This window comes from Ceratotherium simum, chromosome X (assembly GCF_057802395.1).
Source record: "Ceratotherium simum simum isolate JZ-2026a chromosome X, ASM5780239v1, whole genome shotgun sequence".
Taxonomy (NCBI): Eukaryota; Metazoa; Chordata; class Mammalia; order Perissodactyla; family Rhinocerotidae; genus Ceratotherium; species Ceratotherium simum.
Window position 1 is genome coordinate 60,693,018 of NC_141940.1, and position 144,179 is coordinate 60,837,196.

General features: G+C 36.5%; 2 protein-coding genes across 3 annotated transcripts; one reads left to right on the top strand and one right to left on the bottom strand.

Moving 5' to 3' along the window:
* The first annotated feature begins 12,499 nt into the window (after positions 1 to 12,499).
* SATL1 (spermidine/spermine N1-acetyl transferase like 1) lies at positions 12,500 to 30,110 on the top strand. The gene is made up of 6 exons (XM_004436760.3): positions 12,500 to 13,479; positions 16,977 to 17,028; positions 26,719 to 26,799; positions 27,217 to 27,318; positions 27,903 to 27,943; positions 28,860 to 30,110. Exons 1-6 carry the CDS (start codon positions 12,739 to 12,741, stop codon positions 29,028 to 29,030), a joined length of 1,188 nt encoding a protein of 395 aa, XP_004436817.1. The 5' UTR covers positions 12,500 to 12,738; the 3' UTR covers positions 29,031 to 30,110.
* A 1,854-nt stretch (positions 30,111 to 31,964) lies between these two features.
* APOOL (apolipoprotein O like) lies at positions 31,965 to 119,726 on the bottom strand. Of its 2 annotated transcripts, none has more exons than XM_014792369.2 (9): positions 119,648 to 119,726; positions 77,410 to 77,511; positions 56,118 to 56,237; positions 53,116 to 53,170; positions 51,588 to 51,686; positions 46,409 to 46,500; positions 39,570 to 39,683; positions 39,251 to 39,365; positions 31,965 to 32,522 (listed from the first exon to the last, which is right to left on the bottom strand). In XM_014792369.2, the coding sequence occupies exons 1-9, from the start codon at positions 119,660 to 119,662 to the stop codon at positions 32,434 to 32,436; spliced, it is 801 nt and encodes a 266-aa protein (XP_014647855.1). In that variant the 5' UTR covers positions 119,663 to 119,726; the 3' UTR covers positions 31,965 to 32,433. The 2 variants fall into 2 exon arrangements, with proteins under 2 accessions (XP_014647855.1, XP_087283791.1); XM_087427665.1 differs by lacking the exon at positions 119,648 to 119,726 and adding an exon at positions 110,545 to 110,590.
* Positions 119,727 to 144,179: the final 24,453 nt, after the last annotated feature.

The following is a 144,179-nucleotide window of genomic DNA, read 5'->3' on the forward strand; positions in this document are numbered from 1 at the left end:
CTTTTCCCCTTTCTTCAATCTAATCTCTAAATTTCTACATTCTCTTCCGTTTGTGCTTTCTCTTTCTTATGAGTCAAACATTTCTCACTTTTTGTTTAATGTGCCTTAAAGACTTCTGTCTTGAAATTTTCTATTTGCAGAAAACTTAAAAGTGTGCGTGTGTGTATGTGTGTGTACAGATACACATACACGTATACACGCATATATGTTTGTAGAAGTTTTATGTTATTATTACTGGAATAGAATACTCATTAATTGGAGGTCGTATACTTTTGGAGCTTTAATTCTGAGCACAGAAGAAATTTTCTGCTCCTGGTGCAAAATTCTTTTATTTTATTTACTCCAAGAGCTCCCTAAAATATGTATTTATTGCAGTTTATTTTTGAATAATGCAAAGAGAGTAATTTTCTCTTTTACATATAAGGTAATATATGTATAGCATTTGATCTGTTGTCATTTATAATTATAAAAAGCAAGAGGAATTAATTTATTCATGCAGAAGAGTTATGTAACAACTAAGTGGCAACACAAAGCAATGATATAAAATAACTTACTTCATGGCATGGTAATCATTTGGGTTGAAACATTAAGTAACAATTCAGCTTTTTTTTAGTACTAGATCTTTTATTATTTGCCAACAGGATATGGAGGAAATTAACATCATTAGATGACAAAATGTTAAAACTGTAAGTTGCTTCGTTTTACAAATGGTGATAATGAGGTTCAGAGAAATTAATGCCTTCACCCAGGTCCTACAGTTTAGATTAGGGGCTAATCTAAAATCTAAACTAACATTTCTTTGTTCTCAGACCTGGTACTATGAATAATAATAAAATCTACATTTGTATAATGCTTTAGTTTAAAAAGTACTTTCAGATGCATTATCTTCTTTGATCCTCAAAACCATCTTTAAGGTAATGCAAATATTGTTCCCAATTTATAGATGAGAAAGCAGATGTGGGGTGAGATGGGTGAGGGGCAGGACTCAGAGAGATTGAATAACCTCTCAAAGTTATATAACTAGTAAAAATTTAGAGCTGGGACTAGGATGCAAGTCTTTTGGCTCTAAATCACACTCAACTATATAGGAATCTGAATCAGCAAGTTAGTAACAAAAATTAATAAGCTTTTTATTTTATTTTTATCCTCTCCTTTTTCTAAAATACCTCACTAAAGAAATATAAAATGGCAGACTTTGAGGAAGTTGAGTTGATAAATTAAAATACTCCTTGAATCAGTTTTGCACTTGTTTCAGAACAACTTTGAACTTTGATTCATGAGTCATTTTAACTATGCTAAGTTTCCTGTAAAGGTATTTACTGGCTTAACCAAAACAGGAGGGTAAAACCTGTAATGAAAAGGATAAAGGCCATCATTGGATATTTCGACTCCTGGAGGTTTGTTCAAGTCTTGGGCAATTTATTAGGTACCTAGCCATGTGCTAGGTGTTCTGAGGGCTACAGAACTCGGATAAGACGTGGTTGCTGCTCCTTGAAAATTTTACACACTGGTTGGGTTGTCCAAATCAATAAGCATAAAGCAATAACATAAAAAGCAAGTATGAAAGTGGTGTAGTTTGTAAGTGCTGGAGGAATTCACAGAAAAGAAAATCAGCAAGGCCAGAGTAGCAGGAGGGTGTGTCATTATGCTGAGAGCAGCAGTATAGGATAGGGGTTAAAAGCATAGACCCTGGTGGTAGGCTGGCTAAGTTTAAATCTCAGTTCTACCATTTACTAACTGTGACCTTGGGCAAATTACTTCACCTCTCTTGTGCCTTAGGGTCCTCATCTGTAAAATGAGGGTAACAGTATTACCTATATCATAGGATTATTGGGAATATTAAATGAATTAATATGTTTATAATGTTCAGAACAATTCCAGGAACCTAATGCTATATATGTGAATAAAACATAAAATAATGAATAACTTGGATACATGGGAAAGGTAGACTAGAGGGGTAAAGCCTGAAGCTAGGGAGACCAAATGAGAAGGCACTGCATTGATCCAGGCTGAGGTGATGCAGGATGGGGAGATGTGACAGATAGAAAATTCAAAGGAATGATGGGCTCCTTTGGTGATGGATTGGAGATAATGAAGGAGAGGGAGAGCCTGAAATCTATTATAGTCATGGATTGATCCTCAGATTAACTCTTGGGAAGCTAGTCAATTCTGGGACCTTTGAGATTATTTAGGGTTTCCTGGGTCTGTATTGAAACAGACCTGATAGCTTTTTTTTTTGTCCCTGAAGAGATCTTCTGGACCAGAAGTAACGCAGGGTTACAATGAGTGAAGCATACTTGAATCTCCTAAGCTACATCATTGGTCAGGTAATTCTTTCCCTTCAGCATTTACTAAGTACCTTGACCAGGCAGTTCACAATTTTAAAAAAATTATACATTGAAATTTAAGGCATTGCCCAGCAATGGATCATGTATTTGGTGAGGTCTTCAATAAAATGATTCAAGAATGAATTGACTGCACTGTGAAGAACAGTTTTATTATTGCAAGTTTTATGACATTGATGCATTGTCAAGAAAACTTATAGTTTGATAATAAAAAATTTTAAAAGTACTTGAGCATTCAAGGAAGGTTTTTTTCCTACAAGATCTATATCTATATCTATCTTTCTATATATACATGGTTTTTTATCTGAACGTTATGGTACTGTAGATGTTTAGTTAAGTAAATTCCTATAGGCTCATTACAGATGAACTTTGAAATAAGTTCTCATGTGTGCAGAGTTCAGAAGTGATACCTTCTGTTTACATAAGGCAGTGGGCAATTCTCCTTTATTATTTCTCTTGACACACACACTCACTTTCCTATATTTTTCTACCTTCAGGTGGAAGGAAGAAAAAATGTGCTTCAGATTAAAGCAATACGGCGTTCCTTTTGCCTTTGCCTTCACTATTTGCCTGGCCAACATCTACTCAGTACAATTGTCACTTCCCGAGGAAGGTACCTACCTTTCCACATTATAAGAAAACCCAACAAATTAGATACCCTGTCATACTCTCTCAAAGCAGCCTGTGGTTTTTCTTTACAGTGCTTATAACACCTTTTTCTCTAGGCAGGTAGATAGATATAATTTAATGTCTGTCTCTCCCACTATACTCTAGCTTCATGAGGGCAAGGACCATATTGGCTTTGTGCATCAGTGTATTTCCAGTGCATAAAGTGGTATCTGGCACATAGGTGCTTAGTACATATTTGTTTAATGAACAAAATGGAGAAGAAAGCTGGCATTTACCAAACATCTAACCCCATGCTAGAAACTTTACACATAGACTCATATTTGTTCTTTACAACAGTTTTGTGAGGAAGGTATTATTAGCATATTTTAAAGAGGAGGAAACTGAAGTTCAGAGAGACTAAGTAACTTTTCTAACGTCACAGCATTATTAAACGGCAGTGCCAGGATTCAAACTGAGGACCATTTGACTTCAAAGCTAGTGCTCTTTACCGCATTGATTCCTTTTTTTAAATTGAGATATAATTGACATATAACATTGTGTAAGTTATATATTGCAATATGATCACTATAGTAGCATTAGCTAACACCTTTATCATGTCACATAATTATAATTTCTTTTTTGTGTTGAGAACAGTTAAGATCTAGTCTCTTAGCAACTTTGAAGTTTATAATACAATATTGTTGACTATAATCACTATGTTGTGCATTAGACCTCCAGAACTTATCTACTAGTTGCAAGTTTTTACCCTTAGACAACATCTTCCCAGTTCCTTACAACACTGCTTCAACATCTGTGTAGTGTGACTTCTCCAGTGAATCAGTGATGTAAGATAGATATGTACTCTGGAGCCATATTTAAAAGTGACAGAACAAAGGAATAAAGCCAATGTTTGAAGCTAAATACTTCCACTTCAATCTCAAATATCTAAATATCACAGAGAAATTTAGATTATAAACAACTATCCAAATGCATTTTTGTAGAGTACCATATTGATAAATCATGGTGACAACAGCACAGCCCTTGACTTTTTAAAACAGTTGTTTTATTTTTGGTAATTTTTTAAATTTCAAAGGTAATATGTGCTTCTAATTTTAATAAAATCAAACAAAACAGAAGTATATAAAGTAAAAACCAAAATTCCTTACCCTCCCTCCCAATCCCATTCTCGGGTGGTAACCAGATTTAGCAGTTTGCTGTGTTGTGAACATGACGTTTTGATTTCTGAAAAATAATCTACAATTTCCGTAAAAGATTGTGATGAAACTCATAGTTGGCAGTTATCATGACAGTGAATCCAGGAGTTGGTAAATGTTTTGCGTTTAGTGTGCATGTTCTTACAGTGTGTCTCTTTGCAATAATTGACATGCAGGGTTCAAAGAGCCATGCAGAGTTCATATGGTTCTTCTCACTTCAGGAAACCTGTTCTTTCCCTTCTTTTCTTTCTTTCATATAGTTATTTATTTATTTGTTTGTTCCAATATGTACTGAGTGCTTATTATATGCCAGGCGCTGGAATACAATTGTGAACAAGACAGACAGGGTCCCTGCTCTCATTACAGATTAGAGGGAAGAGACAAATATATCATTTTAACTTAGGGTGATGAGTAGTATGACAGAATGTGTCTCTTAAACTTTAGTGTGCATCAGAATGATTTGGGATTCTGGTTAAATTGCAGACTGGTCCTATACTAGACCCACTAAATCAGAACATCTGGAGGGTGGATCCTAGGAATCTGCATTTCAGTAAGCTCTCAGCTGATTCTTATGTGGGTGTTTTTGGGGGGCAATGTTATAGAGGAAGAATGGAGTACAACAGGGAGTGCATGGAAGGCAAGTTAGTTTAAAGGGAGTCAGGGAAGACTTCTGCAAAAAGTTATGTCTAAGTGGAGACTTGAACAATGAGTAAGAATTAATAGGCACTTGGAAGTTGGGGGTTGGGAAGTGGGTAAGAGCATAAGAAGAAGAGAGACTTACCTGAATATGAGAGGGAGAGAGCCTGCACTCAGGAAGTGAAAGAAAGTTAATATGGCTAAAAAGTAGAGTTTGAGGTAGGTAAGGGAGCAAATGGATAAGAACCCCCATGGAAAGGGTAGCTTGAGGTGATAACCAAGGCTGGTAACACAGGGATTATTAATATTTAAGGGAAGTGTGAAGAAGGAGATCAAGAAGATTAACAAGGGCCATTCAATTATTTTCTGTCATATCCTTTGTCAATTAGCCATTTCTTGTTTTCCAGTTATATATATAATTCTCTCTCTAAATATAATAATAATCCCTTACATTTATACTTTCTTATACATTTTTTCATTTGAATGAACCCTCACAACAAATCTGTGAGATAGGTTGGGAAGTTATTATTATTTTCATTTTACACATGAGAAAACTAGGGCTCATAGAGGTTAAGTTTCTTAAGTCCTTAAAGTTACAAAGAAGCACAGAACTGATTCTTGTACTAGGATTTTTTATGTTTGTTATGTTTTGTTTTTGGTTTTGTTGATGCCAAGTTCAATGTTCTGCTACTATTTCTTTCCCTACATGAGAGCATTTTGAATTCTGAGCTTACCCTCCAAACTTCTCTACATTCTAGCCAAACTGAAAGTCATTACAATGTTGAGAATATCATCACCAAACCAGTTATGATGGCACAGGGTCCAGGGCCAACTTAAGCAGGACTTGTTTTTATTTCACCTCTCTCTATGATGGATAACTCTAATTTTTTTTGGTAACAGATAGGCTTGTAGAAGAAAAAGAACATGTCTTAGAGTATACGTTGCAAAATCACTAGCTTCTGATGAGTACTTATTAACTAAGCACAATATTCATGGTAATAACCTTTTCAGTAATAGCCCAAGATATTACAGAAGGTAGTTTATTTTTATGATTTTTCCAGTTCCAAAGTTCAAATGAAGCAGAACTCTCTTATCAAACACCATTGACATAAACAGTTTCTGGAAATGTGCTACCTTTAACTCTGCTTCCTGCTATCTTGAATAACCCCAAAGTAAACTGAATTCTCAATTTCATGAACCTTTTTGTGTGTGTGTGTGAGGAAGATTAGCCCCTGAGCTAACACCCATGCCAATCCTCGTCTTTTTGCTGAGGAAGACTGGCCCTGGGCTAACATCCGTGCTCATCTTCCTCTACTTTATATGGAATGCTGCCACAGCATGGCTTGATGAGCAGTGCATAGGTCTGTGCCTGGGATCCCAACCTGCGAATCCCAGGCCGTGGAAGCCAAGAGTACAAACTTAACCACCACGCCACCGGGCCGGCCCTTCATGAACCTTTTTAGACTTTTTGGCCTGCTTTCACTTCAGAATTGTATTTTTCTTAAGAGCTTCTAACTTCACCCTTCATTTTCTCCCAGAATATTACTTCTTGATTGGAGGTAGAGAAAGACTATCCATCATTCCTCTTTTGGAGCTGGGATTTCCATTTAAACTGGGGACATTTCAGAAAGACAATAACTAAATGGTTAAAGGTTATTAAGATTAGTGAGTACAAATAAAGGGAAGAGAATATAAAATTTCTCTGGGGCCACAGCTGCAGTATCAGTCCCCTGCCTCACCTTCACCATACTCTGGAGAGAGAGGCTTTCCCAGAGTACTAGTGCAGAAGCAGGAACATTTGAAGAGACTAGAAAAGTAAGATTATAATAATATTTAGTTGGGATATGAGGCAGTTTAAAAGGAAGATTATTTTAAGAGGAAAAAGCAGGATTTAAATTACATTAAATTTCTTAATAATTAAGAATTAAAGTGGGGGTATAAGTTATTTAATAAATATTTCTTGAATTATTTTATTCTAGTACTTGAATTTTTTTCCTTTTAGTCTTTTATTCACTTAACTTAAAAATACATTGGGCTGGCCCCGTGGCTTAGCGGTTAAGTGCGCGCGCTCCGCTACTGGCGGCCCGGGTTCGGATCCTGGGTGCGCACCAACGCACTGCTTATCCGGCCATGCTGAGGCCACATCCCACATACAGCAACTAAAAGGATGTGCAACTATGACATACAACTATCTACTGGGGGCTTTGGGGGGGGGGAAAGAGGAGGATTGATAATAGATGTTAGCTCAGAGCCACCTTCCTCAGCAAAAAAGAGGAGGATTCAGCAGGATGTTAGCTCAGGGCTGATCTTCCTCACCAAAAAAAAAAAAAAAAAACCATTTATCCTGGGGCCAGCCCCGTGGCTTAGCGGTTGAGTGCACATGCTCTGCTACCGGTGGCCCGGGTTTGGACCCCGGGCGCTCACCCACGCACCGCTTGTCCGGCCATGCTGAGGTGGCGTGCCACATATGGCAACTAGAAGGATGTGCAACTATGACATACAACTATCTACTGGGGCTTTGGGGAGAAAAAGGGAAAAATAAAGGAGGAGGATTGGCAATAGATGTTAGCTCAGGGCTGGTCTTCCTCAGCAAAAAGAGGAGGATTGGCATGGATATTAGCTCAGGGCTGATCTTCCTCACACACACACAAAAAATAATACATTTATCCTGATTTTACTCTTTGTTATTAAAATAAAATGGAAAAAACTAGAAATTTTAAATATCATTAATTGCTACTAATGGTATCCAAAACCCCTTTTAGGGATAGCTTTTCTCCACCAATTTCTTCTGATTCTCCTTAAAATATTTGAGGAGTTAGAATAAAAACACATTTTTTAACATGAAAAGAATGTTCTAACTTGACACTTCCTAGGTATTTGCTAAAGCTTGTATACTGAGGGAAATCTTTTACCTAAGTGTCCCATATATCAAATGAAAGGTATTTAAGCATCTTAAATAGACCTTTTGTCTGGGCTTCATCTACTGTTATTTTTCCAAAAAGTTTCTGGGTCTTCCAGGAATATTTAAAGTGATATCTATTTAAAAATTTATTGCAAAATATGTTCACTGGAACATTGTTTGATACCACAAAACTGGAAACAATTAAAATGCACATCAAATATGGGATTGGGTAAATAAAAGAAAACATATACATAAACAGTGAAGTGAGTCAGCGTCTGGTTCAGAGCGGGGCCTCAGGAGTCACACTAGTCCTGGGTTTGAATCCTGGCTCAACCATTTCCAAGTTGTGTGATCTCAGCTAGGTTAACTTCTCTGTGAAGTCGAGATCATTATGCCTACCTCAATGTGAAGATTAAATGGGATTATGTATATAAAATATTTGCCATAGTACCTGGCACTTGATAAATGTTCAACAGGGCCTCGAACAATTTGGCACATGGTTGGTATTTAATAAATATTTGTTAAATGATAGCAAATTTTAAAAATGTTTTATGTAGTGCTATAGCAGCTGGAGAAGACTAGTGATATATTGTTAAGTACAAAAAGATAGTTACCATGATGTCAATTTAATTTAAAAATGTATATATATAGAGAGAGAGAGAGAGAGAGAGAGAGAGAAAGAGAGAGAGAGTAGAAAGATAGTCATTGAAATGTAAATAATGGTTATCTCCAGATAGTATCCTGAGAGATTTTTCATTTCTATTTTATGCATTTCTTAGGCAACCCAAATGTCTCCCAGTTTCTGGAGTCACTTATTCCTGTAATAACCACATATCTTGACTTCCTACCCCAGGTAACAACAGGATCTATACTCTTTACCCATCCCTCCTCCTCCAGGGTGACCTTATATACCTGTTCGCAAATCAGTCCAAGCTACAGTCTGTTCTCCCAGTCCCTAGGTTCAACTCCTGCAGCTGTTGTCTTCTTTCAGCACCTCTGTCTGGCACGTAGCCTTCATCCCTCCACTTTCATGCCCCCAAACTACCACAAATACAAGACTAGTGTGGGGTAAGTGACTTCCACTAAATTACTAGAGAGGAGGTAGGCATATTTCCACACAGCATCTAATAGGAAACAATTTAAAACAATACTAACTTCTTAAAGAGAACCTTTACTGGCTGGCTGTCTTGTGCCCTAGGCCTCAGCCTACCACCATTTTGCCAGGTTCTGCTCCTCAAGCCAAGAACTCTTCCTTTCTATTTAACCTCTTTTCCTGGTTCCTGTAATACTCAGCCTTTTTCTCCAGACTAGTCCCTGAAAATAATCTAAGTTCTTCTTTTTATATGCAAAGCAATTTAATTCTCAGTCCCCATCCCGGATTAGTCTGTGGACCCATCTTGCCTTTCACAAAGTAAGATTTCCCTTACTGTTGGGGAACTTGTCTAAGCAAAAAAGCCGTGTATCCCTGATCTGCATCTTCAGCTAAGCATTAGACAGCATAAGCAAAGTGATGATTTTCCCTTAATTGGAAATTTGCTAATGATATCTGGAAAGGAAGAAAATCCAAATACTTGAGTATGCTAATTTCCAATCAGAGCAAACTCTAGAGGTAATTTTTTTGTCTGTCTGTTACAGATATTTTCCAAATGTTTTACAACGAGCATGTATTCTTTGATAATCTAGAATACAGCAAATATTATAAAAATATTAAGTGCTGCTTATTGATGAATGCCTCTAAAGTACTTTAAGTTTTATTTCAGAAAATACTCTATATGCTAGCTCTGTTCCAGGCTAGCTCTTTGCCTTAAGCCCGCTCCCCTCACTCAATTTTCTGCCTTTTCTTTTTCTTCCTTTCTCTTTGTTTGCATTTTACAGGGGTAAAAGCAAAAAGCCTGTGAACGTAAAAGGGACAGGAAAAATTTATTGGCTCTGAGGTAGAGGGAGATTACAACAAATTTAAACTCTGCTTGCCATAGATGAAAATTATGCAAATGACTTTCTCAGTTGTGTATATTCATTTAGATGAAACCAAGCTGGAGTCAGAACTCAGAATATTGGATTTTACTTAGCATCTTCAGAAAAGGGGATCTTATGTATTGTAGTCATTAGAGTGTAAATGCATAAACATATCCATATTTTTAGATCTATGGTGGTGGCTCTATATATTATATTAAATTAAAAACATTTTGGTAGAGCAGACAATGTATGCACATTTTGAACTCCTAGAAATAGAATTTGGCAGGTCTTGACTTACAAAATTCACTACCTAGACTAGATCTGTAATAAAATAGTATGTTCAGCCTAAAATTATACTTTTGGAAATTTTCTGATAATATATGAAAATGACAAAAACCTCAAATTCAAATAATACGTACACTTTTATTAAATATAAACAAGCTTACAGTATTTATCGTTTAGACTTTTGGTTCTTTTTTTTTGTGAGGAAGATTGTCCCTGAGCTAACATCTGTGCCAATCTTCCTCTATTTTGCATGTGGGAGGCCGCCACAGCATGGCTTGATGAGTGGTGTGTAGGTCCACGCCCGGGATCCGAACCCTGGGAACCCCAAGCTGCCGAAGTGGAGCGTGTGAACTTCACCACTACACCAACGGGCCTGCCCTGACTTTTGGTTCTTAAACTGGATAACACTGCCACCTTGTGGCAAAAACTGATTATTGAAGCTTTTGTTTAAATATTTTTTAAAAATTACTTTTTTCCTGATGGTATACTAGCTACAGTGTGGAGATATTTGCATGGCTGATGGAGGCAGTCTCATTCTGTGTTTATAAGATAAGACAAGTTGTGTTAATAAGTAACTGTGAGCAAGAATATGCATTTTGGTGTGTCCTCTTAAAATCACAATTGCATAATGTTCAAACCCAACACTCTTTAAAAAGAAAAAAACTAACACTAAGTGGCCTTCAAGTGATGTAAATTTTCATGAGCCAAAATACAAAAGAAACTTAACAGTTCTAGATCACCAAGCTGTAATTTCTAATTTTACCCCTTTAAGGCATCAATCATAAACCTAACACATGCCTCCCCTAAAAAAGCAAAAAACAAACATCATTCATCCCCACAACAAATTATGCACATGGTTTGATTTTGTAAAGCAAACAGCAAAATTCATTCACCTTTTTCCTGGCATTTCAGAAAAACCAAAATGATAACTGAGTTTTCCTTATTTTGTGTAGACTTTTAGTTGTATGACCTAAGTCAAGTTACCTAACCTCTCTCAACCTCAGTTTCTTTACCTGAGAAATGGGCATAATAATATCATTGTTGTGAGGATTAAATGAGTTAATACAAGTAATTTGTTCCGTAGCACCATGCCTGGCGCCACAGGAAGCATTCATGTAATTTTAGCTCTCACTATTATTACAAATGTATCAAGATCAGGAATGTACCTAATCTAATTTGTGTTAGGTTTGGTATAGTTCTGTGATGTGACTTGATTTGCCTGTCATGCTAAGAAGGTAGGCTCTCTAGGTTCTATTTATAGCCAGTATATGCCAAATGGTGATTTGCTCTATGGTTTTATTTGAACCTTTCTGTCTATGGGATGGGCCTTAGACTCTGTCCCCATTCTGGCATGTATTAGGCTTGGGAAAATTAGTTAATCTTTCTAAGTTCCAGTTTCTTTATTGATAAAAGGGAAATGACAGTACATATCTCATAGAGTTGCTTCAATGGTTAAATGAAATAACGCAGATATAAAGCGCTTAGCACAGTGTGAGTCTCAGAACAGCTTCAGCCAAGTTTCTCTGGTATGTTTAAAAAATAAAAGACACTCCATCTACAATAATATTAATATCAGTTACACAATATACATTATTGAGGAAATGAGCCAACAGATAGCAATGAGGGGAGAAGGGATTCTGCAAGGTGGGATGGGGTAAAACGATAATATACCTGATCTCACAGATATGGGGGTGGAGAATAAGTACAGTGTGTGTAAAAGGCGGGATAGTGTGATGGTAAAAAGCTTGGAAATGGAGTCAGATAGACTTGGGTCTGAATTCAGGCTCTTCATCAACTGTTGAGTCCTTGGTTAGGTTATCAAATCTTTTGAACTGGTTTCCTCAGAATTGGGGATTATAGGGTTGCTATGGGATTAAGTGAGAAAATGTAAAGTGCTTCCCACGGAGCCTAAGTCATAAAAGATCTCAATGAATAGTAACCCTAGTTATTCTTAGTTATTTGTGAAGAAATATTTTCTGCATGAGGGACTTGAGCACCTCATTAGGACAACCCTTTTAAGAATTCTAGTTTCTATGCCTACAGAAAAGAGGTAGTAAGTGGAATTTAGGACAGAAATAGGAAGTGAATTATTTCAGGACTCGGGCATGGGGAAGAAAGGGTTAGGGCAAGTATCTTTGAATCGGTTGGTTAAAACAGCAGGCACTCTTAGGGTGAGCGCCAAGCATAAGCCCTGAGACTCCTTCCAGCTTCTTGCTTCATCTTCTTAAGCTCTTGGAGAGGAGGAAATAAAGTGGTGGTGAGGTGGGCCCCTGCGTTGCCCCTCCTTCACCACACGGGGGAGCACGTAGGCACGTAGATACGGGCATTGTGACCTCATCACTATGACGCAGTGACTGTGCAAGGGGGTGAGACGGTAATACTCCTCCAGAGTCATTTTATTCTTCCCCTCCCTTGGGGCCTGTTGCTGAGGAAAGGCCAGATGAAAACCTGAAACACAGACAAGTCTACTGCTGTGATTGCTGGTGAGGTCAACTCCAGCAAATTGGAGGCATCAATAATCTTCTTTAGGTAGCCCTCTATTTTTCCCATTCTCATCTTGATAGAGGCCTATCTTGAAGTACGAATCAAGTTGAGAAAAACCGGAAACATCCTACAGCCTCCCATCACAGCACTAGAGTTAAGGGCTCCTGTTCCATCAAGATACTTTGTCACTGGCCAACCAGTTGTCTGCCAACCCAGCACCTGCCAACCAATCCTCGTGGCCAACCAGTCTCAAGTCAACCAGTCTGAAGTCTACTCCTCAGGCCAACCAGGCACGAATCAACTGGGCATGAACCAATCAGGCATGAACCAATCAAGCTTACCAGACATGAATCAACCAGGCACCAGCCAGCCCAGCACGAGCTTACTTGGTATGAACCAACTGGACATGAACCAACCGGACACGAATCAACCAAGCACAAGCCTACCTGACACCAACCAACTGGGCATGAAACAACCGGGCAGGAGCCAATCCGGCATGAGGCAACCAGGTATGAACCAACTAGTCCCGAGCCAACCAGGCATTTGGCAACCAGTCATGAGCCAATCATGCAGTAGCCAATCAGGCATGAGTCAACTGCAACCGTACCCGAGTCAAGCCAGCACAAGTCAACCATATGCGAGGCAACCAGGCCCAAGCCAATTAGGCCTGAGTGAACCAGGCATGAGGCAATCATACTCGAGCCAATCCAGCACAAGTCAGCTAGGCATGAAGCAATCAGGCCTGAGCCAATCAAGCATAAGTCAGCCAGGCACGAGCCAATCAGGCATGAGTCAACTAAGCCTGAGGCAACTAGGCTGGAGCCAATCAGGCACGAGTCAACCAGGCCCAAGCCAATCAGGCACAAGCCAAAGAAGCAGGAGCCCAGCAGGCATGTTGCAACCAGGTCCTTGCCAACCAGGCGTGAGGCAATCAAGCTTGAGGCAACCAGGCAGGAGCCAATCAGGCACGAGGCAACCAAGCATGAACTCTTTCCGAGTAAGACCTGCGGAGGCTCGAGACTGCCCAGAAATCCTGCGCCTAATTAAAGTAAGCTGCTTTTTTCTTATTCCATGGAGGTTTGTGGTATTAGTTTAGGGCTGAGAGGTATAGGCTGGGTTTGAATCCTAGCTCTGCTAATTATGACCCATGTACACAGCTGTCTGGAAGTTACTTAACCTCTCTACACTTCAATTTCCACATCTAAAATCAAGATCATAGTACTGTCTGTACTATGAGACTGTACTATGAGATCTGTACTAAAAGACTGTTGTAATGATTCATTAACATAAAATGATTACACATAAATTGCTTGACTTACAGTAGGTGGCTCAAAAAGTCATAGGGGAACCAATGCATGGAAATTTCAGGGGCTTAATGTGTTGTCGCTCCTGGGGAAATTTTAACTTTAAAAGAGGATCTTAGAGAAAAGAAATGCTTAACTGAAACAAATGATTTATGATAAAATTTCAGGTATTAGTGGCTAAGATTTTAGAGTAGGGAGTCTCGTTGCTTTTAAGACCACACCCACATGTAGAAGCTAATGATTGACTGCCCAGAAAACAATATTCATCCTCAACAAGTTTTCCATACAGTTCTTTGACTTTTAAAGTCCAACCACAAACAGCCTCAAGGAGTCCAAGGAGCTGGATTAAAAATTTCTGATTTAAAAGTTCTTTTTAATGGTTTTCGTGGAAATAATTCTAGTACAGTAAAGGGGACAAACTAACAGCCATAGTTCCTGTGCTGGAGTTCTGTGGCACTCAAGGCAATCATTTATGTGATGCACAGTGGAAACAATTCTATAGAAAAGCCCATATGAAAGCAGTAGCCGAGATTTTTAACGGAGTAAATATGTGGTTGGAACATGGCACAGATTATAGATAAGGAAACCTTATAAAAGAGTTTTGTAATGAAAATGTTTCCATCTACTAGTATGTATATATTTATTCAGGCCAAGTTCTGTTCCTTTTCATCACAGAATGTGTTTTAATGGCCAAAATAAAATAACAAAAGTTATCTGGTGAAATCCATCTGTTGAAATGATACTTGGCCCCATTACAGATCTGTAAGAATTGGATTATCTATCCTTCCATGCCTTTCATTGTATTCTATACCCTACAAGTTCCCCCATCATTTCTCTAACTGGCATTAATCTGCATGATTAGCTCATCAATCAAAATACTATGCCCAACGTGTTAATTATTCCAGAAGCACGTTTTTCTAGGTAAAAAATAATTTTAAAGGTTAATAATAATTCTAAAGGTAGCGTAGTATCTGACACTCAGTTGGCAATTAATAAATTTATTATTGAATGACAGTGAATCTCTCTATTCGGAAAACTTACCTTCCTTAGCTTTCCAAACAGTGCCCGTTGCTATCACCGAGGGGAAACTACATCACTAGACCCTCCCACTTGAGTGAACCTGTATCTGTGGAGTTCCTGATCATGCTTACTTCTGAATTTGCCTCATGTACCTGAATAGACACTAGAACTTTCTTGGGAATAATTTTAATGAATATTCACAGTAGAAAAATAATAGAAAAGCTCAATTACCTACTCTGCATCATAGACATGAATGTAATGATTAATTAGCTTTGAGCTTTATGTTCTTCTCTAATACATAGATGTCCATTTGTCAACTTCTGTTTATTGCTAACTTTGCAAAACATTCTCTTTTTCAAAGAAATTTATGAGAGTTTGCCATCATAGCAATTTATTCATTAGCTGAGTACTTTGCAGGTTTTATTTACTGTCCTGCCTTTAAAATCCTTTCAAGTATCCTCTGTATGCACCTGTTTTATTCTATTCTTAATCACCACACCACAGCATTATTTGGGAATCTAGTCATTTCATAGCTAGGCAACCATAACTTCTTGTTTACCAGACTTGCCATTCAAAGCCTTTTATTATGGTGATTCTCAAAGTGTGTTTTTCGGACCATTGGTGATCCACAGGTAAGTGCTGTGTACTACTAATATCTGATTTTTGTTCATTGTACAAACACTGAGTACATATTAGAGGAAGACCATGTGCTAAGTACTATAAAGGATACAAAGATTATTGAATTATAGTCACTGCCATCAAGGAGCTTACAATGTCTTAGGGGAGGTGCTCTACTCAGCAGCCCAAATGCTCAAAACTCCATTGGGCTCTGGTTGTATTGAGAATAAAATCCAAATTTCTTACCAACACTCTACGTAATCTGGCCCTTGCTATCTTCTTTATATATTTTACAAGTTTTTTTTCCATTATAAATTTAATGCAATTCCAGTAAAAATCCCCAAACTTTCACATGGAAGAATAAACATGTGAGTATTTCTAGAAAAATTCCAAAATGAAGAGTAATGAGGGGAGATGATCCCTACCAGATATTATAAAGCTGTAAGTACTTAAAATACTATGGTAATCTATTACCGTAGATGCAGAGATAGATCAATGGAACACAATGGAGAGTTCAGAAGTTCTCTTAAGTATGTATGAGAATGTAGTATATGATAAATGGGACATTTCAAATCAGTTAATAAAAGACGAGTTACTCGATAAACGGTGTTGGAACAATTGGGGGGAAAAGATAAAGATGGAATTCCACCTCACTTCTTACACCAAAAAAAAAAAATAAAGTTAATCAATTATTAAGATTGAGAACTTAAAACAGATTGGTGTTTGCCCGAGGTGGCGGGGGGTGGGGTGGGGGAAATGGGTGAAGGTGGTCAAAAGGTAAAAACTTCCAGTTATAAGTTCTGGGGATGTGATTAATGTATAGCATAGTGACTATAGTTAACAATACCATATTGTATATTTGAAAGTTGCTGAGTGTAGATCTTAAAATTTTCATGACGAGAAAAAAAGTTATAACTTTGTGAGATGATTGATGTTAACTAAACTTACTGTGGTAATCATTTCACAATATATACATATATCTAATCATTATGTTGTACACCTTTAACTAATACAATGTCAAATTATATCTCAATAAAACTGGAAAAAATAAAATTAATAAAAATAAATTAAGAAGAGAATAAGAGTGATTGTTTTTATAATCTGAAAGTGGGGAATGCCTTTCCAAGCATGAGATCCAAATCATGAAGAATTAATTTGAATGTGTAAGAAAATGATATAGTAGAAAGCCAAATAAACAAAGTCTAAAGTTAAGTGGGAAAAACACCTCACAGGCAAACATGACAGACCTTTCTATGAGCTTTTTTTTTTTTTTACATGGACTTTGTGACATCTACCTTAAATGCTCAGAAACCCTTTTGGCTTTACTTCCTCATTTCTGGTTGTATTTATTCAAGGCTAGTTACCTGGACAATTGAACTCCATGTGAGTGAGGTATCAACATCGTTAATCTTCTCTCTGTATGTAGTCCAGTGTTGCATGTACTGTTTTAGATTTCAAGTTTCTAGATGACTGGGGTTAAGACTGACTCACATTTATTACTGCCCGGGACATCATATGTTAATAAATGCTCAATAAAAACTTCATGATTATCTTAAGAATTTCTTAGTAAACCATAGACTGAAAGTTTTCTCTACTTTGACAGGAATTGGCTGCCTGTGAAAACATGCTAGATGCAGTGAAGTTAACAGCATTGGGTAAGATGTTTTATGGTATGTTCAGAGCTAGAAAAAGAAACATGACATAATGTATGCACACAGTACTACTTGTACCTAGATATGTGGAAGCTTCTATCCTTGGTACACAAAGATGATGCCATTAATAGTATCTATATGTACAGGACCTAAGTTTGATAAGCTTTGTTGGCGCTCCACTGTTTTATATTTTCCCCATTTTTTAGTATGAAATTGACAGAGCTTTTACATCTTTACAGCTGCAATAGACCAACTAATTTTCAAAATGTAAAGGAGAATTATAATTGGTCAATAAAGTATAACTTAATGCCCAGTATGTTGGTAGTAGCTTGATAGGATGAAACGGATAAAAGCAAAATGACTTAACCTATTTTCAAGATATTTACTACATTTTGGTAGACAGCAATATTAATAGGATAGGCTAGTGTTTTACAATGAATTAGAAATTTTTAGGCAGAAAATATGAACATTAAGAGAAGAGATGATTAAAGTTGGAATTCCAAATAAATTTAAGGATCAACTTTACCATTTCTGTGAAAAGGGATGTTTGACTTTTGATAGGGACTACATTGAATCTTTAGATCACTTTGGGTAGTATTGACATCTTAACAATGTTAACTCTTATCTATTAACACGAAATGTCTTTTAATTTATTTAGGTCTTTAATTTCTTTCAGCAATGTTTTATGGTTTTCAGTATGCAAGTATTTCACCTCCTTGGTTAGATTTATTCCTAGGTATTTAATTATTTTAGGGGCTATTGTAAATTGAATTGCTTTCTTAACTTACTTTTTGGTTTGTTCTTTGCTGGTGTATAGAAACAAAACTGATTTTTGTTTGTTGATCTTGTAGCCTGCAACTTTGCTGAATGCATTTATTAGCTCTAGTAGCTTTCTTTTGGATTCTTTGGGATTTTCTGTCAATAGGATCATGTCATCTGCGAATACAGATCATTTTACCTCTTCCTTTCTAATTTGGATGGCTTTTGTTTCCTTTTCTTGTCTAATAGCTGTGGCTATAACTTCCAGTACAATGTTGAATAACAGTGATGAAATTGGGCCTCCTTGTCTTGTTCCTAATCTTAGGGGAAATGCTTACAGTCATTCACCATTGAGTATGAAGTTAACTTTTTTTTTGTAAGTACCCTTTACCATGTTGAGAACTTTCCTTCTGTTCCGAGTTTTCTAAGGGTTTTTGTCATGAAAAGGTGTTACATTTTGTTAAATGCCTTTTCTGCATCAATTGAGATGATCATGTGTTTTATTTTTCCCTTTGTTCTGCTAACATGATGTATTATACCGATTAATTTTCTTATGTTGAACCATCCTTTCATTCTTGGATAAATCACACTTGGTCATGGTGGATGATCCTTTTAATATGCTGTTGGGTTTGATTTGCTAATATTTTGTTGAGAATTTTTGCATCTTTATTAATAAAGGATATAATTTTCTTTTCTTGTGAAAATGTTTCTTCCTCTTCGGTTTTTTTGGAAGATTTTGAGAAGGGTTGATGTTAATTCTTCTTTCAATGTTTGATAGAATTCACCAGTTAAACCCTCTGGTGCTCCCTGACTTCTTTTTTGGGAGATTTTTAATTACTGATTCAAACTCTTTACTTGTTATGGGTCTGCTCAGATTTTATTTCTTCTTGAATCAGTTTAGGTAATTTGTCAGTTTCAAGGAATTTGTTCATTTCTTCTAGTTTATCTAATTTGTTGGTGTACAATTCATAGTATTTACTTATAATCGTTTTTATCTCTGTTTGGTCAGTGGTAGTCCTGTTTCATTTCTGATTTTAATTACTGGAATCTTCTCTCTCTCTCTCTTTTTTTTTTTTTTAACTTTGTAAGTCTGGCTGTCAATTTGTTGATCTTTTCAAAGAACTAACTTTTGGTTTCATTGATTTTCTCTCTTGTATTTCTATCCTCTAGTTTGTTTATTTCTGCTCTAATCTTTCTTATTACCTTCCCGCTGCTAGCTTTGGGCTTAGTTTGCTCCTTTTTCTAGTTCCTTAAGGTGTAAGTTTAGGTTATTTTGAGATCTTTTCTTCTTTTTTTTGTGTAAGCATTTAAAGCTATAAGTTTCTCTCTGAGCACTGCTTTCACTGCATCCATAAGTTTCATACGTTGTGCTTTCATTTTCATTCATCTCTGTTTTCTAATTTTCCTTGTGATTTCTTCTTTGACTTATTGGTTAAGAGTGCATGGTTTAATTTCCACATATTTGTGAATTTCCTAGTTTCCTTCTGCTGTTGATTTGTAGGTTCACTTCATTGTGATTGGAAAAGATACTTTGTACGATTTCAGTCTTTCAAAATTTATTAAGACTTGTTTTGTGGCCTAACATATGGTCTATCCTAGAGAAAGTTCCATGTGCACTTGAGAAAAAATGTGTATTATGTTGTTGGGTGGAGTGTATTGTATATTTCTGTTAGGTCCAATTGATCTGCAGTGTTATTCATATACTCTATTAATTTATTTATCTTCTGTCTGGTGGTTAACACATTATTGAAATTGAGGTATTGAAGTTTCCTACTATTATTGTAGAGCAGTCTCTTTCTGTCTTAATTCTGTCAATATTTGCTTCATATATTTTGGAGCTCTGATGTTTGGCGCACAAATGTTCTATCTTCCTGGTGAATTGACCCTTTTATAATTATATAATATCCTTCTTTGTCTCTTGTAACAGTTTTTGACTGAAAGTCTATTTTGTCTGGTATTAATACAGCCACCCCATCTCTCTTTTGGTTACTATATGCATGAAGTATCTTTTCCCATCATTTCACTATCAACCTTTATGTGTTTTTTAATCTAAAGCGAGTGTCTTATAGATAGCATGTAGTTGGATCATGTTTTTTTTAATCCATTCTGCTGATCTCTGTCTTTTTTTAGAGTATTTAATCTATTTACATATAAAGTATTATAAGGACAGATTTCTGCCATTTTTCTGTTTGTTTTCTATATGCCATATAGCTTTTTTGTTCTTCATTTCCTCCACTGCTACCTTCTTTTATGTTTAGTTTATTTTTGTAGTGAAATGCTTTGATTCTCTTCTCATTTCCTTATGTGTATATTTCATAGATATTTTCTTTGTGGTTATCATGGGGATCACATTTAACATCCTAGTTATAACAATTTAATTTGAATTTATACCAGCTTAATTTCAATAGCATACAAAAACTCTTCTCCTGTACATTTCCATTCCCCCATTTTATGTTATTGATGTCAGAGATTACATCTTTATACATTGTGTGAACAAAGAGTCCATTGGAGGAATCTGGTAGCTCAAAGTGTAGTGGCTTTTCATTGGCTGAGTTGTGACAGTCTCTCACTGACTGAGCTTCTTGCTGGTGAAGAAGAAGTCTTTCTTCTTTCTGTTTGGCTCTGCACTTGACATAGGGCATGAGAGCTTCCCCATTTGGCCTCCTGACTCCATTTTAATAAGGTTTCTGTTTATTAATTCCCACATTTCCCCTTTTTATTGAGATCTTTCTCTGAAAGCATAGCTGATCAAGAGTCATTTTTTTTGTTTTGTTTTAGCAGCCTTTTGTCCCTTGATGCCAAGAAGGACATTTCCTGAGTGTCATGTCCCACACTGGAGGAAAAGTACATGAATTAGAAACCTACTGTCGCCACATTGAGTAATAAGGACACACAGAAGGGAGAACTCTCAGGCATTTTTCTTTTCTAAAGTCCATATGTTATCAAGATCATAGGCATTAGAGATCACCTGAAGAGTGTGGTATATATACACAATGGAATACTACTCAGCCATAAGAAACGATGAAATCCAGCTATTTGTGACAACATGGATGGACATTGAGGGTATTATGCAAAGTGAAATAAGTCAGAGGGAGAAGGTCAAATACCATATGATTTCCTTCATTAAGTAGTAGATAACAACAACAATAAACAAACACATAGAGACAGAGATTGGATTGGTGGTTACCAGAGGGGAAGGGGGGAGGGAGGAGGGTGAAAGGGATAATTCAGCACGTGTGTGGTGATGGGTTGTAATTAGTATTTGGGTGGTGAACATGATGTAATCTATGCAGAAATAGAAGTATAATGATGTACACCTGAAATTTATACAATGTTATAAACCAATGTTACTGCAATAAACAAAAAATTAAAAAAAAAAAAAAAGACTTACATCATCATCAAAGATTTGGCAGACAACCTTCCAATAGGCCTGGTCTGAACATCTTGGGAAAGCTGTCTCATCAGGTGTTGTCTGCTTCAATTCTGGGAAATCTTTACTTTTAAGTCACCAGATGGTGTGCAGGTCCAGTCAGGGTTTGGTGCCTTCCTTAAATGTGTCACATGAATCCAAGAGTCTATTCCCTTGAGTTTTGCAGCACAAGGGTTGGTTAATAGTATCTGATAGGGGCCTTTCCAGTGAGGTTGAAGAGAGTCCTTCTGGAGGTGTCTTTTCTAATAGCCAAAATCTCCAGGTTGCAAAGTGTGATTCTTAAACATCTTTGTCTCCCTCGAGTGCACTGTGAAAAGATTGCTCTACCAAAACATGGTTATTTTTAATAGGAGCAATTCAGCCATTGCAATATTAGGGTATATCTCTTTTTATCAGCCATGAGTCCAAAGAGGCAGAAGCCAAGTACATTGGGTGTCCCGTGACTATCTCAAATGGTGAGAGTTTATGAGTTCCAAAGGGGATGGATCTGAGATTTAGAAGGACCAACAGCAATGCTTTTGGCCAAGGTATTTGCAGGGTCTCTATAAATTTTGCCAATTGAGTCTTAGTAATGCCATTAGTGTGATCAACTAAACCAGAGGATTGAGGGTGGTAAGCACAGTGAAAGTGTAAAACTAGCTAAACAGTGGAGACTTGCCAAAGTACCTGACCAAATAAAATGGGTTCCTCGATCACTATGAAGTTCAAGAGGAATTCCCCAGGTAGAGATAATCTTTTCCAAGTACTTTAGCCACAGAAGAGGTAGTAGCCTGTCTGCAAGGGAAGGCTTCAGTCCAGTGAGAAAACATATAAACCATGACTAAAACATATTTATCTCTATGAGATGGAGGAATGGTATGAAAGCCATTTGCCAAACCTTGAATGGTTCATCAGGAAGTTTAAAATGTCCAGGAGCAGTTCAAACAGGCTTCTCTGGGTTGTATTTTGGACAGGTGGACAAGTGAGGGAGGTACTTTTTATGGTCTTGTTAATATTCATTTCCCCACCAATATTGATTCATGAATGCCATCATTTTGTCAGTAGACCAGTGGTTTAATGCATGTACAGTGGTTAGGAGTGGAAACTTTAGAGTCTCTAATGGGACTGAGTTGTTATATGGTCCCAACCAGAGCTTTCTCCTTTTATCAAACCAACAAGTGTTGAATTTCTAATCTTGTTTTTCCTTCTCAGAAAGTAATTGTTGGGCTTCTCTAGCCAGTTTTTCTAAGCTATCATTTGGTGAAATATCCCTTTGGACCACGAGAGAGGTTTGGCTGTTGTTGGCTCCTTTAAGGGCTGCATACATTGTGGAAATATCAGCAAGGTGATTTCCTTTAGCTTCCAGAGAGTCAGGTTTAGAATGCCTTGGGATCTTAATAGCTAAAGTGGCAGGTAAAAGTATAGCATCCAGTAATTCCTAAATATAGGGGCCATTTTAATTATATTTCTGCTGGAAGAAAGGAAGCCAGATTGCTTCCACAATATTCCACAATCATGAACTACTCTGAAGGCATATCTACTATCAATATAAATGTTGGCAGTTTTGCCCTTGGCTAAAGTACAAGCCCATGTAAGAGTGTATAATTCAGCCTGTTGGGCTGAAGTAGCCATAGGTAAAGGGGCTGCCTTACAATATCAAAAGGAATTGCAATAGCATACCCAGCACAATATTTGCCATTGTCACCTTTTAAATAAGAACCGTCAGTAAACCATGAGCACTCAGTGTTATCTAAAGGAATTTTCCTGCAGATCATCATGAGGAGAAAGGACGTGATCCATCAGTGTCAAAAAGTCATAAGAGACTTCGTCGGTAACGGAGGGGAGAAGAGCAGCAGGGTTAAGGTTATTATATAAAAGAGTTATGTGAGAAGCAGCTAACAACAGGATTTCATGGTAGGTATGGTGGCTGACTGAAAAATGCTTAGTGTGATGAGAATTCAGGAGGGCTACCATAGCATGAAGTACAAAAATTGTTAAAGGGGATCCCACGATTTTTCTCAGTGGCCTTAAGCAAAGGGCACTGGCAGTAATGGCTCTAAGGCAAAGGGAGTATCCCCTTGCCACAGGGTCCAGTTGCTGGCTATAGTACCCTCTTGGTGAATGGCAGTCCCTGTGTTTTGTGGCGAGTACCCCAAGGTCATTCTTTTCCTTTTCATATACAAAAAGGAAAAAGGGAATCTGATAATTGGGATGCCCAAGGGCAGGTAGGTTCATCAAATTCTCCTTTAAGGCTTTAAAGGCTATGTCTGCCAGTTCTTCCCATAAAATTTGGATGGGGTTGTTGTTCTAATAATACATGCAGAGGTTTGGTCATAAGAGACAAATTTGGTATCTGATTTCGGCAATAACCAACTAGCCCGAGAAAACCTTGCAGTTGGCACTTAGTTTTGGGTTTTGGGAAACTTAGGACACCATGAAGCCTGTGTGGATCTAAGTGTAGCCCTTCTTCTGATATAAGATGCCCTAAATTTCGAACCTGGGTTTGAGCAAACAACAATTTATCTTTGGCAACCTTATGTCCCTTTCAGGCTAAAAGCTTTAGGCAAATGGATGTTGTCTTCCTGTGAGGAGTGTTGGGAGGGAGACTAAAGAAGCAAATCATCCCCATATTGCAACAAAGTAGAACCCCTAGGAAACTTTATATCATCCAGATCAGCCTTCAGGATTTGTGAGAAATAAGAAGGGCTCTCGGTAAAACCCTGAAGAAATTGTTTTTCTTCCTAAGTGAAGGCAAAAAGATATTGACTAGCTTCATCAACTGAAATGCTAAAGAATGTACTGCATAAATCAATTACCATAAAGAATTTGCTTCCAGTGGGAATGGATGTGAGTAGCGTATGAGGGTTAGGAACAACAGGGTGTTGAGGTATAACGATGTTGTTTATTGCTTGGAGGTCCTGGACAAACCTCCATCTTCAGGCCTTGGGTTTTCTCACAGGTAAAATAGGAGTATTACAGGGACTAGTACAAGGGATAATGAGGCCTTGAGCCTTGTAGTCCTCTATCATGGGCTTTATACCTTGAAGAGCTTCTTTACTTACAGGGTATTGATTAATTCTGGGGAGAGGTTTTGAAAGATCTATTCGAATCTTGATGGGAGGTGCACTGTGAATTTTACCAATATTAGTTGGAGATTTTGCCCATAAGAAGGGTGGTAGCTGATTCAACAGGAACAAATGATCAGTGTTTCCAGAATCAGCGCTAGTATCATTGGAGACAGAGGAAATAAAAGATGTCAGAGAGTCATTTAATTCAGTTGATTGGCTGTTTTGATGACTACTGTCAAATTCTAGAATTATTTATTTCCCCCTTTTGGGAGAAAGAAATTCTGGCATACTTTTCCAAGAATCTTGGTTTAATAGGGGATTGGGGCAGAGGAAATAAGGAGAAAAGGGTGTATGTCTCTGAAAGGGCCTAAACAAAAGGCAATAGATTCAGAGACAGGAACCTGTTGAGGTTTATTAGAAATTCCCACTATTTGAACTGTTTTAGTACTCCAAGGCAGGGGCTGCTTTATAGTAGTGGGGTTGAGCACTGAAAGTGTAGCTCCTGTGTCAATTAGGACAGAAAGAAATTCATCTCCAATCTGGAGAAATGTTTCTCTGAGCCGATTAAGAGGGAGGATTGGGAAGAGCCCCTGTACTTCCTTGGAGCCCCATCATTGAGAATTTGGAGAACATTGGAAAGGCTGGTTAGAGGGCTGAAGGCACTTGAAGTGCTTAAATTTGTAACAATTTCTTTTCCAATGTCCTGGCTGTTGGCAATAATAGCAGAAGTCAGGAGATTTTTTGGTTTTGTTTAGGGGCCTTCATTTACTGGAGTTGAAGAGTAAGAATTTTAGCGGTCTTTCTTTTAGGTGACTCATCTAGAGTACAAGAGAGTTGGTTTGCCAGATTAACTGAATCTGGAGTGGACGTAGATTCCCATTACATCCTGATCCTTTTTACTAGAAGGGAAAGATCCCAGTTCAACCCATTAATAAATGTAGAATTAAAAGCTACTCAGGTGGAACCAACATCTGAAAGAAGACCAGTTTTTTTTTTAATAAAACAATCTGAAGTCGATTTTAATAGTCATAAACAGGCTCATCAGGTTTTTGCACAAGGCTGAATTTTGTTCCAATCAACAGGCTTTGGGAAAGCCTTAGGAGTGTCCAATGTAGTCATCTAGTGATTGCCTGAGCCTGATTGATTATACATACATTTCAGCAGGTTGTCACCTGGTTGTAATTCTAGAGACCTTTCAGGATTTTCCCAATTAGCAGTTTTCATCCAATGCTGAGCCCGGCCTTCACTGACAAGCGTATGAACTAGCTGATGTAAGTCAGAGAACCCAGGTTGGCAAGTTTGAAGGACTATATTAAATTCCTCAGCAAAGCTGTGAGGATATTCAGTTACTGTGGGACAATCTTTGACTGTGGCTCGCAGTTCAGCTTTACTTCAGGGAATAAGAAATTAAGGGTTTAGCCTTTGGATCCTCAGAAGGCTTAATTTTAAAGGGACAGGTTCTGATAGTTTCAGAGGAAGAGGGAGTGGGGAGAGCTTCAGGGAAAAGGGGAAGTTCGGCGAGAGTAAGTACAGGGGAACTGAGGGTATTGAGGAGTGTAGGTGGTATAGAAGGGAAGAAGGGATATGGTGCCAGAGGCGGAGCCTGGGCATGAGGAGCCAGGGGAGAGGAACACGAGGCTTCAGAGGCTATTTTATCTTTCTTTAATCATTTGTTTGCCTCAGTTAATCTTAAAATTTTATTTTGCAAAGAGGCAATTTTAGACTCCTGGTAATGTTTGGAAGCCTCAAAATACCAATCAAAATAGGCATTCTATTTAGTTTTGGAAATTACAGAGCTATGGTTGTCCAATTCGGTTTTAAGAAAAGTAAGTTAGGGAGTTCAAAAGTTCACCACAATGGCCACTGGTATTCTAAATTACTTTTGGTTAAGTTGGTCCATTCAGTTAAAAATGTGCATTAGGAATGAGGGCGGTTTTTAAACATAAAATTAGCCAGGGTCCCTGTAGGGGGTGCACCCTTAAAATATTTAGATAACTGGGATCCCATTTCTTAGAAGTTTTTCTCTAGAGCAAAGGAATAATTCTTAAACAGCCTAAACAGCTTAAACAGCTTGCAACTCCAACAGCTTGAATAGCTCAAACCACCTGCAAGCTTAATGCTACCCAGTCCCAATAGGAATAGTCTTGATTTCAGTAGCGTGGACCAAAAGTTGAATCCATGCAGCTCCAATGGAACAGTTTGGTTCCAAAGGGAATCGGACTGAAGGTTGATCAACACAGTTCCAATGAAACAGCCTGTTCCCAAGGGAGTCAGGCCGAAGGCTGGATCAGCACAATTTCAATTGGAACATGCAGCTCCCAAACTATTCACTTTAGGCAGTTTCTGCCAGTACAGTTGTACAGGTCAAGAGATGAATTCCTGGGGCTGCCCACTCCACCATCTTCCTTCTCTCTACTGTAAACTTTCTAAAATATTGTATGTGAATTGCTATTTCAGATTTACTCAGGGATGGCTTTGGGGACAATCCCCTTTTCTACTGCTTAATTGCAGAAGTACAGAGTCAACAAAAACCATCAGGTAAAATAAATCTTCCTCCTCTAATTTAATCTTCCTTCTCTAGCCTGAAAACAAAGTATAATTTAGTAGATTATAATTACTATTAAGCAGAGGAGGAGAGTATAAGTACATAAACTCAGTTTTGTTTTTTAAAAATGAAGATGTGTGGTATGTACTTATGTTTTGTATATGCATAGGAAAATAATTTTGGAAGAATATATTCCACAGTGTTAAAAGATGGCTTATCTCTTAAAGGTTGTATTATAACAGACTTAAACCTTTTACATTACACATTTCTGTATTGTTTGACATTTTCCCCAGTGAGCTTTTACTACTTTAGTAGTTAAAAAAAATAACAAAGATGTTCCATTTTGGAGGAAAGAACTTTCTAAGACTCAAAGCATTAACCTCTTTGTACCTTCTCTTCCTTCTACCTAGGCAAAGTAACCATTGGATTTGCCATGTACTACTTTACATACGACCCCTGGATTGGCAAGTTACTTTACCTAGAAGACTTTTATGTCATACAAGCTTACCGAGGTCAAGCTACATTTATCGTATTACTTATACTTTAAAAATGGAAATAGTATATTTTAATTTAAGGAGGAGCGATAGGGCTTTAGTATAAATATGGCGTTTAACTTAGTTTGTGTAACTCATTTCTATTTCATGATCCTAATCACTGTCCTAGTTAACTCTGCATATGGTGAAGACACAATCATATTAGGAAAAGATTTTCTTATTAGTTCCCATCAAGGCTCGAATAAGCCAAGTTATCATAGCTATATTTGTATCTTTAAAAAATGCTTTTACATTTTGGGTTGGTTTGTCTAGAAAAGACTAAGAAGTATACTGTGTGATGATAGTGACAGGGAATCAGTTCCTCTCCAGTGATCTTTAAAATAAATCTAAAATCTTTTCTACTACCTTTGGAACCACATTTCAATTAGGAAAAAGAGACATGAAAAACATTCACGAGTTGAGTTTCAACACAAGCTATTAAGAATACATAACCACCAGATACAGGGTTTTATATTTTATTTCTTTTAAACTAAAGCAAGTAACTTGTTAAGTGGAATTTTTCAACTTAAACAGTTTTTCATTCTGCATTATCTATTTAAAAGGTCTAGGTATTGGGGCTGAAATGTTGAAGAGGCTAAGTCAGGTATGTATTCTTTTTGTGATCCTTTTCTTCATCAAATATTATTATTTAATAGGGCATAAATTAGATGATTTATCTCACCATCTGAATATAACCTAAAAATGTACTTAATATTTTTATTCCAATTAAACTGGATTTTCAAATCAGACACTCATATAGGTTATATTTGAATTACATTTAATTAAAAATTGATTTCTGTATAATCCACATCCACACTATACACTTATTTGCTATAAAGCAGAAGTAAGCAAGACGAAGATTAGAAGCCAATTTTATCCATAAAATAGGCCCACAGTATGAATATGAGAATAGTATAAAAACAAGATCCTTTTGTATTTTGGAAACACATATGAGAACTTTAGGTAAACTTTTTCTATAGAACAAAGAAAAAAACAGTGAATTGGATTTATAGAAAAACCAATGAGTGGACTTTGCACATCAGTTTTGGATTTTTTTTTTTTTTTTTTTTTTGGTGAGGAAGATTAGCCCTGAGCTAACATCCGTTGCCAATCCTCCTCTTTTTGCTGAGGAAGATTGGCCCTGGGCTAACATCCATGCCCATCTACCTCGACCCTATATGTGGGAAGCCTGCCACAGCATGGCTTGATAAGCAGTGCATGGGCCCATGCCCGGGATCCAAACCTGCGAACCCCAGGCCACCGAAGCAAAACATGCGAACTTAACCACTACGCCACTAGGCCAGCCCCTCAGTTTTGGATTTTTAAAGAAAGGGTTTTAAAATTCAGCAGTAGGACTTTTTTCTTTTTACAGCTTTAGAGAAGTCCAAGAGATAACTATTGTATTATTATTTGAAAGTATTATACACACACAGTGCCCTATACATAGTCGACCTTCAATAAAATAAATGCGTTAATGAAGACTATACTTTCAAGTAAAAGTAATCTCTGTTTTTAAGCAGATAGCCATCAGAAGCCACTGTAACTGCATGCACTTTCTTGTCGTCATTTGGAACCAGGCTTCTATTGACTACTACACTCGTCGAGGGGCTTTAGACCTTTCCTCTGAGGAGGGCTGGCATCTGTTCAGGTTTAACAGAGAAGAACTCATGGACATGGCAGGGGAACAGTGAAAGATGACTCATCACAACTTGTCCCAACAACACAGGCTCCCACATTTGAATGTCACCTGAGTCCAACAAAAGTTTGACTTTGAGTGTTGTACAATACAGCAAGTGACCAAACTCTGGTTTGAACAGATCTTTTACTTTGAAACATATTTTGCAGATACAGTCAACTCTCCATTATCCAAAATAATATACTAATGGCTAGTAGCAGAGCTGATGATTCAAGAGTAGATAATTCAAAAATCACTTATACTTGGCTTTAGGATATTTATTTTTTGCCTACCACATCTCACTAAATTTAAGATGCTTATATTTTCACATCTTAACATATCTGACATTGGGATAACTATAATGACCAACTGGCAGTACTTTTTTCTTAGCGGTAAGTAATGTGTCTTAGATTTGATGAAAAATGAGTGTGTTTGATTATAAACAGATCTGAGGTACAAAAAATTTACTTAAAATACTGAAGCTAAATTATGAAGAGCTTACTTATGAAAAACTAGTAAATGAACTGCTTCCCCACCTTGAGCAGCTCAAGTACCACTGCCTCCTTGACATCATCCCAGAACTACATTCCATCTCTGAACATCTACTTCTCTTTGGTTGTACCTATCTTAGGGCAGATACTACATATAACACTGTATTTGTACATGTTTCTATCCTTTCTAGTAGAATATAAGCCCTTTGATAGAATTATAATTATTTTTACATCCTGTGTTACAACCAGCACGGTAGAACATATAAGTTCCTACTATGTACCAGGTATTTTGTGGGCATAAAAGCTACAGAAAGATGATTCAGTCATACCCACAAGGAGCCGTGTCTGTGAAAAAAATACTAGTTTTAATTTTATAATAAATTGTATGGGCTATGATAGCTATAAATACCAAGTGTGAGGGAATATAGAGAGAGCATCTAAATCCTACCTTGGAGAACTGAGAAAGGTGACACTGGAATTGGGTTTGAAGAATGAACAAGAAGTTAGAATATAGAGCAGGATGAGACAGAAAAAAATTCTAAGATGAGACACCAGCATAGGCAGAGAAAAAGAGACACAAAAGAACAAAGCATGTCCAAGAAGCAAGTGCTATGTTACAGATAAAATATAACATACATTGGCAGCAGGGTGGGTGGGGAGAGAGAAGATAGGATTAAAGTTGAGCTGGGATCATATATGAAGGGCCTTATATGTCATACTAAGGAGTCTTGATTTGATTCTGTAGGCAATGACGAACCACTGAAGTTTTCAGAAAGACAACTATCCACAATAGTTGTTAGACAACTATTTCATAATAATATGACAGATGGGTTAGAAGAATAGGGTAGCAGACACTGTATGTTAACTCAAACTCAACACCCATTCCAAGTCCCTTACCCCTTGCCTTCCTCATGATAGAAAAAAATATGTTTTATGTTTTGCCAATCCTCATTGCGCTAAGTGTGGCTACATGACAAGTTCTGGTCAAGATATAGACAGAAGTCTTTTGAGAGGGGTTCTAAGAAAGCATTTACTTTTCTGATAAAAAGAGGTCAGAAGCATCTGGTACACAGTTTGCCCTAACCCTTCTTCATGCTTTGAATGTGTATATGCTCCCCATAGGTACAGCAGCCATTTTGTGACTATGAGGTGATAAATCAACATGCTAAAGAGCAGAGTGGAAAGAGAAAAAGTCTAGGTCCTTGATGGCACCAATGAGCCACTGTACCAACCCTGTACAACCTAATTCCAGACTTTAAATAGACTCTTATTTATTTAAGCTAATGTTACCTGGTTTACTGTTACTTGCAAATAGAACACATTCTGAAGTGACAGGAAGCAAGAGTGATGGCAGGCAGATTAACCAGAAGGCTACTGTAATAATCCAGGAAAGTGATGATAAAGACTTAAATGAGAACAAGGATTAGAGAAGGTAGAATAGGTTTGAGAAACAGAGATTAGGGCAGAGAGGTAGAGACTATTTAGTTTTAGGCATATTGACACTGGGGATATCTATGGGGTGTAAGGTAGATAAACTAATAAATAACTAGAAAGAAAGGTCTATAGCTCTGGAGAAATATAGGAGCTGGAAATGTAAATAATAAGGACATATAAATGGTAGCTGAAGTCAGTACAGTATGTTGAATGAAAATGAGAGAGCATATAGAATGAGAAAAGAAGACTAGGAATGCAACCTGAGGAGCCTGAGCATTTAAGAGAAGAATGAAGAATAACAAGGGAAGCAAGAATAACAGAGAGAAAGGGGAGGAGTGAGTTTCAAGAAGGGAGTGGTTGAGAGTCAATAATTACAGAAAATTCAAGCAGATATAGAGGCCAGGGTGTTTCAAGTTAGAGAGGAATTGAAAGTGAGGTAGAAAGAAAGTGACATTAATTCATTTGATGAAGTACGGCAATCATAGGAAGGAGAAAGAAAAGATAGCTCTAGAAGAAGAGGCACGGTTAGGTAAAGGTTTTTGTTACTGTTGTTTTTGGATAAAGAAGATCTGAAGCTATTTAGAGGCTGAGGAAAATAGATGAGTGAAAAGAGAAACCAAAGACTGAAGATTAAACAGGGCACTATGATATTGGAAAAGATGGGCAGGAATGAGATCAGGAACACAAATAGAAGCATTAGCCTTGGAAAAGGGGGCTGCATGGATGAAAAGAAGTAAGTCTTTTGAAAGGAGATGGGAAGAAGTTGGGAATGGTCACGTCTAATATCTTATTTTTTTTAATGTAATAGGAGACACAGTCATCTTTGGCAAATATAGGAGGCTTGGGAATAAAAGGTCTGTAATACCTCTCCTGGGGAACAGAATAGGAAACTACCTAGGAACTAGTAGGACTGCTAAGCAGCCTCGGGGGTCCCATGTAGCATATGGTCCTCTTAAATAGAGTTATTTTTGGACATTTAAGAGGAGTTAACATCAATAAAACAAAGAGACAAAGCCAAGCTCAAATGTCATAAAGTATGGATATTTTATTCCAGCTCTGGGAAATGAAAAAAAGGGGGCAGGAGGAAACACATTCTTCCACACACCATTCTAATTTAGCTGACATTAATTCAGAAAAGCTAAAGCAAATACATATGTGTATGTGTATAAATATTTATATATACACATACATATTTTTTCAGATTTTAGTCTCATCAGTGTTCATATATTCTATTTTTTTTTCATAAACACCATTAAAAGTCATCAAATGCATCCTAATACTTCTACCTCTGCCTCTTCATCATTTAATATTGTTTTAATTGTGTACATAGTTTGTGTTTTAATCACTTATGTGATTGGTCAAACTGTACATTAGAAGATGTAAGGGAAAAACCTTGGTTTAAGTTATACTCGATGCGTCACAGTTACCCATCACATGATGTTTTCATCATTATTTGCAACTTCACACATCTTGTAGTTCTCTATGCAGACTATTTCAGCTTCTAGTGCTGTACATATCTACATCTTCTGGATGGGACTGCCCGTGATCCATGAGCTTGGGGTCAGGCATAAACTGTGTAGGACCTGATAAAGTATTAAAACGAAAAAAAAATTAGTCATTCATTTAACAAATTTATTGTTGGTACTGGGAATACAGTAGTGAACAAAACAAATAAAAACCTCTGACAACATGGACCTAACATTCAAGTTGGGCGAGACAGACAATAAATCAAGTAAAAGACATATCAGATGGTGGTAAGTGCTATGCAGAAAATAAAACAGGGAGGGGCATATGGAGTGCTTGGGTAATTTGCAATTTTAAATAGGGTGGCCAGGGAAAGCCTTCTAGAAAGCTGATATTGAACAAGAACTGAAAGAGGTGAGGGTATGAGCCCTGCAGATATCTGAGGAGCAGGCAGCAAGTATAAGGGACCTGAGGCATGTCTGAGGAACCACAAAATGGCCATTATGGCTGGAACAGAGTAGGCAAGATGTGGTGATGGTGGGTGCAGTGAGACTGATAGGAGACATGATCAGAAAACAGTTGAAGGCTAGGCCACACAGGGCCATGGTAAGGTTTTTCTTTTTTATTTTAAGTGAGATGAGAAGGTACTGGACAGTTTTAAGCAGAAGAGTGACATGATTTTATGTTTTTTAAAAGATCACTTTTAGCCATGGGAAGAAGAGACTATAGGGGAACAAGGGTGGAAGCAGGGAAACCAGTTAGAAAGCCATTGTAGTACTCCAGGAGAGAGATGCTGATGACTTTAATTAGGGCAGTGGCAGTGGAGGTGGCGAAAAGGGATTGGATTCTGAATAACTTCTGAAGGTAGAATGGACAGGATTTCCTAAACGGATTGAATATGTTGTGTGAGAAAGACTCTTTAACTTGAGAAACTGGAAGAATGGAGTTTATGTTTACTGAGATAGGGAAAAATGTGGGAGAAGCATGTTTGGGGGAAGGCAAATGAAGCGTTAAGTTTTGGAGGTGTTAAATTTGAATTACTAACTAGACATCTGAGTACAAATGTTGAGTAAGCAGCTAGACATCTGAGTCTGCAGAGTGGAGGAGAAGCCTGGGCTGGTTTATAAATTTTACAGTCCTAGCCTATATATGGTACTTAAAACCATGGGTCATATAGAGCGTCAGAGAAGAAGTCCAAGGAATGAGCCCTTTGGATACTCCAACGTTTTGAGATTAAGAAGAGAGGAAGAATGTAGCAGAGAAGACTGAGAAGGAACAGCCAGTCAGTGAGGTAAGAGAACCAAGAGCAAGTGAAGGCCAAGTGAAGAGATTGTTTCAAGGAGGAGGGAGTAATCACTTGTGTTAAAAGTTACTGATGGATTCCAGAAGATAGAGATTGAGAATGGACTCCTGGATTTGGCAATGGGTGGATCAATGGTGATCTTGATAAGCTGACTGTGTGCCAGGCAAGATGCTACGTAATTTTCATGCATTATCTCACAATACCACCATGAGATAGATGATATTTTTATATTATCCTTGTTTTACAGATAAGGAAATTTAATTTAGACAGGTTAAGAAACTTGACCAATGTCACTCAGTTGATAAGTGGTGGAGCCAGGATCGAATCCAGGTTTGTCTGACCTCCAACACAACAACCCTCACTCTTCTGTAAAATGGGGGTTAGAGTAGTAACAATGTCATACAATTATTTTTAGTATTCAATATAATAATGTGCACAAAGTGCTGCATATAATACCCTGTGCATGGCAAGTAGGAAAGAAACAACAATTTTTATATTTACTTTGTGACATAAGACTAAAAACATTTTTTCAGAAATCTGTTTTTATTTTAAATATTTTTTTCAAAATCTGATTCATTTTAAAATGATTTTATTACATTTTGGAAACACACCTTTTTTCCAGAGGATTTTAATTTCTAGTTTTATGATGAAAGCAAAGGGGAGAAATAGATTTACATACAATGATTTATTTTACACCTATCTTTTCAGAAACATTTTTTATAAAGTGTGATATACCTATATGCAACTTCACCACCAAATATATTAAAAAACAACCAGATCATAAATAATCACTACTGATGACACTAATATAGTTCTCCATAGGATAGAGAATCTTAACCTGGGGTCTTTCTGGGGTCTGTGGATAGAATTCATGTGATCTATGAACTTGAATAGGGAAAATTTGTCTTTATTTTCATTAATTTCTGACTGAAAATGAACATTTTCTTCAATAACGAATGTAGGCAACAAACAAAAATAGCATTAGGAGTACCCTAGATTTTGTCACTAATAGAAATCACAGATATTTTCATATCACACTGCAGTTGCAGATATCTAGAAATAGTTACACTTACCACTACTTCAAAACCATGGCCTTCATTAGATCTGTTGTTAGATATTGTTGTTTAATAAATTTAAGGAAGCTCATATATTAGTATGTATATTATTTTATGCATTTAAAAACATTATTCTGAGAAGAGGTCTGTAGCACACAAAAAAGGTTAAGAAACTTAGTGGTTCTGCTTGTCCTTTCTCAAATGTATTCTTACTGCCACCTGGTGGAAGCCCTTGCTCAGTACAAGTGAAAAGTCTACTACGAAATAGTTTTCCTCTTTATCAGACAGACATACTGTAGTAAGCATGCGGTAAATAATTATTTTATATGAGTCTGAATGTGTCTAATTCACTTAACAATGTTAACCGATTGACTAAGTTCTCTAACACTTGTACTCACTTTCTTAATTTATATTCTTGTCCAAACTCTGGTCAAAAATAGAGCTCACCCAAATTTGAAAGACCCCTTTGCCTTTAGATCTCTCCACCTCTCAAAATTTGTTGAAAGGCTTCAAATTTTTAATTTCTCCATAGCTTATGTCAGAAATTATTAACTAGAGGAATATGCATAGAGAATACCCTGTGGAGCTTTTCCTACAATCCACCTGCTTGGAGGCCTCACCTCTGGAGATTCTGATTTATAATTCTTGGGTAGAGTGAATTAAAAAAAAAAAACTCAAGTAATTGTGATGTGGATCCTGCTGGTTTAGAATCACTTAGCCTAGGTCATTTGATTCCTGCCTTTTAAAAAGATTCATCTCATGCTTTTCTGAGTAATTAAGGATTATATCTTTCCTCTTAGAAATTTCTTCACCCCTTGAGCTGATCAAGGGCTCTCTGTCCTCCCAAAAGATTAGCAATCATAAAACTCTTCTTGAATCTCAATCTTCTATTCATTATAATGCTTTTCTTTGAGCTTTATCATATTTTTAATCTCTAATAAAAAACATTTTATGCTTAGTTTTTTTTTTGCAGACTGTTAAAAAAGCTGGTGTTATAACAAACAGGAAAGAAAAAGAATATAGATGTTTAAAGTTATAAAACGGCAATGAATTATTGTGTCAAATAGCCATTAGGTGATATCTGTTCACTGATAACTTAGTTCACATATTATCTCATTTATATTTCAAGCAAGTTAGGTACAAAAAATGGGACAGATCACTAATAAATTGCTGAGTGAAGTTAGGATTGTTAGAAATTCTATTTTTGTTTCTTTTGTATAAAATTGGGATGATATTCAGCATTCAGCTTCTCAATAATAGAAACACTTAAAGATAATAGTCACTGCAAAGAACTGTCTCACACTTCGTTCTATTCTTTCCTTTTTCTTTCTGTGCTTCAGTTTGGCTATTTTCTATTGAGCTATATTTGATCTCACTACTTCTGTCCTCTTTTGTATATAGTCTACTGTTAAACCCATCAAATGAGTTCTTAATTTCAGGTACTGTTTTTTTCACTTCTGGATTATCCACTTGATTTTTTAAGAGATTCCAATTTTTTATGAAATTCTCCATCTTTTCATCCATTTTGTTCATGTTTTCTATTTAAAATATTAATAATAGTTACTTTAAAGTCCTTTTCTGCTAACTTCAAGCAGATCACCTTAGATCACCTGTGGGTCTGCTATTTCTTTTCTCTTTTGATTGCCAATCACATCTTCCTGCCTCTTTGCTTGACTAGTGTTTTGTTTGTATGGTGGACACTGTGTATAAAAGAATTGCAGAAGCTCCAGATGATATCTTCTACCAGAGAGGGGGACCCTTTTCCTCTTTTAGGAAGGGTGAAATGCTTATCTTCTCAATCCAATCAGGCATTGACCTGAGTTGCAGTTTTAGTAAGAGTAAGTCAACCTCTGCTTTCTCCCTGTTCCTCAGGTATGGCACTCCCAAGCTTCTGAAGGAGAGCATGACAAGTTTCTGTCTCCCTCACACTAAAAGACTAGGAAATTCAGTTTTTCCCTTCAGAGGTTTTGAACTTGGCTATTAGTCTCCTGACCCATAAAAAAATCTCACAAATATCATGAAGGGGAGTCATGTATGTATGGCACACCTCATCCTTCTAAAACAGGAATCAGCAAACTTTTTCTGCAAAGGGCCAGAGAGTAACATTTTCAACTTTGTAAAACATAAGGTTTCCATCACAACTGCTCAACCCTGCCATTGCAGTACGAAAGCAACCACAGATAATACATACATGAATGAGTGTGGGTGTGTTCCAATAAAACTTTATGAACACTGAGATTTGAATTTCATATAATTTTCACTTGTCACAAAATACTATTCTTTTGTTTTTTTTTTTTTTTTTTTCAGCCATTTAAACCATGTAGAGATCATTCTCGGCTTGTGGAATGTACAAAAATAGGCAGTGAGCCAGATTTGGCACAAGGGCCATAGTTTGCAACCTCTGCTTTAGAGGGACATTAATCTTGTGAGAGATTTCATTCTGCTTTCATCAGATTTCAAAACGGTCCATGTCACCAAATTTCCAGATTTGTGATTCCTAAAATAATTTTCACCATAAATGTATATGAATGATAGAGAAAAACAAAACTCATCTTCAGAGCCACAATATACAGTTGGACAGTACATCCAGTCCATTCTGTATGGTTATAAGTGGTGGCCATGGCTAGGCTCCCTAGCTAAGTAACATGCTCCCAAAGTGTGCTCAATGAAAATAAATTTATCGGCAAAATGGCTAATTACTCTACTCTAGGCAAACGATAATATTATCTTCTAACGCTCATTGAGAACTTAGTATGTTCTTGACATTATACTTTGTGCTTTACATGTAGTATCTCATTTAATGCTCACAACAACCATGTGAGAATAACACTATTATTGTCCCCCTTTTATGGATGAGGAGACTGAGGCTTGAGGTATAAGATAACTTGCCCCAGGTAATAGAACTAGTAAATGTTGGATCTAGGATTCAGATCCAGGTCTTATTCTAAAATCTGTGCTCATAATCACTACTGTTTCCTATGTCTTAGACCTTTGGGATTGCATGTGAAATGTATAAATGGTGAAGCCCAAGGGTCTACTGTATAATCAACTCTGAATGATACATGATCAAGATGAATAGTACTGGCATATCTCTCTCCTCAACATGTCTCCTTAGAATGCTTTTCATATCCCACATTACCCATGATGGGTGGGTAAAGGGTTCCAGAATCTGGATGTATGGTCTGGTACCACTGTTAAGTTGTAACATGTTTCATCTCCACAAAGATACTTGGAATTGACAGACATTTAGAAAAATGACCAGATATATTATATACTTGTGGGAATATGGTCAACTGTTGATTAATCAGCGAGAGTCTAAAAACTGCATAACTTTTCTTGATTAGAAAGGAGAGGTGACAGAGGAAAATAGTAAAACTCAAATCGAGTTTGTTAGTCATTGATGGCCTTATAAAGATTAAGTGAGAGAGGAGGAGGCTGAAATTTGAGACTAAACTCTGGTTTTAAATTAGATAATCTATACACAAAAGAAAAGAGGTTTGATTTTGGTGTTAGGAAGATCTAGACTATAAACACAACTCTGCCACTCATAAGCTGTATGATTTTGGGCAAGCTACTTATGCTCTCTGAGTCTCAGTCTCTTCATCATAAAATGATTATAATTACATATACACCAGAGTCTTTTTTATTTGTTTTGCTTTTTGGGTGAGGATTGAATAACATAATATACTTACTGCTCTTTGCACCACAGTAGGTGTTCAATAAAGGGCGGACATGATTACTATTTCCTAATTCTCTACTTCTGAGTTGGTCCTATTTCCTTTGCAATAAGACAACTCATGGTTAGTACCATTCACATTGTACAGATAGACAAACCTATGCAAGGCAGTGACTGGTGGGTTTATGTGAACACACTATTGAAATGGTATTAAACACTCTGTTGCCTTCTTTTTTATCACAGTAAAACCATGGTAGTATTTGCCTAGAAAGTATAATTGTCACTATTTGGTCCCACAAAGTATTAATTGCCAGTATCTAATACTAGCAAAGTTATCAGTATTATAATTGGTGCTATTTTTCACTATTTAATGCTGGAAGTTATCCTGGTATCTAAACTAGACAAAACTGATAGAGGTAAATAGCACAAGAAATGGAAAGCTGATATTTCTTCTGTGTAGATATGACTCATACTTATAGCCTGTAAATTGATAGAATCCAAAAAGGCAAATTTTTCTCCACCTGATTAAAAAGCTCACATTTATGAAGTAATATTAAATGCTTCACTCACTCAACCTGCCAGTGCTACGCTATACTCCCATACACAAAGATCTGTATTATGAACTATGTGGCAATTAGAAAAAGTCCCAGGTACCTGAATACCTCATAACCTAAAAAGATATATAGAATATAGATATGAGAAAGACAAAACATTGATGACAAAAACACACAAATAAGTTCAAACTACTAATTATAATACTATAAAATTATTTAAGAAAAGAATGAAAACAAAATTGAATTACTCTAGACAAACCTGAGGTGGATTCTGATTTGATCTTCCTTTCAGAGCTGAGTTCTGTTGGCAAAGGCACTGGGTGTTTCAGGTAGTGAGTTTTTGCAGATATTTCTATTTCAGCAGAGCTTCCTAGCTGTATACCAAAAATATTTTCCTTCATAAGTACATCAATTTTTTAGGATATTTTATTCTTTTAGTAAATTACAGCATGCGAATGTATTAGGTTCCTTCATCTCCTTTCATTCTATCCTTGACCTCTGTCCAGGACTCCCATTACAAGCCAACACCCACCCAAACAAAACTCAGTGTCTACCTTTTTGGTCCATTTAAACTCTACCTTAGTTTCTTCTTTAGGTTCAGGAAGTGACTCTTTTTTGTTGTTTTTTGTCCACAATGATTTAACTGCTTCATAAATTTGCTGGCCTGTAGCATATGCCTTTCTCCCAGTTACCTAATTAAAACAAGTGAGTCAAATAACATATATTTTTAAAAGTTAAAATAACAAATATTTTAAAACTTATGTCAGGTATTTTATATGAACACCCAGGTCAGAATCAATAGGAAAGATGTAAATCTCTAGATCATATAACACAAAGCCCCATTTTCTAAATCTTATATGAAAAATTGTTTCATTGTAAAAGGCTAAAAAATACAGAGTTAGTACAACACCAAGAGTGAATCCTAATGTCAACTGTGGACTTTGGGTTATAATGATGTGTCAATGTAAGCTCATCAATTGTAACAAATGTACCACTCTGGTGGGGAACGTTGATAATGGAGGAGGCTATGCATGTGTGGGGGCAGAGCATGTACCGGAAATCTCTGTACCCTCCCCTTAATTTTGTTGTGAACCTAAAACTGCTCTATAAAAAAACAAAGTCTTTAAAAAATGTATAGTTTTCATTCACACTGTAACATGTAAATCAAAAACTATGTCCATTTAACAGGAGTTTGGCAAAGATAGTTTGAGATAATAAACAGTTGACTGAGAAAATGAGATTTTAAGATGCTACAAAGTTAATGATTTGCTTTAATTTTTATGGTGCTTTCTCCAGTCACAAAGAAAAAGCATCAGTGTGTTTCTCCAGAGAATAATACTCCTTTTTTGATAGAAACATGAAATGAAAAATGAACTATAAACACACTAAAGCAGAGGCTAGGATGCTGACTGAATTCCTGAAGCTGCTGTTACTTTCATGCATATTTCTTTCCCTTTGAAAATCTCCTTCTGATTCCTTCTTTCTATTCTTTTCCCATCCTTTTGTTCCTTATAGTAAAAGTAATTTCAATACCTATTGATTTTTCAAGTTGTAAAGTGGTTTTGGGGAGCTTTTCAGAATTATGCTTTATATAAACATAAATTTTTAAAAAACTATGGTTTTCTTCCTTAAACAGACATATTTTTATTGTTTTTGCTAAGTATATGCCTACACTTAAGAAAAATCAATCAATTTACTATTATAAAGAAAGTCCTCTTCCTCCCCCCAATGTAAACTTTGTTAATAGCCGTGTGGATATTCTTCCTCAATGTTTAGTCTTATATAAACACACATGCATACTATTTCTTTTTTGTGAGGAAGATCAGCCCTGAGCTAACATCCGTGCTAATCCTCCTCTTTTTGCTGAGGAAGACTGGTTCTGAGCTAACATCTATTGCCAATCCTCCTCCTTTTCTTTTCTTCCCCAAAGCCCCAGTAGATAGTTGCATGTCATAGTTGCACATCCTTCTAGTTGTTGTGTGTGGAATGTGGCCTCAGCATGGCCGGAGAAGCGGTGCGTCGGTACGTGCCTGGGATCCGAACCTGGGCCGCCAGTTGCGGAGCGCACGCACTTAACCACTAAGTCACGGGGCCGGCCCACACATGCATACTATTTTAAAACAAATGGAATGCTGATACTTATAGATCTACCAAAAAGGATGAAGTAGATCTATATGCACTAACATGGACAGAAGTCCATGATGAACCACTGAACTGAAAAAAAGAGATTAGAGAATAGATTATACACTACAATCTCAATTATGTTTTAAATTAAATTGTAAAATAAACTACACACGTATATACTTGACTTGTTTCCTTTTTTTTTTTTTTCTTCAGTTGGGTAGGAAGGTATCTTTTCCTTTCCTCCAAAGAATTACCTGCTATGTTCTTTTTTTTGAGGAAGATTGGCCCTGTGCTAACATCTGTTGCCAATCTTCCTCGTTGTTCTCCCCAAAGCCCCAGTACATAGTTGTATATCATAGTTGTAGAGTTGTAGCTCTTCTATGTGGGGCACTGCCTCAGCATGGCTTGATGAGCAGTGAGTAGGTCCACACCCAGGATCTGAACCAGCAAATCCCGGGCCGCCAAAGTGGAACCTGCTATGCCATCAGGCTGGCCCCCTATTTCCTTTTTAAATACAAATGGGATCACACTATACATATTGTTTTGAGATCTGATTTTTTAAAAGCTTAACAATATGTCACAGAGATGTTTCCATATCAGTTTATATACCAGTAGATCTGCTTCTTTTTTAATAGCTGCATAGTTAGTATTCTATAATGGATATACCACAATTTGTTTAACAAATTCCCTATTGATGGGCATATGGGCATTATGATCTGTTTAACAAATCCCTTATAGATGGACATGTGGGATGTTTCCCTTTTTTTTTTGGCAATTATAAGCATGCTGTGATTAGCATCCTTACACATACAACTGGGACCATACACCGTTGTGGTGTTTCCTTGCGACAAGTTCCTAGATGTGAAATATCTGGATTAAAGATTATACATTTTAATTTTTGATAAGACTGCCACATTGCCTCCAGAAATTCAGGGATATACTGCAGCAATTTACACTCCCATAAGTATATGTCTGTTTTTCTACCCATTTACCAGTAGCAGTATTAGGAATCTTTTAAATCTTGTTCAAATTGAAAGGCTAAAAACCAACATCTAAATGATCTTTTACATTTGCATTTATTTGATTGCTGATGAAGTTAAGCATCTTTCATATATTAGGCCATTTATGTTTCTTATTTTGTGGATTGCTTGTTCATATACGTTCTTCATTTTCTTAGAAGGCATTAATCTTTTTCCTATCAATTTATAGGGGCTCTTAATATATGAAGGATATTATTTAGTCCTTTGTTATATATGTTGCAAATAGTTTTCCCAGTTTTTCGTTTACCCATTGATTTTGTGTATGGTATATTGTGATCAACAAAATGTATTTATTTTGATGCAGTAAAAAACATTAATTTTTTCTTTGATGGTTTCTGGATTGTGTTTTGCTTAAGAAGGCCTCTCCTATCTCAAGATTATACAAATCTCTCTCTTTTTTCTTCTAATATTTTTATTATAATATTATGTTTTATGATTAGATCGTTATTCCATCTGGAATTTCTTTTTGCATGATTTTTGGTAAAGGTCTAAGTATTTTTCCAAAAAGTCAATTATTCCAACACATTTCTTGAATAATCCATTCTTTCTTTACACACTGATCTGAAATGCCACCTTTACCATATGCCCACACCCCACCCCATAATGTATACAAAGACATACTCAATATATTTGTTTTTGGATGTTCTTTTTTGTTCTCTTGGTCTATTTTATTGTCTGTGCTATAGCTTAGTAGAGTTACCAATACATGGTAGATGGACAACAAATACTGCTTGAATGAATGTCATGTTCCCTTCAAATCCAGGAATTTTGTAAGAACTGAATTAAACTTATAAATTTGGAAACACCTGCCACATTCCATGTGGACTCCTTTCATCTAGAAACAAGATGTATCTCTAAATGTATTCAAGTTTAAAAAAATGCCCTTCAGTAAAGTTTAATAGTTTTTAAAAAACAGGTCTTAAAACATTATTTGATAAGTTTATTCCTAGATATTTTATAGTTTTCAAAACAGGTTGCTTGTTACTCTTTATATAAGTTAATAATGAAAATATTGTGAGGAACAAATATAAAAAGCAAAGAGTAATTCCATCTTGAAGTATATTTCCAAAATGGTGAATAACTGGAGTGTGACTTTTATTTTTCAAAGGACCTTCTGGACTATCATTTCATAACCTATTTTATATCATAGACACCTTGGAGAATCACCTTGGAGAGAATCAAAGATCACCTTTCACCTTGGAGAAAGGAACGGGCTCTTTTCCTTCAGAAAAATACACATTCAGTAGAAGAACTCTCACCTGACATCCTTTTAAGAGGCTTGTCAGATTAACTGAAGATGTTTAAAAAATTTATAACAAATGATGTTCATAGAATGCTGAATATTCATCGCTAGTTGGTACTCTCCAATGTGCCCAAGTACTGTCTTTCACAAATGATCTGTATGCTTACCAAGAATAAGTTGTATTTGTTTTCAAGTCTCCACATCAGTTTTACTTTAATTAAACAATTTATATGTAACATAATAGGATGAAATATGAGTGTGAAGATAATTGTTGTGTCAGGAAAATTAAGTTAAATGCTTTGTAAAAACTCAAAAATGAATTACTAAAAAAATAACTACTGTCAAATTAGAGGTGGGCAAGACAACTGTATAAGGCTGGGAGAAATAATAAAAATCTAAGAGGATTCTTCACTCATATTATTTAAAAAATGTTTTTAGGTGTTCATTCCATTTTAAAGAAACCTAAACTGAAAACAGTAAAAGACATATTACATACATGGCTAACTATAAGAAAGATGCTGTGGACCTTCAACTAGGAGTCCCATACTCATAGAAAAGCCCTACTTCAAAAGAGAGAAAAATGAACACATATTTATGATTTAATTTGAAATAAAACATTTAGGGTACATATTTATGATTTTTTAAAAACTTCCTGCTGTAACATTTTCGATTAATTGTTAACTATGGGTCCTGATAATATCAAAGTAGAAGGCATCTATTGTATACATACAATTTTTCATACAGTTTTGGGCGGAGGAGTCACAGATTCTCTGAAGTCCATCATGGATCTCAGGTTAAGAACACATGTTCTATACATATATATTAGAATCCACCAAATATCACATATGACATTGTTATACGACAGTCAAAGGAAAAGCAAAGGTCACAACTCTAGAAATTTAAGCACCAAACATTATTTAACCATATAAGAACTTTAGGAACTCATATTAACATCGCTTTTTTTTGTGTGTGAGGAAGGTTAGCCCTGAGCTAACATCCATTGCCAATCTTCCTCTTTTTGCTGAGGCAGACTGGCCCTGGGCTAACATCCGTGCCCATCTTCCTCTACTTTATATGGGATGCCGCCACAGCATGGCTTGACAAGCCGTGTGTTGATCTGCGCCGGGAATCCGAACCTGTGAACTCCGGGCCGCCGAAGCGAGTGTGCTCACTTAACCACTATGCCACCAGGCCGGGCCCCCCCTTTTTTTGTGTGTGAGGAAGATCAGCCCTTAGCTAACATCTGTTGCCAATCCTCCTCTTTTTGCTGAGTAAGATTGGCTCTGGGCTAACATCCGTGCCCATCTTCCTCCACTTTATATGAGACGCCACCACAGCATGACCTCACGAGTGGTGCATCGGTGTGTCCCCGGGATCCGAACCTGGGCCGTCAGCAGCGGAGCGCGTGCACTTAACCTCTACGCCATGGGGCCAGCCCCCCGGGCCAGCCCCTTAATATCTCTTTCATCATAAAAATTTTTATTTGAAGTTCAGCGATTTTTTTGTTTTTATTTTCCTTCTGTTAAAGTAAAATTAAATATTTTATTTTTAAAATTAAAAATAAGATTCATACTATATTGTGATCCCCTTCTTATGAAACGGTATCTGCCTATTCACCCATCTATCTTTCTATCTCTATGTATGCATGGAGAAATGTCTAGAATAGCATTCTATCAAATGTTAACACTGATATTTTTCTGGATAGAAGAATTTCAGGTGGTTGGTTGGTTTTTTTTTCCTACACTTTTCATTAATGCTTAAATTATTTAAGGATGAGTAGGTACCAATTTGATAAAAAAAACACGAAGTCATTACTCTAAAACAAACAAAAAGAATCAGTGGCAGCATCATGCACTGGGAAGAAAAATGGACAGGGAAGCAGGACACCTGAAACTGAAGAGAACTCTGGACAAATCAGTCACTGTGAAACTACACTGGGCCATAGTTTCCTTATCAGTAAATGAGAAAATGAGGAAGTTGAATGCACTGAGCTCAAAGGTTTCTCTCAGCACTAACACTGTATGAATTTAAGTGCCTAATTCCTATGTAAATTCTTAGAAAAGATTTTTAAAAATAAGTTTATTATTTTATCCACCAATTATCTCAAGTATAACTACATTGAAAGAATAATGCTCTCTTCCTTTGCTATAACCTTTTATAGCTTGATCACATTACAAACTACATAGGGCACTATATGCTTTACATTCTCAAAATACTGAATAGGCAGTTTTATCCACCTCAGTAATTAAAGAGATGCAGTAATGAGAATACAGGTACAGAAAATCCTTCTGGTAACACTACACATTGCTTCAAGTATGAGGGGGAAATGTTAAATGTTGGTAATTAAGGGAAGAAGGAAAGGAAGAAAAAACTGCATATCCCAAAGCTCTCCTTCTCAATCTTAATATGTGTAAAAATAAAGTAAGTACTGACACAAACTGTTCAAATCATTAGGAGAATCTGGATTTGTAGGTAAGCTCACAAGAAAATGATAAAACAACTATAATGCAGATTCATGGAAAGTGTTACTTGGTTCCAGGTGGTTTCCAAATTGAGTATGTCTATGTGTGTGTATTTTTTTTTTACCTTCAGAAACCTTTGTTATGTATCAATTGGTTGTTTCTTGCACTATGTTAATCTGCTGAACTGACAGCTGCCAGCAGGTGTAATTTCCTGTTAATTACAAATTGAATTTTGCACAGCTCAACAATGGAGCAGTATTTCTCCTCATAAATTATAATTCAGTGTCTCTGAACTTAATCCTCAAACCAGCATTTATATTGTTAAATTATATTTAAACAAATTCATCCTCTTTATTTGTGATGATCACGTAATTAAGAATGGCATTTACCATGCTGAGATGCTAATGTAATTTTGCCAACGTAAGAGTTGATACCAACTATATTTCTCTGAAAATTAAATGTTGCAGGTGCTGTATGACATTTAAATATTGTCACACTGAGAGTTTAAACAAACACTGAAATGAAGCTATCACTTAAAAAGAACTTACCTTTGCAATTATTACTGACTGAGCTGGGTAGCAAACAGATGCTCCTAAAGTGGCCAGCCCCAGTGGATAAGCAATTTTCTTAAACCTAGAACCTATGAAATTCAAACAAACTATTAAACTCCAAACAGATGCTACCTGAGACTTGATGCTTTTATAACTTTAATGTTTTCTTTGTTCCCCTTTAAGCCATCATCCTATGTTAAATTACTCTGTAGGTAATAATACCAATCAAGATGGTAGCTAAAATGTCCTTAAGGATCACAAGTCAATTAATACCCCTTATTTGTCATGTCCAATTTAAGAAAAGTATTCTTAATCTAATACTGATAATTACCTACACAAAGGGGGTTGATGATTTTCTTCCTTTTTAAAAGTAGGTATTTTTCATGTCTTAAGAAACCCAAGGTTGTAGCGACATTTTTTTCAGGTATCTAATAAAGCATGATAATACAGAGAATTAATCAACTACCATGTTTGTGACACCATGTTAAACTGAAATGGACTCTCTTAATATATCCTTTTTGATTAAGTCCTTAGGAAGGTTAAAGATCCAATTAACTAATCAGCTAAAGACTTTAAAAGGTAATAACTCCTTCATGTCAATGATTTAGAATACTGAAGTAATAATTTAATAATTGCAAGTAACTTGAGATAATCTTTCCAAAAGTGCCTTAACTAAGCATCTGACTCATTTTCAAACTTTTTTTTTGACATCAAAATCCTTTTCAAATGAAAATCTTCCAAAAAGAATTTCACTAGGAACTTCATATATAAAACCTATAAACTTGAAGCTACTCTGATTAGCCTGGGGGAGGGAAGCTCAGTATTGAGCTCTACCTGCATAGCTTTTCCCTTATCCCTATCACCTCTAAACACTTCCATGGAACCCTAGGTTCTGTAGAATAGTTTGAAACCCACCACTCTAAGCCATAGCTTAGTTCCAAGACTGTTGGTTCAACACAATATGTATCTTAAATGCTTGTCTGGATACACTTGACTCTAAATATGATCTAGGCAATTAGATGATGGGATTTCTTTTATTGTCTGGAACAGCTCTTACAATCCTTAATTTAAAAATGAAACAGCCGGGCCGGCCCGTGGCTTAGTGGTTAAGCGCACGCGCTCCGCTGCTGGCGGCCCGGGTTCGGATCCCGGGCGCGCACCGACACACCGCTTCTCCGGCCGTGCTGAGGCCGAGTCCCACATACAGCAATTAGAAGGATGTGCAGCTATGACATACAACTATCTACTGGGGCTTTGGGGGGAAAAATAAATAAGTAAAAATCTTAAAAAAAAAAAAATGAAACAGCCTATCTGGTATATCAGTAAAGACCAAGGTGAAAAATACCTGGCAATGTTTACAGGCAGCTTTACAGTTTAGGGAAGGTAAAAACAAGAGGTATTTCTCTGTCCGGCTTAACTATTAGTACAGAGGGCTTCTACAGTCGTGTCTACAATAGACTGAGCTTGGGGGAGGTGGTTAGGGAGGCTGATTCAGCCTCTAGTTTAGCTTTCCTTTAGATTTAGATTGGTTTTTGTGATAGTGGTAAAGAGGGTCTATGCATTTTAAAACATATCCTAAGTTGCTCCTTTACTCTAGTCCTAGTCATTACTATTCTAGTATCTATAGTTTGCTTCTTGATTTTACTGATCTAACGTTTCTGGATGTAGGTTTCCTTGACTTAGCCAAATTCTCCTAACTGTGCTGCTCCTAAACTTGGAAGGTGGCAGTTTTTCCTTGATGTCTCATTTTAAATATTAAAAAGACTTACATTTATCCTCTCTTTACTTGATATGAAAGGTCAGTCTACAAGAAAATAAAAATCATTTGGGTTCAATAGCCCTACTTCCATAAGTAGGAAGGACTCTAGCTATGTACTAGGTACTATGAAATCATTGAGTGATTTTCTTTCTCTGGACCTCTATTTGTAGCATAACAGGGTTAGACTAAACCAACAGCTTTCAAACTTTTTTGACCATGAGTCATATTAAAGAACAAATTTTACATTATGACCTATCCCACAAACATTCCTCTGAAACAAAAGTTTCACAATAGTTACCCATACTAAGTACAAAACACTTTGATATTTGCTATTCTTCTCTATTTTATTTTTTAATAAAATGCTTCCTAAGATGCACTATGTTTATTTCACTACCTACTAATAGTGAAATCTGCAGTTTGAAAAACACTGGGTTGGATTATTCTAGCTCTGACATTTGGAGACACTGTGAAGGACCTAAGAAACATTTTCTCTTACAAGTGGATTATGAGTTTCTCACTGAGAATTCAGTAATATGTTTTGGCCAATTTCCTTCAACATTTAATTCTTTGAGTCCTATTGTTACATATGGTGATCTTGGTTTTCAATTTTTTTCCTAATGAATAATTTATAATATGTATTCAATTAGAAGTTGCTCACAGTGTTAGGAAAAAAAAATGGGATATAAGGAGTCATTAATATTAGCTATAGGGAAACTGTTAGGTCTATTGGGATGGGATATATGGGCTAGAGTTAGAATGCTGGAATGTTCTTATAATTCACAGAGGTTTTGTTTCTGATTAGGTGTACCTGAGTTGAGGTTACTTTAAGGACTAAAGCTGGGCAAACCGACCATAAGGTATCTGATATCCAATTCCAGACTAGTTCAGAGCTGTGACTTCCAACCACACATAATTTAGTTTGGGCACAATGACTGGCAACTTGAGTCATGGACAGAGGATGAGTGGAAGGTGATCAAAATAGCTACTGACCAGAGAATTGTACCAGCTTAGTAAGGGCCTGGGTAAGGAGCAGAGGCAGTAACACCTACTGAGAGGGATTTCCATACCCAGAGATGGAAGATGGGCAAATACAAAATTCACCATGTGCTTATGAAAGAGAGTTATTTAATGGTGCACAGAAAAGAGTTAACACAGTATGCCTGAGACTGCCATTGTTAGAAATGCCTGCTTTCAAGACTAGCCCTTGGATGGCATATGGGAACTCGACTGGCAGGCAGTCCCCTACGCTGATAGAAAACATTCCCTGAATGATACATGTGGTTTATGCTGAACAATTCCTTTCCTTCTGGAAGTCTGGTACATGCTAGGTAAGATGGTGCTAACGTGTCCAGCCCCCAATAATAACCTTGGCCACTCAGTCTCTAATGAGCTTCCTTGGTTGACAACGTCTCACATGTACTGTCACAACTCATTAGTGTAGGAATTAAGTGCATCCTATATGATTCCACTGGGAGAGGACTCTTGGAAGCTTGTACCTGGTTTCCTCTAAGCTTTGCTGCATGTGCCTTTTGCCTTTGCTGATTTTACTTTGCATCCTTTCACTGTAATAAATCTTAGCCATGAATATGACTACATGCTGAGTCCTCTGAGTCTTCCTGGCTAACCATCAAATCTGGGGATGGTCTTGGGGATCCTTTACACAAGTGGTATAGTGGGAAGGGGAGGACAAAGTTGGTAGAGATACAGAGGGAAAAGAGGGGGAAAAGAAATCAAATTATACCAAGCCTCATGTGCTGAATGAGAGTAGTGAGTGAGTTGTCTACTTTCACAAAGTCCATTCTGAGCTGGCTGATATAAGTTCCAGCAACCTTGGTCAAGATGAGATCGAGAGGGAATAAAATTTTTTCTGAGCTATCAGCATCTCTGTCTCAAATCCTTAATATAGCCCTCAGAATATGGGTGGTTATGACTAAGCAGAGAAAAGTAGTTTAAGTGGTTAGTATACATTTTTACGTTAACGTAAGACTCTCAAGATCTTTTTTTTTGACAGCTAGAGACTCTTAAGATATTTTAAAAAATAAAGTTATCTAGAAGATGAGAAACAAAATGATAAATTACAATTTTAATAGGAACAGCTATATATTTTTAAAATTTTATTTTTAAATGGTCACACAGGAAATTCAACCTTATTGGTGTATAGTTCTATCAATTTTAATATATGTATAAAGTCATATAACCACCACTACAATCAGCATATGGAACAGTTCTATCACTCCTAAAAAATATCTCATGTTATCCCTTTGTTTTTTTTTTGTGTGTGTGTGAGGAAGATCAGCCCTGAGCTAACATCCATGCCAATCCTCCTTTTTTTTTTTCCCTTTTTCTCCCCAAAGCCCCAGTAGATAGTGGTAGGTCATAGTCGCACATCCTTCTAGTTGCTGTATGTGGGATGCTGCCTCAGCATGGCCGGATAAGCGGTGCGTTGGTGCACGCCTGGGATCTGAACCCGGGCTGCCAGTAGCGAAGCGTGCGCACTTAACCACTAAGCCACGGGGCCGGCCCCCTCATGTTATCCCTTTGTAGTCACCCCTTCTCCCTACTCCTAACACCTGGGAACCACTGACTTGTTGTCACTACAGTTTTGTCTTTTTAAAAAAGTCATATAAATGGAATCATACAATATGTAACCTTTTTAGACTGGCTTCTTTAACTCAGATTCATCAAGATTGTTGCATGTGTCAACGGTTCATTCCTTTTGTTGCTGAGCAGTATTCCTTTGTACGGATGTGCCACAGTTTAGTTTATTGTTGAAAGACATTTAAGTTGTTTCCAGCTTTTGGCGATTAATAGAGTGACTATAAATATTTGTGTACAGGTTTTTCATTTCTCCAAGGTAAATACCCAGTAGCGGATTACTGGGACTCATGGTAAGTGTATGTTTAACTTTATGAGAAACTGTTGAACTATTTTCCAGAATGGCTGTACCATTTTGTATTCCCACCAGCAGTGTATGAGAGTTCTAGTTGCTCTGCATTCTCGACTACACTAGGTATGGTCAGTCTTTTTAATTTTAGACATTCTAATAGGTGTGTAGTGGTATCTCGCCTTGGTTTTCATTTGCATTTCCTCAATAACTTATGATGTTGAACATCTTTTGGAATAGCTATATATTTTTTTTTAATTTTTTGTTTATTGCAGTAACATTGGTTTATAACATTGTAAAAATTTCAGGTGTACATCATTGTACTTCTATTTCTGCATAGTGGAATAGCTATATTTTTGAAAACACAAAAAGTCTTTATAAAAGTAAACATGCTGTACTACAGAATTAAAAAATTTTTACGATAGCCTATACTAATAATATTCAATAAAGGATATGAGGTTTTCCTGTTGCAATAAAATTCAGAAATTAATATAAAGGCATTGAAAAAGATAATATGTATTTTTAAACCCTACCTTTTCTCGCTGAAACAAAGCCTGCCAATCCTGAGACTGTAATCACTCCAATTTTCGGAAGAAAATCTCCAGGTGGATTCTTCAGATAGACATATGCATCTCAAGAAATCAGTTAAAAATTAACATAAATGACTTACTACAATTGGGCAATCTATATATATGATGGAGAAAAGCTAAAGAGATTTGCTAAGATAATAGCAGATGTTTTAAACACTCTTCAAAAGAGCTACACAAAATGATGATTTGAGCAGCAACTTAAAAAGCTAGGTATAATAGTTACTTGTTACCAAATAAAATCTTCCTTCCATAGCTGATTTAATGATATTTGTTTTCTTAATAATAGAGATAATTATTACTCTTTAATAAAATATGATGATAGAATGCACATCTTAACATGGATTACTATAAAGTAAATTCCTGATTGTGTACGTATTATATCCCCATAATGGAAATTCTCCTGGCCTTATCTGTTCAAAAATTGGTACGATCCAATAATAACTGAAATAGATACTTTATTAGGGAACTTTGAACAACAGTCTAAAGATACATGCAGCTACTAGACCCTGCTTGACACTACTCCCCAATAACCTCAGAGCAGCTGTTGCTCTTGGTTAAAACCAACGATCAGGATGAGAAGTAAGCCTAGACAAAAAGTAGATGGAGAGTGGGCAAAAGTACAGATTTCTTGGCTTGCAATCCAAAAAAGACACTCTTCTATCATGATTAATTATTTAATGGCAATCACTTATCATATTCCTCAAGACTGATGAGGAATGTAATTTGGAATTAATTACTACCTAGATTAAATAATGATAATACGTATACAGATCATCAACATCATGGAGACATTTAAAATTTTAGCTGATCTTTCTGTCTCCCATACACATTTATTTGGCAACAGGCTTAGGCCAAGAATAGCAGGAAGCTATATCTGCTGCCAAAAACTATTATCAAACTAAAGAGTCAAATACGATTGCTTTCCAACATTAGCTCAAATATTCTAGGGTGACTAACAGGTATACTGTTTCCTAGCAATCGATAGCAAAATACTAGGCATTTTAACAGCAAGCAGTACGTATTTAAACTAGTTCATAACATGGAGGCATGTTTCCAATTTATGCTTTATGAGTATATAATATGGACTTTGTAGCTAAAACAGACCTCAGTTTGAGTCCAGGTGCTGCCACTTACTAGCTACATGACCTTGGTAACCTTCTTAGCTTTTCTAAACCCCAGTTTCCTCATCTGTAAAATGGGAGTAATTATAATACTAACCCTCACAGAAATGCTACAAAATTATATTAGATTAATTATGTAAAATGCTTATCACAGTGCCTTAGCATATAATTGCTAAAGAAATGATAGATACTATTGCTTTATTATTATCATAAATTGCTATACAGAGCATCTTCTGAGCTGGTGAAACATGATAATGAACAACATACCATGTCCGTTTTTCTCACATTTAAACCTTGCAAGTTAAAAAGACAATAGAACATTCCTAATTATCGATGGTTCACTCACTTACCTTTTCCAAATTGTACTGTATCCATTATCCCATTTTTCACAAAGACATAAACACCCTAAGCAAAAAGGGGAAAAAAAGGACAGCTGCATTTTTGAAGATGTTTGATAATTAGATCAAACAGTCCACATCTCTGAGATTATATTAAAATGCTGACTTGGCATTGCACCCAAATCTAAATCCATCTTTACTATTTATTTACTATGGGGATACTTGTTGAACTTAGCTTCTCATCATTTCTTGCTTTTCATTCTATTTAACATGGATAATACTTGTTTACTAATTTCCTCATATAAATGGGTAAAGTAATACCTATAAAATAATCAGAGCAACTCACAGAAAAGTTATTGCAGAAATACAAAGATTCATCATCTTATTTTATAATGTCCTAGAAAAATGAATGAAATTTAAATAAAGCATGAAGAGAGATATATTTCAGCTTAGAAGCAACATCTGATTAATAAAGATGCAGCACAACAACATAATGATTTGTGGAGAAAACAACAACAAAAAGACTACAGAAAAACGCTTCATCTTTTTCTTTTCTTAGTGTGCATTAGAATGAGAAAAAAAATCTAAATAAGACATTTATCTCAGGATAGAAATCATCCTACACAGACTAGTGTCCATCTTGTTTTTAAATAGGAACATAAATTCTTTACAAATTAAGATTATATTAACCCATTGGAGGGATTAAAGCTTTAAATCAAATTTTTCCTTTTACCTGTTTATAACTAATTTATTTTAATGCAAGAAATATTGTTACACACATTTATTGAGTGATAGGTACTAGCTCAATTACATCAGAAGAAAAATGAAGCCACAGAGTGATTTACTCATAGTAATTGCCCATAGTCATGCAGTACTCTATTGAAGGAACCAGAAAACACAATCCAAATACATGGTCTCTTTCTCTGAACTAGCTGCTATGAAATCATGGGACAAAAACAACAACAAAAACTAGATGCTATGAAACCACGGGATAAAAATAACAACACAAGGGATTTTCAAAGCAAATAGAAATGATTATATTAGACAAGAAAGAATAAGTTATTGCTATTGAGATATCTTGGTATTAGTAACTTTGTCTCAGATATTTTCATGGTGATCAGAGATGCAGAGCTTTATCCTGTTCATCATGGTTTAAAGCTGTACAAACTAGCACAGACCCTAACTGCCACTGAGATACCTCTCTTCTCTTTAGGGACTGTCCCTTGAGAAAATTCCACCTTCATAGTTATAATACCTATTGACCAATTAATTGGGAATTGTGTAACTGCTGAGAAAGAAAACTGGTCACTTCTTTTGGGAAATTTTCCTTAGCTGTGTTTAGGAATCTACTTTTACCACTGGGGATCACTGCTACCTAAATTTCAAAACACGTAGGAGTAGGAGCTGAATTTGCTCTACATGATTCTAAGTTTAATGTAGAACGTAATTTGAGCCAGAAGTACTTTTTAAAGAATAAATTATGTTTTTAGGGGAAAATTAGAAAGGCAAAGTTATTTAGACTGAAGATGAAATTCATTCAAAAGTGCTCTTCTTCAATCTATTCATTTCAGTATATTAACAGAATAATAAGTTCTTTTAGTCTTAAATTGGGTGATAGTAACAACAGCAATTTAAAAATATTTCAGGAACAATTTATCTCACAGAAAACAACTTTAGAATGCTATGGAAAATTACGTCTAAGGAGATTTAAGTCTGAATCATCCAGCTGTTGGCATTGCCTCAGGGGCATGATTCAGATTCTAACTAGTTAAGCTATTTCTCTCTGAGATCAAACTATTAAAAGTATGTAGTATAACTAGTACTATTAGAATTGTTTGAAAGGCACAAATTTTCAAAAATAACATCATGTATTCATCAGATGTTTGAAATATCATCTGGAATGACCAGAGTTCACAGATTTGGTATTTTATAAGATCATTAGAATTTTTAAAAAGAATGGATTAGTAACAAAAAAGCATAAGGGTTCACAATTAGATAGGTTAGAATTGAGGAAAAGTTGTGTGGTTATTAGTTCAGAATGATGACGACAATAATACCAACATTATCATCATAACACTGACATTGGAGATATTGATGCTAACACACCATGTTGATGTGAAGATAATGAAACCAGTATCATTATCAGCGTACTCTACCACTTTACTGCTGATTAATGCTGATTGAAGGCTAAGTATTAAAATAAGGTGAATTCTATTTTGCCCAATAGCTGACTGGAGTCAGAATGGTCTTATGAGCTAAACTCAACCAGCGAACATTTTGCTCAGCCAAACAAGGAACAATTCAGAAATAATTTCAGAACATCATGTATAAGGGCAAACAATGTTTGGTACAAGCTAGGTGCCCAATACTTGCTAAACTACTTTAATCTATGCAGTAGTGGTATAGTATAGGTTAAATATGGCCACAAATCCTTTGGTGCCACTCGTACTGAGAGGTGGCATCTAATTTCCTTCGCTTTAAAACTTGGTTGGCCTTAGTGACTTGATTTAACAATAGAATGCTATAGAAGTGACTTCCTTGGACATCTGAGGATAGGTAAGCTTGACAGATTCTGTTTAGGGCCTCTTGTAACATTTTCTCTAGGAGCCTTGAATTACCCATGTAAGTTATCTGACTACCTTGAGACCACCATGCCTGAGAGGCCATGTGTAGCTGCTTCAGTCAATATTGCCAGCTGAGACCATCCTTCTAGCCACCTTTGACAAAGTGCCAGAGACGAGAATAAAGCTGTCTTGGACCCTCTAGATTAGCCCATTCACCTGATGAATACCACTGAGTGACTTCTGTCAACACCACAGGCAACAGAAGAATCACCTGTCCAAACTCTGATCAAATTCCTGACTCACAAAATCATAAACTGTAATAGAACGGTTGCTGTTTTAAACCACTAACTTTTTGGGTAGTTTCTTACATATCAATGGGTAAATGGAACGATTGGTATGTAATACAAATCAGAAACCTCCAATATTGAACCACTATTAGAATTGACTTACCATGCACCAGCCAATATAATGACCAGTTGTAGTGCGGATGGATGCAAAGCTCATTTGTAAATGACCAGGCTGCTCTTTAACATATTTAGACTGGAGAGGTGGTGCAGTATATATGGGGAGCTAGAAGGAAAAAGGGAAAGTCAACTCAAAAATATAAAATAGCTGGACTTCTTTTTCCAGCAGTATGGCAGAATAGGAATCCTCATAAACCTTCCTGCTAAAAACAACTAAAAATGCTGATAAAATACTTTTAAAAACCATCTTAAATGCAGGAATGATCTGGGAAGCTGTTTATAAAGACTATTTAGAAGTCATAAATTAAGTGAAGATAGAAACCCATGGTGATGAACACTAAAACCAGCTTTTACCTTGACATCATTTGCTATAAAAGATAGTTCATGGAGTATGGGATCAGGAAACAAAACCCAGAACAGCCTCGAGATAGGCAATCTTACTGAAGACCCTATAAAGCTGGCATCTCAAAATGTTACATCCTTAATGTAAGGGTGAAATAGAAATAAACATTTCACTCCAAGGGACTGTTAGAAAATTGATTATCTCAAAAATTGGGTACCGAGTGGAGAGGAAGGAAATATTTCCTAAGAATTGGCAAACACAAGTGAGAACTCATATAATATGCAGTATAAAACTATCTGGGTAATCTGAGAAATCTCAAACTAACAATATATTTAAAGTGCTTCCAGGCTGGCAGCCCCCAAAGATGCTTGGCAGAAGCAAATAAATATCTCCTTTATGGAGGAAGCTACTCAGACTTCAAAAAATTACAACAGATAAAGTTCCAAAAGATATGAGACCAAAATTTAAAAAAAATTAGAAAACACGAAGCATCTGGACAAGAGCTAGCAAAAAAAAAAAAAAACGAAAAAAAAAACAACAAAGAGCAGACTCAGATCCACAAAGAATGTAAGTATTAGAATATATAATATCAAATACATATCTTTCTATTTTTTTATTGATGTCATAATAGTTCATAACATTGTGAAATTTTAGTTGTACATTATTGTTTGTCAGTCACCATATAAACGCGTCCCTTCACCCCTTGTGCCCACCCCCCAACCCCCTTCCCCCTGGTAACCACTAAACTGTTCTCTCTGTCTGTGTATATATTTTTATTTTTAAAGAAATGAAAGGGGGAAATATGAGTTAAAAGCAAGAGACTACAAAAATTACCAAAACTAATGAAAATAAAGAGAGAGAGAACTTCTAGAACTGGAAGTCGAAAACTTAAATCAAGAACTCAATGGACAGGTTTGATAGATTGGATACAGTTGCTGAGAGATTTAGTGAACTAGTAGATCTGAAAAAATTATGCAAAGAAATGAAAAAAAATGAAAGAGATATATAAGATAGAGTGATAAATACTAACATATATGTCTAATCAGAGTTCCAGAGGAGAGCAGAAAGAATGGGGCAAAGGTAATATTTGAAGAGAATGGCCAAGATTTTTCCAGAATTAAGGAACTGAATACTTGAAAGATTCAGAAATCCAACATATCCGAAGCAGAATAAATAAAAAGTAATCCAAAATTAGACAAATCATAACACCATAACACCAAAGACAAAGAGGGGATGTTAAAAAAATAAAAGCCAGAGGGAAAAGACAGATTACCTTCAAAGGAATAATTAGATAAACTTTCACTTCTCAAAAACAACATTGGAAGGCACTATATAATATCATAATATCTTCAATGTGCTAAAAGTAAAGTAACTCAATTGAGAATTATATACTCAATAAAATATCTTTGTTTCAAAAATGAGGGTGGAAGTAAAGACATTTAGACAGACAAAACCCGAGACAGTTTGCAACCAAATAACCCTAATTGAGAAATTTTAAATCATGTACTTCAAGCAAAAGAAAAATATTCCCATTGAGAAGGTCTGAGATGCAAAAAGGAATGATTTGCAAAGAAAGTGGTAAATACGTGGATAAATCTAAACCAATTAATATATAAATACTAATGTTTTATGTGTGTGTATTTAAAATAGAACTAAATCCCTGAACATCAATATAGTACAAATTAGGAGGGGATGACAGAAATTAAAATGTTTTAAGTTCTTAATATTGTTTGGATGGAGGGTAAATATATTGATGAGACTTGAAACGAATGCAGGTTAAAATTTCTAGGGTAACCAGTAAAAAAAAAATACAAAGAAGGCATAACTAACAAACTTTGTTGTGGAAAAAAAAAAAAGAGAAAAAATAGTCAATCCAAAAGAAAGAAAGGAAATAAAAGAACAACAGAAGAGGTAAGAAAAACAAAAAAACACAAAAACTTGGTAGAAATAATTCCAAAGATATTAGTAATTATAATAAATGCAAATGGATAAAATGATCTATTTAAAAGTCAAAGATGATCAGATTGCATTTACAAAATACAGTCACATGCTACTTATGAGACACTCCTAAAACAACCACTTAGAAAGGTTGAAAAAAAAAAGAATGAAAAAAATGCATATTGAGCAAATAGCAACTAAAAAGAAAGCTACTATAAGCTATATTAACATTAGACAAAATAGACTTTAAGACAAAAATCATTACTAGAGATAAAGTGACTATATTAAGACAAAAAGGTTTAAAAACTAGAGATATTATCTTAAACTTGTATGCATCTATTAACATATCTTCAAAATATATGAAACAAGGAGAAATAGATAAATTCATCATCATAGAGGGAATTTAACTTATTCTCAGCAATTGGTTAATCAAAAGCAGATTTAAAAAAAAAACTAATAGTAATAAGCAGGGGTGGGCAAACTACAGCCCATGTGCTGGTCACCTATTTGTGTAAATAAAGCTTTATTGAGTCACAGCTATAATCATTCATTGATGTATCCTATGGTTGCTTTTGTGTTACAACAGCAGTTGAGAGAGTTGCAAATCTTTAAAATATCTACTATATGGCTTTTTAAGAAAAAGCCTGTTGACTCCTGGTACAGAACAATATAATCAATAAGCTTGATCTAACAGATACATATAAGGACACTGCATTGAACAACTATAAAATACATATTATTTTCAAGCACAAATGGGAATGTATAAAAAATTGACTGCACCCTGGGCCATTTCAGGAACTGAAAGTTTTAGGAAATTTCAAAGGATTGGTATAAAGAACATGCTCTCTTACCACAAAAATCCCATACTTAATGGTGAAAGACTGAATGTTTTATCCCTTATATCAGGAAACATACAAAATATCACTCTCAAAACTTCTATTCAACATTGTACTGGAGGTTCTAGACAGTGCATTCAGGCAAGAAAAAAAAGAACAGAATGTATCAAATTGGAAAGGAATAAATAAAACTATCTGTATTCACAGATGAAATGACCTTGTATACAGAAAATCCTAAGGAACCCACAAAAAAACCTACCACAACAAATAAATGAATTCTGCAAGGTTGCAGGGTAAAAGATCAATATACAATAATCAATTGTATTTTTATAAACTAGCAATGAACAATCTGAAGATGATTTAAGAAAACAATTCCATTTACAATGACATCAAAAAAATACTTAGGAATAAATTCCACAAAGTTTAATAAGACTTGTACACTGAAAACTACAAAAAATTGTTAAAAGAAACAGAGAAGATATAAATAAAGGGAAAGACATCCCATGTTCTTGGATTGGAAAGCTAAATATTGTTAAAATGTCAATACTCTCCAAATTGATCCAGACTCAATGCAAGCTCTATGAAAATCCCACTTGCCTTTTTTCCGTAAAATGACAATTTGATGCTAAAATTCATACGGATGTGACAGGGACCCAAAATAGCCAAAACAATCTTGAAAAAGAAGAACAAAGTTGGAGGACACATAGGACACACTTCCCAATTTCAAAACTTGTTACAAAACCATAATGTGGTATTGCTATAAGGATGGACATAGAGATAAACAGAATGGAATAGTGTGTCTAGAAATAAATCCATACACTTACAGTCGAGTGATTTTCAACAAGCGAACAAAAAAAAATTCAATGGAGAAAGAATAGTCTTTTCTATAAATGGTACCTGGACAACTGGATATTCACATACAAAAGGATGAGGTTGGATCCCTACCTCATGCCATATACAAAAATTAACTCAAAATGGATCATAGAACTAAATGTAAGAGCTAAAACTATAAAAATCTTAGAAGAAAACATAGAGATAAATCTTCATGACTTTGGGTTAAGTAATGGTTTCTTATATACAACAGCAGAAGCACTAGCAACAAAAGAAAAATAAATAAATAAATTGGACTTCAACAAAATTAAGAACGTATGCTGCAAATGATACCATCAACATAGTAAAAGAACAACCCACAGAGAACACTTGCAAATCCGGTATCTCTTACAGGACCTGTATCCAGAATATATAAAGAACCCCTTCAATTCAACAATAAAAAGACTTATTATCTAATTTAAAAATGGAGCAAGGATTTGAACAGACAGTTCTCCAAAGAAGATGTACAAATTACTAGTAATCACATGAAAAAATGCCTGACATCATTACTTATTGGGAAATGCAAATCAAAACCCAATGATGTATTATTTCACACCTAGTAGGATGCCTAGAATGAAAAAAGACAGACAATAACAAGGGTTGGTAAGGATGTGGAGAAAATGGAACCCTCATACACCGCTGGTGAGAATGTAAAATGTTGCAGTTGCTTTGGAAAACAGCCTGGCAGTTCCTAAAAGCTTAAAGACAGAGTTATCATATGGACCAGAAATTCCACTCTTAGGTCTATACCCAAGAGAAATGAAAACACGTCAACACAAAAACCTGTACACCAAAGTTCATAGCAGCATCAGTCATAATAGCCAAAAAGTGTAAATAACCCAACGTCCATCAACTGAAATGGGGATAAACAACATTTGCTATATCCGTAGACTGGAGTATTATTCCATAATAAAAAGGAATAACATACTGATACATTCTACAACATGGATGAAACTTGAAAACATTATGGTAACTGAAAGAAGCCAGTCACAAAAGGCCACATATTGTATGATTCTATTTATATGAAATGTCCAGCGTAGGCATAACCATAGAGAAAAAAGTAGATCAAGGGTTACCAGGGGCCGGAGAGAAACTAGAATTGCGAGTGACTGATAATGGGTATAGGCTTTCTTTTTGCAGGGATGAAATTTTTCTAAAATTAGTAGTAATGTTTGCACAACTCTAAATATACTAAAAACCAATTAATTGAAAAAAAACGCACTAAAACATGAATGTTTGTGACTTTTAATTTCTTAGACATGAGACCAAAATCATAATTCATAAATTTAAAAATTGATAAATTGGACTTTATCAAAATTAAAATTTTCTGTTCTTCAAGAGACACTGCTAAGAGGAGGTAGTATGGGCAGAATAATGACCCCCATCCAAAGACACTCATGTCTTAATCTCAGGAACTCATGAATATGTTATGCTACATGGCAAAGGGGAATTAAGACTGCATATGTAATTAACATTAATCAGGTGACCTTAAGATATGAATATTTTCCAGGATTATCTGGGTGGGTCCAAAGTAATCATAAGACATTAAAAATAGAAGAGGGAGGTGAAAGAGTAGAGTCAGGGGGAGATGTGACTAAAGAATGGTCAGAGTGATGCCATGTGAGAATGACTTACACTACTTTTGAAAATGGAGGAAGTGGGACACAAGCCAAGGAATGTGGGCCGGCCTCTATAAGCTGAAAAAAGGAAGGAAATGGATTCTCTTGAGAAGCTCCAGTGAGGAATGGTAGCCCTGCCAATATCTTGATTTTAGCCCAGTGATATTTGTGTCAGAATCCTAACTTACAGAAACTGTAAGATAATAAATTTGTGTTGTTTAAAGTCACTAAGTTCACAGTAGTTTGTTACATAAGCAACGGAAAACTAATACAGAAGGAAAAGATAAGCCACAATTTGGGAGAAAATATTTGTAAAACACATACCTGATATACTGCTGAAATCCAGAATATATAAAGAACTTTCAAAGCTCAATAATAATAAAAAATGACCTACTAAAAAAGGGCCAAACATTTTAACAGACTCTTCACCAAAGAAGATACATGAATGGCAAACACACACATGAAAAGATGCTCAACATAATTAGTCACTAGAAAAATACAAACTAAATGTACAACGTTATACCTCTACACAACCACTAGAATGACAGATATATAAAATGATGTTCAACTTCATTAATAATATGGAAACGCAAATGAAAATCATGAGATAGCATATCAATACCACCTGTTCAGCAAATTAAAGTCTGACAATATCAAGCATTGACAAGAATGTGGAGCAACCTAAACATTTATACACTTCTTGTGGGAATGTAAATTGGTACATACACTTTGAAAAACAATTTGGCTTAGTAAACTTGAATACAATAATGTTCATAGAAACATTTTAATTGCAAAAATTTAGAATGTATTACTAAATTGGAGTACAACCACACAATGAAATATTATAAATTACAGAAAAATATATAAATTACAGCTATGTAGAAAAATTTGGATGGACTTCAGGAATGTTGAGCATGAAAAGGCATCTGAAGAATAAAAAAGGTGAGATGTAGAAAATTACATGCAAATATGTTTCCATCAATATATAGCTGAAACACTTGCAAAACCAAAAAACATATTGTTTAGCAAAACAGACATATAAGGTAAAATTAAAAAGAAAAGGAGCAATAATCAAAATTCAGGGTTCTGGTTATCTCTGAATGGATAGAGATGAGATGAGAACGTAGGAGTTTTTATTTTGTTTTCCTTTAAACTGAGTGGTAGGTATATGATTCTCCATCATATTATTTTTATACTTGTCATAAACTGATTAAACAGCCTTTAATGAAATCAGAATATGAAAAATTTAAAGAGGTAAGGACTTATTTCTTTCAAAAAATATATAGTTTTTGCTTTTATATTCAGGATGTAGCACCTTTCTATGAAGTTTGGTAAAGACACAATGGGAAGAATCAAGTTTACAAATCAACAGCAAGGGAAATAGATTATTAAGGGCTTTGGATTTGATCTTCTACCAGCAGCAAACATGAGACAGTGTAGATTTGGTAAAACTTCACCAGTAATGGGTCACAAAAGTCATATTTTACAATCTGATGACCCTTTGCTACCCATACCAAGATTAAAGAGTTAGTGTTTCTCTTTCTGGACTAATGTCTGAATTCTAAATTCACCACGTTGGCAAATATGTATAATTAGGAAGGTCAGAGGGACATATTTTACATTAAAGGTGCATTTCATATATAGAAAGCAGGTACACAGCAGGTAGGGAAATCCTCCAGTTCCCCTGGAAAGGGAGCATGCATGTGGATGCATGGGTGTTAGAATGGACAGAATTATTTACTTATATGTTTGTCCATCATGTCCCCAGCCTCTCAATTCTTTACGCTCCTCAATTCCAAAATTTCTGAGTCATTAAGTGTTCTTACTCTCTCCTCTATCCCAACCAAAACCTACTGATTATTCATTTATACTCCAGGATAAATTAAATTAATAGTTTAAAGAACAGGTTTGTTATCTGTGGTCTATTGTATGCAAAATTCTGTATATGCACTTTTCTATGAAGAGCATCCAAAGTTTTCATCAGATTCTCAAAGGGGTCAAAATGGTTAAGAAGCAGTGCTTTAAAGTATTTTCCTTCTTAGGTATGGACATTAAGCATACTTGAAAAGTCTATGATAAAAGTATTTATTGAAATGATTAAAAAATTGACAAACTCTTAGCTAGACTAATTAATAAAAAAAGCGAGAAGACACAAAGAAATAAAATTAGAAATGAAATAGGAGACATTACAACGGATGCCCCAGAAACAAAAATAAGGGACTATTATGAACAAGTATATGCTAACAAATTGGATAACTTAGAAGAAATAGATAAATTCCTAGAAACACACAACCTACCAAGACTGAATCAAGAAGAAATAGAAAGCCTGAATAGACCAATAGCCAATAAGGAGATTGAATTGGTAATCACAAACTCCTCAACAAAGAAGAGCCCAGCACCAGAAGGCTTCACAGGTAAATTAAACATTCAAAGAAGAACTAATACCAGGCCTTCTTAAACTCTTTCAAAAAACAGAAGAAGAGGAAACCCTTCCAAACTCATTTTATGATGGTATCACTCTGATACCAAATCCAGAAGAAGACATCACAGGAAAAGAAAACTACAAGCCAATATCCCTATGAACATAGATGCAAAAATCTTCAATAAAATACTAGTAAACTGAATTCAACAGTGCATTAAAAGGATTACACAACATGAACAAGTGGGCTTTATCTCTGGTATTTAAGGATGGTTCAATACATGCATACCAATGTGATACACCATACTAACAGAATGAAAGATAAAAACCACATGATCATCTCAGTAGATGCAGAAAAAGCATTTGACCAAATATAACATCCTTTCATGATGAAAAACTCACAACAAAATAGGTACAGAAGGAGCTTACCTCAACTCAATAAACGTCACATATGAAAAGCCCACAGCTAACATCAAAATCAATGGGGAGAAATTGAAAATATTTTCTCTAAATCCAGTACAAGGCAAGAATGCCCACATTTGAAACTTCTATTCAACACAGTACTTGAAGTCCTAGCCAGAGCAATTAGACAAGAAAAAGAAATAAAAGGCATCTAAATTAGAAAGGAAAAGTTAAATTATCTGTTTGCACATATGATCATATATGTAGAAAACTCTAAAGACAATAAAAAACTGGTAGAACTAATAAACAATTCAGTAAAGCTGCAGGATACAAAATCAACATACAAAAATCAGTGGCATTTGTATACACAAACAACAAACTATTCAAAAAAGAAATTAAGAAAACTATTCTATTTACAATAGTAATAAAAAGAATAAAATAGTTAGGAATAAACTCAACCAAAGAGATGAAAGACTTGTACACTGAAGACTATAAAACCGTGATGAAGGAAATTAAAGACAACACATAAATGAAAAGATATCCCATGTTCATGGATTGGAAGAAATAATATTGTTAAAATGTCCATATTACCCAAAGTGATCTACAGATTCAATGCAATCCTTATCAAAATCCCAATGGCATTTTTTACAGAAACAGAAAAAAATCCTAAATTTCATATGGAAAGACCCCAAATAGTCCCCAAATAGGCCAAAAGACCTCAAAAGACCCCAAATAGCCAAAGCAAAGTCTTGAGCAGGAAGAACAAAGCTGGAGGCATCACACTCTCTCATTTCAAAATATATTACAAAGCCATAGTAATCAGAATGGTATGGTACTGGCATAAAAACATATAGACCAGACGTCAGCATCATGGCAGAATGAGCTTCCCACATTGAACTCTCCCCCTCTAAGACACAACAAAAAGGACATTCATATTCCAACAGAAGCTATTCACACAACACAGGTGACGTCTGAGGCATCCAGGCAGCCATACACCCGAGGACAGAGGTGCTAGAATCCCCAGAGGAAGTGGAAGGAGGTAAGAGGAGTTCCTTTCCTTCCCCAAGCACTGCGACCCAGAGACTGAGACCACAAGGCTCTCAGAGGAGGGGGAGGGGCGGCTCGCTGTGTGAAAACCGGCACTCTCCAAGACCCCTCACAGCCTGAGGGGATCCCCCTATGGAGGGAGCGGAACTGTTGCAAGGGTAGTTTTGGCAAGCTAGCCCCTCAGGAGAGCAGAGAGCGACAGTGAGGCGAGAAACCTCTGAGATAGGGGAGGCAAAAGTAAGTGCCCATCCCCCACCTGGCCCACCTGACTGGCGCTTCAGCTCAGCAGCACTTCAGCTCAGCCCTGTCCCCAGAGGCAGCAGCCCCCAGGCGCCCGGGCCCCACCAGCAGGGGCAGCGTGACCACCCCACTCCCATAGGCAGCAGCCCCCATGTGCCTGGGCCCGACCAGCACTCAGGCAAGCCTGTGCCCCGGCACCAGAGGCAGTGGCAGCTCAGGCCCCACCACACCACAGACCCAACTGCTCTGGCAGGACCAAGCCACGGCCCCAGCTTCCCCAGCTTCCCCGTACCATGGCCCCAGCTCCTTTGGCTGAACCGTGCCCCTCCTCCAGCCCCTTTGGTTTGACTGCCACGCCCTCCCCCCCCCCCGGCTCCAGTGGCTTTGGCTTGGCCTGTGCTCAGGCTCCAGCTGACTTGGTGCCAGCAACTTCAGCCCACCACACTCCAGTTCCAGCATCTTTGGCCCAGAGGTGCTCCAGCTCTTCCTTCTTCAGCCCAGTGCACTCCAGTTCCAGTTCCTTTGGCCCAGCTGCGCTCCAGCTCTTACTTCTTGGGCTCAGCGCACTCCAGTTCCAGCTTCTTTGGCCCAGTGCACTCCATTTCCAGCTTCTTTGGCCCAGCACACACCAGTTCCAGCTTCTTTGCCCCAGCGGCGCTCCAGCTCTTCCTTGTTCAGCCCAGCGCACTCCAGTTCCAGCTCCTTCTGCCCAGCGGCACTCCAGCCCCTGCTTCTTTGGCCCAGAGGCACCTCAGCCACAGCTTCTTCAACCCACCTGCACCTGAGCCCCAGCTGCTTTGGCCTAGCTGCACTCCAGACTCAGCTGTTCCCACGCTTCCCCCCCAGCAGTCTCCACTCAGCCACAACTCATATCAGCCAGTGGCTGGCGAGAGTGCCCGCGGATTGAAGCAGGCCAGAATACACAGCCTATGACCCCCACCCAGCGGCAGCAAGAAGAAACTGTGACCATATATTTTCACTATGAGGAAAAGTAAGCCAACACTGACAGGTACCATGCAAAAATATATTAAATCTCCAGACCAAAAGGAAAATGACAAGCACCCAGAAGTCAACCCAGAAAGCACAGAAATGTATAACCTTAATGACAGAGAATTCAAAAAAGCCATCATAAAAAAGCTTAATGAAATACAAGAAAACACAGACAGACAATCTAATGAAATAAGGAGGTTCTTCACAAAAGAGATTGAAACTGTAAAAAAAAAATACAATCAGAAAACTTAGAGATGAAAAACACAATAGAGGAGATAAAGACAAATCTGGAAGCGTTAAGCATCAGAGCTGACAATATGCAGGAAAGAATTAGCAACATTGAGGACAGCAATGCAGAAATGCTCCAGATGGAGGAGGAAAGAGAACTAAGACTAAAAAGAAATGAAGAAACTCTCTGAGAAATACCTGACTCAATTAGGAAATCCAACATAAGGATTATAGCTATTTCAGAGGGAGAAGAGAGGGAAAAAGGAGCAGAGAACTTGTTCAAAGAAATAATATCTGAGAACTTCCCAAACCTGGGGAAGGAGCTGGAAATACCAGTGAATGAAATAAATAGGTCTCCTAAATATATCAACAAGAAAAGACCCTCTCCAAGGCATATAGTAGTAAATTTGGCAAAAGTCAACCACAAAGAAAAGATATTAAGGGCAGCTAGACAAAAAAAAAATAACATACAAAGGATTTCCTATCCCGTTCTCAGCCAATTTCTCGACAGAAACTTTACAGGCTAGGAGAGAGTGGAACAATATATTCAAAATTCTGAAGGACAAAAACTTTCAGCAAAGAATACTCTATCCAGCAAAAATATCCTTCAGATATGATGGAGAAATAATAACTATTCCAGATAAACAAAAGCTAAGGGAGTTCATTGCCACAAGACCCCGACTACAAGAAGTGCTCAAGAAGGCCCTCATACCTGAGGAAAAAAAGAGAAAGGGGATTCAAAGTTTTGAACAAGGAGGAAAACAGGTTGACAAAAGCAGAAAAATTGCAGTCCTTTACCAAAATAGATTAGCAAACACTTAAATATAAAACCAAAGATCAAGGGAAGGTAAGCACCAAGCATAAATATAACCTCATCATGTTAAACACGAACTCACAACACAAGAAGGAATAAGATGCGACAACAATAACTTAGAAGGGGAAGAGGAAAGGGATTGAATTGACTTAGTCTAAGGGAATAAGAGGCCATCAAAAAATGGACTATCACATCCACGAGATTTTTTATACAAACCTCATGGTAACCACTAACCAAATAATCAGAACAGAATCACACACAATAAAGAAAGAGAAAACTAAGAGAACCCCCATACAGAACTACCAAACTAAATTGGTAGTCCAAAACACATGGGACGAGAAACAAAAGGAATGCAAAAGAACCAGAAAAAGACAGATAAAATAACAACAAGCCCCCACATATCAATAATTACCCTAAATGTAAATGCACTGAACTCTCCAATCAAAAGACACAGAGAGGTGGGATGGATTAAAAAACAAGACCCAACAATATGCTGCCTCCAGGAAACACATCTCTGTTCTAAAGACAAACACAGGCTCAGAGCGAAAGGATGGAAGACGATACTCCAAGCTGACGGCAAACAAAAGGAAAGCAGGTGTTGCCATACTCATATCAGACAAAGTTGACTTCAAGATAAAACAGGTAACGAGAGACAAAGAGGGGCAATATATAATGATAAAAGGGACACTCCACCAAGAAGACCTATCACTTTTAAATATATATGCACCCAATACAGGAACACCAAGGTACATAAAGTAACTATTAACAAACCTAAAAGGAGATATTAACAACAACACAATAGTAGTAGGGGATCTCAACACCCCACTCTCATCAATGGACAGATCATCCAGACAGAAAACACATGAGGAAATAATGGACCTAAACGAAAAACTAGATGAGATGGACTTAATAGACATATACAGAGCACTCCACTTAAACACAGATTATACATTCTTCTCAAGCGTGCATGGAACATTCTCAAGAATAGACCATATGTTGGGAAACAAGGCATGCTCATATAAATTTAAGAAGATTGAAATCATAACAAGCATCTTTTCAGACCATAATGCCATGAAGTTAGAAATCAACTACAAGGAAAAAACGAGGAAAGTAACAAAGCTGTGGAGACTCAACAACATGCTACTAAACAACCAATGGATCACTGATTAAATTAAAGGAGAAATCAAAGCATATAGGGAGACAAATGAAAATGAAAATACACCGTACTAACTCATATGGGATGCAGCAAAAGCAGTCTTGAGAGGGAAACTCATAGCAATACAGGCCCACCTTAACAAACAAGAAAAAGCCCAAATAAGCAACCTAAAACTACACCTAACAGAATTAGAAAAAGAAGAACAAACAAAGGCTAAAGTCAGCAGAAGGAGTGAAATAATGAAAATCAGAGGAGAAATAATTGAAATTGAAATTAAAAAAACAGTAGAAAGGATCAATGAAACAAAGAGCTGGTTCTTTGAGAAGGTAAACAGAATTGACAAACCCTTAGCCAGAGTCACCAAAAAAAAAAGACAGAAGGCTCAAATAAATAAAATTAGAAATGAAATAGGAGAAATTACAACAGATACCACAGAAATACAAAAGATTATGAGAATACTATGAAAAACTATATGCCAAAAAATTGGACAATCTAGAAGAAATGGATTACAAGTAAAGAGATTGAAACAGTAATCAAAAACCTCCCCAAAAATAAAATTCCAGGACCAGATGGCTTCTCTGGAGAATTTTACCAAACATTCAAAGAAGACTTAATACCTATCCTTCTCAAACTATTCCAAAATATAGAGGAAGATGGAACACTTCCCAACACTTTCTACGAGGCCAACTTCACCCTGATACCAAAGCCAGACAAAGACAATACTAAGAAGGAAAACTACAGACCAATATCCCTGATGAACATAGATGCAAAAATCCTCAACAAAATATTGGCAAACCAAATACAGCAATACATTAAAAAGATCATACAGAATGATCAAGTTCGATTTATACCAGGGACACAGGGATGGTTCAACATCCGCAAATCAATCAATGTGATACACCACATTAACAAAATGAGGACTAAAAACCAAATGATCATCTCAATAGATGCAGAGAAGGCATTTGACAAGATCCAACATAAATTTAAGATAAAAACTCTCAAAATGGGTATAGAAGGAAAATACCTTAACATAATAAAGGCCATATATGACAAACCCACAGCAAACATCATATTCAATGGGGAAAAACTGAAAGCCATCCCTCTGAAAACAGAGACAAGGGTGCCCACTCTCACCACTCTTATTCAACACAGTACTGGAGGTTCTGGCCAGAGCAATTCGGCAAGAAAAAGGAATAAAAGGAATCCAAATAGTCAACAAAGAAGTGAAACTCTCGCTGTTTGCAGATGACATGATCTTATATACAGAAAACCCTAAAGAATCCATTGGAAAACTATCAGAAATAATCAACAACTACAGCCAGGTGACAGGGTACAAAATCAACTTAAGAAGTCAGTTACATTTCTATATACCAACAACGAACTAACAGAAAGAGAACTCAAGAAGACAATCCCATTTACAACTGCAACAAAAAGAATAAAATATCTAGGAGTAAAGTTAACCAAGGAAGTGAAAGACCTATACAACGAAAACTATAAGACATTACTGAGTGAAATCAATGATGACATAAAGAAATGTAAAAAGATTCCATGCACTTGAACTGGAAGAATAAACATTGTTAAAATGTCCATACTACCTAAAGCAATCTACAGATTCAATGCAATCCCAATCAGAATCCCAAGGACATTCTTCACAGAAATAGAACAAAGAACACTAGCATTCATATGGGGCAACAAAAGACACCGTATAGCTAAAGCAATCCTGAAAAAGAAGAACAAGGCTAGAGGAATCACAATCCCTGACTTCAAAACATACTACAAACCGATAGTAATCAAAACAGCATGGTACTGGTACAAAAACAGACACACAGATCAATGGAACAGAATTGAAAGTCCAGAAATAAAACCTCATATCTATGGGCAGCTAATCTTTGACAAAGGAGCTAAGGACATACGGTGGAGAAAGGAAAGTCTCCTCAATAAATGGTGTTGGGAAAACTGGACAACCACTTGCAGTAGAATGAAAGTACACCATTTTCTTTCACCATACAAAAAAATTAACTCAAAATGGATCAAAGACCTGAAACTATAAAACTCCTGGAAGAAAATATAGGTAGTACACTATTCATCATCAACCATAAAGGGATCTTTTTGAATTCCATGTCTACTCAGACAAGGGAAACAAAAGAAAAAATAAACAAGTGGGACTTCATCAGATTAAAGAGCTTCTACAAGACAAATGAAACCAGGATCAAAATGAACAGGGAACCCACCAGCTGGGAAAAAATATTTGCAAACCATATATCTGACAAGGGATTAATCTCCATAATATATAAAGAACTCACACAACTGAATAACAAAAAAACAAACAACCCAATCAAAAAGTGGGCAGAGGAAATGAACAGACACTTCTCTGAAGAAATACAGATGGCCAATAGGCACACGAAAAGATGCTCAACATCACTAATCATCAGGGAAATGCAAATCAAAACCACACTAACATATCATCTTACACCCGTTAGAACGGCTATAATCACCAAGACAAAAAGCAATAAATGCTGGAGAGGCTGTGGAGAAAGGGGAACCCTAATCCACCACTGGTGGGAATGCAAACTGGTGCAGCCTCTATGGAAAACAGTATGGAGATTCCTCAAAAAATTAAAAATAGAAATACCATATGGTCCAGCTATCCCACTACTGGGTATCTACCCAATGAACCTGAAATCAATAATCCAAAGAGGCTTATGCACCCCTATGTTCATCGCAGCATTATTCACTATAGCCAAGACATGGAAGCAACCCCAGTGTCCCTTGACTGATGATTGGATAAAGAAGATGTGGTATATATATACCATGGAATACTACTTAGCCATAAAAAACAAAATCGTCCCACTTGCAACAACATGGATGGACCTGGAGGGTATTATCTTAAGTGAAATAAGCCAGAAAGAGAAAGACAAACAGTGCATGATTTCACCCATATGTGGAAGATAAACCAACACACGCACAGATAGAACTGTTTGGTGGTTACCAGGGGCTAGGGGGGTGGGGGGTGGGCACAAGGGGTGGAGGGATGCACTTATATGGTGACTGATAAACAATAATGTACAAAAAAAAATTCACAATAAAAAAATATAGACCAATGGAACAGAATAGATTGTGTAGAAATAAATCCATGCATTTATAGTCAACTGATCTTTGACAAAGGTGCTAAGAACACACAGTGGGGAAAGGATAGTCTCTTTGATAAATGTTGCTGGGAGAACTGGATATCCACATGCAGAAGAATGAAATCGGATCCTTATCTCATCTCTCACATCATATACAAATATCAACTCAAAATGGATTAAAGACTTAAATGTAAAAACTAAAATGTAAAACACCAGAAGAAAGCATAGGGAAAAAGCTTCTTGACATTGGTCTTAGTAATGATTTTATTCTATATGACCCCAAAAGCACAAGCAACAAAAGCAAAAATAAACAAGTGGGACTACATCAAACTAAAAAGGTTATGCACAGCAAAGGAAACAATTAAGAGTGAAAAGGCAACTTACGGAATGGTAGAAAATATTGCAAACCATATATCTGATAAGAGGTTAACATCCAAAATATATAAGGAACTCATAAAACTCAAGAGCAAAAAAGTAACTGGATTTAAAAATGGGCAAAGGACCTGAATAGACATTTCTCAAAAGAAAATATACAAATGGCCAACACGTATATGAAAAGGTGCTCAACATCACTAATCATCAGGGAAATGCAAATCAAAACCACAATGAGATATCACCTCACATCTGCTAGAATGGCTATCATCAAAAGACTAGAGATAACAAGTGTTAGTGAGGGATGTGGAGAGAAGAGAACCCTTATACACTGTTGGTGGGAATATAAATTGGTACAGCCATTATGGAAAACAGTATGGAGGTTGCTCAAAAAGTTAAAAACAGAACTATCATATGATCCAGCAATCCCACTTCTGGGAATATAACCAAAGGAAATAAAATCTGGATTTCAAAGAGATAACTGCACTCCCGTGTTCACTGCAGCATTATTCACAATAGCCAAAATATGGAAACAACCTAAATGTCCGTCAGCACATGAATAGATAAAGAAAATATGGTGTGTGTGTGTGTGTATTTGTGTGTGTATTGTGGGAGATCAAAATTGGCCACCCTGAAATATATCTCTTTACTTTAAGTATTTTCTCTGATGGACATTTGACCTCCCCCACTAACTGCCTAAAGAATTTAACTCGGGGTATGGACAGACTGGCAGGGTCCTCGCTAAGCCCATTCTTAACAAAGTTCTGTTTACCAAATATTTACATTTGTAAAGGTATCTCCCTCTGTGTAGTGGGAAGAGGGGGGGATGACCTTATCTTTGAAAACTCTTATCAGGACAGAAGAAGACAACTTAAATCTACATACTCTTGATTACTATAATTCCTGTCTCCCCGGCCACATTCTCTAGGTGGCCCTGCTAGGAGTTGCCAGACAAACATTTACATTTATAAGGGAAATCTCCATTTGTAAAGGTATCTCCCTCTCTGTATTGGGAAGAGGGGGGATGACCTCATTTCTAGAAACTTATCAGTGGGGAAGATGAGGCCTTAAATCTGCATAATAACTTCACTGTTGTTTACTGTGCTTTACTGGTAATCTCCCGTAACTGACTCCCCACACCCCCAACATCCTCCTTTGTCTTTGGCTGAAGATGGTATTTAAGATGAGAATCTCTGCTATTGTGTTGAGAAACTCAGTTTCCCTGGTTTCTCCCATGTCTACATGTTATTAAACTTGGTATTATTTTCTCCTGCTAACGTGTCTTGTTAATTATTTGGCCAGCCAGAAGAACCTTAAGGGAAAGGGCAGAGGGGGATTCTCCCTCTTCCCTGACAGTTTGTAATACTAGATACTGCAAATTTCATGGTTTAAAAAATGTATACAAATGTATACATACAATGGAATACTATTCACCCTTAAAAAAGATATCCTCACGTTTTTGATAACATGGATGAACCTTGAGGACATTATGCAAAGTGAAATAAGCCAGACACAGAAAGAGAAATACTGGATGATCTCACTTATGTAGACTCTAAAACAGACTCAGAAGTAGAGAGTAAAATACTGGTTACCAGGAGTGGGGTGGAGGGGGAAATGGGTAGGTGTCGGTCAAACAGTACAAAGTTTCAGTTATGCAAGAAGAATAAGTTCCGGAGATCTAATGCACACCATGGTGACTATAGTCCACAATACTGTATTGTATACTTGAAATTTGCTAAGAGGGTAGATCTTAAGTGTTATCACCACACACCCACACACACAAGAAACTGGTAACTATGTGAGGTGACAGATATGTTAATTAGCTTGATTGTAGCGATCATTTCACAATGTATACATATATCAAAACATAAAGCTGTATACCTTAAATACTTACAATTCCTATTTGTCAGTTATACCTATATAAAGCTGGAAAAAAAAGGATTTCAGCTCTACTGTGAGAATTCTGTCTCAACATTCTCAACAAGAAGAACATTCTTATTATAGATTGGAGGCCCTGGGCTTAAATGACACTTATTGTATAAATACAAATTGTTTATACTCAATTAGAAACTACAATTAGATTCAGTAAGCTATAAAACCACATTTAAATTAAATTGAAACAAAGTAACTAGAACTCACAAATTAATATTTCTTTTCTGTTACTTTTTTATGAAAAAAATGACAAGAAAATAATTCAAACTCACATCTAGAAAAAAGAAACATCCAGTGATGTCTATGGCTAACCATATACACACAGCCCAATTGCCAGTCATTTTATAGATCTGAATATTGCAAATTTCATGGTTTTAAAAAAATGATCACCATACGGTTCTGCAGAGTTTTCTAATGAAGAGATTCAATTTTATTCACTAGATGTGAATATAATTAATAAGGCAGGAGTATATTGATACTTAAAAAAAATGTTTAACAAGAAGAGTTGAACTAAAAAAGAATTTTCTGGTTAGCCACAAGTTTACCAGAAGATTCAATTAACCAGAACACCTCATTCATAAAGTGTTTTGGTTTAGTAGAGGCTTTATTGTAAATAGATTTAAACAGAGGCATAACTCACTTTATACAATAAAAGTACCTAGAAATGTTGCATGCAAATCACATTTCATTCCTTCAGAAATTCTAAGTTCCTCAAGGATTGGATCCTGACTTTCTGAATAGTCCTCTAGCACTTAGCTGGCAACCAACTCTGTTTAATACGTAATTCAATTAAATTCTATTTAAAATTTACTGGGGAATACAACAAATACCAAGGAATCCTGTGTATACCATAACATAGGAAAGAGTACAAATTTATTTTAAAATTCAGAAATATGTAAATTCAGCTATTAGGGACAAATGCTAGTTACTTATCTTCCTACCTAGATTTTTTTTTTTGGTGAGGAAGATTCACTCTGAGCTAACATCTGTTGCCAATCTTCCTCTTTTTTTGCTTGAGGATTAGCCCTGAGCTAACATTTGTGCCAGTCTTCCTCTATTTTGTATGTGGGTCACCGCCACAGCATGGCTTGATGAGTGGTGTAGGTCCGTGCCCGGGATCCAAACCCGTGAACCTGGGCCGCCAAAGTGGAGCACACTGGACTTAACCACTACACCATGGCGCTGGCCCCCCACCTAGATTTTGAGCTTTCCAAAGATGGGAGTGTCAAAATAGGCTTAAAAACATTTCTCTAAGAGCAATAAACATGAGAAAGAATCATGAGAGTCAGCAAGTATGTAGAGAAGTGAATCTATCCTAGACTGCTAAGAACAGTGCCTCACACACATACAAGAGGAGTTCGGCAAATATTTTTCGTTGAGTGAATGAATGAATACCACCTTTATGCATGTCACTTTGGCAACGTATTGATATTTTTCACGCCTTCTGACCTACAATTCCATTTCTAGAAATTTATTTTAAGGAATTAGTTATAGATGTACCTAAAGAATTGCATACAAGGTGTTTTGACAAAGCACTGATTACAACAGCAAAATAATTGGAAATATGCTCAATTTCCAAAAATTTATAGAAATTGTACATTTGATAAAGGTACATTCATACAACAAAATATTTATGCCACCATTAAGAATTCCGTCCAATATCATCCAACTAGTCAGTGGTGGATTCAGGATACAGATTCAGGCCTGTCTAACTCAAGTATACATTTCTAGCTGTGTAGATAAATCTTAGGGGTAACTTGAGGCTGGAAAAGATAAAAAGTACAATGGTAAATAGAATCAGTAACCAAAATTAGATATCAACAGGCTGGCATGATAGACTACATCAATAAGATGAAAGTTAAACAGGCATAAACGTATCTGCAACTGAGTCCAAAAAGTCCATATACAAAAGTACAGATTGGGAAAAGACATAGCTTACCAGTAGCCCATGTAAAAACGTTTAATGAATTTTAAAGAACTGAAAGTTCACTACGTCATGGTCAAAGGCTGATTATAAGCAAGGTTGATTGTGAGGACTCAAAAATAAATATAAAAAGGAATGTGATCTTAGGCAGCATTAATAGAAATATGTCATCTAGAACAAGAGAAGTCAGAGTCTGACTATCCTGCAGTCATCAAAATACCTACACCTGAAGAAAACACTAACTGTTCTGAACATGTCTGGCAGAGAATGATCATGATAGTGAGGCAACTTAAAGCTATGACATATAAGGAATGGTTAAAGCTACTAATATACTTATCTGGGAAGCAAAACTACTTAAAGTGTAACTGACATCTGAAGAGTTGTTTTGTGGAAGAGAGATGAGAGTTTTTCTGTATGGCACCAATGCAACAGACACAGGGCCAATGGGTAGAACTTATTATGAGACAGGTTCGTGTTTGACATAAGGAAGGAACTTAAGTTGAATGAGAGCTGTCAGAAAATGGAATGGGCAGCCTTAGGTTCTTTTTTCCAGTTTTATTCATGTAGAAGATAAATGACCACTTAGTGTGCCTATTATAGAGGGGATTACAGTACTATACAGAAGGTTGAACTAGAAAACATCTAAGGTCACCTTCAAAACTGAGATCTTAATGAATTTCTTAAACTAAGGCATCCAAATATCAGGTGTACCTGTATACATTTTTCAAGAAAGAAAAATCAGACTGCTTAGAAGTACTAACACCCTATACTACTCAATGATTATTCATTAAGAAAAATCACCAGTTGTTTTTCATTGGAGTTAGGATTTTAGATGTTTGGGTTAAATATAACCCAGTGTTTATTTTGAGACACCTTATAACTATTTCTTTCGACTTATTGTGCCCAACAAATACTTCAAAGATATTTTTGATGAATAGAGGTAACTAAAAAAAAAAACCTCAGAGCTTTTGCATCATATTTATGTTATACAAAATTCACCAACTTTTGTAGGCAAGCTACCTGCTCTGGTTTCACCAGCTGCTTTTTGGATTCTTCTTTGGCTGCATGCACACTTATAGACGCACATATCAGACCTGTAGGCATCGTTGTCAGCTTTCCCATCTGAGAAAGATATAGCAAAAAGATATTTTTAATTGAAAAGCTCCCCATCCTCCATTTCCAGATAAAGTTTGGGGGCATCTGAGGAACACTATGGGTTTCATTTAAATTTATTAAAAACTCAAGCACTCCAAATTACTTTATACATTTTTAGCATATAATTCCTAAAATTCTCTTCTCATACGAGATGGTAGAGTATTATTTTTACCAATTTGTTAACTACCTACTTCATATGGAATATAGCAATATAATAATTACCAGGAAGAAGTGAATTCAAAATCTGAGGGATGAAGTGGGATAGATCATGGTATTCACTCAGCCCACAATATTAACTGAGCAACTACTAAGTGCCAGACCCTGGCCTCAGTGCTTAACAAAGATTCTTGCTCTCATGGAGCTGCCATTCTAGTGGAGCAGAGACAGGTAACAAAAACAATAAATAAATTATATGGTATACTACAAATTGATAAATGCTATGGAGAAAGTAAAGGATAATGGTGATCTGGAGTACTGTGTGATTCAGGTTGCGTCTTGAAATATAATTTATATTTACATTATTTTTAAAAATAATTTCCTTCCATTACAAATCTTTTGACCCTAACTTTCCCAGTGCATTCTTTATCTGTTTCATGCTTAATCTAAAGCCAAAAGTGACCTTTGTTTTGGATATAACTTGATTTGAATTAAGAATGCAGAAAAATTACTGGATCTAAGAACAAAGTGTTCCAGTGTTTATTCAGGTATCAAAATAATCCTGAAAGATTATCCATTCAACAAGGCCAAATGAAAATCTTTCCTTGGAACAAGTATTTTAAGAGCTTGATTCTTTAGATGGGAAAGGAGGCTTGCTGAAATTAACAAAGGACATCTGGAGGGAAGTCTCTATGGCTTACAGATAAGTGGAGTTGTGCAAGAACTGGAAGAAACACTGGCCAAAGGATTCTAAATGTTCTCTGATAACAGTGATAGTGCCTGTACTTCATTTCTGACATATTTTTCAATATTTCCTGAGCATATTAAGGGAAGCTACAGGTACTAGTTAAGCAACGGCCTGTTTAAACTAGGCATGACTCTGATTCAGATTGAGACTCCAGAAATATAGGGTAAAATGAAGACAATACTAATAATAGAAATTTTCTTCACTGTTTTTCTCCATTCAAGTCTCCCTCTAGTACATATGTTAGCATCACAGAATGATTTATCTAGGCCTGCCTTCCCCAAAAACCTCACTTTTGATTTCTTATACCCAGTTGGTATTCACTAATGAAATAACAAGATTTCCACTCCATACCTATGGCAGGTATCAATAAAAAAAAAACATTTTAAAACTGATGCCAGCAAAGCTGCTCTCCCACGTACCTGAGAAATTTTGTTAATAAAGCTCTGAAGTGATTATTTGAAGGATGTCAATTCTTACATTTAAAAGCTATTTTTTTTGTGTGAGGAAGATCAGCCCTGAGCTAACATCCATGCCAATCCTCCTCTTTTTGCTGATGAAGGCTGGCCCTGAGCTAACATCTATTGCCAATCCTCCTCCTTTTCTTCCATTTTTCTCCCCAAAGCCCCAGTAGGTAGTTGTATGTCATAGTTGCACATCCTTCTAGTTCCTGTATGTGGGATGCCGCCTCAGCATGGCTGGAGAAGTGGTGCGTCGGTGCACGCCTGGGATCCAAACCTGGGCCGCCAGTAGTGGGGCATGCGCACTTAACCGCTAAGCCATGGGGCCAGCCCCGAAAAGCTATTTTTTAAACACCTGATTAGACCTTACTCCCTAGATATAAGAAAAACACTTTTGAACTATGCTAACATCTGAAAAATTTTTAACCTAATGTTCTCAGAGTATAGTCATTTTACTTCACATAATGCAATAATAACATTACCAAGCAAGGGCTCACTATCTGATGTGCATAGAGGCCAACACTATGGCACTGGCTTTTGAGAAAGGAAAGAGCTTTATTGTGAGATCAATCAGCAAGGAGACAGGGGGCAAGGCTCTTAAATCTGTCTCCCTGATCCGGGGTTTAGGGTGAAATTGAAGGAGTTAGGGGTAGAAGCTGATTGGCTAGTCTCGAATCAGTCCATATACGGTAATCAAGCTGCTGGAAGCCATATTTTCCTTATTAAAGGACTTCTTGCTTCATAAAAGCTCAGGTGGCAACAATTCTGAAGATTCCTGGTTCTGGGGTCATCCTGGGGCTACAGGTTCCCACCTGGTACATGCGCAATGCTGTCTCTGGACCAAAGTTTAATTAATCAACAACCTGTTTTAAGGAAACAAACTAGTTTAAGCTGGTCAATGTTTTATGTGCTGTTTCAATAATAACATGTAGACTATAAAACAAACTTATAGGTATTGCTTGATAATTATGATCTAGTGCTCCAGAGTCTGGATTGACTAACTGAACTAGTGGCCTAAAAAGTTAATATACCTTGAAAAATGCCTAAGTATCTTCACTACATTTTTTACTCAGTAGGACAGAGTCCATCCACCTTGACTTTTACTGACGAGGCAATATGGCATAATAGAAAAAAACATGAACTTAGGAGTTGCACAGACCTGGTTTTGAACTCCAGTTGTAGAACTTACTGCCTAATCTCGGCAAGTTATTTTTTTTTTTTTGTAAGGAAGACCAGCCCTGAGCTAACATCCAATGCCAATCCTCCTTTTTTTTGCTGAGGAAGACTGGTCCTGGGCTAACATCCATGCCCATCTTCTTCTACTTTATATGGGATGCCGCCACAGCATATCCTAACAAGGAGTGCATCAGTGTGCACCCGGGATCTGAACCGGCGAACCCTGGGCCGCCACAGCAGAGTGTGCGCACCCAACCACTTGCACCACTGGGCCAGCCCCTCGGCAAGTTTCTTAAGCTCTTAGAAACATGCTTCCCAATATGGTAACTACTGGCTACATGTGGTTATTTAAATTTAAATTAATTAAAAATAAATAAAATTTAAAATTTACTTCCTTAGTCACATTAGCCCTGTTTCAAGTGCACAAAAGTGTATTGTAGAGCACAGATATACAATAATTCCATCATTGAAGAAATTTCTACTGGATAGTACTATCTTAGAAGGTGATACATCTAAAAAAATAGGAATGCCTTCTCTTTTATGATTATCATGAAGATTAAATAAAGAATTATATGAAAATTGCTTGCACTTGGTAAATGGGTAATTATTTTTAGCTCCCCATTCCTTCTGATTGCTGAATAAAGATGTTAAGTGGTTGTGCTTACTCCCTCTTTTTCTTCTCATATATATTTGATGTTAATCAGGTTCTAGTAAGAACCATAATAACAATAAAAAATATAGCACACTTATTGCCTCTAAACAAAAAAAAGGCCAAGATTTTGATCAAAAGGAAACAGGCAGAACGGCACACTCAGGCTTTTTCAAAACACAGGTTATACTAATGAAGAAGGCATCACTATCCAAAGAAAGGCAGCTGACTGTATACCGCACTGAAAAATTTAGAATCGGGATTGGTGAACCACAGCTCCGGGCTAAATCTGGCCTGGACTCTGAACTAAAAATGTTTTTTTAAAAAAAAAAAACATATGTAAAGATTTGTAAAAACAAAAATAAATGAACAAAAAACAAAGAAGAATATGTGACCTTATCTGTTCTGCAAAGTCTAACATATTTACTATCTGGCTCTTTACAGAAAAAAAATCGCCAACCTCTGATTTAGAAAATCAAATAGGATATTTAAAAAGTATCAGAGCTTCAGAGTATTATAAATCTTACAAGATCATAAGGTTGTTAACTAAATAGCATTAAAATTGAGCAGAGGCGATCCTAGTTTGCAGAAGAAGGTAAGACCTTGAGTTAAAATTATTTGTAACTTTAAAATAATGATTTATCAACTCAAAATTATAAATGACTTGTTTAAAATCAATGACAGATAAAAACTGGCTCCCTCCAAAAGATAACAGGTCCTAGAACAGAATTCTATCATACACAGATCTACAAATAGAAGACTAAACATTAGGTAAGTCTCCCATAAGATTCAACCCTTCCAAGAGCTTCTGTAATCAAAAAACAGTTGATTTTCATTATTTGTCATAGTTATATTCCATAAAATAGCCACGAACACTGATTTAGGGAATACCGAACCACAGGGTTAATTTCTTGTGAGCTTCTGGTGACATTTTTATCAACTGATCAATACATAACTTTGTTTTATATGTGTTTCTGTTTAAAGACATCTTATTTAATATATATTGTTGATTCATTAACATTGAACTCACAGCAACAGCATTATAACTCATGCCTGAATGAAGTTTGTTGAACATATATTTTCTCCGTTAAGGCATATCACAGTTTTCTTTCACTTAAGAACACTAGATAGCACTTCTGCACTATGCATGGGGGCCATTTTAAATAGCGGCATTACCAAAAAAAAAAAAAAGGTAAAAAGATGTAGCACTAATTAGACCACAAAGGGGACAATTGTTCACAGTATGAGAGCTGAAACAACAGGGCAGAGCACTGACTTGTCCAACTTCCCTTGGTGTAGTATAAGCCTTGACAGTTGTTTTTTTCATTTTTTGTAATGCAAGTGCCTGACTTAAGCTTTGACTGCTGAGGCATCCATTTCAAAGAGGCATCCATTTCAAAGAGGCATCCACTTCAAAGTGGCTATCTTAACACATGGCTAGCCACAGGACTAGATAAAGAGCCAGGCCACAGCTTCCTCTGACTGAGGTTCCTTTGTTTTAGAAATCTTGGTTGATTTCAATAACTGACTATTTAGGCTACTTTTTTCTCTTCTTGTGCTTTAAATTCTCGCTTTTATGTTTTAAATTCACCAATAAAGAGTGAGCCCAAGAAACCCTAGGCCCCCACCCTCGACCCCTATAAAAGCAGAACTCCAGGCCTGTGTTCTTTCTCTCTCCACCATCTACCTCACTGTGAGGCCCTAGGTGTGCTGTGTAATTTCCACGTCCTGTGAGTAATAAACCTTTTATTTTTTCAAAGTTTCCTGACATTTATTACTGAAGGGTGTCTTGCAATCATAATAAGAACCACAAGGGTCGGTCCAACCACAACATTCACTATTGATAGGCTGAGACTAGAACAAAACAAGTGGTGCAGTCACCAAGATTGCATGATTGCCCTTGCAGTTAACCAAGGTTACCCTTTTATTTGCGACTTGCTTACTAACCACCTAACTCAGGAAGGTAACACTATCTGGGAAAGGAGCACAGCTTGCTGGGTGGGTCTGTCTAGCCGCTATGTGCTTTTGCATATTGCCTTTGGTGTATGTAGCCTGTGGTATCCAACCCAAAAGGTCACGGCTGCTATAATAATCCATAAATGTTTAGAACCCGATCATAAAAGTTTAGAACTGCATGATAAATGTTTAGAACCCTGTAATAAATGTTTAGAAGCCCACCAATCAAAACTGTCCTGCCAGCATTTCTGCGTGGCAGCCTGTTCTCCCTAACCTCTTAAATTTCGCCCCAAATCCTGAATCGGGGGGACAGATCTGAGGGCACATGCCCCCTGTCTCCCTGCAGATCGATCTTGCAGAATAAAGCTGATTTCTCCCCCCCAAAGCTGATACCATAATTAATTGTTTTTTTAATGCACTTCGGGCAAGAGAACCCCAATTTTGTGCAGTAACAGCATCTTTAAAGACCGTAAATTGCATAACTTTCTTAAAGATCCATCCATGGTACATGCTTGCTGCCTTTGAGACACCACAGATCCTGAGCCCCCTCAGCTTTTCCCTGAATGAGGCAGAAATAAAAAACTTGCCTCATGAGGCATCCCTGCCACCAAGGGAAAAGCTGACAGGGTACTGAGGCCTCTAGTGAGGAGGAAGAGTGAGAAGGAAAGGCAAAGGCCCCTAAAGCCACCCATATTCTTACCAGGGCCCTCCCTCTCCTCATTTGGATATTTATTGCCTGGCATGGTGCCCATCTTTCCATCTTTCCATCACAGTGATCACTGCTAAGGCTCACAGTGAATGGAAAACATTAAGATAAAGCCCATCTCCTGCTGTGCTAAATTTCCATGATCCAATGGGTTTATCATTTCCATGACAACAGTGACCCAAGTGACCCCCTCTTCATTTCCAACCCCGAAGAGGCTCCGTTTCTGGGTTGTGCTACATTTTAATTGGGACCACCAAAATCATCCAAAAGACACTAAAACTTCTAGGAGAAAACCTACATTTTCTTTCTCTGTCCCTTGAAGATGTAAATATTACCATGTCTTTGAAATGTAAACACCCCAGGAGGTAATTAAAACTCTGCCCAGACTGAAGAAAAAAAAAGAGGGAAAGAAGTCTTTTAAAAATACAAACTGCTATAAAGGCTCCCTTGCCACAGCCTCCATAAGATTACTTATCAAGGGCAAATACAAATCGTAAAAGTCTTCTCTACAAATAGAAAAAGACTTCAGCCATCTGAGCGAGTAAACTTAATTTATTCCAACTATTATTTCTAAACTAGTGAGTTTTATATTGTTTTATAATGGAAGATATAGGGTCTTTGTGTGTCTATGGATGTATGCTATATATATGTGATATTTTTCTACCTCTGGATAGTATCACCAAAATTAATTAGTAAAGAGTTCTATTTAATTGGCTTAAAGTAAATTAAGCATATACAGTCATGCATCACATAACATTTCGGTCAACAATGGATCACATATATGACAGTGGTCCCATAAACTTAGTACCATATAGCCTGGGTGTGTAGTAGGCTATACCATCTAGGTTTATGTAAGTACACTCTGTGATGTTCACAGAATGACAAAACTGCCTAACAATGCATTAAAACGTATTCTTGTCATTAAACGGCACATGACTATAATAGAAACTCACACAAATGCTTCTCCGGGTCACGTGATCTGGAAAAATATTCAGAATTAAAGCTAGTTTAAGTCTTTTGGTTTAATTAATACAGACGTCTTCAGAGTTATCAGCATTAAATATAATGCAGATAAACAACTTTTATTCTACCTGGGTTGACGAGTCAAATAAATTCATATTATCTCTATTACAAAATTTCTCAGCAAGAAAAAGAACTTTGGATGATGACTGACGACTGACATCTAATGTTTAATGAAGTTTTTGTAGGTAATCTAAACATGATTGTTAAAAACAAAATAAATAGATGTAATTGAGATAAGAGTTTTTAGGTGTATTTTTTAGCAATGATTGTCTTATGACATGTCTATTTAAAGTTTCTAAATCTCTCTGTAACTTCCACCCTTACAATTTTGCTAAGTTAAATGAAATGATGGGAATTCATTTAATATCTAGATCATTTCCAAGTAAGATAAAATACTGAAACGTTAATTGCTAAACAAGTCTAAGTTTACCTACTTTTGACCTCTTACTACAGAGGAAGTGAAGATATCTGGATCTATTAGTAAACATGTTTTGTGCCACATTAAAAAACTGTACTATGAGGAAGCACATCTCTCTAGAAATTATGAAAAGAATTCATAAATTTGCCGATCTAAAGAATGCTGCTGTGGCAGACAGTTCACAATTGCTTACTTCTTAGTTTTCATTGGAAATTAAGGTGTCTGAGGGTTGGAAATTCTATTTAATATATGTGGTTAAAACTACTGGAAGTAATAAGGGAAACATTTCTGTATGCAAGGAAAGTAGAATACGTTTTTGAGTAAGAAATGTATGAAGTATGGAAATGCATTTTTCTTAAAGGAAGGGAAAATGATTTTGTCCTAAAGTGAGGCTAATTGTTTCAGAATGGAAAGAGGAAAAAACACAAGACAAAAAATCTGAATGTAAAAAGGAGAGTTATGGAAGGTTTGTGGAAAAGGAATCTTGGGAAAGGAATTTTATGTTTAGTCAAGCTGGCTAAAATTAGAATGGATCTAATTAAGTAAAAAAAAATGAATGAATGAATTTTAGTATCAAAAGTACACTGGTGTAAAATTAGAATTTGGTTTTCTCTCTGTTGGAAGGACAGAGTTTTCTTGGATTGTTGGTCTGCTCTTGATAGGAAATTATTAAAAGTTTTTTTTTTCCCTTCTGGGTAATCTATCAGGAAAGCCAAGATTTTGTGTCTTACCAAAATAACTTACTGTGCTTCATGTTATCATTCTCATCAAATCTTTGATTACTTAAGTAAACTGAGTCCTCTCAATATTAAAAAAGCTAAATTTTGCTCACAAGCATGTAACTTTCTGTATTTGTCTTTGAAATCTTTTATTGTCACTTTGGTTAAATGGGTAATTAAGTATTGTTTCATAATGATCTGTGATCCTTTTTAGTCAAGTGTTCAAAACATTTTTTATATTTTTGACAAACTTCCCAAAATCAAATTCTAAATGAAGTATTTTTGACCTGAAAATAACTTTGGGATTTCTCAGACAGCCCCTGGAAAATTGCAAAAGATTTGTTATCTCTCCTCATAAAAAGAGATATATTAAACTAATTAGGCTTATTTGATGTGTTAAATTACATAGGAAGCATTGTCAAATAAGAAATAATGCTACATCTTCTTTATGGATATCCTTGTATGGATATATGTTATTAATATAAGTATTTTAGAAACTATATAAAATTCCTAAAAACGTCTTGGTATAAAGTTATCAGTCATAATTCTAGTTATTATTTTGAAATGTGTGTCACAGAAATAAGCAAATTTCCCTGTCAATTGCTCTGTCTCATCAGATCTTTAGCCATGGCCATTTTTAAGTCTTTTTGTTATTTACAGAGAGTTATTGTTTTACTCTGATGCTTTTTGCAAAAGTGCTTCATCTTTAAGGAGATTCCTGGAAAATACTCTAGAATACAGGTTTCTGATAACTTTAATATCATAAAGTTGAACTGGGTAAGAATTTCCAGAACTAATGGAAAAACTGGATTCATGCGGAACAAAAGTTACATGGGACTGAATGAACTGATGGGTGTGAATATAATTTTTATGACTTTTTGTTTGAAATACCGCTGATTTTTTAAATGTTTTCTTTTTCCAGATTTAAGGAAACTTTTTTTTCTTAAGATATCTACGACTTGGAGTGATTCAGTAAAATATATACCTTGGTGAAAAAAGATGAAACATTTATCTTCATCTTTTTCTCCATAACTGATCCCTCCAGAATTCGAAACTGAGTATTCTTATTTTCATGAAAATATAGTTATTTCCATAAGTTCAATAAGAATCTGTTCTCCTTGTGAAAAGACACAATTGAAAACACTGATTATATTACCAAGTCTTTGACTGGAATATCATATTTGAGAGAGACATACCTAGACTCAGATATGACCAGATAGCTTTAAGGAACTAAGGTTAACTTCATGGAGGCAATAAAGTCCCTTGGAAAAACTGGCCTGGTACCCTGCTTATAGAGTTTCCAGCAGCCTTACAAGATGAGTAAAGACAGTCATTTCCTGGCAGATGCAAGAACCTCAAGATATTTTGGGGACCTTGACAACAGAGGAATTCACTCAAATCTATAGGTATTGCATGTGAAATCTGATGGTAAGTCCATGGCTTGGCATTCCTGGTCTCGAGAGGCCTTTAAAAGTTCAATCTGAGATTCCTTATGAAAAGTTCCAGCAAAGCAGGGGCTGGCCCAGTGGCATAGTGGTTAAGTTCTCACACTCCACTTTGGTGGCCCAGGGTTTGTTGGTTTGGGTCCTGGACGCAGACCTACACACCACTCATCAAGCCATGCTGTGGCAGCGTCCCATATGCAAAATAGAGGAAGATTGGCACAGATGTTAGCTGAGGGTCAATCTTCCTCAAGCAAAAAGAGGAAGATTGGCAACAGATGTTAGCTCAGGGCTAATTTTCCTCACCAAAAAAAAAAAGTTCTAGCAAAGTAGATTCAAAAGAGCCTAGTCTGGGCCAGCCCCATGGCTTAGCGGTTAAGTGCATGCGCTCCACTACTGGCGACCTGGGTTCGGATCCCAGGCGCACACCGAGACACCGCTTCTCCGGCCATGCTGAGGCCACGTCCCACATACAGCAACTAAAAGGATGTACAACTATGACATACAATTATCTACTGGGGCTTTGAGGAGAAAAAAAGGAGGGGGATTGGCAATAGATGTTAGCTCAGAGCCAGTCTTCCTCAGCAAAAAGAGGAGGATTAGCATGGATGTTAGCTCAGGGCTGATCTTCCTCATAAATAAATAAATAAATAAATAAATAAAGCTGTGGTGCAACGGTCTCGAACTCCTAAAAAAAAAAAAAAGAGCCTATATGGGTCAATTGCTATTCTTGCTGTACTTATGTAAATAATCAGGCGAAGTTTATTGAAACTAGATTTATTTTGCAAACAAATTAGTCTTAATTTGACTACCTTTGGTAAAAATGGAGGGTGATTTTCGAGAGAAAAAATATATTTCAATGGAAAATTATAGTACACCCTTGTGGATATCAGATTCTAGTCCTGTTAATTGTCTTTCAGGCTTTGTTTCCTACCTGTAAACTGGACTGGATACTGAATTTTTCTCATTTCCTTCAATATCTGGCTACAACTCTCCAAACTAATGTTTCCATTTGTTCTCCCACCCTTCTGACTTAGAATCATTAAGAGCTAAAACTGGCCTTTTTCCAAAGCCATGCAAACTAAAGTTGGACAACTTGATATAAACTTCAGAGAAATCACAACAACAGCTGATGTATGGACAATCTTCATGTCTATTGCTGTATAGGCCACTCAGAAAGATCACCAGAGACATTCAAACCGCAAACCAGGAAAATCTATCAGATTGCCACTCACTCTGTCTGAAGATGCTTTGTGCCCAACATCTAGAAATCTCGACTGGCTGCCTTCAGAGCTCAGAAACTGGCATTATAATCTGATCCAAGCATTAACTTTTGTGGGTTTTTTTCTTTTGTTTCCATAGAAATGCCTCTTATTAAATACTTGATTACTTGCACCATATAGGCTTAAGTTGGGGAACCCATTTGCATCACCGGCTCCCAGAATAGAACACAACCCTTTAACTAAAATGACCTATTCTCATGACTAACTGACTAATTAGAGGACATATGGAGCGATCTATCAACTCAGGACAGGTTAAAACCTACTTATACCAGATGGCCCAAGATGTTAAAATATTTCACAATATTACCCAAATCCTTTAACAGATTCCCAGGGCCAGTCCCTAAGATCACTGACCTCTTTGCATGGCTGAACACTTCAAGTTTGGAACAATGGCTACAGACTGCATTTCAGACTATTGCCTGTATAATTATTATAGGATTTGCTACTATAATCCTATTTAGATGTGTACTTTCTGGGTTACAATGTGCCCTACCCCTGACTTTTAGCATATCAGCTACCCAGGCAGTTAAGTGTTCTCACTATTGATTCTGATGCCTGGGCATCACAGGGTGGATTGTAGTGCAAGCCTTGACAGTTTTTTTTTTCTTTTTTGTATTGCAAGTGCCTGACTTAAGCTTTGATTGCTGAGGCATCCACTTCAAAGAAGCATCCACTTCAAAGAAGGCTATCTCAAATAAACACATTGTCAGTGACACTAGATAAAGATCCAGGCTGCCTCCCCTCACCAAGTCTCCTTTGTTTTAGAGATCTTGGTTGATTTCAATAACTGACCATTTAGGCTACTTTCTCTCCTCTTCCCACTTACGTTTTAAATTCACCAATAAAGAATGAACCCAAGAAACCCTAGGCCCCCACCCTGGACCCCAATAAAAGCAGAACTCCACGCCTGCTTGCTCTCTCTCTCTCTCCCTCCTCATGAACTTGCTGTGAGGCCCCAGGTGTGCTGTGTAATTTCCAGGTCTTGTGAGTAATAAACCTTTATTTTTTCAAAGTTTCCTGATGGTTATTGCTGAAGGATGTCTTGCAATCATAATAAAAACCACAAGGGCCAGTCCAACCACAACATTGGTTACTGATAGACTGAGAATGGCACAAAACACTAGGGAACATAAACATGGGTTTTCTTTTTACTAACAGAATTGGAATTTAAAATTCTCTTCTATAAGAATTTTTGTTACCTATTTTGTAATAAAGAGCATATATTTATTATAGACTAATCTAAAATCAGTCCTAATCATTAGTTCTGCTTTAGAGATGTATCATCATGTAGCAAAAGTCATTTTATTAAATCAAGAATCCTGTGATAAGTATAAAACAAAAATATAATTTAAAAAGGTAAGCCCTAAAAACTAAAAGAAAAATGAAGTAAACAAACCATGTAGAGGCAATGATCACACAGACAGGAACAATTCAAAGTGAATTTACAACCAAGTAATTGACTGTCCATCCCTAATGGGCTATACTCAAAGGACAAAGAAAACAGCAAAAAAACCTTAAAACTGTTTTTAATAATCATATTGTTGGTGGCAGTGTTGGCATTTTATTTTGAAACTACTGTGTATATATTGTAGAATAAGACATTTAAATATGCTGGTATTTTAAAGATTGGGGTTTCAGTATGGGAGAAAGATGTAAGATTGAAGTTAAAGTAAAACTTGTAGTTTTGAATTTGAGTAAGAATTAGTTGATTATCTTATATTACCATGATACAGGAAATACAGACGACAGAGAAACATGTTAAAAGACACCCTGGAAATTCAATAAGGAAATTCAAGGATTCAGAAACTCTATAGGGCAAATGACATGACCTCATTTCTTCAATAAATAAAGGAAGAAAGATAGAGGGAGAAACTTAAAAGACTTAAATCAATAAATTGCAATGTACGGACACTATTTGGATCCAGAATCAAAAAAATGAACTTTAAAAAATTATGACACAGTCACAGATATTTAACATTGACTACATATTTAATAATAAGGAATTGTTAATTTTTTATGTGTGATAATTTTTAAAAGAGTTCCAGTTTTTTAAGAGAGATATACTGATATTTTTACAGACAAAATACATGTGGGATTTGCTTCAAAATAATCCAGGGGTGGGGTACAGATGAAACAAGATTGGCCAGGACTTGACAATTGTTGAAACTGGGTGATAGGCATATTATTATATATTATATTGCCTATTATATTTTACATATTATGTTATATTACGCTATATTATCATATTTCACATTGTCCTTCGTACTTTTGTAAGTGTTTGAAATTTTCCATAATAAAAATTTTAAAAAGACTCCTATGAAACTTAGTATACATCCCATTATAATCTTTCAAAGTAGTTTTCAGTTGAAATGAGGACAGTTTACTAGGAATATCGATAAAAGGCAGGAGCAGAAAGAAGCACTCTAGTATTACCAACTTCAATACAGTCATACATCACTTAATGACAGAAATATGTTCTGAGAAATGCATCATTACGTAATTTTGTCGTTGTGCGAACATTGTAGAGTGTACTTGCACAAACCTAGATAGTATAGCCTACTACACACCTAGGATATATGGTGCTAATCTTATGGGACCACTGTCGTATATGCAGTCCGTTGTTGACCTAAACGTTGTCATGCTGCGCATGACTGTATTCTACTGCTACTCTACCCTTAAGTACAAAAATAAAGTAGTTTGTTGTTTATGTCTTTTGTTTACTCCTTACTTTCTATTCTTTTATTCAACAAACATTGTCAAGTGCCTACTGTATAATTATATTAGGTGCTGGGGTTACAAAGATGATTAAGATATGATCCATGTCCTCAAAGAATCACAGTCTAGTAGAGGAGACAGGTATGTAATACAAAAAGAACCCAGAGTGATGCGTGTTATAATACAGGTAGGTACAGAGTGCTATAAGGGCCACCAACGTAGACCAGGTCCTTACCATCTGTTTGGTAAAGTAGTGGAAAGAGGACAGACTTCAGAGTTAGACTTAGATTCAAATCCTAGCTCTACTACTTACTAGTGGTGTGGCTTTGGGCAAGCAATTCGACTGGGTGTCAATTTTTATACATGTAATATTACCTATCTCACAGGGATGAGCACAGAAAAAGGGCTCATATATATTAACTATTACCATCATCATCATCACTGCCATCATCAATCTCCTAGCCAATGGCCACCACTCCATTTCATCTAATTCCAACCAACTGGAATTACCACTGTCAAACCAAAATAATTCTTTGCTCAGTTAGATTACTACCCTGCTGAAGAAAATAAATTGGCCTCCTGTTTCCTAGTACAGAGTATAAAACCATTTTATAGTTTCCAGGCTCTTCATAATCTATCTAAAACCTACATAGGTGTAACCACGGGCCCTCCAGGACCAGTTCAACTGACCTCATCTCTTATCAACAGAGTGATTAAGAATTGCCTTTCAGAAAATCTGCAAAGTCCTGTAGCCAGGGCATGTGTAAAAAGAAGATATTGAGACCTAAAATGACCTTGGAACTAAAGATCCTCCTCCCCAGAGAACCCAAGGGCTGGGACATGACCGGAACTTGAAAGACTCTTATCAGAAGCGAGGGGTCCCTCATTCGGGAAGATCCGGTGTTAAAATTCCTTCCCCACCCTGTCATAAATATTTAAAACCTTACCATAAATGCTTGAAGCCCACCAATCAAAACCTGTCCCACTAGTGTTTCCACGTGCCAGCCTGTTCTCCCTAACCTCTTAAATTTCGCCCCAAATCCTGAATCAGGGAGACAGATCTGAGGGCACATGCCCCCTGTCTCCCTGCAGATTGATATCGCAGAATAAAAGTTGATTTCTCTCCCCAAAGCTGATGCCATAATTAATTGGCTTGTTCATGCACATCAAGCAGAGAACCCCAATCTTGTGTGGTAACATAGGTAGTCTTACTTCCTACTACTCCCCAACGCTTATCCTTAGCTTCTTATTGTACTTGCACCTAGCCACTGGCGTTAGTATTTTCTCTCCAAGTAGACTGTCAACTCCTTGTGAACAGGGAAGCAATATATACTTGTTTACGAGATGAGTTCCCTGGCACTGGTGAGACCCTCTGCTAGACATGTAAATTTAAACGTCAAACACTGGGCCTGGGAAGTTCCTAAGTTTATGGTTGTGTATCTTTCACCTTTGAAGCACCACCACCACATTTTAAATGTCAGTCTAATAATGGTAGCAAATGCTGTGGCAGACTAGAAAAGTGGCACTGCTGCAGGACACTGAAGTAAAACACTGCCTTTCATTCTTCCATTCACCAGTCTGGCCTGAATTATATTATGGCAACAAAATATAGCATTCTAACCCACAACATTTGTCCTTTGACCAATATAGTTCATAAAAATGACTATGCTTTCTCCACCTCACTCAAAGAAAAGGTAACCAAATTTTTGACACCTGTGTGGTGGGTACAAGCCTCAGCAGATGCTGGCATATTGGAATATAGCTATGCAACAAGTACCCCCTGCAAACAGCCAGACAGACCTTCAAGTTGAGATTTGTAAGAAAATTCAATTGTGCTTACAATATTGCAAGTGTAAATTGCTTTTAAATATTTGACTCAAGAACTTGGTGAGTCTATTTCCAGCACCTAATGATCTGTGACAAGTTGAGATTAGTCATCAAAATTCAGGACAGCCATTTGCAGCTTAATAGAACTTTGCACGCTGCAGTGCCCCTTGATTTGTTCACTTGTGAAGATCTGAGAAGCAATAGTGATATAATGGAAAGAACATCAGTGCTCTGCTAATAACTCACTATGTCACCTTTTACAAGTAAATTCCCCCTCACTGTACGTCAGATTGCCAATTTGTGAAAGGAGGCTGCACTACAAAACGTCCAAAGTTCCTTCTAATTTTGACAATGCACAATTCTAAAGTTCAGTGATAATTCCCAAGTGTATAATTTACTACAGATAAGATATTGCTGCTTTGTTCCTCTAAAAACCAGAAGGGAAGTCGCCAACAGATAATTATTTATATTAAAATAATACTCTAGATTATATGATCAGAATCACTCGGTAACCCACACTGAACATCTTGAATGTGGAGACCACGGAGGGAATTTGAAGAATTTAGAAGTAAAAGTCATTTGAAAACACAGACAATTAAAATTTACTTCCAAGTTAAATAAATGAATTTGAAAGCTTTGTCCTAAAGATATCATTTTTTATTTTTTTGATGGAGATAGTGTAGGTGTGTGTGAAGGAGAGGAAACAGTAGAAAGGATAGGAGAAATGTGTAATTATTACTAAACACAATAAATGGAGTAAAAGTAATAATTACAATTTGATTAGCAACTTAAAAATTTCAGTGTTTAGATCTAGTAATGACTTGTGCATCAGGACACCTGTGTTTAGTCCCAGCTCTGTTCTTGAACAACTATGTAATCTCTGGTTAGTCATGTCACCTCTCTGGGCCAAAATTTCCTTATTTGTAAAATGAAAAGACTCAGAGCAGGTTCTAAGAGAACCCTTAGAATTGCAGTGTCCAATATGGTAGCCACTATCCACATGTGCTATTTAAAATTTCTATTTCAGAGGCTGGCCCAGTGGCGTAGTGGTTAAGTGCGTGCACTCCACTTCAGCGGCCCGACGGTTCACGGGTTCGGATCCTGGGCACGCACCGACGCACAGCTTGTCAAGCCATGCTGTGGCGGCGTCCCATATAAAGTAAAGGAAGATGGGCATGGACGTTAGCCCAGCGCCAATCTTCCTCGGCAAAATAAAGAGGATTGGCATCGGATGTTAGTTCAGGGCTGATCTTCCTCACACACACACACAAAAATTTCTATTTCAATTAATTAAAATTAAAAATTCAGTTCCTTCATCCCCTAGCCACATTTTAAGGCCTCAATAGATACATGTGACTCTAGTGGCTATCATACTGGACAGCACAGAAACAGAACATTTCCATTATCAAAGAAAGTTTTATTGGAGAGCACTGTCTTACAGCTCCAACCTTTAGGTTTTTCTTATGACTCTATCAAAAAGAATAGGTTAAGATTTTGATAAGATATATGACTCCCATGTTTATTGCAGCATTATTACAATAGCCAAGATATGGAAACAACCCAAATACCCATCATGGATGAATGGTTTATAAAAAGGATGTGGTACATACACACAATGGAATTCAGCTGTGAGAAAGAAGGATATCCTGCCATTTGTGACAACATGGATGAACCCTGAGCACATTACGCTAAACAAGATAAGTCAGACAGAGAAAGACAACTACTGTATGATGTCATTTATATGTGGAATTTACAAAATCAAACCCGTAAAAAACAGAGAGTAAAATGGTGGTTACCAGGGGATAGGGGAGAGAAGATTAATGGTGTTTAAGGTACAAACTTACAACAAGAAATAAATAAGCCACAGAGATCTAACGCACAGTATAATGAATACAGACAATAATATTGTACTATAATTATGTAATGTGATAAATATCACTATAACAGCAATCATATTACAATATATAAATGTATCAAAGAAACACACTGTACACCGTAAACTTACACAATGCTACATATCAAATTTATTCAGTAAAAAAAGAGATTAAATCATTTACATGATTTTTGCTTTCAAACATACCAGTTTTAACTCTATACCGATCCATTCAGGGCATATATGCTGACCTAAAAACAGCAGAAGAAAGAGCTAGACATTGTTTATGCCACTGCAGAGGAATATAAAGCATTACTTTCAAGAAAGTAAAAGGAAAATATGAAAATGAGAGAATCTATCCTTATATAGGAGTGGTTCTGAAAGATGGTCTAAATCTATAAATTAGAGAATAGTCTCATAAAATCATAAAAACAAACTTATAATACATTTAACTTATATTTTTCCCGTTCTTTAAAAAAAGATTAGTCAAAGACTATGCTAGGTACTAGGAATATAAACATAAAAAAGGATACACTCCCACCTCCCCCAAGTCCCATCTCTGAGGAAATTCACCATCACTTTTCTAGCCTTGTCTTTGTTTACTACTCTCCTTCAGGAATTCTTTGATGCAGCTAAACTCAGCTGGTTGCCTGTCTCAATGTCATCACCCCCAGGTATACCGTCTCTACTAAAATCCTGGCCATTCTTAACAACTACTAGATATGGCACTCTTGATGTAGTCCTTCCTAACTCTCTAATTAGATTTGTTTTCTCACTCTATTTTGAACCACACAGATTGCATTTTCCTTGAAGATAATGACTAAATCTTAGCAGTGTTACAGTCACTTTACCTTGGCCTTGTATCAAGTACATGTTTTTGTTTGTTTCTATTTTTATTTCTTTTTTTGTTTTTTGTTTTCAAATACATGTTTTAGTATAAATTAATGATAGCAGATCATCAGGTCAAAGTAGCCTACCCTTAGACAAATGTAAGATCCAAGGTCTAAAATATGAACTAATCATATCATTTTTATCCATTCTTTAGATTTTCATTTGGCCTACAAATCATCTCCACTTTTCTGAAGTGTTAAAACTTACAGCAGGGGGTAACAATTAGCATATTCAAGAAAAACTCTCTGATTATACATTATTATTTATTATTCCATAAGTTTAAGTTGAAATAAGCCAGCTTTGTGTCTCAAACAGGTCTCTGATCTTCAAATTTTGAAACACAGCACTTATGAAATACAAACATGGTTTAATTTATTAATGGTCATCAAAAGTCTACGAATAAAACCAAAATCTATTAGAGACCATTCGTTGGCTTATTTGACATGAAAACCGTCAAATCATGCATTTGCTTATTCTTCCCTCAGTCCTGAACTGACACTTTTGTTAAAAACAAAAGCAAAAAAAGTGTCACCTGGGAAAAATTATGAAGCCTGTTACTTGCACTATAACATAAGGCTGCTTTGTATGGTAGTTATCCACTATCACTCAGCATTTTTCTAAAATAATATTTATAAAATATTTGAATAGCAGTTTTATTACTCCTAGCCTAACAACACTATGGGTACACATGATAATCAAGTACAATCCCAAACTGAAATAAGGGGCGGGGGAGACATTCTGCAAAAAAGATATTTTTTTCCCAATGACACCACACTTGACTAATGTTAAGATTTGTTAAATTTAAAAATATACATGGTATTAATGGATTGAATGCTTGTGCCCCCCCCCCACCAAATTCATATGTTGAAGCCCTAACCCCTAATGTGAAGATATACCTTTGGGAGGTGATTAGATTTAGAAGTCATGAGGATGGGGCCCCCATACAGGGATCGGTGTCCTTATCAGAGGAAGAGACATGAGAGCACGCTCTCTCTCTCTCTCTCTCTCTCACAAAGAAGACATCATGTGAGCACACAGCTTGATGGCAGCAGTCTGCAAGCCAGGAAGAGAGTTCTCATCAAGAACCCAACCTGCTGGCACCTTGATCTTGGGCTTCCCAGCCTCCAGAACTGTGATAAATGTCTGTTGCTTAAGCTGCCCCGTCTATGGTATTTTGTTATAGTAGCTGGAGCCGATTAAGATACATCGTGTGACTCCAAAATAAGGAGATTAATTTTTCCGTGGATTTTGGAAATTTGTATCACAAACCATGCTTATTATAAGGTACAGTATGGCCTTAACTATCTAGAACTTTTAGGCATCTAGAGGATTTCTAAGACCTGGGGAGGAGGAAAAGAAACAAGTCATCATATTTCAGAATCTCTTGTGGTCAAAAAGCTGTCCCTGAACAAAAAGGGAGAAGAACCAAAGATCTGAGAATTAGAGGCAAGGGTATTCCAATTGGAAAGTTGTGTTTATAAAAAGCGAGATTTATCATACAAAAGCCAAGAAGTGGAAGAAGTAATAAGAAATACAAGAGATAAGAAAGAATAAAAGCAGAATGAAAGATAGTAGCAGAGGCACACACTATGGTTGGGAAAGAAAGAACCAGCAAGGAAGTTACAAATGAATGATGGAACAGCTCTACAATCTGGTAGTGGTACCTGTGTTGTACCTTAATATGATGTCCCTGAAAACATAAGGAATCCCTGAAGACAGGGTGTTCTGTGTTTAAGGAGCACTTACTATGAGCCAGGTGCTTTACATACATTGAGTCTTTTAATCTTCACAACAATCCAATATAGTAGGTATCATTTAGGATTCTTTTGGCTAAAGTTTTGGAATCCCCAACTCAAATTGGCTTCAACAATGACAAAACATTATTCTCTCATATAAAAGGAAGTCTAGAAGTAGGCAGAACTCCACGATTGATTGATTCAGTGACTTATCAAGAACCCAGGTTCTGCCATGTCTCTGCTCTGTTGCTCAGATTAAAAATGCAACTGTAAATGGTCCATAGCATCTGGTCTTTTCTTGGAAATTAAATATTAAGGAACACTAAGAGAAAGTAGTGACCTGTAGCACATTGGTAAAAGTGAAATAATCTGAAGATGGATGTGCCGACAAAATACTCGTGTTCTAATACATTAGTAACAGGAAAGGGGTAAATAATATTTTTTGAATGCCTACTGTGCATCAGAAACTATTTTATGTTAATGGTGCAGAAAGCATACACATTACTTAAAATAGGGCAGACAAGAAAAAGGACACAAGTATCAGCAGAGATCTTTAGAGGGCAGAAAAACACTTTGAAAAAGGCTGCCTTTGGTTTATAGAGCATGTTACACTCCCCACAAAGCTAAGAAGTTGTATATATTTTACTTCACCTCTATGGGGAAAAAGCAAATGACACCAGTAATCTTTTCAAGATAGCATATTCTAAGGCTATTTCTGTGTTCAATACCCATTCAGGTTCACTATCCATATTTGCATCTTCATTACGAATAACAGCTACAGCATATTACAATTGGCAAAGTTAAATAATGAAGACACTGAATGAGGAAGAATGGGTTAAACTCTCTGGTTTAAGATGGATGGGAAGTATATGGTACATTTGAGATATAATCTTCATCAAAATTAAGGCTTCAGCACTTAAAAGGCCAATCTGCAGTTAGCCAGAACAAATAACTGTGCAGCTCAGTGTGGCTTAGATAGATATGGTTTTTATTGTCTTATTAAATTATAGAACATTAATGTTAAAGCATTTCAAGTACCACGTGCTTTAATTATGATGCTGTATGAAAGAACAAAATTATTTTGGAATTTCTGAACACTTAATTGTAATTATTACTGAGTAACATCTGAAAGTGTCAAAAGTTTATCTTAGATAAATAAAAATTTAAGTAGAAAATTAAAAATAAAAATATATAAAGGGAATATAGCAGTTACACAAATAAACATTTAAAAAATCCTCTAGAAATGGCACAAAAGATTGGCATAATTCACCTTTAGTCAGTTTATGGTAATCAGGGTCAGACAAACACCAACTATTGTCAAAATTAGTAATTGAATTTTAAAAACACCTAACAGCTTCCTTTTACACATACATATATACATACGTGTGTGCTACATATAAAAAGAAATTGGGCTATATCCACCTTGTGGAGATGTGGGAAAGGAATATTGAGAGCACTCTATTTCCTTGAGAACACAGTAACACTCCAGTAAGAGATGATTTTCAAGGTGCTGTCAGTTTAGAATTCAGTAGCTACTAAATTTCAAAACAGGATTAAATAAACTATAGAGGAAAGCCAAATTAATCTTTCTAAAATACTGCTTTGTTCTCCTGGCTCAACAACCAACCAACCAACCTTCACTCTACCCCTCTCTCTATACACCTTCTGGCTCTAGCCAAATTAATCTTCCCAGGCCCCAAACATGTCAAGCACATTCCTCCCTCAGTGCCTTCACTCACTTCATTTTCCCTTTTAGAATGTCTCCTGCACCTAATAGTGCCTGGCACATAGCAAGTACTCAAAAAATATTTGGTGAATGAATACACTTACCTAAACCCTGCCCTTCATTGAAGGCCTAGCTCAAGTCTCATTAGCTCACTCATGGCCATCTCTCTGAATTCATATAGCTTTTATTTGTGTGAAGCACCAATCTGGTATTAAACAAACGTTATATTATTATTTACCTTTTAAAATGTATGTAGCCTATTTTTCTACTAAAATGTAGGCTCCTTGTGAGTAGCCTTATGCCTCTTTGTACACAAAGTACTTTGTAGGACTACAGACCTCAAAACTAAGTAATAAAATAATTCATAGGTTTAAATAAGGCAGTATACACAGGTAATCTAGCAAGTTCTTTTATGGAACATTTACTGAACGCCTATGTGCTAAGCATTTGTAGAGGTAAATGATAACTAAAGGTCCTAAGGCTAATCGGAAATTGTAAGACTGATTCATTGGTCTTAACTTTCTGAGAATCTAATGAAAATTATGAACTATGGTCCCCCAAAATGTAGTTACTTTCAAAATTTTGCATATGCTTGCAGGCCCCTCCATACTCTCTGAAGCATTTGAGGACCCAATTAATCCAGCCCCACAACTAAAATTTATCACAAGTATATTTTATCCTGATATACAAATAAATACCTTGGAGAATATTTATCTTCTTATCAAAAATTCTCACAAGAATGTTCTAAGAATCAAATACTATAAGAGATTAAAATTTTAGAACCGTTTAGTGCTGGATAAATAGAAGGTAGTATTCTTATAACATATTTCTTGACTAAATTTCAACCTTCTGTCTCCAAGGGAACAACAGAGCAAGCCTGCTTCTTTCTTACTGGAAACAGCATTCTACTTTGCATATGCTATGACAAAATTTCTTGGTCAAATTAATGTGATGATTATTACACTGTATCAAATAAATACTTTAAAATGTAATACTTTCTAAATTAATGCACTTTTAGCTAGAATGATCAATAATACCTTGATTAAGGAATCTCTTAGGGAAAAATATTCCTTTATACTATAATTGCTTAAATATATATTTTTAAAAGGCCTCATTTTGCGGAGGCCAAAAGATCCAGAAATGGTGCTGGAAAGGTATGAAAAGAAGTTTCCCTTTCAGTGGGGCTGGTGTCTGAGGAGCAGTTCACAAGGAAAATCTCATCACCACAGGGCTGTTTATGACTCTAGCTCATGAGTGGGGAGGAGAGGGAAGTTATAGTCTGCCATCTCTGGTAAAGGAAAAAGTAGCTTACCCATCTCCTCCCACTTTTTGTTTTTTCTTCTCCTCACCTCGTTCCCTCACCCCTTTATTTTTTCATCAACTATTTGTTCCAATTATTTTTAAATCCTTATTTTACCTCTATTTCCTACTTTTTCTTCTTTCTCTCTTTCCTTCCCTTGGTAGATCTGAAGGGCTAATAGCTTGCCTGATCAGCAAGGGAGGGAGGACTGTGACTGACTACACCAGTACTGTTCTTTCTGGGTGATTTCCTTTGTCCACAGACCTAATGCACAAATATTCCTGAAGACAACAAACACAGGGGCATAGCTGTACAACTGATGAAGTTTAGCCTCTTCTGAAATATCAGGTAGGAGATGGGAGGAACACAAATTGGCCTGAAGGATCAAGCACTGCTCCTGAATAAACTAATGATTATTAAATCCAACATAAAATGGTAAAAGAGAAACTGGTTTCAAAATATAGGGCTGTGTTTCAGGAATATCACCTTCTTTGTACTAGAGTTTCAGTCTCAGAACGTAAAGGGACTTTAAAGGTTTACTGGTCCAACCATTCCTCTAATGATAGAATTCCTTTTATAACACACTACCAAGTGACCCTTCAGTCCATGTATGACCCTCTTCTAATAGGGAAACTCCACTAATAGATCATTCCATCTTTTTATAGCTCTATGAGCAAGTTCTTCCATAGACTGTACTGAAACATATGTCCATATAATTTTTACTGGTCCTGGTTCCACTCCTTTGGGTTATACAGCACAGATCCAGCCACTTTTGCCCACGAAAGCATATTTTAATTCCACTTTATTGACTTCTGCAATGCACCCCTGTGTCTCCTGTACTACTTTCTAAGAGGAATAAAGTTTCTGACAACGACAAGTGCCATTGAACCCAACTTCTGCTTTAACGGAGATACCACTATATTTTTTTCTGACTAAAATTGAAATGAGAAAAGGTGCTAATGCTTCATTTTGTAGCTATAGCCTAAGAGCTATTTCTTGAGAGCAACATAAAAGTCTTACACAAGGGTGCCCTGTTTTAGAGTAATCACAAGTGAGTCACTAACAGAAGATCTGTATGTATCATAGCGCTTATTTTCTTCAGAAAATAAAGAAAGGGTGAATCATCTCTAAGAGAATGAACTATCATTATATCTACTGAGAACAGCAGAGTCTATCAGATACGGCATTATTTATTACACTGGTACATGAAAAGCAGATACTTTGCTCAAGTAGGAAATTTAAAAACTCTGCCCGTATTTTCCCACAAAACTCCTGAAAAAGATAGTGGTACTGAAGAACAAATACTCAAAATAAAAAATCTACCTGTACAATTTGCGCTTTTGATATCAGCATTTCAGTCTACTTCAAAGGATTGAAATGCTGAGACATAAATAAAGAACCTGTGGAAAAACTATAGGGGTAAACCAGCCACAAACTATAAGGCCTTTAGCATCTCAGTCCTCAAAGGTTTGGGACTTTATTATGCCTTAATTTAGATTCATCAGCTTTCATGGAAGATTAATGAAAAGGTACTCTCGTTTCCACTCTACTAGAATTTTACCTCCTTCAATGTGGGTTATTTTTAAAGAAACTTTTCTTAAGTCATGAAAACTATTTTATATTTCACAGGATAGTTTTTGAGTAAACAATCTCTGCAATAACCTCTGTATTCAAATTTCTACCTTAGTGGTTTAGTGTTTCAATGATAAAGAGAGAAAGGGGAACATTTTATACATAAAAGGTATGGTAACCAAAGAAATACATTTTATACTCTTAAAGATTATTTCTGTTATTAAAAATATCATGAATAACCATCAAAGGTTTGGAAGACATCAAAATAAGTCTAAGAAAAAACAAGGCTGTAAATAAATATTCATTTTAATAAAAAACTGATAATATAACAACAAATTTCTATTCTACTTGCTTGAGACTACTGATGTTCACTGTCATGAGAATCAAGTTATCAGTCTACTGGCATGAAGGAGGTATGACAAATTGGGATCTGAAGGTCAGAAGAAATATGGCATTACATTAGGTGCTGGGAATACAAAGATTCTTTTAAATACTAAGAATAACAACAGCAGTTAGAAATTACTGGACATTTGCTATAGCCCAGGCATACTGTTATGCACAGCATAGATTATCTATTTAGTATTTCCTAGTATAAAACCTTAGGAAATAAGTACTATTCTTATCCTAATTGTTCAGATAAGAAAACTGAGGTTTAGACACGTTAAGTGATTTGCCCAAAATCATACAGCTAGCATATGGTAGAGCAGGGAAACTCTCACATGAGTCCAAGGAGACTTGCACATGATTGTTCATAACAGCATTATTTGTATTAGAAAAAAGGGTGAAGGAAGTGACCACGACATCCATTAAGAGAATGAAGAAATAAATGTAGTATAATCATAAAACAGAATACTATGCACTATGAAAATGAATGAACTAGAGCTACACATACAAACACAAATGAATATCACAAACAACGCTAATTGATAAAAACAAGTTACAGAAGAATATACACAGCATAAATAAAATTTATATAAAGCTTAAAAGCATACAAAACAATAGTGTATAAAGTTTAGGAATACATGCATATACAGTAAAAGTCTAAAAACATGCATAGCAATGTTAAATACAAAAGTCAGGAGAGTGGCTACAGGGAGTTCAGGGAGCAAGAACCAAATCAGAGTTGGAGGGATACACAGGAGGTTTCACATGCATTTGAAGTGTTCATTAATACCTTTTTGTATATCTGTAATATTACATTAAATTTAAAAAATCATAAATCATTTTGGATTTGTTTCAATGGCTTCCTGCTGCCTTCAAAATAAAATTCCCACTTATCCTAGCATTCAAATACTCCACCATCTTGCTGTTTCTAATCCAATCTTATCTTTTATAAGTAAGCCCAGATTAACCTTTCTCATTTAGCCAGCCTAATTGCCTTAAGTTCCTGGAACATGAAACAATGTTCAACCCAGAGCCATTGCTGACAAGCTAACTGCTTCATTCTTGATAATCTAAATATTATCACTCAAAGACTGAGAGGCCTTCAACTATTATAATATACACGGGTCACTTCTTGAATTGCTAAGGACTTATTATACATATGTTATAATATTTGAATATATGCTATCTTATATGCTATATTATTTATTGCATGAGGATAAGCATTCTTTACCAACAAAACTATAAGTTCTTTTAGAACAGAATTGATGTCGTAGAATTTGCGTGCATCTGTACTGTACTTGGTGTGTAATCAATTCTTTTAAAACTGTCGAACAGAACTTGAGGCATTTTATAGAACTAGAATCCTCAGATAATTCAGGCTTTACTGCAATAAGGAATTCCTATATACAAATTAATAACAGAGATTCAGGACAATTCAAACACCCTATCTTGGAATGGTGTTAAAGATACAATTCTAAAAAAGGTAACTACACACCACTATTTGAAGATAAAGAAGCTGTAGTGTGACTACCATCATATAAAATCCAGTATAGATCACAATAAAATATTTCCCTTACCAGTATAAGGTGGGGATTTTGGAATTGGGGGTTCTTTTTGTTTTTAAAGATGAGAAGCCTCAATTGTTCAAAAGAAAAGCAAGTAAGAAGCATAACTGAACAACTCTGAGTCACAGCTGCAATCACAAAGATACTCTCCTTCAGAAACATTATTTAGTTTGTGTAGTTTCTGAGAAGAATGCTTTAATTCTCACCTCTGTTCCTCTTTATGTGTCTTTCTTCTCTGGCTGTTTTCTAGATTTTCTCTTTATTTTTCAGCAGTATGAAAATGATGTGTATAGGGGAGTGGGATGTGTTTGTGTGTGTGTGTGTGGTATTTATCCTACATGGGGTTCTCTCTGCTTCTTAGATTGGTGATTTGATGCATGTCATTACTTTTGGAAAATTCTTGTCATTATATCTTCAAATATTTCTTCTGTCTTGCGGAAATATTATCAATAAATGTGTATAAAGGTTCAAACTTCAAGTCACTAGCAAGGGTCATTTTTAAAAGTAAATTTTTTCAATGAAGTTTTGAAAAAAAAGTGTAAGTATATTCATATTAACATTACCTACTTTAGCAATTAATATATTTTTAAATTTATAATTATGATAAGTTTCCCTCTAAATATATTTAAATATAAATACTTAAACATGTTTAAATCCTATATTTGTGTATATGGATGTCACAGAACACACTCATTCAGTCATTTGTTCATTGAACAAACATTCAAGTGTCTACTGCACACTATATCTCAGGAGCCTGAGAGACTTGAGATACAAATATGAATAAGCATGGTCCCTGTTTTTAAGGAAACTCTCAGTTTAATGAGAGAGAAAAACATAAAAACAAATCCAATACATGGTTATAATCAGTATAATTGAGGTGTATACAATGGGGACACAGAGAAGGAACCGATCTATTCTAGTTACAGGCAGAGATAAGGAACATACCCTTATTTTCAGGTTTTTCAAAGAAATGGAAGAATTTACCTACAATGGACATGAATTAGCCAGTCTATGAAAGTCTGGGATAATTTACAATTTAACCATGTAGTATTTTGAACTATTATTTAATTAATATTTCTCCAACCAGGATACTTTGTTCTTAAGGGCAAGAAGTCTAAAAGTTGTTCAAAGTTTTAACTCAGTCAACAAACACTTCATAAACACTATGCTCCAGGCAGGTGCTATCTTAGGCCATGAGGGCCATATAAATATGCAAAGACATTGTTCCTGCCCTCAAATATTGTATAATCTTTAGCATGGCAGTCAGACAAATATATCACCAGTATAGGATGATAAAACGATATGATGGAGGACTTCCATTTCTGGAAAGATGAAGTAGATATACTATTCCTAATTCCTTCCACTGAGTACAGTTAAAAACCCTAGATATTATATAGAAAATAAGTACAGAAGACTCCGAAAGGTGCAGAGAAGATGGCAGATCAGTTAGGGACCTCAGGACCTGAGGAATGGCATGGCAGTGATGTCCCTGCGTTTTCTTCTTGCTTCATATATCTTAGAATGGGTGCTGGAGAAGCCAGCAACACAGAAATGGCAACCAGTACAGACAAGACCCAAGAAAAGTTTGCTCCTTCTAGCCAAAAGATCAGGAAAGGGGTGGGCTAGTAAGACATAAAACTTTTAAATAATAGCTACTTCTACTATAGTCAAACACCACAGATAAAACTGAGGCCATACTTCCATCCCAACAAACAAAGGCTGAGGGGAGAGCTTAGACTTCCACTCTGGCTAGGTTAAAATAAAGCATCCTAACACTCCCCATCCCACCAGGGTGGTATTAGACAAGGTGGAACTTTCATCCCTGCCAGGCAGTAACGAGCCCTGGCCCACAAGATATCAGTGGAGACCATGTGGAGAACTTAAGTATCTATCACCACCTGATATGTAATGAGGCACCCCTCTTTTTCCCCACTGGGGTGATATCTGAGACCTAGTGGAGAGTCAGGATGTTTACCATCATAAAGCAGTAACAAGGTCAGCCCCCCATGGTGATGTTAGTAGAGGCCATGTGGGGAGCACTAATGAGGTACTCCTATCCCTCCCAGCCAGGGTGGTAAGAACAGAGGCTTAGTGGGAGACATAAACTCTCACTCTTGCTCAGGAATAGCAAGAGGGCCCTCCCTTCCATGGGTGTCAATAGAGACTGCGCAGGGAATCTTGACTTCTACTCCCCACCTGGTAATAACAAGGCAGCACTGCCCTTTCTCTTGCCAGAGTAGTGTTAGTGAAAGCCAACTAAAACAGAAGTTTTGAATAAGATCCAAAGCATTACATCATAATACCAAAATTTACAGGTATGTATCAAAAACTATGCATCGTAACAAGAACCAGGGAAATCTCAACTTAAAAGAAAAAGGACAATAGAGAGATACCAACAGTGAATTGTCAGAGATGTTAGAATTATCTGACAAAAATTTTAAAGAAGCCATCATAAAAATGCTTCAACAAGCTATTATGAACATACTTGAAGCAAATTAAAAACAGAAAGTCTCAGCAAAGAAACAGTCTCAAAAAGAAATATAAGATATAAAGGAACATCCAAATGGAAAGTTTAGAACTGCACAATATAATGACTGACTGAAATAAAACATTCAGTGGATGAACTAAGCTGAATGGAGGTGACAGAAGAAATAATGGCTAAAAACTTCCCAAATTTGGCAAAAGAGATAAAACCCATGGATACAAGAATCTGAGCAAATCCCAAAAAGGATAAACGCAAAGAAATTCACACCAAGACACATCATAGTTGAATTTCTGAAAAACTAAAGAAAAAGAAAAAATCTTGAAACAGTGAAAGAGAAACATCACCTTATTTATAGGGAAAAAACAATTTGAATGAGAGCAGATTTCTCATTAGAAACCACGGAGGCCAGTAGGAAGTGGCACAGCATTTCTCAAGTGATGAAAGAAATGAACTGCTAACCTATAATTCTATATCCAGAGAAACTATCTCTCAGAAATAACAAGGAAATCAAGACATTCTCAGATGGAGAAAAATTAAAAGAATTTGCCACCAGTAGACCAGTCCTAAAGGAATGGTTAAAGTAAGTTCTCTAAAGAGAAAGAAAATGATAAAAGAAGGAAGCTTGGAACATCAGGAAGGAAGAAAAATCAATGCAAAGAGTAAAACAGCAGACATTCTTAGAAAAAAATCACTAAAAGAGTTATACAGAGATACATTTAAAAATACTCCAGATAAATCAAAATGGAGTTCTAAAAAAGGTACCCAAAAAACCATAGAAAGGCAGGAAAAAGAGAACACAGAAAGGAAAAACAGAACAAAGAAAAAACAAAAATAAAATGTCAGACTGAAACCCTAACATATCAATAATTGCATTACATGCAAATTATCAAAATATACTAATTAAAAGACAGATATTAGCAGAGTAGATTAAAAAACATGGCCTGTCTATAATAAACAAACTTCAAATAGAATGATATAGGCAAGTGGAAAATGGAAAGGTAGAGATGGATATACCATACAAACAGTAATCAAAAGAAAGCAGGAGTGGCTATACTAATATCAGGTAAAGCTGAATTCAGAACAAAGAAAATTACTAGTGTCAGAGCAGTCTAAACAATGATAAAAGGATTGTGGTAAACTGAATAATGCCCCCACAAAGATTTTGATGTCTGCATCCCCAGAAGCTGTGAATATGTTCCCTTACATGGTAGAAGGAACTCTGCAGATGTTATTAAGCTAAGGATTTTGAGAGGAAGAGATTATGGTGGATTATCAGAGTGACCCCAACGTAATCACGACTATCGTTATAAGGAGACTGAAGGAGATTTGCCTACAGAGTATCAAAGCAATGCAGCGTGTGAAAGACTTGACCAGCCATTGCTGGGTTTCAATATGCAAGGAGTGTTCATAAGACAAGAAATCCAGGTAGTCTATAGAAGCTAGAAAAGGCAAGGAAATGGATTCTCCCCTAAAACCTCCAGAAAGAATGCAGGCCTGCCAACACCTTGATTTTAGCCCAGTGAAACTGATTTTGGACTTCTGACCCCCAGGTAATAAATTCATGTTGTTTTCACCAGAGTCTGTGGTAATTTGTTACATCAGCAATAGGAAACAAATACAAGAGTCAATCCATCAAGAACCAATTTTTTTTAAAAACTGAACATAATTACCATAGGACCCAGCAATCACACATCTGGGCATTTATTCCAGTGAAATGAAAACATATCCACACAAAATGCTGTACACAATTGTTCATAGCAGCTTTATGTGTCACAGCCCAAAACAGGAAACTTGTATGTGGTTCTTGAATGGCAGTGTGAGGAGCTTAGTGAAACCTCTCCCTCAGAGAGACATCTATTAAACTAGTCAAATTAGTAAATTCTTTTAATGTGGATCAAAGGGCTTACAACAAATTGAGATGCATTTATTCAACAAAATCTATAGAACTTGGTAAGAAGAGTAGGAGGCAGTTGCATTCAAATTAGGGCCTCTACCCATCCTCCCCAGTGCTGTGTTAGGAAGAGCTATTTTAGAAAGCTCTGCAGCAGAGTGGTAACTCCCATCTTTTCCAGATTCCTGAGCTAAAAGACATATTCTAGTTGGATTTGGCAGCTGGTGAAAACTAGCAGACACCATATATGCTGGTTCCCCATCCCCAGTTCCTGCTCCATAGAGAGCATTCAGGAAGACAGCTGGTAAAAATTCCAGTCCCCTATTCCCTTACATCTCTGTGCTGCTGAAGAGCTGTTCTGATACTCACAGCATCTGATTGGAATCTCCCATATTCCCCAGGTTGGTGGTGCAAAAGAGCTATTCCAGGTACATATGGCAGGGGTTCTACTGAGGGGAGAATCAGAACAAGCCTCAAAGACTGGAAACATTCTACTGCTGCCAAGGGCCTAGACTTTATTTGGACCAGACTGCAGGGCGATTTATTACCCAGAGTGTTGTCAAAAACAACAGAACTATCAGCTAGCAATCAGTGGAGACTAATAGTTTGGTATGATACCAATGGAAACAAACAGTCAGAATATTATTGGAGAGATCATGGAAAAAGACAAAGAGAGCCCAGCTAAAACCACAGTCATCCCCAGTGGTCCAGTATACTGGGAATATACCTAAGGCTTCACTGTCTGAGGAATGATTGGAGAGAAAAATACTGAGCCCTGAGTGCCTGGCTGAACATGAAGCAAATTCCTAAACTTCCTGAACTGTGAAAGCAGTCTGCAAGCCACAAACAGGCTCACTGGTAAAGGGTGAAAACCTTACTGGTTTAAGGTGCTTAAGCACAACCTCTGACCAACCATTGGCTGATCATTACGCAGTGCTGACACAGGGGCAACCTCTAAGAATCTAAGCTTAAAGAAAAAATAGGAAAAAGTATCTGCACAAGGATATCTGAGACTGCACACTATGGAAGAAACAGACATCACAGTTAGTCCAGAAAAGTCACCACACAAATAAATAAATGAACAAACAAGGAACAACAATAACAAGCGTGGGGGTGGGGGCAGAAACCAGAGTTGCTAGATTATCTAAAATGTACAATTTAAAACAAAAAATATATAAAACATGCAAAGAAAACATGAAAAAATGGCAACAGAAACTCCTTTTTTCCTTTCCATACAAAGGGAAAAAAAAGCAATAGAAACTTTCTTAGAGTGAACCCAGATGACGAACATAGCAGACAAAGACCTAAAAGCGGCTATTCTAAATATGTTGAGAGAACTAAAGGAAACCATTTTGAAAGATTTAAAAGAAGGTATGGTGATCTCATAAAACAGAGAACATTATAGCCAGCCCTGGCGGCCTAGTGTTTAAAATTCAGCACTCTCACTGCTTCAGCAGGCTGGGTTTAGTGCCAGGTGGTGGAATGACACCACTGTCTGTCAGTAGCCATGCTGCAGCAGCACCTCACATAGAAGAACTAGAAGGACTTACAACCAGAATATACAACTATGCACTGGGGCTTTGGGGAGGGAAAAAAAAACAGAGAACAGTAGTAAAGAGACAGAAATTATAAAAAGAACCAAAAAGGAATTCTGGTGTTGAGAAGTACAGTGACTGATATTTTTAAAAAAATCACTAGAGTGGCTCAATAGTAGATTTGAGAGGGAAGAAGAAAGACTCAGTGAACTTAAGATAGATCAATAGAGATTATGCAATCTTAAGAACAGAGAGAAAAATGAAGAAAAATGAACAGAGCCTCAGAGAAATGTAGGCCAGCATTAAGTGCACAAACATATGCATAACGGGAATACCAGAAGGAGATGAGAGAAAGAATAAATGTTTAAGAACTATTAAATGAAAACTTAAACTTGATGAAAACCATTAACTACACATCTAAGAAGCTCGATGAACTCTAGGTAAGATAAACTTGAAGATATGTAAATCCAGACACGTTATACTTAAAATGTTAACAAACAAAGACAAAGGGAGAAACTTGAAAATAGCAAGAGAAAAATAACTCATCACATACAAGGAAGCCCAGTAAGATTAACAGCTGACTTCTCATCAGAAAGAAAGAAGGGCAGAATGACATTCGAATGGCATATTCAAAGTGCTGGAAGCAAAAAAAAAATGTCAACCAAGAAATCTTATATGCAGGAAAATTACCTTTAAAAAATGAAGGCAAAATAAAGACATTCTCAAATCAATAAAAACTGAGAGAATTCACTGCTAGTCTACTTACCTTAAAGAAATACTAAAGGAAGGTCTTCAGGCTGAAAGCAAGTGACATCAGACAGTACTTTGAAGCCACATTGGAAAAAAGAAAAGAGCAACAGTAAAGGAATTATGTAGGTAATTCTAAAAGACAGTATAATTACATATTTCTTCTTTCTTCTCTTAACTCATTTTAAAAGAAACAATATCTATAAATTTGTATTGTTGAGTCTACAACATATAGAAATGTAATATATTTGACAAAAAAAAACACAAGGGAAGGGTGAAATTAAGATACATCAGAGTAAAGAAATGACACCAGATAGTAACTTGAATCCACAAGAAGAAATGATGAGAATCAAAATTGTTAAACAAGATATGTGTGTGGGGGTGGGTACATGTTTGCATATATATGTGTGTGTATATAGACACACACTCACACACACACACACATACTGTCTATAAGATATCTGTGCTCTCTTAGCTTCTTTAAAAGACATTAGATTATAAAATAAATAATCATAATAATGGGCCGGCCCCGTGGCTTAGCGGTTAAGTGCGTGCGCTGCGATGCAGGCTGCCCGGGTTCGGATCCCGGGCGCACACAGACGCACTGCTTCTCCGGCCATGCTGAGGCCGCGTCCCACATACAACAACTAGAAGAATGTGCAACTATGACTTACAACTATCGCTTGGGGCTTTAGGGGAAAAATAAATAAATTAAAAAAAATAATAATCATAATAATGTATTTTGGGGTTTATACCACATATAGATATAATTTATATAACAAAAATGACAGAAAAAGGAGAAGAAACAGAGCTATAAAGGAGTAAAGTTTCTATATCTTACAGGCGTTACGTCAGTATAAATGTGGAATAGAGTCTGATAAATTAAGATGTATGTTGTATGCCCTAGAACAACCACACAGAAAATAATTTAAAAGTATAGATAAATCATTGAAAAATTACAATGGCACACCATAAAATATCCAGTGAATACAAGAAAAGGCAGTAAAAGAGGAAGAGAAGAACAAAAAGACATGAGACATAGAAAATGAAAGCAAAATGGCAAACATAAATCCAATCATATCAATAATTACATTAAATCCGAGTGGGTTAAACAATTTAATCGTATCCATCTGCGTCCCTATGTGTACATATAACCCATTTCTTCTAACACATTTCTCCTAACTGCTATATTACTACATGATGTACACCCACCACATTTCACCTATCCACTTTCAGTGATGGACACCTATATTGCCTCCAACTCCCCACCACAATAAATAACACTGCAATGAATATCCTTTTACAAATGCCCTCATGAACTTCTATATCTTTGTCATATACATTCAGTAACAGAATTGCCGGGCCATAGGGTATGTGTATATACTTAATTTCACTAAAGAATAACTGATTGATTTCCATAATGGCTGTACCAGTCAACATTCCCACCAACAGTACATAGAGGTCCTTATATTCCCATATCTCTACCAACATTTGGACTTAGCTAGCATTTTATTTTTTTCTAGCTTAATAAAGTGCTGTCTCATTGTTTTAATATGCAGTTATCTGATAATTATTTTAAGCATCTCTTCATGTGCTTGTTAGTTTCAGTGTCTTCTCTTCTATATACCTCTTGTTCGTATCTTGTTGATCTTTGTATCCCCAATGTTTATCACCATCTCCTGCACATCACAGGCATTAAAATGAATGAATGCCGAAAAGAATGAATGTATAAAAGAATAGGAATGTATGGAAGAGCCAGCCCTGATGGCCTAGTGGTTAATGTTTGGCACTCTCCACTTCGGCGGTCTGGGTTTGGTTCCCAGTCACGGAACCACACCACTCATCTGTCAGTAAGCCATGCTGTGGTGGTGGCTCACACAGAAGGACTAGAAGGACTTACAACTAGAAGATAAAACTATGTACTGGGGCTCTGGGGAAGAAACAAAAACAAAAAACAGGAAGATTGGCAACAGATGTTAGCTCAGGGCAAATCTTTCCCAGCAAAAAAAAAGAAAAAATGTATGGAAGAATAAAGTATTCACAGGACTTGTTAACAGTTTGGATGTGGGGGATACTTTGAGATAATCCCAGGATCAGATGCTGATGTTTTTTTTGGTGAGGAAGATTGGCCCTGAGCTAACATCCATTGCACCAACCTTCCTCTTTTTGCTTGAGGAAGATTGCGGCTGAGCTAACATCTGTGCCCATTTTCCTATATTTTGTATGTGGGACACCACCACAACGTGGCTTGACGAGTGGTATGTAGGTCTGCACCCAGGATGCGAACCTGCGGACCCCAGGCCGCTGAAGCGGAGCGCATGAACTTAACCACTCCACCACTGGGCCAGCCCCAAGGCTGATGTTCTTAAATGAAATAAGGAGAATACAGCAGAAAAATTAAATTGGATAAAGATAAAGAAACTTTTAACATGTTGAATTTGATGTACCTAAAGATATCAAGTAGAAATTTGAAAATATGAATGAATGAGGTAAGCTATGGAGCCAAGCTGAGGAGGGGATGTGGCAGTAGCAGTTAGCGTATTGATACGAATACGCCCTGGTGAGTTTCAGAATGACTGAGAGAAAAGATCCAAAAACAGCCAGGCCAAATCTACATTAAGTATGTAACTCATGCCTTAGGCCTAGAGTACTAATATCTATCAAGTCTATATAACAGATGGTCTCATTCAGGAATGGGTTACACTTTTTCCCTGACGTGTTCAAATTATATTAAGCAACTTTCATTATCCACCAGATTGCTACTTACACTGGTTGTCTTAAAGTTTTTTTTTATCCTTGAGGAACTAATTTCCCAATTTAACTTACAAGATCTTAATAAGTTAGCTTTTAATCGCAGCTCTAAAAGTATTCCACCATGTTTTCAACAACTTTATTACTTACTTATAGAAAGTATTCAAAAGTAAATGGTACCAGACAGACCATGAACCCCAAAAGTACCCATCCATTGCCTTGCCTCTTCTAAGAAGCCTCAGAGCATCTGACAATAATATTGCTCCTTTCTGTGATTCCTAATACAGGTCGCTATGCTTTGAACTACAAGACTGATGCATGGGCCAAAACTGACTGGACTAGGAAGTGGTACCTGAGCCAAAGGCAGCCGACTAGGAGCTGTCTTATAAAGAAGCCTGATGTGCAATTTCTGCCCAAGAGGGTACTTTGTAATGGTTAGTGACTAGCCAACCCAATCAGATCCTCTCTCTAGGAAAGTGTGGATGTGAAAAATAGAGTTAACAGAAGCAGAACAGTTCAGTCATGAGAACGGTAACTACCAGAGTTGCTATGGTATCCAGAATAATTCTTCTTTAGGTTTGTTAAGCTGGTGAGACAGTTTCCTAGGCTTTCTTCCTAACGTATGTATCCTTCTATTAAACCACTACTTAAAATAACTTGAACATGCCTCTGTTCTTCATAACCTGAAAAAGTCTAATACTCTGTTCTCTGTAACTTGTATAAAAGCCACACATCCCCTCCCTAAATCAGTGGTTCTCAAACCTAGCAACACATCAGAATTACCTGGTGGGCTTTTAAAACATTAAAATGCCCCACCCAGGGTCGGGCCCAGGCAGCAGTACTTTTTTTAAGCTCCCCAGATGATTTTAATGCACAGCTAGGATTAGGAAACACTGACTTAGATGAGCCCAATGTGCAACAATTTTAGGGAATCTTAGAATTCATGACAAGCAATCTTTGATTTCCATATTCAATGACCTTCACAGAACACCTAACAGCTGTCTGTGAGGATGGCATCACAGAGAATAGTTCTGTCATATGGGTATGGTAGCAGGCAATGCACAGATCATTTTTATTTTATGGCATAAAGCAACATCCTGCAACCTATACCAAACATGGTTAAATAGGCTGAAGGTTTCAAAGCTTAACTTTCAAAGTTACACTAAAAAATAAAAATGTCCAACAATGCTGAGTGGAAACAGAAAAACTGATTTTGCTGTAGATAACCATCTGTCTTTCCAAGTACGAACTTCACTTTGTTAGGTTCCAACTATCTTCTAGTATCAGTCACATGAAACAAAGATGACGAAAAAGACAAGGACTAAAGTTAATACAAAGGAATGTACGGCTGGTATTATCAAGAATTTTGCAACCTTAAGGCCTATAATGCCCATATTCCTTCCCAGCTCCATCATCCTCGGCCCAAGCCCCAAAACATAATCTCAGAGTCATGTATCATCTCCTGTATTCTAATTCCTACAGTGCTCTGTATTTTCTCTCCACTGACCAAACTTCCTGCTACTTCCCCAAACCCCGAAAACCGTTCCATTGTGTCTACCCTCCCCTCTCCTTGCCTGAAATGAAACATGACTGTCCCCTGAGGTCACTGCTTCCTTTGTAACCCTCAGGTGTAGGCTATTCAAAGTGTCTCAGGGACAGGAGGTAGAATTTGTCTTCTTCCTGATTCTCAATGCTGCTTCTAAGCCATTACTCCTCCATCCTTATGTAAAAATCTCTGTTCTTGCTCGTGACAAGGTGGAACAACTGGAATCCTCACAAATGGAAATACAAATTGGTCTAACCACTTTGGAAAACTATTTGGCAGTATCTACCAAAGCTGCATGCCCTATGACCTGGCGATCCCATTCCTAGGTATATACTCAACAGAAACGTGCACTTGTGTGCACCAAAAAGACATACAAGAATGTTCATAGGAACATTATGTGTAATAGCTCAAAACTGAAAATAATTCAAATGTCCATCAACAGTAGAATGGATAAATAAATCATGATATATTCACGTTCTGGAATATCATACAGCAATAGGAATGAATGAACTAGTGTTATGTGCATAATAGCTGAATCTCAGAAACATAATGTTGGGTGAAAGAAGCCAGACTTAGAGTAAATACTGTATAATCCCATCTATATGAAGTTTAAACATAGGCAAAATTAATCTATGGTGGAGGACAACTACATTGGGGGACAAAGGGGAGAGCTTCTGGGCTGCTAGTAATGCTCTATTTTTTTTTAATTTGGGTGCTGGTTGAACAAGTATGATCATTTTGTAAAAATTTACCTATCTGTTCATGATCTGTGTATGCTATATTTCAATAAAAAATTTACATAAAGGAAAGAAAAGTAATTCTGCTCCTTAGTGGCTCATATCATCCATGTATTCAACCTTAGCACTATAATCTACCTGCCTCCTGGTCACTTCATCACATCGAAGATTTAGGATCTGCAGTAATAGTCGTCTTCTACACTCTAAATTTTGCCATAACTCTGAGTAACTTTAATGTCTGTGTGGATGAAAAACCCAAAAGTCTCACCTCACTGTCCTTTGACCTCACCTGCATCTACCTTCATATTCACTCCCCTGTGGCTACCTACTCAAGGAGTACACCCTGAATTTACCATTACCCAGAACTTAATGTTAACAACTAAAATCATAAACTCAGCAAGCTTTTCTCTTACTACAACCTCCTATTGCAGCTTTGATTTCCTTACTGCTCTACTCCTGTTCTTCAAGCTGATAAAATTACCTACTTTAGAAAACTGTTGACAAATGGATAAAGAAGCTGTGGTATATATACACAATGGAATACTACTCAGCCATAAGAAACGACGAAATCCAGCCATTTGTGACAACATGGATGGACATTGAGCGTATAATGCAAAGTGAAATAAGTCAGAGGGAGAAGGTCAAATACCGTATGATTTCCTTCATTAAGTAGTAGATAGTGACAACAATGGACGGATACATAGGGACAGAGATTGGATTGGTGGTTGCCAGAGGGGAGGGAAGGGAGGAGGGTGAAAGGGATAATTCGGTGCATGTGTGTGGTGATGGGTTGTAATTAGTATTTTGGTGGTGAACATGATGTGGTCCATGCAGAAATAGAAGTACAATGATGTACACCTGAAATTTTTACAATGTTATAAACCAATGTTACTGCAATAAACAAAAAATTAAAAAAAAATAAAATAAAATAAAAAAAAAAAAAAGAAAACTGTTTGTGAGAACTAAATGAAATGTGAATCAACAGCTTAGCACAGTGTCTGACATATAGGAATGGTAGCCACATTTTGATATTAAGTATTCTATTATAGACAAATTGTCTTTCAGGACCCAAATTTTCCTCAAATTCACTCAACTTGTGGCATTAATGAAATTTGGCTCTTGTTTGACACTACTACATTCCTCCCAATCCTTTTAAATGAAGGCCAGTCCTCCAGCCATTCTCTCTGATTCAAGAAGTCAGGAGAAATCAGCACAGGCCTTGTTTCTCAAGGCTAATTCCACATCAGTGTTCCACCATCACATCTGCTCAATAAGTTCTTATATTTCAAGATGTATATAACTATTTTCAGAGTTATCTACCAACCTTCAGGACTCCTCTCTACCTTTCTCCTTGTTATTAAACTCTGGGGCTTCAAAATTCGCAGAGATCACCCTTTTGGTACCTTGGCCTCACAGATGCTTCCTCAAGTTCAAGCCCCAGGATCTAGACTCAGATCATGTGAATCCAGCTCTGCTGCTTACTACTGTGTGACTGTGGGCAACTTACTCAACCTTTCTAAGCTTCAGTTGCTTCACCTATAAAATACTGATAATAACAGTACCTACTCATAGGGCCACTGTAAAGTATAAATGAGAAAATTCACATGAAGTGCTTAGCAAAATGCCTAACAGAGTAAATGTTCAATAACATAATAGCTGTGATTACTATTGTTATCTTTCCTTTATACTAGTTCTTGACACATTTCCCCTTGTCTCCAAACCTGTTCAGGTGTCCTGATCTTTTTTTCCAGTTTTATTGAGACATAATTGACATAGAGTCTTCTAACTTTTTTTAATGAAAAGATACCTTTTCTAGAATTTGCTACCCCCATCCGAAGATTTCCTTCCTTTCTTTCACCACATGCTTCTCTAAAGAGTAATATACACTTCCCTTTCAGAGGCAGCAAGGAGTACTGGAAAGATCATGGACTTTGGAGGCAAATATACCTGTGTTGGAACCTGGCTTTTCCACTTAGCAGCTGTATGACCCGGAGCAAGTACTTTTTCTAAGCCTCAGTTTTTTCACACGTACAATGAGGATACTATCCATTTCTTAAGGTCATTAAAAGGATTAAACTGAAATAATATATGTAAAGCAGCTAGCCAAAGTAGGTGCTAAATGAATGCCAGTTTCCCACCACTTATCCTCCCCTTAATCCTATAATCTAAGTTCTCCCTCTACCACTTTACTTATACCTCTTCATCTCACCTCAGCTCTTAATAGCATAATGACTTTGGGCAATTTACTTGACTTCCCTAAACATTAGTTTTTCATTTGTAAAACTATGATCATAATATCTACAACATAAAGTTGTCTTGAGACTTAAGTGAAATAACATATGTAAAGTATTTTAGCATAGTGCCTGGCTTTGTAGCTAATGATTTATAAATGGCCAACTCAAAAGACTGTTCAACTCTCCTTCTCTATGCTTCAGTGACAAGAGACTATTCTGGTTTGCTTTTTACCACTGACCATTCCTTCTGTCTTTGCACCTCCTCCATGAAGTCTTTCTTTATTCTCTTAAAGGAGGTGTGAGCTCTCTCTTTTGAACCCTCATATCACTTCATACTTGTCCCAAGGCACTTCCCTGACTCTGAATCACAGTCATTTGTGTTAAATGTTGCATCTCCACTGCTTAATTTCTTTTATCTTCATTGCCTGGCACTTATTTATTCATGTAGAATTTATTGAGTACCTAATATAAACCATATCTGTACTAAGTACTAAGGATACAAAATTTAATATGCTATAATTACTGTCCTCAAGTAGCTTACAGTTTAGGAGAGTAGAACAGACAAGCAAATAGTCTACTATTCACAGTGTAATAAGTCCTATTGTTAAGAGTATGCCAAGGGTCCTCTGGGAGCACAAAGAGGTGTTATTTAAATTAGAGGCATAAAAGGCATTTTGTGCTAGGCATATGGGGAGGCAGTACACAAATATGTGTTAAATGAATGAATGAACTATGAATAGGAGCTAACTAGATGAGGATGGGAAAGGGCACTTCAGGCACAGAGAAAGAGCAGATGTTAGGAGAGTTCCTGAGAGAAAGGCGATCAAGCTGGAAAGCCAAGGCAGAGTCGGGTATTCTAGACATAGGAGTCGGTCCTGACCCCAGAGGGGAGAAGATGGATTGCCAATAAAGGCTTTTAAGTAGGGAAGGGGCATAATCACATTTGCATTTTAGTAGAAATACTCTGGAAGTGCAGAGGAAAATGGATTCCATGAGAGCCAGGCTAGAGGCAGCGAGTCCAGTTAGACGGGTGTTGTGATAACTGAGACAAATTATGAGAGCCAGAATTGTAGAAATAGAGTGAGAATGATGAATCAAGACGGATACTGAGTCAGCTTAAACACTGGCTGAACTGAATTATTTATATTTCTATCTCCTGCAAGCAGTGCATTTTACACTTAAAACCTCCTAAATATTTGTCGACTACTGTTATTGAAACGTACTTAGGAAACAGCTAGCAGCCAGGTGAGTCACTTCCTGTACACAGATTCCTAAGTAAAGGCACCTTTTCCCATTACAGAACTCAAAAGAAACAGGTTTGTTGTTCAAACCTGGAGAGTAACAACAGTGAATACAAACCCGTGCACTGCAGAAAGACTCTGAGACGTTTCTATCCTGGTCTACTTCACCCCAAATGACTGAACAAAGTTCTTCAAAGGGTCATAAGGCCCCGCCCTGTACACCCAGACAAATGTCCAGGATTCTTTTCTTTGTTTCAGCTCAAGACCCAAACGTCTGCTACTATTCGTGGCCTGGCCGGCCATTTTACCCAGTCGTTTCTCAGTTTTCACTGTGCCACTGTATAAATAGTCAACCGCAGGGTACTGAAGAGAGAGTACTGTCCCAGGCTGAGGAAACTCGAAACTCTAAAGGAAACTCGAAAGCCCCAAGCGTCTTGAGGTTTCAAATGTTAAAGATTCCCTGATCTTGCCAATTCTCTCACAACCGCACCTCGACCCTGCCTCTTGCTGGGGTGGGGCGGGGGGGCTCCCTTCTGAAGCAACGAGGATTCCTTCTATAGTTACCAGAATGCTATCTAGGCCCGGATAAACTAAGCAAGGTTTTGCTACTCACCCTAACGGCCGCCATATCTGTGACACTCTCCGCCTAAATTTTCATACGGCGAGCGGAGTGGGACAAACAGTTCAACTCTTCTCCCCTCGCGACAGCCCCGCCCGGTTACGCCCCTTGTTTGCTAGCTCCCGCCCTTTCTCCGCCCTCCTAGAGCTGCTTTGGGAAGCTGCTATGGTTGGTCAGCTGTCTTCCCGGGAAACGGTTAATCCTTACGGTTGACTCCCTCTATTCCTGATAAAGCCTTTCAGAATATTCTCCAGAGAACAGTTGAAAGCTATTTTGCTGGGTGCAGAATTTTCATTATTTTCGTCGTTGAGGCATATGTGATTTGTCTAGATAAGGATTTAAAACTCAAGTCCAGCTGCTTTAGTAAATAACTACGTATATAGTCACAAAAAGAATATGTTATCTCTGTGATACATGAGCAAATTCATACATTCTAGGACCATATCACTAACAGGTTACTATACACCAGGCACTTGTTCAAGGTACGTTACAAAACATAGTGCTTCCCTCTTGGAGCTTAGGGTTCCAGGAGGAAAAGAGAGACAAATAAATGTTACAAAATGCCAAATGCTATGAAGGAAAATAAAACAGTATGGGGACGGGGTGGGAATTTACTGGTTCAGATAGGTTAAGGGAAGACTTTCTGATAAGGTGACATTTGAGAAAAGTCCTGAAGAAATTTAGGGAAGAGCATTCCATGCAGAAAGAACAGCAATGAAAAAGGTCAGCGTGGCTGGAGTGGTAAGTTCAGAGGGAGTGAAATAACACACTGTGTAGGGACTTTTTGTGCCACTATATGGACTTTGGATTTGATTCTTAATAAGATGGGAAGTCAATGGAGGATTTTGAGCAAAGATGTGGCATGATCTAAGTTAAATTTTAAAAGGATCGTTTTGGTGCTGTAAAGAGAATATACTGTGGATAGGTGCAACCTCTCAGTAGGAGCAAGATCTCCCCTAGGCCTCCAATGAATGATTCTAAGGAAAGAAGATGCTCATAGTCTGCCCATCAACATACCCAATATTAATTCATTTATTCATTTAACAAATATTTAAGTGCAAACTATATACCAGGCATCAGTACTTACCTAACATATTTGACACCAGAAGCAGATCATTTTTTAACAGCCACCGCCTCTATATGACAAAATTATTTTAAGAAATAAAGATGAAATTAATAATAAAGGCCATAAAAGCAAGAGTGAAATATTGCTTTTATTGAACTTCATATCTACATATCTATCAATAATGCCAGTATAAAAATAAATAGAAAATAAATAGTACTTACAAAAAAGGAAAAAAGTAGTGGGTCAATGTTTTTCTAATTGCATTAATGTATTTTTTAAAGGAGAAAGAATTTATACCTACATAGTGGTCTACCACAGTAATGAATAATAATATCACAGTTTCTGCTTTTGAGCTTTAACAGCTGCATATTTGTCAATGACTTCATCAAAATCTAATATTTCCACCATCAGTAGATGGGGTAGGTATATTTGTCGCTCTATCTTTGTTCACAGCTGATAGATTTTAATTAATTTTAACATTAGTAAAGTTTATTTCATATGAAGCAACAGATATACAAATAGGAGAAGTCTTAAAATTGTGAATAAGTTTGAAAGAGAATCATAAAAATCCTATTTCACAAAAGTTCCATGAATTCCAGTACCATCCATGGTTTTGTTTCTTCAGGATCAAATCCAGAGGCATTCAAATTTTCCACAGTTGAACGTTTCAACGAAAATATCTTCACCAGAATACTAACCATAAATTTCTATAATAGTTGGTAAAAACTTCAGAATTTCTTTTTCTGTAAAAATCAGTGAAAATGAATGTGAGGGAACTTGGACATCGTTTGATCCATTGCTTTAGAACAAGTGTTCACTCCTTGGTGCAAATGATCAAGGCATTTCAGATACTGCCCTTTTGGTTTCTTCTGGCAATGTCAGACGTACATCTTTTGTTGTTTCTCCTGCTCTGTTTTTAAAAAATTTAATTATTTTTTCTACGTAACTATCCATTTCCTTACATTGTATTGTTGTTGCGTAGTAAATGACTTCTCCGCAATTTCTGTGACTCAATATTCAAGAAACAATTTAAAGATTAGCTTTTCACTGTGCATTGCTTAAGGCTAATTCTGGCTGTTTGCACTTATTTTTCTGTCTGATCAATAGCCTCATCTAAAGTTTCACACCGGTAAAATTCAAATGCAGTAAAATATTTCATGTATGAATTAAAAGTTATGGTTTACAAACAAAAAGTTACACTTCGAAGTTTGCACTTTGTTTCAGCGTTTTAAATTTTGAACACAAATAAAAAAGCCAAGTGGTCACATAAGATGGCAGAATTGAAGTAACCCAGGTTCAGTTCCTCTGGCATTTACACTCACTGTGCTATCACTGTTTATTTCTAATCTACTGTTTAAATGCAGGGATATGTAGTACCACAGGGGATGGAGACACAAACTGCACCAAAGCTGAGCTCCAACAATTTGAGAACTTCATGAATTTATGCTCTAAAAGAATGCGTGTAGCTCAGTCAATGTGTTTTTGGAAACCTACTGTATAACTGGGAATTCTCCAAATTAACATTCATGAAGAATACAATGTTAAAGGATAAGTTATCAAAATGTGCTAGTTTGAAGGTTACATATATATTATTAAAACTCAACAGTAACCACAAAATTTGTTTAGAACTTAGACCAAAGCAAGGTTTTCTAGGGGAAGGAATATTTTATCACTGACGTTGCTTAGAATTGCTAGTGCATGGCGATAATAAAAAGCAGAATGATTTTGTGTTTTTTAATTATCGATTTTAAGTTCTCTGCAGATAATCCACCCCCTTATTACCTGCAATCAGGTCTGACTACTCCCACTCCTGTGCATGGGGCACCGCAGGCTGTCATTGTTTTATGTGCTGCGTATGAAGCAATGAGCAAAACCAACACAGTCCCTGGTCTGGTGGAGCTTAAGTGTACATTTTTGACCAAGAAAACAAAAAAAAACACCAAGGTCATTTTGAGTAGTGATAAATACTACAAAGGGTGAGTGGGTTGAGGTGGGAGTTACTTTAGATTGGAAGACAGAGAATACTTCTTCAAGGAGCAGACACTTGAACTGAGACTTGAGTAACAAGAAGGTCCACTCACGTGAATATCTGAGTATCAAGGCAGAGAGAACAAGTGCAAAAACTCTGAGGTGGGAACAAACTTACTGGAGCATCGTGAGTGAGGCAGAAAGTGTTAGAAGAGTCAGGCAGAAGCCAGATCATATGTAAAGAATTTCAATTTTCTTTTTAAAAGAAATATTTAATTTAATATAATTTAAATATCGTTTAATTTATTATTGTAGATTTACCAATTGCTACTGATTGCTTTGGGCACAAAAGGCAGCTTTATGTAAGAAAGTATTAAAATCAAAACAAGATTTTGGCCTCTAAAAGAGGAGTCTTATAAAATAAAGCAGTTGAACTAGATCAGAGGTGCTGAAAGTTAATGTGCAGAAGAATCACTTAGATAATTTGATAAAATGAAGATTCCAGGATACCAGCCCTGGATATTAGCATTCATTTGTTCTAATGCAAGGAAATTTCACAAGAGTTCTTCAGTTGTTTCTAATGTGGATATTCCTTGCGCCACGCTTTAAGAAACTAATCAAGTCCAATTAAATGGACTAAATGACTTACAACGGTATGTCATTTCTAGCACCAACAATCTAGGATTCTATAAGGCCTCTTATCTAACGGTTTTTGGTGATCCTTAGTAATTACAAGATTCCTGTGGACACAAGATATCCTCATCTCCAGTGACCTTTGCTCCCACTCCACTTCAGCCATCCACGAGAATGATCATAAGCTTGACTTTGTTAACACTAGGAGAAGTATTTCACCTCTGAAATTTTAAATTCAAATATTCTCTTCCCTGACAACAACTATTATCCTTTATGCTCTTTGGCTCACACCTTTTCTTTGGTTTCGTCAAGATCTCTAGGCCTTGATGTCTGTATTAGCTATCTATTGCTACATAACAATTTAACCCAAATTTAGCAGTACAAAATACAAAAATTATCTCACAGTTTCTATGGATCAGGAGTTCAGAAGTGGCTTAGCTGTGTGATTTTTGCATCCGGGTCTCTCATGAGGTTTTTGGCAAGATGTCAACTGGAGCTGCAGTTCTCAGAAGGTTTGACTGAGGCTGGAGGATCCACTTCCAAGATGGCTCACTCACTTATATAATTGTTAGTAGTATGCCTCAGTTCTTTGCCACCTGAGTCTCTCCATAGGGTTAAGTATCTTCATGACATGAGAACTAGCTTCCTCCAGAATGAGTGATCCAAAAGAAAGAGCAAGGAGGAAGCTATAATACTGTTTAGGTCTCAATCTTGGATGTCACATGTTGTCACTTCAATGAAATTCTATTCACTTAGAAATGAGTCACTAAGTAAAGCCCATACTCAAGATAAAGGGAAGTAGGTGGTAGCTTTGAAAGGAAGAATATCAAAGATTTTACATACATATTTTAAAATCAACACATCTCTCTTTTTTCATTGTCTATTAGCCCCTTCTGGTCTCATTTTCTTTTCTAACCAGGCTAGATCTTGTGGTACATCTCTTCAACCACTTTGTTGTCAATAAACTTACCTACCTAACCTCACTAGAACAGTTTCATTTTACCCCCCACCCAAACTTCCATACTGGATCAATCTCCATGACCTTAGTCAGTTCATCCTCCTCTTCTCCATGGTAGCTGTGATGGTTAATTTTATGCATCAACTTGACTGGGCTAAAGGATGCCCAGGTAGCTGGTAAAACATTTCTGAGTATGTCTATGAGGGTGTTCCTGGAAGAGATTAGCGATTGACTCAGTAGCCTGAGTAAAGAAGATCACCTTCACCAATACTGGTGGGTATCATCCAATCCACTGAGGGCCTGAACAGAACAAAAAATCTGGAAAGGGCAAATTTGCTCTCTGCTTGAGTTGGGACATCCATCTTCTCCTGCCCTCAGACATCGGTGCTCCTGGTTCTTGGGCCTTGGGACTCAGACTAGGACTTACACCATTGGCTCCCTTGGTACTCAACCCTTCGGGTTTGGACTCGAACTATATCACCAGCTTCCTTTGCCCCCAGCTTTCAGATGGCAGATCATGGGACTTTTCAGGCTCCATAATTGTGCGAGTCAATCCCTTATAATAAATCTCTTTTCTATATACCTGTGTGTTTCCTATTGGTTCTGTTTCTCTGGAAAACCTTGACTAATACAGTGGCTATTTTAAACCTTTTCCTATGAACTCAAATTGGTTGCTGTTGCATTCTCTTTTGGGGGCTTCTCCTTTTCCCATTCACTCTCTTGATTAGGTTCAGGTATAAGCAACAGAAAATCCTATATATCAGTAATGATGTATTATTTATTTCCTTCTCATGTAAATGTTGTTAGCCTAGGCTAATATAGTGGCTGAGTAATTTACAGGAACCCAGGCCCATTCTATCCTGTTGTTCAAGCATCTTTAACATGAACTTCCTCTTCCTGGTTCAAAACAGCTTCTCCAGTTCCAGCCATTACTCCTGCATTCCAATCAGCAGGAAAGAGAAAAGGGGAACAAGAAGAGTATACTCCCTCACATTGAGGACACTTCTCAGAAGTACAAGATACAGTACTGCTTATTTTTCTTTGGTCACAGTGTAAACAAAGTGATCATTTGATCATATTTATTCATCTTCCTGAAACTCTTCAAATGCCGTCCATTGTTATTAAGATAAAGTCCAAGTTCCTTAACAAGAATATATATAAATATATATATATATATATTTGAATGAATATATGAATGAATGATTATACAAGTCTGAAGTGCAAAGATAGGTATAGATTTGGGAGTCAACTCCATATAATTAGTAATTAAAGTCATGGGAATGGTGAAATTATCCAGAGTGTATAAAGTGAAAAGGGTAAAGGGCTGTTGAAGAGTCTCTAGTATCCATTCTCCCCTTCTTCTGTAATAATAGAACTCACGATTTTTTATTGGTGTCATAATAGTTTATAACATTGTGAAATTTCAGTTGTACGTTATTATTTGTCAGTCACAATATATATGTGTCCCTTTAACCCTTAGGTGCACCTCCCAGCCCCCTTCCCCTCTGGTAACCACTAATATGTTCTCTTTGTCGATGTATATTTTTATCTTCCACATATGAGTGAAATCATATGGTGTTTGTCTTTCTCTGTCTGACTTATCTCACTTAACATAATACCCTCAAGTTCCAGCCATGTTGTGGCAAAGGGGACAATTCTGTCTTTTTTTATGGCTGAGTAGTATTCCATTGTATGTAGATACCACATCTTCTTTACCCATTCATCAGTCGATGGGCACTTGGGTTGCTTCCAAGTCTTGGCTATTGTGAATAATGCTGCAATGAATATAGGGGTGCATAAATTTCTTTGAATTGTTGATTTCAAGTTCTTTGGATAAATACCCAGTAGTGGAATAGCTGGGTCATATGGTATTTCCATTTTTAATTTTTTGAGAAATCGCTGTACTGTTTTCCATAGTGGCTGCAACAGTCTGCATTCCCACCAGCAGTGTATGAACGTTCTCTTTTCTCCACATCCTCTCCAACATTTGTTGTTTTTCGTCCTGGTAATTATAGCCATTCTAACAGATGTAACATGATATCTCATTGTAGTTTTGATTTGCATTTCCCTAATAATTAGTGATATTGAAGATCTTTTCATGTGCCTGTTGGCCATCTGTATATTTTCTCTGGAAAAATGTCTGTTCATATGCTTTGCCCATTTTTTGATCAGGTTGTTCATTTTTTTTGTTGTTCACTTGTATGAGTTCTTTATATATTTTGGAGATTAACCCCTGTCTCATATATGATTTGCAAATATCTTCTCCCAATTGGTGGGTTGTCTTTTCATTTTGTTCATGGTTTCCTTTGCCTTTCAGAAGCTCTTTGGTCTGATGAAGTCCCATTTGTTTATTTTTTCTTTCGTTTTCCTTGCCTGAGGAGACATGGTATTCAAAAAGATCCTTCTAAGACCAATGTCAAAGAGTGTACCGCCTATATTTTCTTCTAGGAGTTTTATGGTTTTATGTCTTACCTTGAAGTCTTTACTCCATTTTGAGTTAATTTTTGTGTTTGGCAAAAGATTATGTTCTACTTTCCTTCTTTTGCATGTGGCTGTCCAGTTTTCCCAACACTATTTATTGAAGAGACTTTCCTTTCTCCATTGTATGTTCCTGACTCCTTTGTTGAAGATTAGCTGTCCATAGACGTGTGGTTGTATTTCTGGGCTATCAATTCTGTTCCATTCATCTGTGTGTCTGTCTGTTTTTGTACCAGTACCATGCTGTTTTGAATACTATAGCTTTGTAGTATATTTTGAAGTCAGGGATTGTGATGCCTCCAGCTTTGTTCTTTTTTCTCAGGATTGCTTTAGCTATTTTGTTGCCCCATATGAATTTTAGGATTCTTTGTTCTACTTCCGTGAAGAATGTCATTGGGATTATGATTGGGATTTCATTGAATCTGTAGATTGCTTTAGGTAGTATGGACATTTTAACTATGCTTATTCTTCCAATCCATTTGTATGGAATATCTTTCTGTTTCTTTATGTCATCATCGATTTCTTTCAATAATGTCTTATAGATTTTACCTTATAGGTCTTTCACCTCCCTGGTTAAATTTATTCCTAGATATTTTATTTTATTCTTTTTGTTGAGATTGTAAGTGGGATTGTATTCTTGAAGAACTCACTTTTTTTTTGGTGAGGAAGATTAGCCCTGAGCTAACATCTGTTGCCAATCATTCTCTTTTTGCTGAGGAAGATTGGCCCTAGGCCAACATCCATGCCCACCCTCCTGTACTTTATATGTGGGATGCCTGCCACAGCACGGCTTGATAAGCATTGCATAGGTCTGCACCCTGGATCTGAACCCATGAACCCGGGCCACTGAAGTGGAGCACCCAAACTTAACCACTACATCACCAGGCCAGCCCCAGAACTCACAATTTTTATCTGGCTATATGGCTTCTCAGAATACAGACTTAATTTCCTTGCCTCTGGGAGCACTGGGAGATAAGATAGCTGTCATCATAGAGTAAATAATTTAATAATTTAATGGGATGAAGAATTCTTAGATGGTTAGGTAGGATTGTGTATCAATTAACAGTTTACTGTGTAACATACTAAACCCAAAACTTAGTGACTTAAAACAACAACCATTTTAGTTGCTCATGATTCTATACATCCGCAATTTGGGCTGAGTTCAGCTGGGCAGTTTTTCTGGTGGTCTCTCCTGGAGTCACCAGTGTGGTTGAAGTTGTTTGGCAGCTTGGCTGGAGCTGAATGATCTAAAGTGGCCTCGCTCTTATCTCTGAAGGTTGGTGCTGGCATCTCTTTCCACATGTTCTCTCATTCTTAAAGATGCTAGCCCAAGCCTTCACATGGAGGTCTCAGGGATCCAAGAAGGTGAGAGTGTAAGCCACAAGGCCTCATGAGGCCTAGGCTTGGATATCATGCACTTTTGTATCCTCACAGTCTATTCATCAAACAAGTCACGAGACCAGATCAGAGTTAAGAGATGAAGGAATAGACTCTGTCTCTTGATAAGAATAGAAAAGTCAGATTGCAAAGGGATGTGTATATAGAGATGAGAATTCATGGCCAGGAAAGAGTCTACCACCAATGGCTACTTCTGATGGCATTGACTAATTTAATATGAGAGGAAAAATATGTGCAACTTCCTAAATTTACCCCAAGCCATATAACAAATCTCATGGACTTTTGATGGCCATACTGAAAAAAAGCCACCTTTATTTCTCGTGGCCAAAAAAGCTGAGATTCTTTAAAATCAAACTCAGAAGTTGATTCTTTGGGTTGCTAAAATTATTTCAGTTGAATTTATACCTCACCTTGCTAGGTCATTTATGCAAAAATTTAGAGCTTTGAGAAGGAAAGAATGATAGCCCTATATTTGAATGGGGCTATCTGGGAGAATCTGGAAGGCTAAGAGTATTCAAAATATCTACACCCCTCCCTCCGAACTACTCTTCATTCTTGATACCAGTTTCTGTGTTGGTCAGCATTCTTTGATTACAAGCAACAAAACCCAGCTCTGGATAATATAAGCAAAAATGGAACTTATTAGAGACAAATAATAGGATCAAAAGAAAAGCTAAATAACCAGATCTTTAAAAAGACAGGAACCAAGATACAACAAGAACTTAGATAGGAAGAACTAGTCGATGACCGATTATGGGCCCCACTGACTGAAAGCATGTGTTCCGACAATTATTTTTGAGTGTTTTTTTACCATTTAAGTTTTTTTTTTAAATTTTTTGTTTATTGCAGTAACATTGGTTTATAACATTGTATAAATTTCAGGTGTACATCATTATACTTCTATTTCTGCATAGATTACATCATGTTCACCACCCAAATACTAATTACAACCCATCACCACACACATGTGCCAAATTATCCCTTTCGCCCTCCTCCCTCCCCACTTCCCCTCTGGTAACCACCAATCCAATCTCTGTCTCTATGTGTTTGTTTGTTGTTGTTATTATCTACTACTTAATGAAGGAAATCATACGGTATTTGACCTTCTCCCTCTGACTTATTTCACTTTGCATAATACCCTCAATGTCCATCCATGTTGTCACAAATGGTTGGATTTCATCATTTCTTATGGCTGGGTAGTATTCCATTGTGTATATATACCACATCTTCTTTATCCATTCGTCCCTTGATGGGCACTTACGTTGCTTCCAAGTCTTGGCTATTGTGAATAATGCTGCAATGAACACAGGAGTGCATGTATCTTTATGCATGAGTGTTTTCAAGTTCTTTGGATAAATACCCAGCAGTGGAATAGCTGGATCATATGGTAGTTCTATCCTTGATTTTTTGAGGAATCTCCATACCGTTTTCCATAGTGGCTGCACCAGTTTGCACTCCCACCAGCAGTGTATGAGAGTTCCCTTCTCTCCACATCCTCTCCAACATATGTTGTTTCCTGTCTTGTTAATTATAGCCATTCTGACGGGCGTGAGGTGATATCTCATTGTAGTTTTGATTTGCATTTCCCTGATAGTTAGTGATTTTGAACATCTTTTCATGTGTCTGTTGGCCATCTGTATATCTTCTTTGGAGAAATATCTGTTCAGGTCTTTTGCTCATTTTTTAATTGGGTTGGTAGTTTTTTTGTTGTTGAGATGCATGAGTTCTTTATATATTTTGGAGATTAAGCCCTTATGAGATGTATGGTTTGCAAATATCTTCTCCCACTTGTTAGGTTGCCTTTTTGTCTTGTTGATGGTTTCCTTTGCTGTGCAGAAGCTTTTTAGTTTGATGTAGTCCAATTTGTTTATTTTTTCTATTGTTTCTCTTGCCCGGTCAGACATGGTGCTTGAAAAGATGTTGCTAAGACCGATGTCGAAGAGCGTACTGCCTGTGTTTTCTTCTAGGAGTTTCATAGTTTCAGGTCTTACATTCAAGTCTTTAATCCATTTGGAGTTAATTTTTGTGTATGGTGGAAGGTAAGGGTCTACTTTCATTTTTTTGCATGTGGCTGTCTAGTTTTCCCAACACCATTTGTTGAAGAGACTTTCTTTTCCCCATTGTATGTTCTTGGCTCCTTTGTCAAAGATTAGCTGTCCATAGATGTGTGGGTTTATTTCTGGGCTTTCGAATCTATTCCATGGATCTGTGTGACTGTTTTTGTGCCAGTCCCATGCTGTTTTGGTTACTATAGCTTTGTAGTATATTTTGAAATCAGGGAGTGTGATACCTCCAGCTTTGTTCTTTTTTCTCAGGATTCCTTTAGCTATTCGGGGTCTTTTGTTGTTCCATATAAATTTTAGGATTCTTTGTTCTATTTCTGTGAGAAATGTTGTCGGAAATTTGATAGGGATTGCATTGAATCTATAGATGGCTTTAGGAAGTATGGACATCTTAACTATGTTAATTCTTCCAATCCAAGAGCACTGAATATCTTTCCATTTCTTTGTGTGTTCTTCAATTTCTTTCAGCAATGTTTTATAGTTTTCGGTGTACAGATATTTCACCTCTTTGGTTAAGTTTATTCCTAGGTATTTTATTCTTTTTGTTGCAGTTGTAAATGGGATGGTATTCTTAATTTCTCTTTCTGCTACTTCTTTGTTAGTGTACATAAAAAGCAACTGACTTTTGTATGTTGATTTTGTATCCTGCAACTTTACCATATTCGTTTATTACTTCTAAAAGTTTTCTGGTGGATTCTTTAGGGTTTTCTATATATAAAATCATGTCATCTGCAAATAGTGACAGTTTCACTTCTTCCTTTCCAATTTGGATCCCTTTTATTTCTTTCTCTTGCCTGATTGCTCTGGCTAGGACTTCCAGTACTATGTTAAATAGGAGTGGTGACAGTGGGCATCCTTGTCTGGTTCCTGTTCTTAGAGGGATAGCTTTCAGTTTTTCACCATTGAGGATGATATTAGCTGTGGGTTTCTCATATATGGTCTTTATTATGTTGAGGTACTTTCCTTCTATACCCATTTTATTCAGAGTTTTTATCATAAATGGATGCTGGATCTTGTCAAATGCTTTCTCTGCATCTATTGAGATGGTCATGTGACTTTTATTCTTCATTTTATTAATGTGGTGTATCACATTGATTGATTCGCGAATGTTAAACGATCCCTGCATTCCTGGAATAAATCCCACTTGATCATGGCGTATAAACTTTTTAACGTATTGTTGTATGCGATTTGCTAGTATTTTGTTGAGGATTTTCGCATCGATGTTCATCAGTGATATTGGCCTATAATTTTCTTTTTTTGTGATGTCCTTATCTGGTTTTGGTATCAGGGTAATGTCGGCTTCATAGAATGAGTTAGGGAGCTTCCCCCCCTCCTCAATTTTTTGGAAGAGTTTGAGAAGGATAGGTATTAAGTCTTCTTTGAATGTTTGGTAGAATTCGCCAGGGAAGCCATTTGGTCCTGGACTTTTATTTTGGGGGAGGTTTTTGATTACTGTTTCGATCTCCTTACTGGTGATTTGTCTATTCAAATTCTCTACTTCTTCTTGATCCAGTTTTGGAAGGTTGTATGATTCTAAGAATTTATCCATTTCTTCCAGATTGTCAAATTGGTTGACATATAGCTTTTCACAGTATTCTCTTATAATCTTTTGTATTTCTGAGGTGTCTGTTGTAATTTCTCCTCTTTCATTTCTGATTTTACTTATTTGTGCCTTCTCTCTGTTTTTCTTGGTGAGTCTAGCTAAAGGTTTGTCAATTTTGTTGATCTTTTCAAAGAACGAGCTATTGGTTTTATTTTTTTTTTCTGTTGTTATTTTGGTCTCTATTTCATTTATTTCTCCTCTGATTTTTATTATTTCCCTTCTTCTACTGATTTTGGGCTTTATTTGTTCTTCTTTTTCCAGTTCCTTTAGGTGCATTGTTAGATTGTTTATTTGAGATTTTTCTTGTTTGTTGAGGTAGGGCTGTATTGCTATAAACTTCCCTCTTAGAACCGCTTTTGCTGTATCCCATAAATTCTGGCACGTTGTATTTTCATTTTCATTTGTCTCCAGGTATTTTTTGATTTCTTCGTTGACCCAGTCATTGTTCAGTTGCATTTTGTTTAATCTCCACGTATTTGTGGCTTTTCTGATTTTCTTCCTATAGTTGATTTCTAGTTTCATACTGTTGTGGTCAGAAAAGATGCTTGGTATTATTTCAATCTTCTTAAATTCATGGAGACTTGTTTTGTGGCCTAATATGTGATCAATCCTGGAGAATGTTCCATGTGCATTTGAAAAGAACGTGTATTCTTCAGTTTTTGGATGGAATGCTCTGTGTATATCTACTAGGTCCATCTGTTCTAGTGTATCATTTAAGGCCAATGTTTCCTTATTGATCTTCTGTTTGGATGATCTATCCATTGGTGTAAGTGGAGTGTTAAAGTCCTCTCCTATTATTGTGTTACTGTCTATTTCTGTTTTTATGTCTGTTAATAATTGCTTTATATATTTAGGTGCACCTACATTGGGTGCGTAGATATTTACAAGTGTTATATCCTTTTGTTGGATTGTTCCCTTGATCATTATGTAATGCCCTTCTTTGTCTCATTTTACAGTTTTTGTTTTTAAATCTATTTTGTCTGATATGAGTACTGTTACCCCAGCTTTCTTTTCATTGCCATTTGCATGGAGTATCTTTTTCCTTCCCTTCACTTTCAGTTTGTGAGTGTCTTTAGGTCTGAAGTGTGTCTCTTGCAGGCAGCATATATATATGGGTCTTGTTTTTTTTATCCAATGAGCCACCCTATGCCTTTTAATTGGAGCATTTAGTCCATTGACGTTTAAAGTAGCTATTGATAAGTATGTACTTACTGCCATTTTTTAACTTTTTTTTTTCTCAGTGTTTTAGTAGTCCTTCTCTGTTCCTTTCTTCTTCTATACAGAACTGATGGTCTATTTAGTTTGACCTCTGTCTGAAAGCTCTACTTTTTAACTCCCCTCCTCCCTCCTTTTACGTTTTTGATATCATATCTAACCTCTTTTTTGTGCATTTGTATCCATTACCCTCTTATCATGGAAGTAGATAATTTTTCCTCTTTGTGGTCTTCTCTTTTCCCCTTAAATCAGTCCCTTTAACATTTCTTGTAGCACTGGTTTCTTGGTGACAAATTCCTTTAATTTTTGCTTGTCTGGGAAATTTTTGATCTCTCCTTCCATTTTGAATGAAAAGCTTTCTGGGTAGAGTATTCTTGGCTGTAAGTTTTTTCCTTTTAGCACTTTAAATATATCATTCCATTTTCTTCTAGCCTGTAAGGTTTCTGCTGAGAAGTCAGCTCATAGCCTTATGGGGTTTCCTTTGTATGTAATGTGACTTTCTCTTGAGGCTTTTAGGATTCTCTCTTTATCTTTAATTCTGGACATTTTGATTATGATGTGTCTTGGTGTGTGCCTCTTTGGGTTTATCTTGTTTGGGGCTGTCTGTGCTTCCTGTACCTGGATGTCTGTTTCCTTCCTTAGGTTAGGGAAGTTTTCATCTATTATTTCTTGAAATAGATTCTCTGCGCCTTTGTCTCGCTCTTCTCCTTCTTGGACACTGATAACACGGATGTTAGTGTGCTTGATGTTGTCCCAGAGGTCCCTTAGACTGTCCTCACTCTTTTTAATTCTTTTCTCTTTTACCTGTTCAGCTTCAGTAATTTCTTGTAGTCTTTCGTCCAGCTCACAGATCTGTTCTTCTGTATCCTCTACTCTGCTTTTGAGTCCATCTAGTGAATTTTTCATTTCCAGTATCGTATTCTTCATTTCTGATTGGTTCTTTTTTATATCTTCCATTTCTTTGTTGACATTCTCACTGAGTTCATCTATTCTTCTCTCCAGATCAGTGAGCATCCTTAACACTCTTTGTTTGAACTCTCTGTCGGGTAGGTTGCTCATTTCTGTTTCACTAAGTTCCTTTTCTGGGGTTTTGTCCTGTTCCCTTACTTGGAAGGTATTCCTTTGCCTCCTCATTTTGCTTCTTTCCCTGTGCTTGTGTCTACGTATTAGGTAGGTCAGCTATGTCTCCTGCTCTTGGATAGGTGACCTTATGTAAGTGATGCCTTAGGAGGCCTGCAGTGTGCTTCCCTCAGTTCTCAATGTTTCAGGGGTGACCCCTATGTGGGCTACGTGTGTCCTTCTCTTGTGGCCTGTTTGCCCTCCCTGTAGGTGCCCAGGGGGGCCGAGTTATGCTCCTGGCCAGCTGTTGTAATACTCAGCTGCTTGTAGTTGTTGTGGGCCCTTCAGTCTCTTTATCAGGTGTGGTGAGCCCCAGCACAGTTGGCTGCAATACCACATTTGTGTTGCAGTGTTTCTTTTAAGTGAGTAGGCCCCCAGTGTGGCAGGTTGTTATGCTCAGGGCCTTACAATTGCTATAAGCCTCCAGCCTTTAGGTCTCTTATCAGCTCTCTGAGGATTGCAGCTGGGTGGGGCTGGCCTCAGGCACGGGAGCACCCAATTGTTTCAGGCTTTGGAAGGTGGGGCAAACCCCCATGTGGGTCTTTGAGAAGCACAAGTCTTCTGCAGCTGACAAGCCCTGCTGCCCACAGGTCCACACACACAGTCAACACAGTCCTGCCCCGTGTGCGCGCCCCGACCTCCTCAAGCAGACCAAGTCTCTCCACAGCGTTAGCCCCACACACTCCACCACTGCCCCACACTCTGCACCTGCTCCTTGTGCACGCCCTGCCCCACTAAAGTCGTCTCAGTTGCCAGGCTGCAGAGAATCCAGTCACCAATCTATGCAGGCCCACAAGTTGCCTGAGGGCTTGTTGTTGGGTGGGGCCAGTCTCTAGGGTGGGCTGCCTGCCCTGGCTGAGCTGGATTAAATCGGTGCTCTAGTGGGTAGGGCAGACCCTGGGCTAGCAGGCCCCAGGGAGAACTCCAATGGTGTCTGTGTCAGCATGCCCACACCAGGCCACAACAGTGGCCGCTGCCAATGTCCCAGTCCCTGGAGAGGTCTCACCTCTCACCGAGATGCACTCAGGGCCTATCAGGTGAGTCTCTTTTCACCAAAGCACTGTGCACCTTTCTTTCTGGTGATTTTAGGTTGCTTTCTGAAATGGGTGAGTTTGCGCGTGGGCCCTTTTAGAGCCGGTTTTAATTTCTTTGTGAACCAGCTTTTCTGGGGGTACTCCCCAATGCTTTAGTAGCAGTCAAAGTCAGATATTCTGCCACTCGCCTCGAGTGTGCTGGGTCCACAAAATGCCCACAGCAGGGGCGCTCCCGGCTCAGGGCCCCACTCCTTCAGGGAGACTTCGTACCTGTGGGCTGCTCCCGGGTGGCAATGAGGTGCTGCGGCTTGTGAAGGCGGTGTTTTTCCTCTCCAGAAGGGAGTTTCTGCCTCTTCCACCTCAGTTAGGATTGTCTGTTGTTGCAGTAGTTCCTCTTATCCAGTTTTCAGCTCTGTCTCAGGGGTAATTTTTCCACAAGTAGTTGTAAATTGGCTGTGTCCACTGGAGGAGGTGAGTTCAGAGTCTGCCTACGCTGCCATCTTGACCTGTGGCTGGTTACTTAATTAAATAAGTATATTAAGTATAATTAAAGCCAGGTTTCTCACTGTCAGAGAAAGACATTACAAATGTGGAAAGGGAAAAAATTAGAATGAACACTGTGTTCATTCTAATGGTTTCGGATTGGAATTGGAAGTATTAGTGTGAGCTCATGGTTTTCAATATATGATGTTGATAGATATAGAAATAAATATAGATGTAAATATGTTTGCATCTGTAAATATCTATCTATCTATCTATCTATCTATCTATCTATCTATCTATCCATCTATCTATCATCCATTCCCTAGCTCTGTGTACTAAGGCAGCCACACCCTTATAGTAATGAGTTCACTCAACACCTAGATCTTGACCTCTAAATACCACATCTCCAAAAATAATGAGGTTTCATTGGGGAAGTGACTGATTCCAAGGCTGGGGCATAAAAAATACTAGATGATCCTGGAACATCTTGAGCCAGAGAGTCAGGAAGTGCAAAAGAATGATGGGACATGTTGAAAGGATAAGAAGTCAGCTCTTAAGGGGATCTTACTGACTAAATGAAGAACATTTTGTGTATAAAAATAAATAATAATAATAATGTATTATAAATAATTAAAATCAGAAACTGTGTACCTACAGATATAAATAAATAAGTGAAAAAATTAAAAGTTTGATGAGGAACAGAATACTTAAATGAGACAAATCGAATTTGTGTGTCATTTGATAGGATGCAATAAATACACAACATCTTGTGATATTCCTGCCGAAGATGCATAGCCTGAATCTAATTATGAGGAAAAATCAGATAAACCCACATTCAAAGACATTTTAAAAAATTCTCTTGTAATCTCCAACAGTCAAGATCTTGAAACTCAAGGAAGGACTAAGAGAGTGATCCAGGTTGAAGGAGACTAAAGAATCATGGCATGTAAATGCAACATGTGATTCTAAACTGGATCCTCTGCCATAAAGGACATTATTGGGACATTGGAAGGGACTTGAATAGGGTCCAGTAACTCCCTGATTTTGATGGTTGTATTATGGTTACATAGGCGAGTGTCCTTGTTTGTAGGAAATATACATGAAACTATTTGAGGGTGGTGGTGCATCAGGTCAGCAACTTATTCTTAAATGGTCTAGAAATGAAAATGTTCTCTACTGTACTTATACTATTTTTCTAAGTATGCGATTGTTTCAAAGTAAAAATAAAAGTACAGATTCCTGTGCCCCATCCCCAGATTCTTATTTAGTATCAGGGTCTGGCCTTAGAATTTGTCTTTTTAACTACTGCTCCAAGAGATTTTGATGCACATCACGTCTGAGAGTCACTGCAATTGATAAAATGGTCTTACCAACAAGTTAGACAGTAGCAATGTGACGATTTCTTTGTTATGGTTGTGTTAAGTTGTGATTGCATGCCGTACCTAGGATTTTGCTCTATTTTAGAGAGATAATATTCTTCCAGAATTCTTGTGGTAACAGATGCCACTCAATATTTGTCCAAAGCTATTTTATGTTATAATAACACAGTAAGGACCTAAGTAGACCTTTTTGTCTGTGTGAATATTAACAGCTAGTATTAAGAGTTATTTCTTATAAGAAATGGAGCAAAGGTGATTACCAGTTACTACCAGAGTGACCTTTCATGATCATTGTAATCATTCACTGTTTCTCCAACTACATTGTAAGCTCTAAGAGTGTATGAATGGGTTTGTTTTTCCTCACCATTATATCCCCTAGTGCCTGTTACAGTATGTGCTCAACTGTATGTTTAATAAAATGAGTGAATGCTATGGCTCTATCCTCTCAAGTTTTCTGCAGTAATTCTCTCCCTCTCAATGAAACATTGATATCAGGATATCGATGTTCATCCATTCCTTGGTAGGATTAAGCTTATCCTATATAAAATGTTCAATTTTTTAAATCATAAAAAGATAACCAAAACCATCAGATTAAAATTGGGACTTAGGTAAGAACAATAGCTATTTTAGTTTGGCCTTGTTCATCAACATGATGTAGTTGGAATAAACTCTAACATGTATAATATATATTAGCATATATACACATATATTTTAACATATATATATTCATGAAACATATAAACATTTACTCAACATCTGTCTAATGGAAAGGGGTAAATAGTGCACTTCCGGAGTTATGTTAACCATAGTGGGACCTCTGAAGTGCTTGAAGGCCCCAAAAAGAGGAAGTCAACTCATCTGCACCCAGGGCTCACAGACAGGATTATTTCAAGTTTGGTGAACTGGGAAGAGAAGCCTTTAGCAAAGTTATAGCTGGAGACCCATGCATGACAGAATCCTGGGATGTGGTGGAAGTTTGTGTTTCTCAGATATCCTGAGGTTGTTGAATAGGTTTTGTTTATGTACAACTAGGTTGAACAATCAAGTCCTCAAGATTTAAAGTAGTGCCAACAAGCTTGCTTGACAATTTTTAAATGACTGGACTGTTTTTTGGGGGATATGGCTTAAGTTTTCAAGCACTCAAATAGTTAATATTATTATTTGCCTTACATTAAAGATATCTGAATTAGGGATGTTTGTAACACTAAGCAAAGTGTTGCTAAAAGAAATAAAAAAAAAATAATATTTGAATGCAGATGACACCATTTATTGAAATCTAAATTTACAAATGAAGTTTGTAAAGCAAAAGACAAATTTAGCTTCAAGAAGAAATATGTTCCTTTCACTATTGTGCCAAGTACATATTTTTTCAGCAAATTGATGTGTTAGAAAACATTTTATAACATTTTGGCAGTGCACCTTACACATCATTGTAACGTTTTGGAAAATATATGTCTAATGAGGACAACACAGTGATATTTACCATCAATAAATTTTACCAGACATAAAATATTAACAAGGCAATCTGGCAGAGATATGATAGGAAAAAATGGCATCAATTAGTCAGTATCACAATTTACTTGAAGAGAAAGAAGAGAAACAAATAATACTTACAGCTTACATAACCTAGAGTATAAGTCTCAACATGGTACAAATACAAAATTGAAAATATTTAGGAGCAACCATATTATCCAGGAGTTGAAATTTAGTTTTAAAGATATAAGAGGGGAGCTAATTAATTTCTATTTCTGTAGCATCAAACATTTCTAGTGTTTTCGTTTATAAGGTTTCTAATCAATTTGTATTTGAGAAAAAGAGTTCACTTTCTAAAAAAAGAAAAATTGAAATTTCGAAGAGATTTTGTATATAAATGAAACACGTGAATCACATAGAACCAACCAAGATTTTCAATGTATAAGTCTGGAGGTTGGTTGTCCTATTTTTATTCATAATTGATTAGGACATAAAAGCCAACATTTGAAATATTTATTCCTCTGCTTGCTAACTTAGCCGGGAACAGGTTAAGAACCCCAAGTTTATATTATGGATGCAGATGAAATGATTTTGGAAACCAAATAATCAATGTCTTGGAAATTATTCTCTAGCAAAATATAAAGTAATACTTTTAAGGTGGTTAACAAAACATATATTGTGTTGTCAAAACTGTCAATGATTAAACATAAGAGCTAATAATAGTGCATACATTTCTCTACAAATTCCCTTGTCTCTCTGTGACTCACACATGTATGTGCACACACACACTCACAGAGGAAGATCCAAAAACGAAAATGTCCACATCAGGCACTACTCTTGAACAAAAGATTACAGAATAGAAGCAGCAGCTGCAATAGCAGGTGCACAAGTAATTTTGGTTTTGTCTATTTTTGAAAAGTCCTAATGAATGTTTGGTATGTTTTGCTACAGAAATAAGATTAATTTAGTAATTTAGCTTTTAAATGGTCACAACCCCTCTGTAATATTCTTTATTAGAATTTTAAGTTAGCAAGATATTAAAATACCTGTTGTGAGCTTTGCAAGCTTAGGATAATCTCATAGACTGAGCACCAGCAGTTCTATAGTCTAGTGCTGTATGGTTCAACCCCTGAATAAATAATACATCACATCAATCTACATCACACTTTATTTAAAGATACAATATAGGCCAAGATACACATATCACATATATGTTAAAATATCACCTTGAAGGTACACTGTTTAAACATATCACAGTACATACTTAATAAATGAGACAGAATTCAACAATGGCCAGCAATTAATGGCAATACACATTTTTAAAAATGTAATACAGCATCAGTGTAAAATGGAAAATGCTTCACAACACCAGTGTACTTTACTTACTGTCTTCCTTTTTTTTGAAAATAAAACTAAGTCAAATGCTTCATTTTCAAAAGGTGGAAAGTTTTAATTCATAAAACCATCAGCATTGCATCAGCTCTCATTGATTTTCTTGGAGTAGGGAAGAGCTGTTTTTTTTCCCAATTTAAGACAGATTTGTTCTCTAATCACTGGTGATAAACGTGGCAAAAGAGAAATATGGAGTTACTTACTTGAACATACTGGACATAATCACAACAAACTGAAACACTTGGTTTGAGAGCTTGATGTGTTTAAAAGTTTGAGAAGGTGTAATGTGTAGAGGTGTAATTACCAAATTTTGACAATAATGCGTACTTCCAAATCAATAATACTTTTTTATTAATTTTTGTTCTTCATAGAATTGAATCCCTCCAAGTACTGCACATGTATTAGCATTAACTTTTATTATATAGTACTGAAATGTTAGGTTTAAGGAATTAACTTCGGTCATTATAATTCCGTTAACTTTAAAATTATCAAATTCATGTGTATTTTTTAATAACTAGATACACTTCTGGAGGAATTATAAAAATTAGTTAATATCTTCAAGATTGTTGGGCTTTTTTGGATAAATCAGTAATATTAACTGTTGATATTTCTAACACTGTTTAGTATTACATTAACTATAATTTTGAATGTCACTGCGTTTTTAAAGTGAGTTTTATTTTGAAGGTGATCTTTTTATTTTATTCTAATATATATATATAAGAATAGAGAACTTGGTTTCTAGATGGATATTAGTTGCATAAAATAATGAAATTTATTAAAGGTGAGTCAGTTTTAAAAATAAACTCTTAAAATATTACTTTTTAATAGCAAAAATACGCTCTAGGTAAATTCACAAAGTGCATATTTTATCATTTTTTCATTAACATATTTTACAATTTAGGTTAAGAAATTGGTAATGCATATGTGTTCATTTACTCAAAGAGCCTAAAATAAGCACTTCTTTAAGTGTACATATATTTTATAAGATATGAAAGAAGGAAAAAATCTGCAAGCCTTTTGAAAGTCATTCAAAAATTAAAATTGAAAAATAAACAGAAAGGGGCTTGAAATCACATTTATATGTTTTTATAATCTTTGAAAGCCTGGCATAAACCAGTCTATTTTTCCTATTAAGGATTTCTTTTGGGGGTATATGCTATTCAAGCCCCTACATTTTGACACAATCATTTTGACTTAGCTGCTTTGATATCATGGATGTTATAATTTGGGATATCTTGACATATTCTGGAAAAAAAAATCCAACTTTGGGGTTTTATTTTAATAAATCAATAAAGGCATGAAATAGATATCTTTACTTCATTAATGGTCCTCAAATTAGTCTTTATTCTATCTTTATTTCTGAAGTTCAAGACTGAAGGAGAGTTTAAGATTAGTATTAGAATGGAGTTGAAGGGTCAAAGACGGGGTGATACTTGGGATGCGTGAGGTCAAAGGTGGAGTGAGGGTTGGAATGAGACTCAGGAATAGGCTGAGGGAAAGGGTGATGATAGAACATGGGGTGGGGTGCATAATGGGGTAGAGATCAGGGACAGGTTGTAAGCTTAGAATGGGATGGGAAGAGAAAAAAGTAGGGAATGGCGTGAGGGTAAGAGATGGGGAAGATATGAAGAATGAGATAGGGTGGGGTAAAGGCAAGGGAAGGATGAAGTGGGAATGAGGTATGGAGGGTATGGAGAAGAGGTCAAGAATGAGGGAGAAGTGTGAGGTGTGATAAGGTGAAGAATGGATTTGAATAAGGGTTGGGATGAGGAACATGTATGAGGGGTGAGAATTAGGGGATCAGGGGACAGTATAAAATTTAGAGATGTAAATGAAAAAGTTGAATTATTTTAAGGCTTATTTGTTCATATTAATAAATAAGAAAATGACTACTTTCAAAAGAGCAAAAAAATTACCTTCAAAATAATATTTTTATGAAAACATCATTTACTTTAAAAGTTACAGTTTTATTCTAATTTTTCCTCTTCTTTCTTCCTCTCACTTTCCACTAGATTGTCACTCACATCAGCAAGCCTCTCTGTCCTTGAAATATGTACAAGGCACATGTACTTTACACCCTATGACCTATTAAAAGCACTTTGCTATATTTTGACTTTTCACTTCTAAAACATACTTAAAATATAATCATCAGATGGAAATATCACATGCAATTAATGAAGATTTATTACTAGTTAATGGATTTTAGAATAAATAATGCATACTGTCTACATTTGCTTCATTCTTAGATAGTGATACCATTATACATTCATTTACTATTAGACTAATCATCAAAAAGAATTCCCTTGCCTGGTTTTTCTTTTGGTTAAAATTTTTTCTATAGTTGTATTTTTAAATTTTATAATTGATCTTGATACTATAGTTTTCTGAAATAAATTAAAGTTTCACTACATGTATAAAGCCTCAATTCTCCATTCTACTTTTTAATTATGGACACAATTTGGCCTCAATTTAGATCATTTTTCATTGTTAGCTAAAATTCAGTTTTCTTAGATTGTTCTTATTATAAAAGTTATTTTAGTTCTCAGTGAGCTCATTTTTGTGCACAACGTGGTCAAAGTGCTTTGTTAGTTGGACAGCAGTAATTTTCTTACATACTATGTCTCACTTCTGGTAAACTTCAACTTTAAATAACAGAAAATAGTCAAATCAATATAAAAATGAACAATTCTACTTTATATAATTTTTAAATTTATTGTTGCTATTCAGTAAAAAGGAAATTGGTCTTTAAGGATATTAAAACTTTTAGTAATAGGCAGACCATTTCAAAGATTAGAAAAAGAAGATATTTTACAAAATGTTGAAGTCCTTTTGGTCTAAAGTGCTGGTTATGGTTATGGATGGGTGAGTTTTCTACTCAGAATCCTTCAAAAATATTTTTGAATTCAATTCAATGCTTTGAGAAATCTTTTTCTAATGCTATGTTGATTGAAATGAAGGTGGCAGTTATGTGACTTAAATACCATACTTTTGTTGGTTCTTAGAGGGGTGTTTTTATGATAATTTTCCTCTTAGCTCAATTCTATTAGTTATTGAAAATATTCTTCCATTTGGTTAATTTTTAAAGACCTAAGCAGAGATAAATGAAACTTTATTTACTAGGGAAAACTTTTATTTTTTAAATCAGAATTGCTGAGTAACTTTTTGTGAATTAAAAATCATCTGGACTAGTCTAAATGCACATTGTACAATTTAATTTAAAAATAAAAATCAATTTGGTATAATTCCCTAGTCAGGGGATTGGATGTAAAAAAAATCTATACTGTTAGAATAATTAATCTCCTACTCACACTGAGTAGGGCACAGTTCACAGTTTTCTAGAACCTTGGAAAGAAATGATCTGACTGATTAGGGTTGTTAAGCTAACTATATATTATTGTTTTCTGATCAACTGTTCTTTCTTGCACAGTAAAATATGCAGGAAAATTTTAGAGTTCTTTCTTCCACTTTATGCCATCATCATTTTAGCAACTATTTTTTTCTTATTTTGCAGGGGATATATTAAAATATAGAAATAGGTAGATAGATAGATGATAGATAAGTTTAATCTATCTTTTATTTGGTAAGAACAAGAGAGTTAGAAATGGCTCATCATTTTCTTTCTTCAACACTATGCATTTAGATTTGCAATTTTAACTTTTTTTCATGAGAATCTCAGATTCAATTTGTGATGAAGTTTTCTTATCCAATATATTACATGCTCTTTACTCTCTTTTCTGTAGAATTATGAAGATTATTGAGTGACTTTAGATAATTTACTTGACATAGATAACCCTAAGACATGGCACAATCTTTGAAGATAGATATTGATGTGTCACTGAAACTTTTAAACTGCTTAGTTCTGAACTAACAATATTTACCAGAATAAAATGAATGCTATGAGTAACTTTCTTTACAGGATTGATAATTATTTTCTTAGACCATCTTTATATTTGATTCTTTACCTAATTTAGTTTCACTCAATTTCTTAAAATTTTACAAAGAAGAAGCGACTGGCCGTTTTACATATAATTTTTATATTTAAATTTTAAGCCACTAAACACAATACTCAAAATTATACGAATCATAAGCATGAGGAATAACATTCACATACCAGAGTTTTTGTTGTTGTTTTTGATAGTGGTATTTTGTTTTAGTGACCATCTTCAATTAAATATCAGTTTTATACATAGTTGAGTATAATTTTGTTTGCTGTCTTTCTTTTCACTTGTTGTTTAGTAAATGTTAGTTCTTAGTAAGTCATCTC

Excerpts from the sequence above, each read along its gene's own strand:
- APOOL (XM_014792369.2), bottom strand. Across the intron at positions 46,501-51,587 it reads CTTTGTTTCAGCGAGAAAAG|GTTCTAGGTTTAAGAAAATT; the intron begins GTAGGGTTTAAA and ends TGAATTTCATAG. Across the intron at positions 39,366-39,569 it reads AACCTAAAGAAGAAACTAAG|CTAGGAAGCTCTGCTGAAAT; the intron begins GTAGAGTTTAAA and ends TTTGGTATACAG.
- SATL1 (XM_004436760.3), top strand. The coding sequence starts at position 12,739 with ATGAACCAATCAGGCATGAACCAATCAAGCTTACCAGACATGAATCAA. Across the intron at positions 26,800-27,216 it reads GAGTCAACAAAAACCATCAG|GCAAAGTAACCATTGGATTT; the intron begins GTAAAATAAATC and ends CCTTCTACCTAG. Across the intron at positions 27,319-27,902 it reads TGTCATACAAGCTTACCGAG|GTCTAGGTATTGGGGCTGAA; the intron begins GTCAAGCTACAT and ends TCTATTTAAAAG.